At 38.5% G+C, this 128,654-nt stretch overlaps 6 protein-coding genes across 8 annotated transcripts; 5 read left to right on the forward strand and 1 right to left on the reverse strand.

Annotated features, from left to right (window-relative positions):
* The first annotated feature begins 6,853 nt into the window (after positions 1-6,853).
* On the forward strand, positions 6,854-18,299 carry LOC139937505 (heparanase-like). 2 transcript variants are annotated; one of them, XM_071932666.1, is made up of 11 exons: positions 6,854-7,004; positions 7,841-7,951; positions 9,486-9,644; positions 11,465-11,625; positions 12,279-12,446; positions 12,996-13,173; positions 13,913-14,164; positions 14,765-14,879; positions 15,120-15,277; positions 15,850-16,002; positions 16,508-18,299. In XM_071932666.1, exons 2-11 carry the CDS (start codon positions 7,860-7,862, stop codon positions 16,662-16,664), a joined length of 1,593 nt encoding a protein of 530 aa, XP_071788767.1. In that variant the 5' UTR covers positions 6,854-7,004; positions 7,841-7,859; the 3' UTR covers positions 16,665-18,299. The 2 variants fall into 2 exon arrangements, with proteins under 2 accessions (XP_071788767.1, XP_071788768.1); XM_071932667.1 differs by lacking the exon at positions 9,486-9,644.
* A 151-nt stretch (positions 18,300-18,450) lies between these two features.
* Positions 18,451-66,392, reverse strand: LOC139937504 (uncharacterized). The gene is made up of 24 exons (XM_071932665.1): positions 65,633-66,392; positions 42,487-42,682; positions 40,832-41,083; positions 38,529-38,639; positions 37,468-37,590; positions 36,074-36,187; positions 34,927-35,283; positions 33,771-34,142; positions 33,000-33,116; positions 31,747-31,851; positions 30,876-30,974; positions 30,339-30,446; positions 29,609-29,719; positions 28,960-29,067; positions 28,024-28,176; positions 26,930-27,262; positions 25,928-26,041; positions 25,054-25,207; positions 24,412-24,552; positions 24,223-24,272; positions 23,805-23,973; positions 23,352-23,623; positions 22,447-22,586; positions 18,451-21,932 (listed from the first exon to the last, which is right to left on the reverse strand). The coding sequence occupies exons 1-24, from the start codon at positions 65,681-65,683 to the stop codon at positions 21,768-21,770; spliced, it is 3,915 nt and encodes a 1,304-aa protein (XP_071788766.1). The 5' UTR covers positions 65,684-66,392; the 3' UTR covers positions 18,451-21,767.
* Positions 66,393-78,216: 11,824 nt separating this feature from the next.
* On the forward strand, positions 78,217-90,175 carry LOC139937697 (dnaJ homolog subfamily C member 10-like). Of its 2 annotated transcripts, none has more exons than XM_071932975.1 (8): positions 78,217-78,449; positions 79,292-79,480; positions 82,033-82,171; positions 83,096-83,158; positions 84,408-84,509; positions 86,146-86,271; positions 88,655-88,691; positions 89,150-90,175. In XM_071932975.1, exons 1-8 carry the CDS (start codon positions 78,290-78,292, stop codon positions 89,288-89,290), a joined length of 957 nt encoding a protein of 318 aa, XP_071789076.1. In that variant the 5' UTR covers positions 78,217-78,289; the 3' UTR covers positions 89,291-90,175. The 2 variants fall into 2 exon arrangements, with proteins under 2 accessions (XP_071789076.1, XP_071789075.1); XM_071932974.1 differs by lacking the exon at positions 86,146-86,271 and adding an exon at positions 87,464-87,595.
* Positions 90,176-92,447: 2,272 nt separating this feature from the next.
* LOC139937724 (aqualysin-1-like) lies at positions 92,448-101,964 on the forward strand. The gene is made up of 8 exons (XM_071933011.1): positions 92,448-92,594; positions 93,253-93,374; positions 97,239-97,376; positions 97,676-97,805; positions 98,428-98,682; positions 99,253-99,437; positions 100,047-100,218; positions 100,839-101,964. The coding sequence occupies exons 2-8, from the start codon at positions 93,261-93,263 to the stop codon at positions 100,973-100,975; spliced, it is 1,131 nt and encodes a 376-aa protein (XP_071789112.1). The 5' UTR covers positions 92,448-92,594; positions 93,253-93,260; the 3' UTR covers positions 100,976-101,964.
* Positions 101,965-102,711: 747 nt separating this feature from the next.
* Positions 102,712-110,361, forward strand: LOC139937655 (kelch-like protein 41). Its single transcript, XM_071932904.1, has 2 exons — positions 102,712-102,939; positions 107,886-110,361. The coding sequence occupies exon 2, from the start codon at positions 107,981-107,983 to the stop codon at positions 110,324-110,326; it is 2,346 nt and encodes a 781-aa protein (XP_071789005.1). The 5' UTR covers positions 102,712-102,939; positions 107,886-107,980; the 3' UTR covers positions 110,327-110,361.
* Positions 110,362-115,178: 4,817 nt separating this feature from the next.
* On the forward strand, positions 115,179-121,579 carry LOC139937494 (uncharacterized). Its single transcript, XM_071932649.1, has 4 exons — positions 115,179-115,305; positions 116,029-116,086; positions 118,528-118,643; positions 121,057-121,579. The coding sequence occupies exons 1-4, from the start codon at positions 115,245-115,247 to the stop codon at positions 121,176-121,178; spliced, it is 357 nt and encodes a 118-aa protein (XP_071788750.1). The 5' UTR covers positions 115,179-115,244; the 3' UTR covers positions 121,179-121,579.
* Positions 121,580-128,654: the final 7,075 nt, after the last annotated feature.

Raw genomic sequence — 128,654 nt, forward strand, 5'->3', positions numbered from 1 at the left:
CATTTTATAAGAAGAATCCTAAATTGACTCATGAGACTGCGTGTATAGCTGTACTCGTATAGCGTCACCACAGACCGAATACGAGCATGGACTTTGGGCCTATTTCTACTACCTTCACTCTGGACGAAGTTAGATGCAAAGCGGACAGTTTAGGGTCCGGGAATTTTTATTATAGAAGATTCCTGAAGTGATTTCTAAAACAGCGTGTAGGCCAGTCATCACTGGTATCCTGTACTACGATGAGCCTCCCGAAACTAAGGCCTATCCTCGGGGATCGCCGCGATGTACGTGCCTCACTCCACGTTGCCGAACAAAATCTTCTCAAACAGAAGTCTTTCATGGAGGCCGACCTCAGGAAGAGGCAAAATGAACTTCAGCGCAACGAAAGGATGCTCAAGAAAACATTTGGGAATCTTCCGAGAACAAGTACCAGTAGCTTGGGTGCGGTCCAGACCAACCTAAAAGATGTTCGTGGTGGACACGGGGCAGCTGATGGGTCGGACAAAAGTGTTAAATTCAACCGGGACCAGGGTGCAATTACCACGGGGACGAATCGTCGCCTTGGACGGCGGCACTCCTTGCACTCCGACACGCTGACATTTGAACTGTCGCGCGTTGGAATTGGACCATCTGCCCCAAATCGTGCTGCGGGAAGAAAACATGGAAGGCGAGGAAGCGTGGATGCCAACATTCCAGCAAGTAGACTAACTAGTACACCCTCAGTTGGAGTTGATGCTAACAAAATTGACGAGAGTAGTTTGACGAAACAGTCAGACGGAGCTCAAACTATTGAGGATATTAACAGTGAAATTTTCGCAAAAAACACAAATGAAAACTTGATTCGTGACAGCAATCGAGAAAGGAATGCTGTGTTTGTTTTTAAATACGGGGAGGATGATTCAAAAGTACAGAAAGTTCAAAGTTGTTTTGCCCTTGACAAACCACAGGAGGCCATTGGTGAACGTGACAGAGTTCAGTCCGACAAGCCAAAAAGTGCATTATCCAGAAGTCGCAGCCAACGGAAAAAGCTCCGAGTAAAAATCATGAGCCCGGTGCAAGAGCTAACTCAATCACCGGTCCCGGCGGCTGACGTTGACGGTCAGCTTGACTCGGGAATATCGGAAGAGTCCGAAAACTCATCTTGCGGCACCAGGAGCCTATACAGTGACTCCTATGATAGTTTGTCGCACGCCTCTGAGTCTGACTCGTCATGGTGCCCGGAGGAAGTATCAAACACGAGTCGTCAGGGGAAATTGTCAATTGATGTGAACTCAAATCTTCTCTTGAACTTGAAGCCACTTAAAAAGAACAGAGTTCCTGCAGTTTTGGAAAAGACTCAATCGCCAGAGCGTGTTGATAACGATTCCCTTGCAGTTGCCTTACGAGCTGCTGATGATAATGCTTTCGAATCAGCGCAGATTTCAGAGGAAACTCGTGGGCCTCCTAAGGCCTCCCTCGCTCGTCGACGTCGGTCCATCGCCGCAGCCGAGGGAATTAGTTTGTACCGGCAAGATAAGACTAACTACCCGCCGAAACGTTACAGTGACACCGTATTACTAATGGGCCATACCGAGTTGTCTCCACTGATCCCCCAATCAGGGAGGAGAGGGAGTGTGGGGGACTCACTTGGTGCCCGGGACAACGGGGATGTTGGACCCACACAAACAAGCGGCAGGCAGGAAGGAATTCGCCAATTCGTGCCACCTAGTCCAGCCAAGGTAAAGGCACAGCATAAACCAGCAGGGGAGTCTAATCGTCATGTGCAGAAGACTATCGAGAGGACTGCTGCTTGGGAGGCAGTGAGAAGAACCCGGTACCTGCCGGGATATGAACCCAATACACACTAAACAATAGATGTGGAATTTACTTTAAAGGCACCGGACACTATTGGTAACTACTCAAACTAATTGTTAGCGTAACGAACTTACTTTGTAACAAGCATCAATATAAACCACAGGGAAAACTGACTGGGTAAATTTTGAAATGATTTTGGGGGTTGAACAAAGAATTCACTAGAGTGGGATTCGAACCAACGACCTCCGGATTAACGGAGTAACAAGCAATGAAGAGCTGTTCAAAGAGGAAACAACTTCGGCTGAAGTATTTTATTATGCATCTAAAAGCACACAAGTTTGTGCAACAGTGGTGTTTTTCTTTCATTGTTCTCTTGCAAATTCGATGACCAATTAAGCCCAAATTTTCACAGGTTTGTTATTTTATGCATAAATTTTTGGAGATACACCAAGTAAGAATACTGCCCAGTGCCTTTAATCTAAAACGTTTCTATGGATAATGACTCCGATTAAACAATCAAAAGTTCTCAGTGAAAACTTACATAAATAAAAAATATTATAATAGCCATGTTGGTTTTAACCCATTCACACCGATGTGTAATTCAGTTTTTTGCCGAGTTCTGTGAACAAATTTAAATGCATACACGTATTTTACTTGGGTGGGATTCAAACCCACGACCTCTGCAATTCTAGAGCAGTGTCATACAAACTAGCAATTAAAGATGTTAAGTTAATCGGGTATAGTACTGAGTATACAGTGCTAACAAACATCGGTGTGTATGGGTAAAAACCAAAAATGAATATAACCCATTGTTGGGTGTGTAAACTGTTAAAGGTGCAAATATTGGCGTACTCCATTATTTAAATATACCCTATTTAATGTTAACAATAGTATACATTAATAACGTAAACAATGCTCAGGACAACATCGTGCAGGTAAATGTCGCCATTCCTTTTTTGAATCAGATATAATAGATACAAATGGATGTATGTTTTTAATAAATTATGTTTATCAAGAAACCATAGAGCCTTTTTAGGCCAAGAAATATAAATAACATGTCGCTCGTCCGGACTTTTACAATAATTGGAGAGGGAGTCCATGTTAGTTTGTTATTGTCCATTTGTGTTCTCAAGATGGCTACGTACCTTTGTGTCTAGGATAGAACATGCTAATTGTAACGCCACAGCCCGGGTTGTTACCTGCCGAGGTTGAAAAACTAAGTTAAGGTGTCATAAATGCCAATCCGAAACACACTGATAAAAGTTTAATACATGTACGCAGCATCGAATTCGTATAAGCATATTTGTCAGGTATAGGAAATTATGATTACTATTTTTCTTTTTTTATAATAGCAGACAAAATTCGTGCGGCGTCCACAATCGGCGGCCGGGTGAATACGAGCGTCATCTTATGTATGTAACTTTGCCTTATATAACATGTACATGTAATTATTACTATTTTCAACATTGACGCAAACATGATACGTGTGACATAATGTCAAATGAAATGCTAGTTGGACCTTGTTGCTATATTTGATGTACCAAAACTCGTTTTCGACACCCATTGAGCCAACCATCTGGACACAATTTTAAAGAGCTGCGTTACAAAAAATACTGCCTAAAAACCGCTGCTTCGCTATAATTAGCTGAATAAGTACCAGTCGCGAAATGTACATGTGATATGGTATTTCGGTTGGTAAACCTGCTTTGAAATACTTGTTGTGCTATAAAAGCTTGTTTTTGTGCTCATAAGCAGCTCTGTGAAATTTGGCCATGAATTTCGCAAGAACAACAAGTCAATAAAAATAGTAAAATATACCTTATTTTCTCTTAAAAGTTTACCTGCCACCCACCAGGACCAACAGATACAAAGTATGTCAGCACAAATACTTCTTGAGCACAGACAAATATTGTTTAGTTTGCTTAGCATACACATTTGAAAGGCAGCATTTCATAAAACACGTTAATGAATTTTGGCCCTCCAAGAGGGAGTTATGTTAAAGGAACACGTTGCCTTGGATCGGTTGAGTTGGTCTTTACAAGGCGTTTTCAACCGTTTGTTATAACATGCATATGGTAGACAGATATTTTAAAAGTAGAATATATAATTATCCACACAAGTAGCACTCGCAATTTCGAGGCATATTTGTGTGGATCATTGTATTCTACTTTTACAACATCTTTCTAACCATATGCATTTTGTAACAACCGGTTAGAAACGCTTTTCAAAGACCAACTCGATCGATCCAAGGCAACGTGTTCCTTTAAAGTGCTGGTTTAGTCATTGGAGCGACGTACGTACATTATCAAAACCTGCAGTGCTTGTTACTCATTATTTACAAGGTCATTAATTGTTTTGAGTGTTTTTGTTTGTTTTTTTGTTTTGTTTTTACCAAAGACGTTTGGTAGTGACTCTGAACATTAATGGCAATGCATAACTTACCCGGTAACAAGTACGTCAGCTTTGGATAGTACATAATGTATACGATTATGAAAAAAAAAAAAGATATGACCTTTTGTCTCCACAAATTTTATTATAAGAAGTGTTACCGCAGTGGCGCTGGTCGCATATTTTGAACTCCTTTAAATTTTAATCTTCCTCTCCGGACATAATAATTTGCTCCTAAATTTTGGCGATATCAAAAAGAGTGATCAACCTTCGAAAATAAATGTTCTCAGGTTAAATATATTGTCTTATACAATTTAAAACATTTGAAAACAAAAGCATATTGTACACTGCATGAAGATAATTGTTTAAATGCAATAAGTAAGTGATAAACACTATTATTGTTAATATTCTAATGTGTGTTTTTTAATTTTTCTTTGTGTATTTGTATGAATTTGTGCGCATTTGCCGATCATCAACTCTCTCATGAAACCATAATACGAAGCGTTGTATCCGACATGATGGAGGCATTCGATGCATCGTTGTTTTGTTTCCCATTGATTGTAAACGGCCCACTCTGAGTTTTTAGTATTTACAATCGAACATTTCCAGTGTAAAAACTACCAGGCTCCCCCTTAAACAAAAACGCAAGTGTACAAACAGATCAAATGAAGTGGACGACTGCAATCGGGAGCGCTACCGCGGGAACGAATATGATGTTGCCCCCCCCCCCCGCACCTGCAGCAGCGTGCGACTTCCAAAAAAAGCATAACTGACAACCCCCCTCCCCCATCCCTCTGACAAAACCAGCACCCCCACCCCCGTTAGAGCAATGACCCCCCTGTGCACTGAACCCACCCCATCGAACCTGAAGGCTACGCTTGTGAATGGCCTTTTTTTTGATCATCGATCTATTTATTTCCTCTCCATTATGGCACTGATGTATTTGCAATGATTTGAAAGCAATAAATCGTGCTTCTGTGTCCGAAGTGGAGGTCACACGACACGCTGAGAATTGAATTAATGGTCAATGTATGTGAGAACCGAAACGATTCTGGAATTAATTCTTATTATTATTATTTAGGGGAACAAACGGTACCAGCATGTGCTGGTCCATGCATAGTCATAATGGATCAATGTGACTCAAGTCCCCAGTGGGTCTGGGGGACAGAAGGGGGATTTGCACGGCTGTAGGACCCCCTCCTGTGAGCGTCCATGTTTCACTAGCTCTCGTAAACACAAATATTGTTCACCCAGAACGTTGACAGTTGACCATGCTTTGTATGATTATCTTTCAAAGAATGGTTGAGAACTCTCTAATTAATCCTCTTTATTACATCGATTATTTAATCGATATTAGCACCATTTATCACGTACAGCATGTCGTAAGTATAAGCACCGTGGTAAGCACGGGTTGCTTTTCGCGTCGAGCCAGTATCATAGTTCAAAAAGCATTTTACAGTTTACATACGTTTCATCTGTTGTTTTATTTGTTTTGTTGTAGCGCTTTGCAACCGCTGGAAAGAGCGCTTTACTAAAATGTAGTTATTATTACTACGTGTTCACTTAACTAATTAACATGTCTGTTGCAAAAGGCACTTTCACTACAAAATCTGAAAGTTCATAAGAAACTTATGATGGGGTATCAAAGGCAAAGATCAGAGCAACGGATGCTATATACATGTATACCCCGTGTGGCCTCCGTGTATTCCCTAGACTTGATCCAGTCCCAATCCCGTGCCATCGCCAGAACACTTTTGTTTTGTGAAGCTCTCAGTGCATTCCCCAACCTGTTCCGCGCGCGGGATAGTCTTGGTGCATGACGTTTCTCATTTTCCTTTCAATCACAGCGCCGGCCAACTCACCAACAGCGCGTGAAGGAAAACGAGAAACGTCATGCACCAAGACTACGCGCGGGACAGAGACTTGACGACCCCGCAGTTTTGTAAATATATAGTCACGTATGATTATGATTACATGAACAATGCATAAACAAAAAATGTTGGCGATAAAATTGTCACTTTGAGAATTTGAGGATTGCCTCAAAAAATGACAAGTCGCCTTGTGAGGAAAAGGACTTTTCGGGGTGTTTTCCAGCGTAATTAAAACAAAAATCCAAACTGCTGACCTCCAAAACCAATGTATATAAATCTGCTGGTTTTTTTTTCTTTGTCTTGTTGAATGTTTTTTTTCTTTCTTTATACTATATACAAAGCATTAAGCGTTGGATACTATTTTGGAAGGTTATTGTGGTGCACCAATACAGTGAGCCATAAAAACGGCATTACGAACACGCTTTTTAGGGCCTGCATGAATTGAAGTCATGAAGGCCAACGGTTTTTTGTTTGTTTTTTTTTCTCTCACGGATTTCTTCAAAATCTTCATCGCTTAAAACTGAGTGTATGCTCAGTAAAAAGGGGTCTGTTGCCTTTACGAATTATTACGTTTTCGTGCTTTTTTTGTTCACATCACAATGGAATTTAATGACGTGAAATCTTGATGCTTCAGCTGAAAGAAGGGAAATGATTGAAGAGCCACTGGCCTCGGACCTTATTCAGTGTAGGTTGGTTTCCTATTCGCCGGAAGCATCATTCAGTATTATAGCCTACCACCTTTTCAGTTGATCAGCATGTAATTAGCATCTAAAAAGCCTGATGTATGTTTGAATGGGAAGTGCTTTTTCTTCCTACCCGTAGTCTGTTCGCACAGAGAGGACGATCGACTTCCCGTTACCGTGTCTCTGAACCCTCTTCGACTTAAACACTGAAGAGACTTAACTTGCACGAGCCGAGAAGAGAATGACTCACAGAGTTGGAAACTGCACGGTGAGGAAATTGTATAACTAAGATTGGGGTTTATGATCTCAAATATTATACTGAACAATTTATTTTCAATTGACGTTACAGTGAATATTCAAAGGTGGTTCATGTTTCAGATTGCATACCTTCTGATTATACTACTTTTTATAGGCAGAACATTCGAATTAACAAATCGAGATGTATTATACAATAATTACGAATCTATTTATTGAAAAAGTATTTGCCAACCAATCGTTGTACAACTATATGCCAGCATGTTTAATAATGTTAAGAAGCATATATATACTAGGCCTATAATTATTGTTATTGTCATTTTGTGAAACTGCATATTATGCAGTACACTGATCATCCCATTATACTCCATGGTATATTATTCCACAAGCTGGATCATGGCACCGATAGACTTGTGGACAAGTCGTTAATGGTCGAGGTGGTGGCGTTATGATTCAGGTATTCGCGATTGAATACTGCTCTCGGGAGTTCACTTCTCCCGCGTTAAGCGCCTGGCTGCCGACTACCCCATCACAGCGCGAGAGCAGATCGCGGGGGCCAGGAGTCTTGTCAACATATCGCCAGTGTCGCGGGAATGGCGGAGAGAGTCGGGAACACTATCACCGCAACAGACATTCATTAAAGACTTGTACACAAGTCTATGCCACCGTAGAGGTGGCAACCTACAGGCGTGAACTCATCAATGAATGCCTCGGATCATATTATGACAAGAAGCTCTGAACGGAAACAATTCTAACCGAAAAGGAAGGAAACTCATTTCAGGATGTTGATATAGGCCTATGTTTGTTTACATTATATTTTTAGAATCAACACATCAATTCTTGTTGCAGATACGTTGACCAAAGGAGGATGGCTGACCCCACCGTTTCAACAACGACGCTTGCAGTTGTGACATTCTGTATTGGTTGTATAGTCTCAACTTCAGCCGTTTTCCCTGAAGAGTGAGCATTGTTATCGATTATTGTTTGCATCGTTGTTTTTTCTTTAAACAAATCTTACGTCACCTACATTATTGATGAACTATATTTACAGAGCAGAGCAAGATCAAAATTAGCATTTGACAAATAAAGAAAGCCATACAGACAGTCAAATTAAAGGGACACACCGGCCGAATTGGGCTATTTGGGCTACAAAATAGACTAAGATATGACTTCAACGGTCTTCCAGGAATGAAGAACAGTCCTAGAAAAAAAATCATCAAACTTAGCCGTTTTTGAGCATTTTAAGACAAAAACGCAGGTCGCGTGATTGTTCTAACCAAAATGTGGTACAAACAATCACGTGACCTTCCGGGCTAGTTTTACTTTGGCAGCCGTCTAAAAGTAACTTACTTAACCAAATTTAAATATTTTTTTACAAAATTATTTACGAATAATTGACGAAAAAAGATCATGTATTCAAATTATCGCTACAAAATGTAAATAATGGTGAACAATCTAAGTAAGATTCACATTCAAAGAGTCCGTGTAACGGAAGCTTGTTATATGGCCGCTTTTTTTGTTCTTACATTTTTCGCTAAATACGTGACATTTTGATGATTTTTTGTTACAGCAACCATCTATAAAAACATTATTTATGATTCTACACCCCTAAATTGCGTAAACGGTGAGCCGGTGTGTCCCTTTAATAATCTTCTCATTTACACGGCTCAAAGCTTAGTGCCTTCCTGTCCATTGTTTCTATCTCCGATAACTTTATTAAAGGATTTGGGTACCTTTTCAAAATGTCCATAGATTTACATTAAACTTACAGGGTTTGAAGATAATGATAGTTGAAAGCTTCCCTTCAAATTTTACTTACTGAGGTGCTGTAGTTTTTGAGAAATGAGTAAAACATTGTCATGAAAATACGTTTGTAAATGATTAAATAATTTTCGTCTCATGAGACGTAAATTATTTTCATGACATTGTTTTACTCATTTCCCAAAAACTACAGCACCTCAGCACGTAATATTTTCAGGGAAGTTTTCTACATGTATATCTTCAAACTGTGTAAATTTAGTGTAAATCTGTGGACATTGTGTTTTTTGTCCTACAAAAGTTACATAGACCCTTTAAACGCTTATAATAGGCATTGTCACTATTCTGAGTAATTGACGAATAATATTTGTTTAAACAAAAATTGTTTTTTCATTACACTCTAAAAACTCCCGGGTCAGAGTTGACCGGGATTTGGGTCCCAGAGAGTCAGACCCATTTCTGGGTCAGTTTGACCCGAAATCTGTGTCAATGTGACCCGGAATCCATGTCATTGTCACCAGAGTTTTGGTTAAAAGCGGGGATTTTGACTCGGATTCCGCGACACATTGACACGAATTCCGGGTCAAACTGACCCATCTTCATTCTGTCTGGCCCCTGGGACCCAAATCCGGGTCAATTCTGACCCGGGAGTTTTTAGAGTGAACGCAAACATAGTGGTTGTGATGCTTCTTTTTTATTGATTTTCCCACTTTCTCTTTTCATTTAAACAAACAAGAACTACCGGCCCGAGACATAACCAAGAACCTGCTTCTACAGTTGACTACACATTAGAAGTACGAGCGAATAAACCAATCCACGTCACAAACGAGAGGTTTTTGTCCATTACTGTTGATGTCGGCACCCTGAACAAAAACTGGGGGAATTTTAGTTTCGGGTAAGTATTTTTAAATACAAGATTATGAAACACTTAGGCTACCTGCAGCCGATTTCACGAAACGCTAGGATTAATCTTATCTCGAGTTAGTATGAGTAACCCATCCTAACTTAGGATGGGTTCATTGCGTCCGACGTCTTTGGATACGGAACGTTACTCGTCCTAAAGTCCTAAGATTAATCCTAAGTTAGGAAGAGTTTGGTGAAATCGACGGCCGGCTGCTAAGATGCCCTGTGATTTCCAGGTTTTGACTTATTGGTACCACCTGAGGTGGCAAAATCTAAATAAATGAGTTTATGCCAACCCATATGCTAAGGAATGAGGGGGCCTACTGCAATTAACATGTAACCCTATGGGCAAACACAAAACTAAGAAAAACAGAGACTGGGCTACTCATTTGGAGTTGCTATCACATGTTTTTGTACTTAGGGTGGTCCTACAAAGTATTTGACACCATTTATGTTTTGCCACCTCAGGTGGTACCAATATCTGGTCTGGCCCATGGACTACTTGATACTCTTAGTGACCTCAACATGCTACAGCGTTAAACATCTCTTTGTACACTTGGGTCGTTCAAATAATGGGCATAATGTCAAACTTTGTGCTTTGCATTAAAGGAACACGTTGCCTTGGATCGGACGAGTTGGTCAAAACAAAAGCGTTTGTAACCGTTTTTTATAAAATGCATATGGTTGGAAAGATGTTTTAAAAGTAGAATACAATGATCCACACAAGTTTGCCTCGAAATTGCGTGGTTTTCCTTCTACTGTGCGAACTAACATGGTCGGCCATTTATGGGGGTCAAAATTTTGACCCCCCATAAATGGCCGACGTGTTAGTCGACGAGGTAAAAGGAAGAATTTTGGAAAACCACGCAATTTCGAGGCATGTTTGTGTGGATCATTGTATTTTACTTTTACAACATCTTTCTACCCATATGTATTTTATAAAAACGGTTACAAACGCTTTTCAAAGACCAACTCGACCGATCCAAGGCAACGTGTTCCTTTAAAGCAAAAAATGGTTGCGTTTCCCCTCAAAAACTTGCAGCTTCTGGTCGTGTACTCGTATCACGAGGAAGTGCAATGTCACGGAGAGTTAACCTGCATTAAAGACAGTGGACACTATTGGTAAATGTCAAAGACCAGTCTTCCCAATTGGTGTATCTCAACATATGCATAAAATAACAAACCTGTGAACATTTGAGATTAATCGGTTCTTAGAAGTTGCGAGATAATAATGAAAGAAAAAACACCCTTGTCACACGAAGTTGTGTGCTTTCTGATGCTTGATTTCGAGACCTCAAGTTCTAAACTTGAGGTATCGAAATCAAATTCGTGGTAAATTACTTCTTGCTCGAAAACTACGTCACTTCAGAGAGAGCTGTTTCTCACAATGTATTATACTATCAACCTCTCCCCATTGCTCGTAATCAAGAAAGGTTTTATAATGATAATTATTTTGAGTAATTACCAATAGTGTCCACTGCCTTTAAGCCTTTGCCATTAAACAGCAACCTAAACATGCCAGATCCGTCTGTTCAATTCCAGTTCATTATCTAGATATTCAAACAGTTCGGTTAAAACTTACAATAGTGTGTCGTTTACAATGAATGTTACAAATTAAAAGAATAGGAACTTAAAACTCGTTTAGGGGGTCACAAAGTAAGTGAGCTTTCCAATAGTGATAACTTTTGGAAGCTCGATTCGTTGGTGGATCCATTTTGTTCACACACATATCTGTGAGGAATTAAATATAGCAACTGAACTTCTTTTGATGGGATAAGTTCCAAAATGTAATGATATTTGTTTTGTTATCAGCTCATCCAAATTGAAGACACTGACTAGCGCCCTCTCTCCAGCGTATTTACGTCTTGGTGGCACAGCGGCAGACTACCTTGTTTTTAAAAGACATTGTGACGATGAAGTAACAACGGGCCAAGTGGACCTTTTTTCTCAAAGACCTCTTACTTTTTTGTGCCGTAAGTATTATGCTGTATTGAGCTGTAACGCTACATGGAATTGGATCAGCAAATCAGCAATTTCTTTTTTTTTTTTTTTTTTTTTGAAAAGCAATCTTGTCTGTGCTTCCAGGTTTTATGTAGAGTATTGTGGATTGTAGTGGTTGTTTTTGTACTTAAGGCATATTTAGGGGATAATAAAGAAATAACCGAACTATGTTAAAATTACTTAAAGGCAATGGACACTATTGGTAGTTACTCAAAATAATTATTAGCATAAAACGTTTCTTGGTGACGAGTAATGTGGAGAGGTTGATGGTAAAAAACATTGTGAGAAACGGCTACCTCTGAAGTGCCAGATCTTTTGAGAAAGAAGTAATTTTCCACGAATTTGATTTCGAGACCTCAAGTTCAGAACTTGAGGTCTCGAAATCAACCATCTAAACGCACACAACTTCGTGTGACAAGGGTATATTTTTTTTCATTGTCATCTCGCAAGTTCGATGACCGATTGAGCTCAAAATTTTCACAGGTTTGTTATTTTATGCATTTGCTGAGATACACCAACTTTGAAGGCTAATCTTTGACAATTACCAATAGAGCCCACTGCCTTTAAAACCTTCGACAAATTAATCTTCATTTTATGTTTGCTTATCTCCTACATTGATCTCCAGCCGAAGACTGGGATGGCATCAACAATTTTTGTTCCGATACTGGCTTGAAATTGATATTTGGACTTAACCAGTTACTTCGTACTGACGATGGTCAATGGGACCCGACCAATGCCAAGCAGCTGTTGGATTACAACACTTATGATGACGTGGCATGGGAATTGGGAAATGGTATGTCGTGAAAGCTGACGATTTATTTGTTGTGTGTCTGTTTGTCCGTTTTTGCAGCAAAAAAAAAAGAGAGATATTAATAATAACACAAACTATCATTCAAACACACCAGCAAACAATGAAACAACAAAAGCAAACAAAAAGTAAACACGTTGAAAGCTTTAGTGTTTGCTTTAAAAAATAATGCGCGCTCACAACACTTGACTCAATTGACAGATTTGCACGTGATTACATGGTATAAAGGTGGTCATGGTGGAAACAATTTTTAATAGAAATATTTGTGTCTGTAGTTGCGGTTTTTGATAAAATTATGTAAGAGTTGTTAGATTTGCATCGGGAATAAAGAATACTAATTTTGGTTTTTAGCCATACACCGATGTGTGTTAGCACTGTAAAATTGTAGTGACAACTATTTGGTTTATATCAACACGATGGTGTTAACTTTTTTTCTCTCTTTGGTGACTATAATGTGATAACAGCCATGTTGGCAATTTTAACACCCCAAATTTTGCAGTGTAGGTTAAGATCTTGCTCACTTCACATTTTCAGAACCGAATAGTTACTTGAAGAAAGCAAACGTCAGTATCTCCGGCCAGCAAATCGGCAGAGACTTCAATGTGTTGCGGTCGATTCTTCAAAGTCGACCTCAATACTCTGGCGCCTCGCTGTTTGGTCCCGATATCGGGGGCATCACAAAGAGGGCGAAAGTGAAATCCATGTTAGCGGGGTGAGGCCTTTTTTATTTTTATTTAAAGGCACTGGGGTCGATTTCACACAGAGTTGGAACTAGTCCTAACTTTAATAGGTCTAGTCCTAGGAGATAGTAAAAATGTACGGCTAGTCCTAAGTTGGACAAGTAACTCGTCCTAACTCAAGATATGACTAGTCTTAAGACTTTGTGAAATCCACCCCTGGACACTATTGGTAAATACTTTTATTGTGCATCTGAAAGCACACAAAATAACGCCACAATGGTGTTTTTCTACATTGGAAACGGTAGAAGAGAACAACCTTATACACGTGCTAGATTCCATAAACAAAATTATTATTTATAACACAACATTAAAAATGATTGTGAAGCCTCATTGTCCATTTCTATAAAAGTTTCACAAGTGTTTTGTTTTTTGTTAACCGTGTCAACATGACTTCTTCTAATCTTCATCGATTAACCTTTGCTTAAAACAAGTTGTGTTAATTATAAATACTATCTTGAAATTATCGAACGGTTTGCGGTAACCCAATGTAATGACTATCAAAGCTTTCAGCATTCTCCAGAAGACGATCAGAGAATACTGATCGAAACGTCGAGTTGAATGAAACCAACGGTTCTTTTCAGAACCACCCCAACTCATAAGAGATAGTCATTACATGGTGCACCGCAAACCACATGCAAAGTTTCAAATCCTACTTGTCTTGAAATTGGTATTTTCAATTCAATCTGTTATATATAAACAAATCGAGAACAGGTTTCTTTCGACAACCAACGCGACCAACGCAACTACTTTCCACTCGTACTATCTGAACGGTAGAACAGCCACCGTAGACGATTTCCTCAACCCAGAAACACTGGACAGTTTACTCCCTGTTAAGATACGAACAGTGACGTCACAGGTGCGTAAATACCACGGGAAGGATGCGAAGGTGTGGTTAGGAGAGTCTGGGAGCGCCTTGGGTGGAGGGGCGCCAAACATCTCAGACAGATACGTGGCAGGATTCTTGTAAGTTGTTTCGTTACACGTTTTCCCACCAGCCATCCTTGACACTTGTGCCTTAATAAACAAGACACTTTTACCGTGATTGCTTCATAAAAATGGCGAGGTAGTGCTCTCTGCTCTATCAGCTACGCTTCTGATGGATGCTACCCAAGCATACATTCTTATGGACTGCAAAGGGGTAACAATTTTTAATCCCAGGAGTAGGTGTCAACGGCCCCTGGAAAAAATAGTTGATGATAGCCAACACCTTGACGTGACCTTCAGACCTAGTGTTTGGCGACTTGCATAAAACAAATCACAAAGCAATTTAATAATATATCGATGTAGAATATATATAATGAATAGGGTAGATGGCCTTAGCTTTCGATCCAATCCGGACCTTCTTCAGAGGCATAAAACAAGTACAAACAAATACATATCCATTTATAGAAAAAGAGAGGGGGAAAGGGATTAAGGAAAGGATCAAGAAAGAAGCGGGAAAATAACAGCCAATCAAAGTTTCTATTTCAGAGACAATATTGGTGGCTATGAACCAATATATATATAATCGATCGATATATAATTTAAAAGTTTTATTTTAGCAATATTAATTTTTCTGTTCAGGTTTCTTGATAAACTTGGGATGTGTGCAAAGATGGGACTAGATGTAATGATACGTCAGAGTTACTACGGTGGGAGCTACACCATGTTAGACCTCGTCAGTCTGGAACCCAAACCGGTATATTACCAGTTTTCTTTTCCCACAAATCATTTAAATCATTCTGACCCTTAACTCGTTTTTGGGTAAAAAACTACGTCCACAGATTTACTTTAAACTTACACAGTTTAAATGTTACTTGCTGAGCTCCGTTACAAAAACCGGCACGTTACCCGGGTGAGATGCGAACCCACGACCTAAGCAATTCTATATCAGTGTCTAAAACTAACTTTTTTTCCTTGCGTATCCTTGATATTACAGGATTACTGGTCAGCGTATATTTATAAGTACCTAGTTGGTCCCAAAGTACTCCAAGTGAAGCTGGATACCATTTCTTATGATAATGACGGCGGGGGACCAGCCCAATCAGAGACCGATAAGCAATATTTGCGTGTCTATGCTCACTGCACAGCAACAGGGTAAATTGAATCTGCTTTCATGGGCCATTTTCGAAAGCACGGCTTCGGCTTTGGATTCGGCTTCAGGCTCCGTCCTCTCGTCTGAAGCCCTGAGCACGTACGCAAAGCAGGCGCAAAATTGTCAAATCAACCGCGGGGCCAAGCTAGCTTATAAACCAAAACTGAAGCCGAAGACGTGCTTTCGAAAAGGGCCATGGTTTCACTTTGTTCAACCTCGTTCCCACGCCGTGGTACATGTGTCTGTAGATATTTGTTTAAAGGAAGTATGGGAATAAATTAGTGTTTGAATTGAGTTGAATGGATGGAATATTGTGTCCCTCATATCCAGCATGGAATGCCGGGTAAAAGGCGCCGGGTTGTCGTATGACTACACTAATGTGGAATTTACATACTGCCATTCGAACGTTGTTTCTATGACGTCATAGTCGAATATTACTTGTCCTTTCGAACAAGTCTTTCTTCTTCACGAAGCTGAATAATATATATCATTAAGTTGAATACTTTGTTTGCTGAAAGTACACTTTTACAGATAACATAATATCTGTTTTGCTGTCTCTATCTCTTTCTCTTAGAAAAAGTGGCTATCGCGCAGGTGCAGTCACCCTAATTATCTTGAATATGAATAAGGTCAACTGGGCGAACATCACACTTCTGCGCAAACTCAGTGGGCGAAGAGTCGACCAGTATTTGTTAACACCACGTGAACACATGGACATGTCGTCATCGTAAGTGTTACGCTTAAAAAATTACAAACTGTTTGATGGAAACTGGTCTCATTTGGGGTCTTTTAACAAGAATTCCGCTGGCACTATTTCATACTAGTTTATAAATCAAGACGTATTTTATATTCAGAAGACAAACAAACTCATCTAAGATAACATAAATCTTACACGGTTTAATTAACATTCCTTTCTGTCTGAAATGTCATACTAAATGAGAAAAACTAATTTCTCGTCTGGAGGTTATCGCCCAGTGAGCGTTTTATTCATTTTTGTTTAATCGATGTCACGCAAAATGTGTGATCGGTTTTTCACTATTTTCTCGTGACCCAGTTGGCCGATCGATATCAAACTTCAACAGGTTTGTCAGTTTTATGGTGGATTACATACAAGTTTTTACACTGCCAGCAACTGTTTTCGCAAAACAATTCTATTGTTCCTTTAAGTTACAACCCTGTGCTTTGTTTTGAACCGTTTCATGGTTAATGTTGTTTTTGTGTTCTGTTCACAGACAAGTCAACCTGAACGGTCATCCCTTCCAGCTGGTCAATGATACGACTTTGCCTCAACTTGAACCGTTGGCGATCGGACGAGATGACCCCATTCTTATTCCTCCGTTGTCCTATGGATTTTACGTCATCAAAGTAAAAACTAAAGCATGCATGTAGAATGGGACCCGTTCAAATCCCGGGAGGCGCTTGCAAAGTTTTGTTGACAACATTAGAATTCGAAAACTGATAAAGGTGACGAAAGATCATCAGTAGCATTTTTTTCCAGGAGTTGTAAACTGATCGAGTTGTATGATCGAATAACTGTTTGCTTTTGTAGCCGTAGGTTCCCTGTTGGAATCCCGGAAGGGATTAAAGGGAAGATACACGTTTGGTAATAATTACTCAAAACAAAATTTACTTAAAAACTGACTTGGTATAACGACTCGTGGGAAACGACTCTCTCTGAAGTAATGTAGTTTTTGAGAAAGAGGTAATTTCTCACTAAAATAATAAAACACTTCTAGCTAGAAGTATTTTATTCCTATCTGAAAGCACATAAACAAAGGTGTTTTTTCAACAAAGGTGTTTTTTCTTTCATAATTTTCTCGCAACTTCGATGACCGATTGATCCCAAATTTTCACAGACTTGTTATTTTATGCACATGATGGGATACACCAAGTGAGACGACTGGTCATTTAGCAGTAGGATTATTCAGGGAGTTTTTTAGTGACATGATTGAGTTGGTCCGGTGGTAGAACCGTACACTCCTGGAGTCGAAAGGTCCTCGGCTCAAATCCCGGGATGGGCTTCCATAGTTTTGGGTTTTTTTTACTTGGATTTCGAAAACTGATGATGGACGACGGAAATTTAACAGTAGGATTTTTCGAGGAATTTCACCCGATCGAGTTGGTCCGATGGTAGGACTGTTTGCCTCTGGAGTCGCAGGTCCCCGGTTCAAGTATTGTCTTTATACTTAAAGCTTTCGAAAGTTAAACACTAAAGCTGGGAAGCTTTACTGACAGTAACGCTTTTCAGACTCAAGTTTGGGGGCTTAAACGTTGAGGGGCATAACAATAATTGATATATTTTTACATAACAATTCGAAGAGGATTGTTTCTCAAAACCCTTCACGTTTATCGAAAGCTGCTGTATAGGCTCCACCCTACAAGCTTGTGTTGCCCTTAAAGACACTGGACACTATTGGTAATTTTCAAAGACGAGTCATCTCACTTGGTGTATCTTAACATGCATAAAATACCAAAACTGTGAAAATTTGAGCTCAACTGGTCGTCGAAGTTGGGAGATAACAATGAAAGAAAAAACACTATTTTCACACGAAGTTGTGTGCGTTAAAGATGGTTGATTTCGAGACCTCAAATTCTAAATCTGAGCTCTCAAAATCAAATTTGTGGAAAATTACTTCTTTCTCGAAAACTATGTCACTTCAGAAGGAGCCGTTTCTCACAATGTTTTAAACTATCAACCTCTCCCCATTACTCGTAATCAAGAAAGGTTTTGTGATAAAAAAAAATGTTGAGTAATTACCAATAGTGTCAACTGCCTTTAAGCAACGTATACGGCAGCTCTCTTTGTAACAACGATGATACATAAATAAATGGCAAAACAGACACAATTTATTTGTGGTACTGAAATTTAAATAAGTGGTGTCAAATTCAATCTGTTACTGGGTAAAATTAAGTTAGGTGTCAAATAAAGTAAATACATGTACATGTACATTCATATACTTATAATGTAATACGAAGTGTACGGGAGATAGTTACATAACACCAAACTAAATACCAAAGTATGGACGTCACTGTGTCAACATGATTTCGATCACTCTGTCTGTCTGTCTGTCTGAAGGGAAGTCCGTTTAAACTTTTCGGTCTTAGACGTTCAACATAACAGTGAGTTTCAATTAAAACTAAGCGGCCACAACTCAAATCAAGACGGTCAGTGTATCTTTTGGAAATTTTCCTGTAAACTCTATCGAAATAGTTTAAACATCCAGAGTACATTTTGGTTATTTTACCCTTAAAGTCTCAGTTTTAGTAAAGGTAAATAACCGGAAGGATAACCAAAATGGCTTCTGCCTGTTAAATGATTTAGCCTCCACAGACACTTAAAAAACACATTTTACACTTATTTGAATAAAATACATGCATAGCAATGATGAGTAAAGCAGCAAGTACGGGTGGCGACTAGACTAACCAAAAACCATATAGCACAGGAAGATAAATTTCATTATAAACAAACAAAAACCACAGAGCACATAGAACCATAGGGTGTGTTCGTTTAGCTTACATGGGTCGACCCCGGTCTGCCCCGGTACGTTCGAATAGTTTCGACGGGGCTCACCCGGGTCAGCCCCCAGTGCCCTGCTTGTGGAGTGGGTCACTTGGGATGACCTGGGGAGCATGCCGTCACCACGAGAGGGCGAGTGTGGTCTTTTGATGAGCTCTTGTCAGGGGCTCACCCGAGAGCACTGCGGGGTCGACCAGGGAAGCTAAACGAAGCATCCATAGATTGACAAGAGTCGACAAGAGTCGAGATTGACAAGAGTCGACAAGAGTCGAGATTGACAAGTGTCGACAATGCACTTAGGCATAGTCGACTATGGTACATTCAAGAGCTGCGTCACAGTTTCTGATCAAGTCTAGTGGCTCACCCGAACTTGCTCCATGTATCACACCTTTTAGCAGGTGCAAACAAATGAATAAATATATTGTGTATCAAAAAGTACGATCGTAACTAACGCTTCATTCGATTATAGAAATATAAAAAAGAAAATCGCAACTCTGTATTGCAGGCATCCAACCAGCTCCTTGACCTGGTCTTCATAACTTGACCTTGCCCTGAGTGCGCGATTATGAATTGAACGTGGAACCCTAGTGGAAGAAGAGTAACATATACATATATGCGTTTTCGAAAACACGGGTTTGGACTTCCGCACTTGGACGTAGTTTCAAAAGGGACACATTAAGAAGGTTGCTACTTCAGCTTTAAGATGAATAAATCTAAACAATGCAAATGATATATTTGAACTGTCTTTTAGAGGACAGTTGTCCTACAACATATAATACATTAATAGACCGAAACAAAAATAATTGTATATAGAATTAATAGTATACATGATCAAGGCGACTTTCACCAACTCATCAGCATAACACGCAGCACCTGTAACCACACTGGAGCACATTAACAACTGCAACAACAATATTTCTACCAACCTAAAACAAAAATGCCCATTTAAAACTTACTCCATTAATGGACAGTAAAATGTAACATGTATAGACGATGTGACCTCTGACGTCACACGAAAACCATAACATGATTCGCGCGCACACCGCTGGGCAAAACCTTTGTGTTTTGGCAGCCAGCTAGAAAGTGTACGCAATCTTACTTTGACTACGCAAGTCAGTGCCAGGCGAAACATGACGTATACAGTGTTTTGTCAACAGAGGGCGGTTTGAATGTAAACATAGGTCACATCGTCGTCTATAAGTGTGGTCTGCACAAAAATGATACCACTGAACTGAAAACTTACTATAAGTAACACAAACAGTTGTGTTAAAATAAGGAAGTCGGGGATTCTACAATTAAGATAGTAGGTGACTATACAATATAGTACAACTTACAAATTTGATAGGTTTCTATAAACACTGGCCTAATTCTGCTGTAATAGTATTTGATACAAATTAAGTACAAAATAAGTGATTATAATAATTATATTAACTTACAGTAGCTTCACGACAAAAGCCTACATCTTATAGTACTACGTGTAGGCATCAATTCCGGATCATTGTTTACTTAAGACGAAAACGGAATTAGAGGAGAACTGTTTCTAAAAAACTCTCAAGACGTCTCAAACGTATAATAAGTTTATCTTACGGATGACAGTGTGCCAGTCACTTCAACTATAGTAAAATGACAAATTTAATTAATTTTAGATAACTTTATAATAACTTTAGATAACTTACAATTAAATAATCATTTAAAATCAAATAAAACAGAAAGTACATTTTTAAACCTTTAAAATGCCAAGTTCATCATCATTATCATCATCATTCAGAAATAGGTTTAATTAACGAAGCAAGAAACGGAGACGAAACGAAGAGCCTATATATTTTGATATCAAAATTGCTTTTACCGATATCCTATTTCGGTTTAATCGGTTTATAAATAACGAAAAAATAATTATTTCAAAGACTTTCATCGTAAAGGCTAAGCAAAGCTGAACATCTCGATGCCTTTTGAACGGTTGTACTTGTATTGTCTTAATAAAGTGGAGTACAAATGTGTCTCAGTTGAAGGCAGTGGACACTATTGATAATTACTCAAAATAATTATAAGCACAAAACCTTTTTTGGCGACGAGTAATGGGGAGAAGTTGGTGGTATAAAACATTGTAGGAAACGGCTCCCTCTGAAGTGCCATATAATAGTTTTCGAGAAAGAAGTAATTTTCCACGAATTCGATTTCGAGACCTCAGGCTTAGAGCTTGAGGTCTCGAAATCAACCATCTAAACGCACACAACTTGGTATGACAGGGTGTTTTTTCTTTCATTCTTATCTCGCAAGTTCGATGACCGATTGAGCTCAAATTCTCACAGGTTTGTTATTTTATGTATATGTTGAGATACACCAACTGTACAGGCTGGTCTTTGACAATTACCAATAGTGTCCACTGCCTTTAATCTACTTACAAGTAAAAACAGAGTACTGCAAAGCGAAACATTCGCGCAAAGCTGCTGGCTGCCGACTATTAATGGGACCGTATTCGTGAGAGCAGTAGTCTCGCGGGCCAGCTTTCTAGTGGCGAGGATACCGCCAATGTCGCGGGAACTGAGGAGAGATAGATTCGTCACACTATTACCGCGACAGAAGTTTAACAACTTATTCTTAAGTATATTGAAAAGCCGAAATGAAACTTGAAATTAATGAACCTACCCGTGTCAATCCATAGTCACAATGTGTTCCAAACACCAGTAATCAAATTGTGGTAAATTATTGATAGAATGTTACACACACAAAAAGTTACAGAAAACATAGTACTAAAACAATATCTAATTACTTAAGTTAGAATATGTGACCTAAACATATTTGAACCATTTGTTCCAACATGTCACAGAATGATAACTTTTCCACTCAATTCGTTGCATCACGAACCAATAATATCTTGAAACTCAAACTTTCCTCAATGTTGATCCATCAGTTTCTTAGACAAGATGGCGGATGTAATAGAAGAACAATAGTCAGCGTGTTGTTCTATTTCAGGATCAAACACTCAAAAAGCCTTCGATGAAATCCAGAAACTTTGAAAGCCTTGTATAAATGACAACCTGCCTGGGTGCTGAGCAGCTTGGCACTCCACCACGGCTCACCAATCCAACCTGATACCAAATACCATCTAGAGAAGTATACAAAGGACCACCACTGTCACCCTATAAGAAGAATCAAAGTTAATCATTAGTTTCTCAAATCTGCTGTTTACACTGCAGTTGGTATAAAAGCATTTTTTCCCCCAATCTGTCATTTCGATTTGGGTGTTTTATTGTTTAATAGGGAGGTTTCGCTGAGTCACCGATTACGCGAACCGGTTACGCGAAAGGATACGTCACGATACGTCACGAAACGTCATCACCTTATGCGGTATAACCGTTGGACACCAAACTAGCATAGTCTTAGAAGCGGGAATCTGCCGTCTGTGCAGCACCATAATGTAGCCCGAGCCCCAAATGTAGCCCGGACCTAAATGTAGCTCCAAACATGCCCCATTTGGGCTGCATTTAGGTCGGGGCTACATTTAGGTCCGGGCTACATTTAGGGCTCGGGCTACAATATGTTGCCGCATAGCCGTCATTCACGTAAGTAAACCGAGTATTGTTTTTGTTATGGTTTCGTGGTCATTGATGTAATTTATTCACAATTTATTGTGAATTTATGAAGCCTACTCACCTTACAAGAGTTCTGCTCTCCATATTTGTTCATGCAGCAAATGACATTCTCATTGACGTACGTGTGGTCGTCAAAACGCTTGCAATTTTCCGTGTCGACGATGGTTGCCCGGGCAGTCTGTAGAAGCGTAGGTGTACCGCCTTTTATAACACAAATACGCACATATTTAACTTAATTATAGTATAATTAATCGAATGAAAATGATGCATTATGCATTTATGAGGTTTGGTGGTCACAATACTAGTACACTATTATGTTTGATGTGTAAGTTTGTCTGCATACACCTAAACCGAACAGTGCCGTCCCCATAGCGGCCACCATAACTCAACAAGGCTAATCGAAATCAATGTCAGCTGAATGGAGTTGAATAGTATAGTTCTACGTTTTCTGAACTGTCTGCAATAATGACAAGTCTTCTAGTGTTACCATTATGTTTAAAACCACCACAAAGAGTCATCGTAAAGTACCTGCAGTGTTTCAGTGAATTTGCGGCAGCTAAAGAATGTGCACCGAGCTCAGTGGACTTGTCCAAGGCTCTGTACGCTAATCAAGCATCGGATTTTAATTCACCAGGTAACTGAATAACAGTACTGGCACGGTATTGCAGTTATATACAGAAACCCGTCTGGTCGAAGAATGTTTTTCAACCTCGTACAGCGAAGCCGAAAACGAAGCCAAAACAGAGCGTCGTTACACGAGGTTGAAAACCATGTTTTGACCCCACGGTAAACTGTATACCGTGCAGTTCGTCGGCCAACGTGTGATTCATACGACCTGGTGAATTCAGAGAGCGGGATGCTTGCTCAAAGAGCCTTGGACAAATCTGCGAGCTCGGTGGACACTTAGTCGAACAAAATGAAGAGATTACACGAGAGTATTTAAAAGTAAATCAACGCGACACTTACTAAATGGAATAGTTCCTCCCCAGCCTGACATAGTGGCTGACGAACCCGTCTCGGTCAGGAGCGAGTCGTTCCTCGGTGGCAGACACACGGGACTAACACGATCGCTTATAGAGACTGGTACCTCCAGCTCTAACAGTGCTATATCATTCAGATTATAGTTAGAGTAGGTTGGGAACTCGATGGCTCTCTTGACCTGGCGAACTTGCACAAACCCATGATCTGCTGTGAGATTGGTGGTGCCAAGTAACACCTTGGGTTGAGTGAATCCTTGTCTGTTGAAATAAAGTTACCAAAGATGTGTAAAATCCTTTCTCAGACGTAAAGATTATTATGCCCTTTATGGATTTTGCAGCCTACCCTCTCCTGGACAGCATCACTATTATTAGGAGAGTACAACAATTCAATATTCAAGATTCAAGTGTAATGGATACTTACACTGTAATGGATACTTACACACAATGTCCGGCCGTGATTACCCAATTATTAGCGATGAGGGCGCCACCACAGTAATGATCGGTTGGGTCGCCTAGTGGATGGCTGATAGACACCACCCAGGGTACCTCGCCGGGGAGGGCGTTCCGTCCGTTCACAACCCTCGGCATATGTCCCTGTCTTCCACACTCTTCAAGTAAAATAGATGAGAGAGACGGAGACAACAGAAGAGGGAGGTTAGAAATATATATATATTTTTTGTTTCAATTTATTTAAGGGGTAGGGGATTGGTGAAATCATTATTTGACATTTTCACAAAATCATTTTAGCTAAACACTTCAAAATGCGATGATACCTGAATTAAATTCAAACATTAATGAGTTCAACACATAATAATAAGAAACTCTGAAATTGGTGTTTAACCGCACCCCATACGCACCTGCTTTATTGCACGTTAAGTGGATAGCCTTTCCAGATGGGCAAGTTTCGCTGTGGGGAAAATGAACCACAATCGATGACAAAGAATAATTACTGAGTCAAACACAAAAAAAAAAAAAAAAAAAAAAAAAAAAAACCAGAAAAATGGTTAAGGAAAAAAAAAAAATTCCTTATGCCATGCAGCTCTTACCTATGTGTAACTACTTCGTAGAGAAGGGGTCTGGGTCCTAAACTTAGCAATGCTTGTAATTCCTTTTCCGGTAGGATGTAATATCCACTTGTGATTGGTCTAAGGGTTGTGACGTCAACGAAGGTTGATTCATTCATAAACCTAGAAGATATATATAGAAAAAGACGTAAGTGAGTTTACTCGGTGTTTGACAAGACATTACATAAAAACATATACGATAGGCCTATTATTTTTTTTTTAAGGCACTGGACACATTTTGGTTAAATAACCAGTATTTTCCCTTGGTGTTTCCAAATAATAGATAATTTAACAACCCTGTGAATCTTGAGACTCAATTGGTCATCAAAGTTGCAAGAGAATATTGTAAAAAAAACACACCCAACATTGCTAGACAAATCTGTGTGCTTCCAGATGACTAAAAATACTTCAGGCCTGATTTTATTTTAATTGAGTGAGAAATAACCTCGTTCTCAAGACTACGTTACTTAAGAGTGAGCCATATCTAACAATGTTTTATACTCTCCAACCGCTCTTCATTGCTCGTCACCAATTAAGCTTTTATGCTACCAATTATTTTGTGTACTTAACAAAAGTGTCCAGTACCTTTAATATACTTCAATAAATCATAAAAGGCAACCATACCCAAAGCCGTACTCGTTACAGATGACGTCACCCAACGATTCCTGCCAAATAGTGCTATCGTAACATAAGTATTTTTCGTCTCCTTCTATTGTGATTTTAACGTGTCCAGCTCCAACCCTTTTAGTGGACTGGCTTCTGTCTGTCTCCAATTGCACTGAAAGGAAGAACATGTCAATTCCGATTTGATAAATGTTAGTTACTACAATAAAAGTTATCATTCCAATTTTTAAGTGTTTATTTGCCGTTGTTTACATGTACCGTTTTGCAATACCCATTGCGAAAGCGCTAAATGTTGGATGAGGTGCATGCTGGTCTAGCTAGCGCTCAATAGTAAGACCAGCATGCACCTCATTCAACGCCTAAAGCGCGAGTGCCGAGTATTTGCGATTAAGGTTAATGAGGAAGCGTTCTCCAAGTCTCAGAAGGGACTACCAGCTAGGTGAACGGTGGCTAGCGAATGCTAAGAGAACGTGTTCATGTTATTCTAAAAACTATCTGGGTCAGAAATGAGCCGGCATTCTAGGAGTGCGTTTTGGCGACCTCAACCAAATCCCAACCGTCTCGACAAGTTACCGGTTGGTCTGACCAGCATCGTCCGCTCACCACTGAAAACGCTCAACCCAAGACTAATGTTGCTGGTGCCATGGGGTCGCCAAAACGCATTCTATGTCTTCCTTCTCTTAACCTTGTAAAAGTTCACTGCACCCACTCCTGAAACACGGGAGGCAAGCTTCAACGTTGTTTACCTAGAGCCATGTTTTTCACAAAAATATGTGTTTCCTCAATTAGTTATTTTTGCAAATGAGGCACATAAGATCATACGTTGATAACAAAACTCATCAACAACAAACTAAATCAAATGGCCGGTACTCACAGCACTCCTGCTCATCTCTACCGGAGTCGCAGTCATCTTCGAAGTTACACCACTTTGCAGACGTGATACACTCGTCGTATTTAGATAGACACCGTTTCTCTCCCTCTTCACAAACTTAACAACAAACAGAAGCATTGGGTTTTAATTATCAGTCTTACACAAGTTTGGAACTGTATACTGTTAGATTAGCCCTATTATAGGATTCTTCCTCTGTAAATGCTGTTCATTTTTTAAACGGCAATATAAAAGTCTAGATCAAGATAATGGTTTCCAAAATAATTAAGGTAATACGAGGGTGGTTCAGATTTCCGCAGCTACTCTCTTATAACCCATAACAATTCGGTTATTTATCAAAATTATCGCCTGTGATGTTTTTTTTCACAGGACTCGGGAAAGTACTGAGTATACAGTGCTAACACACATCGGTGCATGGGTAAAAAACCAAAATTAATATTTTTTATCCTCGATGCAAATTTAACATCTATTATATCGTTACGGTACCCGCTGCCAAAACATAGGATTCGAACTGCCTCTAGCTACCGGGCAACCTCGGTTGTCTAGTTGGTAAGACACTGCTCTAGAATTGCAAGGGTCATGGGTTCGAATCCCACCCGAGTAACATGCCTGTGATATTTTTTTCACAGGACTCGGGAAAGTACTGAGTATACAGTGCTAACACACATCGGTGCATGGGTAAAAACCAAAATTATTGTGTTTTATCCCTGATGCATCTATTATATTGTTGCGGTACCCGCTGCCAAAACATATTCGAACTGCCTCTCGCTACCGGGCAACCTCGGTAGTCTAGTTGGTAAGACACTGCATTAAAATGGCAAGGGTCGTGGGTTCGAATCCCATCCAAACAACATACTTGTGAAAAAAATTCAGAGGACTCGGGAAAGAACTGAGAATACAGCTCTAACACACATCAGTGTATGGGTAAAAAACACAAACTATTAAAATCATCGCCCTGTATTAGGTTGTAATAAAAAAAATAATTACCGTTCTCAACTGCCGTGAACAACAGCTCGAACTTCAAAAAGGATAACTCGGTGACGAAGTCTATGTACATAGTGTTTTCCTCTGACACAAGCCCCCTGGACCTCGGTAAACTTCGAATCTCGATTTTTTTCGATGTGTCTTTTGGGTCGTGCCCGTCACCGACCGTAAATGTCCCGCAGCAAGTGATAGCCTGGATCTGCGTGACGATGATCTTGGTGTTTGGAGGGCTTGTTATTAGCCATGTGCATTTGGATTGGAGACCAAACATCGTAGGGTAGGACAAAGTGTAATTCATCATCTCCGATGTCAGATTGATGTAGCGTTCACCGCAGGCTGTAATAGAAATAGGTAGAATGAACCAACAATAAACAACAGAAACAGAATGTGAAATAAAAATGTTTTATCAAATCTTTATCAAATAATGCAACATTCATTTTAGAGAGAGAAAACTTCACTCATCTGAAACACACCAGTCAATCAAATAAGGTCTTAATTTTCTTAGAGAAGATCAGTGAAAGTTATAATTGTATCGTCTCTTATAAAAAAAAAGTTGTCGGTTTCCTTATTAGGGTGTGTGTCTGTTGTCTGTTGTGGGGTTTGTTTGTTTGTTGTTAATTATTATAACAATCAGCAAATCAAATTAAGTAACTCTCACTTAACACTCCTTGAAATCACACAAATATGTTTAGGCTGGCATCATTTCTTTATGAGTTTGAGACAGCAAAATCAAATAATACATGACGTAATGCGATCTTGTACGAATGAATTTGGAATGAATTATGTTAACCCTTTCCAATGGTTACCAGGGCCCGATTTCATAGAGTTGCTAAGCACACTAATTTGCTTGGCATGAAATTTCTTTCTTTAAGTTGATAAAAACAGGATTACCAACCTAATTTCTATCTGTTGCATATTGCTTTTTCAGCTTTTGTTGTTTATCCTAAAAAATCACGTGGAAATTTGGTTGGAAATCCTGTTTTTATCAAGGCAAAATTGTCATGCTAAGCAAATTACTGTGCTAATAGCAGCTCTATGAAACTGGGCCATGCGGTGACACTGCAATCCAAACAATAATTACTCCCAATCGCACTTACCTTTACCCTGCGTTGCCAACCCTCCATCACAGTCAACCTCGTCCTCACCATCTGGGCAGTTATCAACCCCATCACATATTCCACTTTCTGGTACACACACCTTTCCTGACAGGCATGTGAACGAGCCTATTAGACACTCAAAGACCACGTCATCTGAAAACAAATAATGTTCAAATGTTACGTCCGATGGTCGCAACCCACACTATTCTTTTTTAAGGAAAACTCTTCCATATAAACAGTCTTTACTTGAAGCATTTTCAAGATTCTAAAAGAAGCAAAAACAAAAGTAAAACAATTTTAAGCAGTTCTTTGGTTGGAACGGTTTATAACAAAATTATAATATAAATTGTGTTTTTCTTTAAACTTCTGAGAGGACTGTATAAACTGACGATACTCTGCCGCCTTTTATTTTATACATCGGTCTGTTCCTAAAGTCAATTACGTACGGTACGCACAAGCCCGCGAGGAGCAAAGAACGTACGGTGGTTCATTTTTCGTCAATTCCAAGGTATTCGGTTTTAATGGAGTTGTATCGCCGTATCGCAGTGTCACCTTTATATTGCGTAAAGGCCGGGTCACACTACAACGATTACGAAAACGATAACGATCACGACGCAAAGAGAACGTATTATGTTGGTTGAATGAGCGTGTGCGTCATTCTGCGTGGAGCAATACAACCAATAAAATACGTTCTCTTTGCACGGTACTCGTGACCGTTATCGTTTTCGTTATCGCTGCAGCGTGACTCGGCCTTAAGTCGCTGTATTGGTGATGTAATCGCCGTAACTGCGATGTAAAGCATTGGACAATGACGAATAAACAACAGTACGGCATAATGCTACAGTAACAAAACTTCTCTTTTGACTTTGGCGCAAACACCGTTGAGGGAAAAGGAAGGGGGTTGTGTTAAGAATCTGATTTTCTAGTATAACGTACCGCAGTATTTCTCGTCGCTTCTATCTGAGCAGTCGTAGTATCCGTCGCACATACCATCTCCAGAGACGCATTCCAAGTCATCACACTGATGGAAGTTACCAGGGCAAGCTATACAAGAGAGCAGACAGGTTACAATAATAAGAGTAATTGGGAAAAGCTATCAAAGTGATCAAAGGCCATGGGTGGATTTCACAATGTGTTAAAACTAGTCTTATCTCGAGTTAGAACGAGTTTTTTTTTACTAGCCTTGAGTTTTTAAGATCTCCTAGGACAAGTCCCAAGTTAGAATTATCTTTGTGAAATCGGAACCTGGGTACGTCCACAAGGCCCCTGTATGCATTAGTCTACTAAGCTGCGCTGGATAGGCAACGTCACAAAGTGGAGTGGAAGAAGCGTCGAAGAACTGAGACGAGCAGCGATTGAAAGGCACCAGGTGATGGCGGCAACTCCAGGAGTGCGCCCCCATTACAACCTGAGGACGAGGCAGCCACTGACGCAAGTCTATGCCCAATGATGATGGCAAATGGCAATCCTACAATTTTCATATTTTCTTCAATATCAATTGAATGCACAACAACCCACTGTCACGCCCCAACCAGAGGGTGTATAAAACCCCAAACCAGACTGTATACAAACAAACTGCACTTACGTGGACAGTCTTTTTCGTCACTTCCGTCGCTGCAATCTTCCGTTTTATCACAAAACAGCCAGAAAGGAAGACACACTCCATCGTCACAAGGGGTTTTCCAATTGCTACATGCTTCAGGAAAATAAAATTCAACAAATCAATGAACAAATTAATAACCGTAAAGAGGTACTTTAAGATCAAAGTTGAATTCAATTCAAATACATTTTTGTTTATTCTAAGAAGTAGGCCTGCATTCACCAAATAAAAGGTCAAAGACAATAGGAATCTGGTTTACAAACAAAATTAAATTAAACAATTAAACAATTAACATATTATTATGTTGGAATTAATACAATAATACACAAATCTTGAGCGCAGGGGGGACGGGCTGCACGTTTCCAACCTTATTTGTTGGTGTAAAATGCTAATGTGTGAAACTTTTATCGATGCAAACATGGAGTGAACATTTTTGTACGGGGAACTTTCAGTTCGTTTCTGAATTGTTGTGATATTAAATCAAAACGGCATGGAATTTGACATTGACGCAAAAGTTGTTTTCAATCCCCTGGTTCAAAAAGGAAAGAATGCAAGCTTTTATTTGTTTGAAGTCGGGTTTCCATTTAACATTGTTTACGTTGCACGAGCCCCTTCCCTTTCCCTTATAAGTTGTTCTGGCTATATTCATATGCTTTGTTTAACAGAAACAAAAACAAAACATTTGTCTAAAATACGGGTTAACTTTGAAACTTACTGCAGTTCTGTTCGTCACTTCCATCTACGCAGTCGTTCATCCCATCGCATCGATAGTTCATAGGAATACACCGTTCACCGCAGTCAAACTGCCGACCTTCCACGCAAGCTTTAATCAGAACAACAAGAACAAATACACGTCTTTTAAGATTGGTCTCACAAAACATTATTTTCGAGCAAAATACAGACAAGTTGTTGTCGACAAATTCAGAACAATGTCCATATTTTTGGGGAAAACCTCAAACAAACTGCAACAGTTATAATTTTACCGCAGTGCGTTTTGTTAGTGGCAGTGCGTTTTGTTCGTGCAGCAGTTATAATTTTACCGCAGTGCGTTTTGTTCGTGGCCTCAATGCAATATTCATCATTTGTATATTTTTCTATTGATTTGGTCTAAATTGTTGTTTTAGATAACATAGTCAAAAATAAAAAACACACAACAAAGATGCTCATTAAGGTTCGGTAATACATCTGTGGTTCACAAAGTTTTTGAAGTCGTTGATAATGGTTTGATAGGGTGTCGTTTTGTTGTACTCACTACAGTTTTGAAGTTCATCGGAGTTATCACCACAATCGTTATAGCTGTCACATAACAACACTTCATTCAGGAAAACACTCCCTTCGTCACACTCAAAAGCTGCGGATTGTTATTGAAAAGAAACACATTTCATTAAAACTGCTCACAAAAAAAGTAGCGGCCAAATACAGATTGTGTTTAGGGTAATTGTCTTGTCTATAAGCTTTAGAGTTGTGTTACGCGAGGAAATTTCGAATAACATACTGCTATTGGGCAGTTGAGACTCCTTGTTAGAGGGGCCAGACGAATTCTAGAGGAACTCTCAAAACAGAATGAGGCAGAATTTTGTGAGAGTTTTTAGACACAACGTGAAATAACATCTGCAATGTGGTAAAGTGCACACACCATAACAACGAAAGAAATTACAGTAGTTTGTATAAAAAATGTATAAAGGGGAAATGGTCAACATGAACGGTATCGACTACAGAGGAAAATTATAGTTCCAGATGGATAAAGGCAAACGAAAAAAATAGCCTTGATTGGCGTTGTTATCGCAACACGAGTTACTGAGAAAATACATCTGTATCAGACAAACATCCCATCGATTCAAATGTGTAGCCTTGCACCAGCCAGTCTTTCCGAATGGGGCTTTATAGCGCCCCCAGTCGGTGCGTAACACAAAAACAGGGTCGTCAATCAAGACTAAAGCCGTATCCGAATTGGTAGCTACAGCTACGGCTACGGCTGTTGCTAAGGGTGTTGCTAAGAGACTATCTATACCTCAACGTATGATCACCCCCCCCCCCCCCAAATATAGCCGTAGCCGTAGCTGTAGCCGCTAATTCGGACACAGCCCTAACAGAGAAAAACATGAAACAGTTGTCCTACTGACTGCAGTTAACTTCATCGTCGTTGCAGTCGTCCCAATCGTCGCATATGCTGGTCCTGTGAATGCAGGAACCATCTCCGCATCTCACCATGTCGTAGTATGGACACACTATGTAAAACAAAGAACAAAATACTACAAATTAATAAATAGTTCTTATATATAGCGCATTTAGCTAATGTCTCAATGCGCCATGATCATTGGGCCAATTACATTCCTTTAACCTTTCTCGGCTCCCAAGTGAGCTTACAGCCCTGAACTGCCGTATGGCGCTTTTTCATACACAATCAACCTCTACCCTCACAGGTAGGCCTACCCTTTTATATCCCTGTGTGAAGAGAAGCAATTACACAAACTCATGGACACATATTCTGCCAAGACTAATTCGAACCCAAACTACGATGGCTTAGCCACCATGACATGAATTCGATGCGTTTAACCACTCAGCCATGACACCCAAAAATACATGCAACAATCCGTACATAAGAGATTATCTACACACAAAACGGGGTAAAAGTGATAAACCTAATAAATATCATTATCAATAAAAGATATAGTCAAAGTGTTCATGACCCAAATAACGGCAAGATGTGCAAGCTTGTATAACCATTCAGAGCAAGGGTTTAAACAGCCTTGTTGTATCATTATAAATCATAAAAGTAATTCCAGACGAAGAAGTCAAAATAATAAATGGAGTTGACCCTTAAAATCCCACTCGTACATCATAAATCATCCAGACTCCTAAAGTGACAAATATCTCTTCCACTGGGAAAAAAAACATGCGAAGATCATTATTATAAACTTGAAAGGTTGAGTGGTATTGTGTCAAAGAAACGACTTCTATAGCAATTTCTTAGCACAAAAAACGAACATGAAATGTGTCATGACTCATATTGGTCATGGCCGAGTGGTGTGATGGAGCATCGAATTAAAGTTGTGGTGGATAAGTCATTGGCGTTTGGGTTCGAGTCCAATTTGTAGCATCGAACGGAATCGATGGTGCCGACGCACTGAAAACCTTATCACAAAACGCATGGTTTTTCATCTTTATTGATCAAAATCAACCTTCCTGATATAACATTATGAAGGTGTAGACATCAAGGATATAAAAAAAAGAAGATAACAAAATATTGATTTTTGAAGAAAAAAAATCCCTTGAAGATCAGAGCCCATCACGTGAAATGGCATAGCCCGACTCATACGGGTTTTTTTGCAGAGCGGGTCACATTTCAGGGCCACAATAGGAGAATGTTACTCACCATCACCACATTGCAGTTCGTCTGACGTGTCATAGCAATCTCCATACCCATCACATAAACGGGATAAATCTATACAACCAGTTACTTCACAGTGGAACTGGTCATCCCTACACGTGACTGGAAAAACACAACAAAATAATTAAACAGCTACTTGAGCTGAATGTTTTTAACGGAACTTCTATTTTAACTTGTTTGTTATGCGTTTGTTCACCATTTAAATGTAATTTTGACATTTGCACACTCCTTATTTTTTCGTAACTATAGATTAAAAAATCAGGCCCCAACCTCAAGGTTTTGAAAAACTAAAAACACTCGTGCCGTTGACGGTGCGCGTCAAATTGACAATGCTTTGACGTCATGCTTGGGAGTTTGCTTTACTATATACCATAAAATACCATGGAGGTAGAAATTGACCTCCACGCAGTAACAAAGCGGCTATACAAATTGGAGCTCCAACTATGACGTAACATAAGTGATTAACAGGGCTTTTCGCGAATCTGTCAGAAAAAGCGCTGGATAAGGGTAGTCGAAATGATTGGGGTTTTTTTACACATCAAAATCTTTTTACAGTCATTTGACTCGATTTTCTTGTTTATTGAAAGCACTAAATGAAATTCAGCAAAGTTCACGAATTGACATTTTCGTTCAAGCATGTCTTTAAGCTCATTTTCGTTTGAAACTAGTACAGACCGATCCACACGGACTGGGAACCAGACAGAGATGGTAATAAAGTGCAATTTCATGGTCTAACATTACTGACTTAACTCTCACCGTTTTCTGCCACGACTTGAACCACCTCTATTTTGAATCCCCTGCTGACCGCACCCCCTTCTATCTGCAGCTCCACCCACGTACGATCCGAAGGTATGGTCAGGTTTGACAGCCATTTCCCAAATAGCACCTCCTCGTTGTAGTAGTACTCCGTCATGGATATATCGGCCTCCTCCCCCGTGCCGAAGAGTAGTCTATCGTGGGCGATTGAGAGGTCGATGGTCTCGAAGCGGGCATACATACCCTCTGAAGCTTTGAACAGCCAGACGCAGGAGAAGGCATTGGGGTATTTGTTGGGGTAGTTAGGAGAGAAGAGCATGAACGGTTCGCCGTCTGTCAGATCAATCGTGGTCGGTCCGTCTATCTCACAACCTGATTCAGATCATCAATAAGTCAATTTTAAGGGCAGTGGACACGATTTGGGATTATTTAAAAAAAAATTATTAGCATAAAACCTTACTTGGTAACGAGTAATGGGGAGAGGTTGATAGTGAAAAAAATATTTTGAGAAAATGCTCCCTCTGATGTGACGTAGTTTTCGAGAAAGAAATAACTTTTCATGGATTTGATTTCGAGACCTCTGAATTATATGTTGAGGTATCGAAATTAAGTATCTGAAAGCACACAACTTCGTGTGAAAAGGTTTTTTCTTTCATTATTATCTCGCAATTTTAACAACCAATTAAGCTCAAATTTCCACAGGTTTGTTTATGCTTAAGTTGAGACACAGCAAGTGAGAAGACTGTTCTTTGACAACTACCAACCGTGTCCGCTGTCTTTAACTGGTATCTCAGTTTGGTTCAAACCAGCGTCCGTTTTAGGTAATATTTAGGCGAAAAAAAACAGCACGTGCAAAATGGAAGAAAGTGACAAAAAGAGCCTTTTTGAGATGGTGGCCATTATAGGAGTGCACAGTTTGGTTTGGGTGTATAAAGACAGATTCACCCAAAACCTAATGTGTAATAAATGCTGTGTCCACTTGGTCCCATAACTCAAAATGGCTTAAAATAACCAAAAGGGAAAGTATGGAGGGAAAAAAAATGAAAAGATGATCTTCTGTTGACATTTCCCGATAAGAGTAAGCTATATTTAAAAAAAAATAGTTCGTGAAAACTATTTCGTAAATTTGTATTTGTATATTTACATTATTGTTTACCTGTAAATGACGTCCTACACAATTTGGCACCGCTTTCATTACTTGTAGCTTCGGGATAGCGTTCACAATGAAGGTCCAACGTCTTGCTATGTTTGTCTTTGTAAAGCCCACCGCACGAAGCCTGGACTTCATGACAGAAGTCTCTGCACACATAGCGAGGTGTTCTGTCTTTTCCACACTCGGGGAATAAATAAGCGCACAGGAAGTACTGCATATCGGCATGGCAGTCCATGATATCCTTAAAGTCCATGTAGTAATCGATTGCTTCTTCTTCTGTGTCTAGTACGCTGGGGTAGAATGTGTCGTTATATGGGAGGACTGCACTACACTGGCTCATTTCAACGCTTGCACATTCATCTGAAAGGATAGAGATACAATATTTACCAAGACACGATGTTCAATGTTTAATTTCGATGTACATGGTAGACAGTCACTGTAGAAACCTATGGGAATGTCCAATGTCCAATATCGATAAGACATTCATTGTACAAACCTCCGGGAAATGACCAATATCCAGTATCGATGCACAAGGTGTACATTCACTGTAGAAACCTATGGGAATGTCCAATATCCAATATCGGTATAAAATGTAGGCATTCACTAAGAAACATATGGGAATATCCAATAACCAATATCAATGTACAAGGTAGACACACACACAGGCATTTCGGCTGCAGGGGAATCAAACCCAAGACCTCCAGCACTCTTGAGCGGTGGGTCGTGGGTTCGACTCCAAGAGTGAGTTGTTTTCCCCAAAATGAATTGAAAGGTGGCAAGTATACATTGATGTGGGGCATAAACGCAGTTGAACATAATTACATGATATGCAATCGTAAAAGGTAACAATTTGGTTGGTTTTCCAAATTTATTTCTGAATTCAGTTGAAAATCGCAAGTTTTACACACTACGAGTACGTTCAAGTATGAACGTTGTAAAACAACGGGAAAGTGCACGCGTTTATTACGCCTCTCTTAATATTTATGCATGAGGTACGTCACCACGTTTTCTAATCCAAAACGAGGCCATAGGCGCAGCCACTGCAAGTGGTGGCAGACGTTTGGGTAAGATTTATGACGACATGCATGAATATTAAGAGAAAAAAAGATGGCGGCGAATGCAAGGGGTCTACAGATAAAGAATTACTCACAGCAATTGTTTTCGTCTTTGAATCTTGGGCAGTCGATGACGTTATTGCATGCGTCTGAACGTCGGTAGCACTGTCCTCCATACTTACAGCTGAGGAAGCCGTTATCTTCACATTCTGGTTAATTAATCAGTCCATTAAATACCATCAATACAAAAGGATGTGAGATCAATCCGAAGTCCTAGCAAGGATTAAATGAAGTTCATGAGAAACCATTACGTAGCTTAAGCAGCAATTAGTGCTTAACAATTATCTGCTCAACAGAAATAAGCTGGATACCAGTCACAAATTGTACATGCGACATGGTGGTTTGGCTGGTAAACTTATTCTGGTTAACATTGTGCTTAGCTTCTTTTAAATGCGCTTTAAAGCATCTCATATGGAATTGGGTCCATGGTCCGATTAAATGATGTAAGCACATTAAATCCGGAATGCATTTTACATAAAGGGTGAACTGTCTTTGCACTCCTCCCTTGTCCCCCAAAAACCATGACAAGTAATTTTTAACCATTTCCTTTAAGACTATGTAAACAAAGATAAATTTAGAAATGGATTTATGTTAGTACATTGACCACTTATTATATGCAAATTTGTGCACATCTGCCCCTTGAACTCAAGGTAACGTAAGCCCGACTTCGTGGACCATTTTATTTTGCAGCTTCCTTAAACGTTGATGTATTGATGATATATCAAAAATATAGTTCGAAAATAAATGCTTGTGCCTTAACTGTAGATAAACACTAAACTAGTTATTATTTTACGACATATACAAGACATATTTATGAGTCATGTTTATAAGTAGGTCAAATGACTTTCTATTTGTTCTTCATCAATGTCACTTTAACGCTACCGCACCTTCAAATTCCCCCATTCCTACAAAGAGCACCCCGTGATACATCATGGGTTATTTATGATAGGTTTGTTTCTTCAAGTTGCAATGATTATGAGGAATGACTTGTTGATGGATATCTTGAAGGGTCTACGACAAAGAACACAATGTCCATAAATTTACATTAAACTTACACAGTTTGAAAATAATTATAGTAGAAAGCTTCCCTGAAAATATTTCGTGCTGAGGTGGGGTAGTTTTTGAGAAATGAGTAAAACAATGTAATGAAAAAAAAATCGTCTCAGTGATCATGAGACGAACATTATTTTAGCATGAAAAAAACATATTTTCATGAAACTGTTTTACTCATATCTCAAAAACTACAGCACCTCAGCAAGTAATATTTCCAGGGAAGCCTTCTACCATCATTATCTAGATACTATATAAGTTTAATGTAAATCTGTGGACATTGTGTTTTGTGTTACAAAAAGTACCCACGTCTTTTAATCGGAAAGATCCCAAGGGGAGTGGGGGGGGGGGTGGGGGAGTCGACAACCCCAAGTCCTACCTCCACTGCAATACTTCTCGTCTTCAAAGTCATCACAATGTTCTATTCCATCGCAGAGGTAAACAGACGGTATACACTTTGTGTCATCATCACATGGAGATAAGTAATCTGCTTCTGTGCAATCTACGAATAAAATATCGTATTACCGTGTATCAAGTGTAGATATTATTTATAATGGTATGTTTGCGGTTAAACTTTTTTTTTATTTATTAACTGTGTTTACTGTCAAGTGCACATATACTTAGCCAGCACAATTGACAGTATTTGCAAGTATAACATATCCTTGATGAGCTACATTAGTGAGAAGACTGGTCTTTGACGATTACCAATAATGTCCACTGTCTTTAAAGGCAGTGGACACTATTGGTAATTGTCAAAGACTAGCCTTCACAGTTGGTGTATCTCAACATATGCATAAAATAACAAACCTGTGAAAATTTGAGCTCAATCGGTCATCGAAGTTGCGAAATAATAATGAAAGAAAAAAACTCCCTTGCAACACGAAGTTGTGTGCGTTTAGATGATTGATTTCGAGACCTCAAGTTCTAAACTTGAGGTCTCGAAATCAAATTCGTGAAAAATTACTTCTTTCTCGAAAACTATGGCACTTCAGAGGGAGCCGTTTCTCACAATGTTTTATACCATCAACCTCTTCCCATTACTCGTCACCAAGAAAGGTTTTATGCCAATAATTATTTTGAGTAATTACCAATAGTGTCCACTGCCTTTAACAAGTTTACGCTTCGCAGACATGAGCAGGATAGCAGGCACAACTAATACATGGGATATGGTATGTTGACTGGCAGCCTTATTTTGGAAGCATAATTTGCCGGGTTTAAGAAAACAACGATAACGATAACGATGCAAAGAAAACGCATTATATTGGTTGAATTGCTCCGCACATTTACGCGCAAGCTTATTCAACCAATCGAGGGAGTGCTTTGTTCACGTGATCGTTATCGTGTTTCGTTAAACACTGCAGTGTGACTGACCCTTTAAGCTTCTTCTTGTGCTTAAGCAGCTCTTTGAATTTGGCTCCTGACTATGAAAAACTCACTTACTTTTGCATAAGGTTTCGTCACTGAAATCGGCACACGCTGGAACTCCGTCACAAACCAGTTCATTTGGTATGCAGGCCCCATTACTGCACCTCCATTCATCCTCGTTGCAGTCTGACAGTGACAAGTAAGAATTTTTTAAAATTATAGAAAAAAGTAAGAAAACATTTCTAGAGAAAATTAAGAAAGCATTAACAGGAAAAAAATCTGCATTCAGACACACTTTTGTTGTGAGCTTCGATAAAATCACAGAAGAGACGATACTTTTTCTGTAGAAGCATTTTGGTATATTATTTCTTTACCCGTGTATCCTTTCATTCGCGATGTTTGCATTCGGCATTACCTTTTTTATTGGAAATGATTAATTTGAAAAGCTGTAGGTGCCCAAAACAGGTGTTCGAAAAAGCAGGTCACCACAAAACACATGCTGAGGGGAGTAAGGAAGAAATTCTTGCGTTGTGTATTTTCTCCAAAGGTTATTTGAAACTGCTTTAAACATTTAAAGCACTTTCAAAATACCACTGCGACTGCACAATGGTTTGGTTCTGTAAAATTGAAGTCTCAATGCTAGTAAAAACCCTCATGCCCTTAAACCGACCTCCTTACACAGATGGCAAAAAAAAAGGGTTCATCACTTGTCAAATAGAGTAAATCAACTGGGCTTTATGAAGATTGATACAATAAGTAGAGGAAACTTAATTACGAAACAGGTATAAGCCTAATCAGAGTAAGTTTATTGTGATGTGATGTGACCACATCGGACAGAGCATAACTAATCATAATAAGCTGTCAGTCTTATAGTTAATAACACCAAGTCGGCTATTCGGCCTTTTTCCCCGAAGCTTTGTGCTATTATATTTGAATATATACTACCCGAACACGTGGTAGAGCCATTTTGAGACAAGCACCACAATATTGACCGTGTGTGTCGAGAGAGCTAACTGCGCATGCAACACACGCAACATTAGCCATAGGTATGGCCAGCCTGTTGGACCATTACAAACAATATATCACCGACTGAAGTACAAATGCGGGTCAGGCTCAAAGAAAGGTCTCGTGGTTTACAAATGTCACTGTAATTGTTATTATTATTATTATTTGTTCGGCATAAAAACACATACAAAGTACAAACATATACAGTACAAAACGAAAGCCAGGGACATATGCCTGGAATTAAAAAAGTTTACCTAAAAACTGTAGCCCGAAGGCCTCCAATTCCAATATCCTTGGCCATATATTACAAATCTATAATTATTTACAATAAATCTATAAAGACATTAAGACAAAAACAGAAAGATAATTAAAAGCAGGGACGCAGAATAAGTAAAAATGCAAAACAGCCCCACCCCTCCCATCAGGCAAATAATAAACTTAACCAGCAATAAAGAAACATAAGAATGAAAAATTGGCAAGAGACACAAAGGTTTCAAACGGTAACATCGCAGTGGATGGATTAGCTAGTGATGGATGGTAACATCGCAGTTATGAACATCCGTTTGTATGTGTGTAACGACGTTTGGGTGACTCGGTCACTTTGTCAAAGTGACGTTCACAGGAACCTTTCCCACATCAACCGGGTTGCATTTTATCTCAATAGAAGAACCCATCCGCCCTACTAGAAGAACCCATCCACTCTCACTCATGCAACTTCAAGCCTGGACAACAATTTACGCCAACACTTTTTTTCCCATGGACTATACCACACTGGAATGGACTCCCCCACAATATCCTAGACTTAAAAGACTACAAAGCCTTCAAGACAGCGATCAAAGCACACTTTAGACATCTCCACTAGGTCATTGGTCAGGTCATAAAACTCTGATGCGATGCGGGTATCCGTTTTTATCGGAGTATAAATATCCAGATCCAGAGATGGTTGTTTGGGCTTTCTTAGCAACATCTTCTTCAACAAGCACTCGCATCTGATACAGCTGTTGTTGAAACGAAAGCTTATGCAGTTTTTTTTATGAAGTTAGTCTTTAAATGTTGCCACTAGTTCCTTGTTTTATATATCAGACAAAAACGGCTGTTTTTAGTGTTAAGCTTTTTCAAAAACCTGACTTGTTGTATGGACACAAACAAATACAAAGTAGTTTACATAATTTTCCTCTCCTGAGACGACAATAACTATTTTCGTGACATTGTTTTACTCATTTCTAGCTCAAAAGAGAAGCTTAGTTTCTATTATCTTCAAAACGTGTAAGTTTAATGTTAATCTGTGGCCCTCTTGTTGTGTGTTATAAAAAGTACTAACATCGTTTAATTACCTCAAGCTCTATCAGGCATTACTTTTTCCACACACTTACCTTCGATGGTTACCTCAAAGGCACACGTTGCCTTATTGCCTGACTGGTCCTCGGCCGTGTACGTGACCTTGGTAGTAGTACCCCTCGGAAACAAAGTTCCCGGATGATGTGACGATTTAATGCTGACGGTACCCGAGTTATCTGCTGCCGTGGGCTCGGTCCAGGTTGCGCTGACATTAACGGATTCACTCATCGAGTGGACGGTCACTCTTACAGGTCCAGGACAACCTGTGATTATCGGCTTCACTTGATCTTGGGTTGGAACAAAAACAACAGGGCATAGTAAATGTTGTTGGTGTTGTTGTTGTTGTTATTGGGGTTCGGGTCTTTTACAGTTGACTTTAACAGCCATATGTGTACCATACATAGCATGTTAAAGGGAAGGTTCACGTTTGGTAATTACTCAAAACAAATATTAACTTAAAAACTGACTTGGTATCGAGCATTGGAGAGCAGTCGATAGTATAAAACATTGTGGGACACGACTCCCTCTGAAGTAACGCAGTTTTTGAGAAAGTGGAAACGACTCCCTCTGAAGTAACGTAGTTTTTGAGAAAGAGGTAATTTCTCACTAAAATAATTAAAGACTTCTAGCTAGAAGTCTTTTATTCATATCTGAAAGCACACAAATTCGTCCAAAAGGGGTGTTTTTCGTTCATCATTTTCTCGCATCTTCGATGACCAATTGAGCCCAAATGTTCACAGGCTTTTTATTTTATGCTTATGATGGGATACATCAAGTGAGAACACTGGTCTTTGACGACAACCAATCATGTAACTTTCCCTTTAAATACAATTCATGTGGTATAGTCCAAAAAGTTATGTTTCATGTAATATTTACGTAAAACGAATGTATTTAAATGTTTCATCAGAGGAGTTTGTTCATTTGTCAATCATGTGTGGTGCGTGAAAGCAGTGCGCGTTTCCAACGTGGAGCAAGTTCGGTGACTAGACCGACTTGATTAAAGGAACACGTTGCCTTGGATCGGTCGAGTTGGTCTTTCAAAAGCGTTCGAAACCGTTTGTTATGAAATGCAAATTTAGATAGATAATTTAAAAGTATAATATAGTTATCCACACAAACAGGCCTCAAAATTGCACGGTTTACCTTTTGCGGCGCAAAGAAAGACGGTCGGCCATTTTGTGGAGTCAACATTTTTGGATCTATAAAATGGCGGACTGTGTTTGTTGGCGACGTCAAGGGAAAACTGTGCAATTCTGAGTCATACTTGTGTGGATCATTATATTCTACTTTTAAAACATCTTTATAACCATATGCATTTCATAACGAACGATTTCAAACGTCTTTTCAAAGACCAACTCGTCCGATCCAAGGCAACATAATACTTTAACCAGAAACTATAGAGCACAGGGAGGTTGACTATATCGAACCATGCATTTGGATTATGGCCGATAAGGTCAATTCGGGAGCTACCTAACACTTTCTGGTAGTCCCCAATTTACGGCTCATAGTCAAGTCTAGTCGCTCACCGAACTTGCTCTAGGATGCCGGTTTGATGACTTCACTGACACCGGCGTCAATGCATAATGTCTATTGTACATGGTTAAAAACCTTTGATTTAACAAAAGCAAATTGTATTTGTCATTATTATTTAAATAAATAAAACATGAAATAAAAATATTATTCAACTCACCACCATAAGCGAAGACCAAAACTAAACTTATTACAACGATTAATAAAATGACAGCCAACAGCACGGCAAGTATGACTTTTAGTTTGAAGTATCTAGGAGATTTGGGCTGCCTCGTCTTCACCTTCCCTCCGTTTGCTTCCAGCTCCTTTGCTTTCGCCGGTTCGTCTTCCATCTTAAAGTTCTCTAAAGTAACGCCCTGTTGAGAAACAATGGAAGCATATCAGAAACATACAGAAGACACCAAAGAACCTGTTTCTCACCTTATCCCTTGGTCACCAAAACATGGAAATGGAGAAAGTGGGGAAGACAATGGATCAGGTATACAGATGTTTTTGCCCTTTTCGAATCCATGGCTTTGGTTTTGGATTCTCAGCTTCAGGTTCCGTCCTCTCGTCTGAAGCCCTGCTGAGCGCGTACGCAAAGCACGCGCAATTGCCAAAACAACCGCGGGGCCAAGCTACCCTAAGCCGAATCTGAAACAGTGGTTTCTAAAAGGGCCATCGTTGCCAGGGACATCAGTGTGCTTCCAAATCTTCCTTACTTGACGAGTCCGATATTCATGAATGGGCAAATCTCAACATGATTTCGACCAGAGAGAGTGTGGGTGCAATATGAAACTTGCTGCTAATAACCGTATCGTTACGTGAAACAATGTGGTACTGCGACATAGACACAATTTATGTGTGTAGTGTATTCCCCAAACAGGAGTAAAAGTCATAGGCCTACCATATAATGTACCATTAATGGATAAGTTGGACCAAAACATACATTGCATTTTATTGGTGGGTGAGACTACACTGACAGCAGGTGAGACGGGAGTATACACGATCTTATGACTGTTTAGTACAAGTAGATGATTAGACACACTTTTGGGTGACTGTTCCGTGTTCCGACACCCTTCGGTTCCGACAACCTTGTTCCTTAAACCTGCTCGTGACTTACACCCCAGTGTTAGTTGGGGTTAAGAGTTATGGTGAAAATTGGGAAAACATACTGGGTTTTTGTCAACGTGTCGGAACATTAGGGTGTTAGAATGTTACCCATCATTACACAGACGATATTACATTATGGGTAGGTCGGAACACAATTAATCTATTGTGTATACAAGTTTTCCTAGCCAATGTCAGGAAAGTCTCAATTTAACACCTGGCTGGCTCGTTCAATTTCGTTTTGAAAACCAACGCTCCATCGCATCATCTTTCAGCAGCAAAAAAGGAGTTATGCCACTTCAACAGTTTAGCATTCACTGGTCAAATAATATCATTCGATTTCATAAAAGCCAACAGCTTGAAGCGGGTCAACCATTCAATTTCATCATCGGTCATACAAAATTAATAGTTAGTGTAAAATAAACTAACGTTGCACTGTGAAATAGTGTAGTCTTAAATGCCTGTATGTAATAGACAGACTTAAAGGCTCTGGACACTTTTGGTAATAATTATTACTTAAAATAATTGTTGGCATAAACACTTACTTGGTAACGAGCATTGGAGAGCTGCTGATAGTATAAAACATTGTGAGAAACAGCTCCCTCTGAAGTAACGTAGTTTTTGAGAAAGAGATAATTTCTCACTCAACTAATAAAATACCTCAATCCCGAAGCCTTTTATAATAGGCATCTCAAATTGTGCAAAAATTATGTTTTTTTCATTGGGATACACCAAGTGAGAAAATGGTCTTTGACAATAACCAAATTATGTCCAGTGCCTTCAAACGAACTTGATTGAAAAGAACAGACTCATGTGTGCACGAAAAGGAAGTTGGGTGAAACGGTTGCCATAGAAAAAAAACATCCAATATGATTGAAATGTGTGAAATGCCCGAATTTACGTTTAGTTTTTGCTGAAAAGGAACTGACAGGGTTAACGTTTATTAGGTTACCTGTAGGCCTATAGCACTTTGAAAATTCTCGGATCAGACTACTAAAAAACCTTTTGGGATGTTGGTTCTGAAAAAAATCCTTGTGGTCTCGACCGATCCGGTATTCTACTCGTCTTCAGAATTTCGTGTCTTTCTATTATTATTTCAAACACGATTCACTCAGATTTGTTCAAAACTCATTTAGGGCTGCAAAAAATCCATGGTACAGTACAGATGTTTTTATAAACAACAAATCTGCATCGACTGTGCGCACCATGGGTCTTCACTGAAGGACTATAGAGACTTCCGATGCCACTCATGCTTATGATGTATTTCATCTGTCTCGAGCAAGGTCTTGCAAATAACACGTGGAGATATTAGTTTGTAGCCATATTATAACATTTTCCCTAAAAAACAAGTTTATCCCGAAAAATGCACTTCATCTGTCTTGAGCAAGGTCTTACAAACAACCATCGCTTCGTGAAGAAATTATTCTGCAGCCAAATTATTACCCCTTATCAGAACCAAGTTTTTTCTGAAGACATTCACACATTGACTTTAGTTTGTTATTATTAATATTTTGTTTAATCCCTTGTGTGTGAGAGTAAATAAATTTCGCCCCTCTAATTGTGATAGACACTGTGCTATACCAAAACAATGTTGTTGTTTTTTATGTTGTGCCCTTTCATTATGTGTATTGCTATTGCTGCATCTAAAACACAGCATTTTATTTAATTGACATAAAAATATTTCAAACTTGAAAGTATCTAGGTGACGAATAATTAAATGAGGGTTGGTGTAGGGCCATGGTTATGATTTTATTTTCAAACTATAACCTTTCATGTATATATATTTTCGTAAAAGTATAGTGCCTATTAAACCAACGGAATTCAACGGGTTCAAAAGTGACTGTACTACTATAATGTCCAGGCCCTGCCCGGCCGTGCTGCCCGGCCGTGCTGCACATCAACCCAAAATGAGCTAATCGTCTCGCTTGATAAGGAACATTATTTACGGATGAATACGGCTCTTGATCCCCTGGGTGTGAAATAGAGCCGTAAGGTCTGTATTACTCACGACCTTAGTCAACCAGCTGACGACTATTACAAATGATAACCTTGATTTCTTGGTGTTTTCTCTCTTTAATATAAAAAATACACCAATATGTCTTTTGTTTAATCAGCAGCGTTAATCAAAGGTGACAGTACTGAAGAACATAGTGACTAAGCTGTTGTCTCCGGTGAAAGCTTAAAGATGTTAAATTTGCATCTGGGATAAAGAATAATTTCATTTTGGTTTTACCCTCATACACCGATGTGTGTTATAAAGCACTGTAAACTCAGTACTTTCCCGAGTTCAATTCTGAGAAGAAGAAAAAACACCGGCATATTCCTCGGGTTGGATTCGAACCCAGGACATTTATATAATTCTAGAGCAGTGTCATACCAACAAGACATTTTGGTTAAACATTCTGTCAAGGAGGTTACTTTGCCCGCATTGGAGAGTGAGCTTGAGTGTCTTGTAGGTTCAGTCACCTGATTTATTTATAGGCCAAGCGCTTGTTTTAGGCCTAGATTTAGAGTGGCTTCTGACCCGTCAGTGTGAAGTAGGTGAAAAGGGAAACCATTTTTTCCATCAGCAACTTCAAAACCTTGGTATATGTAATGCGGTTAACGAGACCTCTCATGCCGAAAAACTGTTTTTGAAATTCCATCTGGAATTTGGTTTTCAATTCTGGAACCCTTTCTAAGTCAGCCAACCGGAACTGACAACTTAAGCTTGGCCAATTAAAATAGTAGCGCTGTTTTCATCCACAGAAATATAAAGTGCCAATATTTTGAACAATACACTAAGAACCAAATACCGTCATTTTATTTGTATCAACTTCACATAATAGTGCCCTTTTAAGCATTCAGATAAACTTCCGAACCTTGACTAAAGCGCTTAATAAAAGTAATTCTGCCGCTTAAAAATAGATTTTGTAGACAATCAGTAAACATCGAGGGTTTAAACTTGTTGTTCTGAAGTCGTTTTCTATATTTGACTGTACGAGACGTAATCGAAACCAACCTTGGTGAAATTCTATGGAATTGCTTGAATACGTTTCCCATCGCTTCGATGACGATGTTAAGCTAATAATAACAGCTGGTATATTTAACTTGCAAGTTGAGAACGAAATACGTTTTTTTTCCAAAAAATTGACCTTTATGTAAGGATGCATCGGTCATGTTTTTTTTATGTTTTTTTTTTTTGCAAATTTAAATAATAAAGATAATAAAGACATTTGGAACTAAAAATGGTTGTGGTATAGATGTGCTTAATCAATGTCCTGTACTCAGTGGCCACAAACAACTAAACATGTAGATCTCGCCATGGATTATTTATTCTAACTATAGCCCCCACACCCACACATCAAATCCTTCGTCATGTCCTCCGCAAACCAGGTCTATTAATTGTTCCATCATCAACAGGGTCAGTGCCATCAGTTAAGAGCTTCTTATGTTTGAACCTTTACCTTGTACAGATGTCTGTACCACAATGTCTTATGTCAAGATATAACTATTAAACTCAATGAAAAAGGTAATGCGTCAATTAAATCAACAAATAAGTAAATATAAGTATAACTATTCACTCCAAACAACAACATAAGCAACACAAACAAACAAACAAACAAACAAACACCCCAACGCCCCAACAAACAAACAAGCGCATTAACAAACACCCCCAATACCCCCAACAGAAACAAACAAATAAACAAACAAACAAACCAACAAACAAACAAACACACACACCAAAACACTCCAACACCCCAAAAAACAAACAAAAAACACCCTCATCAAACACCCCAACAAACAAACAAATAGAAGGCTAATTATCAAGATATTTCTTTTTAAAAAGCAAGAATACTGTTTTATTGAACAATAAGAAAACACAAACTAAAGATAGAAGATGGTAAAACTTGCTTGGTTGCTTTGACTTCCTTGCAAAGAGAGGTCTGGCTACTATAAGAATGATTAAATGCTACCATGCGTTACTAGGCCCCTGTCACTGTAATCGGAGGATGAACGGCAATGCTTGGCTAAAAACAGGATGATGCCAGCAAAGCATGCTCTCTCTACAACCACCCCCCCCCCCTCTCTAACTCTATCTCTGCGAATTTAATGAAAAATCCTGTAACATTTAATCAGATGAGGGTCTGCAACGCTGCTATATAATATGACATGACTGGTCGCTGGCTATACATATAGGTTATTCAACTGCGCGGGTTATAAATATATCTGGCGAATAAATGAACTCAACCGAGACATTATAATGAGATTCTTCTTCTTTTTTTTTCTTCTATTTTTCTAAATTTGTTTTCCAGAAACTAAGATTCCCTGGAGTCCGACTGCAAAGTAACCGATTTGTGACTTCTTTTCAAAAACATGTTTGTTTTTTGGGATATTAATATGAATGGATTAGTAAAAGAGCGTACGATGGATTCAGTTTGGAAGTTGAGCTCAAACAATATTACTGCCCATTCATAGGAAGATTATTCAGACGTATGTAAATAATACAAAATCCCCCTACATCACTGACTGTAAACGTATTACTTGGTCAAAAACAGTACACTTATGCGAACCTTGATAATATTGAAAAGAAAAGAAAAGAACTTCTTAAGTACTTCCTTGTAACCACTCGTTGGTTTATTCGTATCGTTTTGCATAGTTTGATTAAATTAACAAATTAATTAAACTCTCTAAGCGGAACCAACTGAAAGCCTCTCCCAGTTGATTACATTTTGCTCCAACTGTCAACAACAATTTACATATAACAAAATAACAACCAAACAAACAAACAAACACCCTAATAGGGTCATATCAAACAATAAAAAACGATTTTTTTTTTTTTGATTTTTTTTTTAACGAAAAAAACAAAGTAATAAGCTACGAGGGAAACTGACGAGATTAACTTTAGTACGAGCATTTATTAATTAAAATGACAAGCCGAAACAAATCGTTCAGATCGAAAAAGTTGTTGATAATCAGGTCATTTCCCCTTAAAAAAAAACCAGCTGCCAGTCTTGTAGTGTTTCGCGTATTGCCACTATCGCCTCAGATCCAACATTTAATAATGTTTTCTATACCCAAATTTTTACGACGTTTTAAAATTCCAACTTAAATATTTGTCCCTTTCAACAAAAGTGTTATTTTTCGGTTGAGTGAATATTACTTTTAAAATTGTTTGCACTCGTCAAAGCGAGACCCCATTACTTTTAGCAGCGGTCGTTTAACTCCTTTTAGCAAAACTAATTATCAAGAAGATTTTCCCTTTTCGGTCAAAAACAAAATCCGAAAAATTATAATAAAGTTTTCAAGAATCTCCTTTGCCAAGGGGAAAGTTTGAAATCAAACAAACTAGAAGCTTGCAACAATGTAAGTTTTATCACACAAAAATGCCTCCGTGACATTTATTATTATAAATATCCCTGTTTTTCCTCCTTTTTTACGCACAATAAAGCAAACACCAAGAAGAACCTTTGTCATGTTTTACCTGCAAGCCATCTTTTTTTCTCAGTTGGCACTTTTATAATACCTTCAAAGGAGGCGCTTGCACTTTAGTCTGAAATACCTCATTTCTAGCTCAAAAGCTTTAAACTATTGAGTCCAAATGAATAACATGTAATTAATAAAAGTGCAACTCTGAAAAAAGTAAGTGCTAAAGGAAAGCGCTGCCGTGGTATTGACAATTATTTTCATTGAAAGTATTGATTCAAAGTAGATTTGTTGTTGAGGTTGCTCGAAGATCAAGTTTAAAGATGCTATGTCAGATTTTCAACAATTTACAAGCTTTCATTTGAGCCATTGGTCGAAAAAGTCCGCCAATTATTAGTAGCAGTGAAATAAAGTGCTAGTTTTTGTCAGGATCCCGACAATATATCACGTAACCAATTCTTATGTGTTTTTTAAGAAAAGTTTTAAACTTTTGTCATGGTTCCTGACCATTAAAAGTAAAAGTTAAACTTGTTTTTGTTAGAGCGGGTGATACTCTTTGAAATACCATTCACTCAAAAAAATCTATTTTTTTAATGTTTGGGGCAAAAAATCTGACATGGTATCTTTAAGGTGACGAAGTTCTCAAAATGCAGCTGCCTTTACTTAGCAAAGTGCCGTTCTTTTATTTGACGCAATAATACTTCAATATTTCACAACAACTGTTCATAACCGTGTATAATGTAGGGGGTAGTGTTAGCCCTATATAGGACTCTTCCTCTGTTGTACAATACGAAAGTTTTAGACCACCTAGGGCTAGGGGTAGTGTATACTCTTTTAATGTAAAAGAGTGAAACAGCACTCTTTGATGAGCCATATGAAGGAAAACTCTTTTTCAACCATGGTCTTCCACTCTTTTAGTTTGAAGTTTGCATCTTTTTGAGTGATTTTTCACTCTGTCCTGGAGTGAAACCCCTCTAAAAGAGTGAATATACCACCACTCTTTTTGAAGAGCCATAGGAGGGCGATCGTTTGGTTCCGTTAAAGTCACAATTGGTTTTAGTCACAATTGTCAAGGAAGGAGCAACACAAGTCTTCTGTGAAAGGTGAATTCAGTGCCTATTTGTTGAGAATACTATAAACCTCCTTCAAAACTGTCGAATTCATCGTTGAGCACTAAGACCAAAAGGTATCTCTGGCCGATTTAAGGGACAAATTTAATGTGACAACTGGGGACTTTCCAATAAGTTGGTTTCTAATCTGCGTGGGTAGTTCAGACGAATTATTTATGCACCATGGTTAATAGGCCCTTATAACCAAATTACTCTCGTTATTATACGAAAGCTTTCGGTGTACAAATCTTTTGGAGGTAACTTTATAAAAGTATGGCCCTACTTTTAAAGGCAGTGGACACTATAATTGGTAATCACTTAAAATTTGTGTTAGCATAAAACCTTACTTGGTAACAAGTAATGGGGAGAGGTTGGTAGTATTATTCGAGAAAGTAATTTCCAAGAATTTGAATTCGAAACGTCAGATTTAGAATTTTAGGTCTCGAAATCAAGCATCTCAAAGCACCCAACTTAGTGTGACAAGGGTGTTTTTTCTTTCATTATTATATATCGCAACTTCGAAGACCGATTGAGCTCAAATTTTCACAGGTTTGTTATTTTGTGCATATGTTGAGATCCATCAAGTGAGAAGACTGGTCTTTGACAATTACCAATAGAGTCCAGTGTCTTTAAAAACGCAAAGACCAGCAACCTAAAGGGTTTAAGTTTGTAGTCAATAAGATAACGGAGTATTACGTACAACACCTACATGAACAAAATATAGTATTCATGATATACGCATATATACATCCCCTAAAAAGGTAATTGAATAATCAAATGTCCAGCATTTAACAGTAAATCGCTCAAGTAATAAGCAAAGCCAAAATATCATGTCAATTAAGTTTAGCATAATATGTCAGGTGTTTGCAAAGGCATAGGCCCATTTAACAATAGCAGCAATTGTAATCATTCCAAAGGATGATCGTATAGGAAGTCTGTATAGCAAGAGGCTGGAAGCTAATATTTGCGTTCATTAGATACTCGCATGTAGAGTAAAAGGTAATCTCAGTATAACCTCAACTCATACATAAATCCTACAAGTATTTTGTTAACCGGATAACAAAAAAACGAACATGACATCAAACTCAAAGAAAACGCCACCATAGTCAGCATTTGAACCTTCGTATAGGCCTAACCTTCCAGTTTTTGGTTTTGTAGCTATCCCCCGGTGAGTACAACTTTGAACAAGGCAAACATTTGTTGGATAGCTTGGTTCATTTTGTTAAAAGGACCCCACAAGGGACAGTGCTTAAGCCTACATCTACAGACATGAGGAATGACTTAGTATTGCTTTGATCAAAGCTATTGGACATAACCCCAGTGTCACTTGAATAAAAGATCAATTTGTGCTGTTCAGCTCAAATGCAATGTACCAAGAACACTAGCAGCTTTTACATTACAGAATCACGGCTGCCCCCCCCCCCACCACGACAATTTACTTTGACAATTGCGAGGTAAGTATTTTACTATTATGCAGGCTTATACTTGTTCACTATTTATGCAAGTGACTATTCACTCGGCAACAGTTGACTAATACCAAACCACTCACTAATCACCCTCACCTCCATTTTGCTCTTATCTGAAATTTTCGTGATTGGGGTTGTATTTGTTTATGTCCATACGATATTGACAGTTTTAGACACTATGGACAATGTAGAGTATCTTATCAGAGAAACACAGGGTATCTTAAAGGCAATGGACACTTTTGGTAATTCCTCCAAATAAGTGTTAGCATAAGGAACTTACTTGGGTAACGAGCAATGAAGAGATGTTGATAGTTTAAAAGTTTGTGAGAAAGCGTTAATTTCTCACTCAAATTATAAAAGACTTCTATCAGATGAAGCCATTTATTGTGTGTCTGAAAGCACACAAAGTAATGCAACAAGGGTATTTTCCCCACATTATTCTCCTGCAAATTTGATGAATGAGTTCAAATTGTCACAGGTTTGTTATTGAAGTGAGGATACTAGTGTTAGACAGTTACCAAACGTGTCCAGGGTTGGATTTCACAAAGAGTTAAGACTAGTCTTATCTCGAGTTAGGACGAGTTACCCATTCTAACTTAGGACTAGCAACAGACGTTTGTTATATCTCCTAGGACCAGTCCTAAATAGGAATAGTCTTAACTCTTTGTGAAATCGACCCCCAGTGCCTTTAAGAGATACAAGTGACCAGGTGTGTGCGTGGTTGGTGTCCACCCGTGAATTTGTGTGTGGCAGATGCAAATGAAATTTAAGAATGTGTTGTGTTCCGAGAGCACATGCTTGTCAGGTGTAGATTTCGGTTCCCATTCGTGAAATGCGATGTGGGGTCCCCTAGAACCGGATTAAGTTAGACAGACTAGTCAAACAAGCAGGTAAACTAAACAGTCTACTAAAAACAAGAGTCTCAAGAGACATTATGGAAATATCTTATGTACACTAAATTTCAAGTCAGTTCTCTTTTACTGACACTACCACTGACTAATGCTAAGTTCAATGTCAACTCCAGAAGTACGCCATAAAACCGCTCTTTAAAAAGCATGATCAGAGCACAACGCTACTAACGACTACACATGCCAAGTTAAAATACCAACTCCAGAAGAAGACCTATTACCAAACATGATTATATCACTCCATGACAGCTGTTTTGTGCCTGCAATGAACAGCTTTACACAATGGACTGTTGTATGGTAATGGTTGGCTTTACTTTGTTATCCAATCTAATCTGCACTGTAAAAATGCCCGGGTCACAGTATTGACCCGGGTCAGAATTGTCCCGGATCAGGGCACCATGTGGCCTGACCCACTTCTGGACGAGATGACCCTGAATCATATGTCAAACTGATGTAGAGTCAGAGTTGAACCTTATTTTAGTTTGTGTCTTGCTGAAGCTGCAAGCCACTAATATCACTCCGCCTCGAGTTACACAAACACGTTTAAAAATAGCGTGGCTCCTATACTATGCCTTGGAACCTTTTCAAATTGAAGAAATGACACATTTTATTGATAGATTTCTTTTCAGTTGTTGACCTCCAACTGTGCTGTATTCACGCTGTGATCCATGTGGCACTTTGCATGTGGTGCTGTCATAATAGCCTATAAATAGACATACATACATTCGGCATTATGTGACCAGGAATTCCGAATGGAATTCAGGCGTTTGTCAAGATATCATCATCACATCCTCATGCAGATCGGAAACAACGATGAGACACAAAAGGAAGCGACAAGTCAATTGAAAAACAAACACCCTATAATTGAAACCAATATTACAGACGTACAAAAATGTGGGCCGCAGGAATCGAAAGTGTCAAGGGAGAGGTGAAGGCCAATGCAGGACAAAAACTAACGGTCCAACCCAAAGTATCAGCTGATTATCGAAACTTGGAAGTCCTTGCGTCAACGGGATGGCAACATATTGTTATCTGCTGATGTCCACTTTAAGAACATTGAATTGTTGTGGATACCTTTACCGAAGATCAAAACAATCAATCCATTGTCTTGAAACTTTCTTGACTCCCATCATTATATATTTATCGGTTTGTTTCATCATTTTTTTATTTTTTTTAAGGAATGAACAGCATGACAACCGAATAGGTTAATGAGCAAGTATTAAAAACAATCAAAACAACAAACAATCAACCTGCACTTTAAGGCAGTGGACACTTTTGGTAATTACTCAAAACAATTGTTGGCATAAAACCTTACTTGATAACGAGTAATAGGGAGAGGTTGGTCGTATAAAACGGCTCTCTCTCTAGTAATGTAGTTTTTGAGAAAGAAGTAATTTTCCGCGAATTTGATTTCGAGACCTCATATTTAGATTTTGAGGTCTCGAAATCAAGCATCTGAAAGCACACAACTTCGTGTCACAAGGGGATTTTTTCTTTCATTATTATCTAGCAACTTTGACGACCAATTGAGCTCAAATTTTTACATGTTTGTTACTTTATGTTGAGATCCAAGTGAGAAGAATGGCCTTTGACAATTTCTAATAGTGTCCATTGCTTTAACCAAAAAGAACGAGACTTGACACAGAAATAAACGTAATCTGAGGGACACATTGTGGATAGAAAAGCCAACATTCAAGTCCATCCAGATCAGTTTGAAGGAAAACAAACTGTCTGTCAAAAGGTTAGTGTACATGAGCTATTTTTCACCCAAACCTTGTCTAACTGTAAAGAGCCATACTTTTCATAACTGATTTTTCAGCAACAGTTAAAAAAAAAAGGCAAATCTTAATTCGTATGCATTACAAATTATTTTGTTCAGAACATGGTTTCTTATACCGAAAACAATAACATAAGTCATGGTTGAACTGAAAATCAGGACGGTAAAGTACAGCTAACCTTGTACAAACAGTTTATACAAAAAAAATTAAAATATCAAATAAAAATAAGAATGCTTTTATAACAACAGACTACATATTTCGTCATAGACCATTGTCTTCTTATTCGGATTCATGTCCCAATAAATGTTCTTCAAATCCGGATTGTGTTGTTTTAGTTTACAAGGGTGAGATATCCGATCAGAAATCGAAAGACTGGAAGTTCCGCCTGTCATAAAATGAAGATTTTATTTATATAGAAAATATATTAAACAAAATATTACTTATAGTTCGAAAATTGTAAATTGTATTAAGTATGACCTTGTCTGGTTTATTTTGTTAGCATTATTTGGTTGTTTTCGTTGATATTTTTTTTTTTTTATGGTGTTGGGGTATTTGAGTTTGGGCGGTTGGGTCAGGGTTTGGTTGCATTAACAACCAACCAGGTTTTAGCAAACTGATGTATTTTAACTCCATACCTAGATCTACCTGTGTTTCATAGCCTCCTCCCTGTACAACATAACAATGCTGCGAATTTAAACACCAGTGTCTAGCCGTCGATTAAACCCTTCCTAACCTATAATTAATCTTGGAACCTATGACGAGTTCAGTTCCGTATTCGAAGACGTTAGGATGCATTGAACCCATCCTAAGTAAGGACGGGTTTCTCGTCCTTACTCGAAATAGGATTAATCCTAGAGTTTCGTGAAGTCGGCTGCAGTGCCTTTAAAGTGGCATTTAGACCTTACTCACAACCATGAAGGCCAATGCAGTGCAACCCGATGACGGCCATTTTGCCCATTGCATCAGCCAGACTCGCTCGCGTATATTTTGCATTAGGAGTCTGCACAGTAAAATCATTTTGCGAAGAATATGAAACCAATGATGACGTCACAACGGGTGACGTCATTTCGCAATTTCTCGCACAAGTGATCAATTTCATTAAAATATGCTTTTATGCATCAGTTATACTCGATGGTAACCTAGAGCGGAGATTTTGCATTATGAGTCTGCACAAAAAGTCATTTTTCGAAGAATATCCAACCAATGATGACGTCACGCTGACGTCATTTCGCAATCTTTCGCACAATGATAATTAAAATACGTTTTTGTTGTATGCATCAGTTATATTAAATAGTATACCAGAGCGTGTATTTTGCGTTAAAAGTCTGCAAATAAAGTCATTTTGCGAAGAATATTCAACCAATGATGGTGTCACTCTGACGTACGTCACGTACGCACATGGTTTGCAGCCTTAGTAAAAGCTTGTATGCTTTATTTTTAATCGAATCCCCGGCCGTGACACTTGCGTTCTTAAGCAAGACACTTAACCATTGCTTCGTCCTTCGGATGGGACGTAAAGACGTTGGTCACAGGTGTTGTGTAACGCATGTAAAAGAACCCAGTGCACTTATCGAAAAGAGAAGTAAAGGGGTTCGCCCCGGTGTTCCTGGCTGTGGCTGCTGTATGCACCGTAGCACCTTGTAAACCCTTATATTAAGGTGCTAAATAATTTGGTTTCATAATTCATCACTGTAATAACCTGTCTTTCTGAAAGTTTACATATACCCTGAGTACCTTGTTTGGTAGTTAGGCTTACATGCGCTATATAAGACTTCGATATTATTATTGTTATTATTTCTAAAAAGAAAGAAGAACATAACATTTTAAGATTGTTGAGCAAGTTTTGTCTATGGCCGACCTAGTTCCAGCTTATAGTTTAATATCTCGTTCTGAAATGTTGGTCACAATAACATAAGAGACGTGCATAAGTAAATAAGAAGGAAGTTTAACAGTCCACGTATAATCCAAGCTTAGAGGAATTTGTTTGGTGACAAAACTGAAGCGTCAACGCACATGAACAATTCATAACGTGCCTCAAAATAGTTAGTGCACTTCAACTTCACTGAATATTATGACCACTGTGTGTTTAGTTTATAGATTGTGTTGTTAGTGTCACGTAGTGAATTGCTTTTACCCCCAGGGGTAATTCGTTTTCTCCCGAGGGTCGAAGAGAAATCAAAACGGGTTAAACTCGAACGTGACTATGTGCACTTTCAACGCAGCAGTCTCCTGCCCGGGTTTGTTGCGTATCGTATTGACATCGATCTCAGGACGTGAAGACGTGACGAGCAAAGATCGCAGTGATTCGATTTTCAAGTTGTTACTATCGACGAGGCGAAGTGTGCAATTATGAAGTCTGAGGTCTCCACTCAATTCGTAAAATAAATATAGTGCCTTTTTGTTCCGGGCCATTAAAGGTAATGGCAACTTTGGTAGTTTGTCAAAGACAAGTTTTCTCACTTGGTGTATCTCAACATATGCGTATATAGCAAACCTGTGAAAATTCGGACTGAATTGAACATCGAAGTTGCAAGACAATAATGAAAGAAAAAAATGCCCTTGTTGCACAAGTTTGTGTACTTTCAGATGCCTTCAAAGGCTTGAGACCGTATGTTTTTTAAGTTCGAGGCAAGGGAAATATAAGTCTGGCCCCTTGACTTTTTCACACAGTCAAAATGTTCATTCGTATTGCTGTTGGGGGTATAGGGAACATGACAAAGATCAGCCAGATTGGAAAACAACCATCAACCGAAACGAAAGAGAAAGCGTTTCATTTCAGGATGCATTAAATAAATTACCTCATTAGTTAAATCGAATGGGTTTGAAGATGTTTTGTCAGAGTATAAGTCAACATATTACGGGGAAGTTCAAACTTGTTGATGTGCATGTCAGCGAACGATTTTCCTTGTATAGCAGAGCATAATTCTACACAAAATGTCTCGGTTACTACTAAAAAAAAAAGAAGTCTAAAACCTACTTTTGCTATACAAAAATGTTGGGTAAAATTGTTTCCTGCACCGTGGTTGCTATATAAATCCACGGTTATTTGGGTTGTTTTCATGAAGTTGGTCACTGCCCTCAGGAATGCACACCCAAACAGTTAGGTTGGCGTAATGGTTTCTTTCCTTGCCTTGTGTATCTCTAGGACCCTGGTTCAAATCCCACAAGGGCACTATGAGGACTGGGTTTTCAGAACAGCACATCCAACCATTCGGAATGGCGTAATGGTGTTATTCATCGCCGTATACTAGGGCTCGAATCCCACCAGGGGGCCACTATATGTGGACTGGGTTTTCAGTCTCTATATATGAAGGTCTTCTGTTCGGTTCATTCTCTCCTCTCTCATAATACAAACATGAAACTTATTTCCTTGTCTTCTCACAATTTAGTGTATGGCGTGTAAGTAGCCTATACAAATCTCACCTTTTCTAAGAATACTGGGCTCCATAGAATCAATTGATCAATCAATCAATCAATAAAACTAGACACGGGTTTGCATTATGACCAATAACGTGGTGGGTTTGTTCGTGTACGCGGCGCTGAGGCCAGGTGTCCGTGTTTAGGTAAATACCTACGGGAGACCGGAACTTGCAAGAAAACACAAATCCGCTTTGGGAGAAAAAAAGACATTATCGAATCGACGAAGGTTACACATTGAATCATATTATGGGAATATTTTCAAGCAATGGAGTTAAGGCACTGGACACTTTTGGTAATTAATAAAAAATAACTGTTGGCATAAAAAATTACTTGGTACAATTGCAATGGAAAGCTTTTGATGGTATAAAACATTGTGGGAAATAGCTCCTTCTGAAGTAACATGTTTTTTTGTAGAAAAAGGTAGTTTCTCAATCACTTAACTGAAGCCTTTTATATGCATCCGAAAGCACATAAAGTTGTGCAACAAGGGTGTTTTCTTGATTCATAACTCTCTTGCAACTCCGATGACCAATAGAGCAAACAATTTCACAGATTTGTTTTTGTATGCATATTTTTGGATACACCAAGTGAGAATACTGGTCTGTAACAGCTGTTATACCTAAGGTGTCCACTGCCTTTAAGGCGATGGGCACCATCAACGCAACATCTCAACCAATACAACATTTCAACATAGGATCATTATTTGTTTTAGAATCAAAGGTTATTGCTCCTTGCAAGATAAACACTCATCACATTAACCCAAGAGGACCCCACTCTGCATGAGGCTCACTGCCGCAAAGTTTTGTGACCTTTCCTAAATATTTTCGGATCGTAAACCTTACAACAACAAAAAACACGAACAAGAAAAGGCGATGTACTGTCTCCATGGAAACTTTGAAATGTTTACTGCATTACAATAGTTATTATTTCAATATGATAGCAAACAAATTTGCACGGGCCCCCTCTGTAAACGTACATTGTTGTTTGTGTATTATAAAACGAACAAAAAATGAGCCTAAAATGTATCACGTTACAATATTTTATTTTTTATGACGAGATTACAACATGGCCGGAAAAGGTCGCAATCTTGATAATTAATTTCATTTTGTATGTTACATTTTGTTAAATATTATCGTTCTGAAAGGTGAAACCATAAAGTACAAAGTTGATACCCATTTCAAAAAGTCCGCTTTTTGGCAATTACTCAAAATAATGGTTAGCATAAACACTTGGAAAGCTGTTGATAGTATTAAACATGAGAAATGGCTCCCTCAAAAGTAACGTAACCGGGGGTTTTTTCCAGAAAAAAAAATTTAAACAGTCTCTGTGTAACTTCGATGACCTTATGAGTAAAACATTTCACAGATTTATTAATTTATGCATTATATTGTGATATACCGAAGATTCCCACCGTGCCTTTAAAAGGTGATTTACAGCAACATATATTCAGTTGTTGATTTGAAGTCAATGACAAAGTTTTTATGCTGACAATTATTTTGAGTAAACCAAAATAGTGTCCAGGGCCTTTAATAATATAGGCCTACATCCCTGAGCTATATCCTAAAATGTTTCAATACACCATGGAGATAAAACACTCGACTATGCCCCCCCCCCCCCCCCCCCCCACCTTACGCTCACCCTCCCTCGGTCGCCAAGCCCCTGGGGCGGGTAAGATACCGAACGTCGCGAGTGATCGGACGCCACAAATTCAGGCATGGGGCTCTTCGCAGTTTTTTTGACGCCATAATTCTCATATCGATTGGAATAGATACATTTTTTAACTGTCCAGAGAATCAGTTTCACAGTACAGAGAAAGGAAATACAATTTGTTCATGATGTGAAGTGTCATGAAAACAATCTTTTTCGTACGAATTACTTTTATTCCCATCTGCAACTTTGACAATGGAGATTATTGGTAATTGTCAAAGACCGTGATTTGTTTTTGTATGCATATGTTGGGATACAACAAATAATAATACTGCAGTGTTATAACTTGGTGTATCCAAACATATGCATAAAAGAAACAAATCTGGGAAAACTTTTACTCAATTGGTTATTTGATGACTTTCTGTCGATTTATTATCAATACGGGGAAAGTCTGTTTTGTAGATTCAGTGCGCTTTGCATTTATTTGTATTGTCAACACATACTTTAAAGAGAAATGTGGAGTTTCATTAAGGCCCCAGATCTGGAAACAAGCTTTGAAAGTCATTACATTTCACGATTGAGAAGTTTTTGATCGAGTGTATTGCATTCCTTGAGAAGTTGGAATATAAGTCAAGGACATTTCTCTGTTAAGAGCTTCCTATAATGAGTATTCGTTAGTCGTAGTGTATAGACCTTTATCATGGTGCAGCCATCTGAATTTCTCCCATTGATATAATTGTTACCAAACCGAGGCTGGGAGAACAAACAGTCTGGTTCCTATTTTCAAAATGATTACTGCATTCATTATTGTTATTCGATACGAGGAACATGACCAAGATTGAGGATGCATGACTAAGGTCTATACTCTCAAAGATTGGGTTTTAGAGGGCGTGTCCCCTCTCCCCTTCGATAGGGGGAACATCTGAAAGAGGAAGGGTTTGAACAGCGTGTCAGATTGAGAACAATAAGGGGGGAGGTAACTACCCAAGTGCCAACATCACACCCCGTTTAGCAACTAGATCAGCAAAACAGCCCCAGACACAATGCTATTGAATCTACACATAAAACAAACACGCGACATTTATGTGATTCTGAGCCTTGTTTGTATTAATATTTGATTTGTTCCACAGTCACTATGCTAGTTTTCAATTGTAGAGTTACGTGACAAGACACCAAGAATATTCAAATAGAAAACCAAGCATGCTCCCCTTCTGCGTTTCAAAACCAAACATGATTTGTTTATTAGTTCGAGATGGTTCGAGCATGGATGTGTATGGTTCGAGCATAGAAAAGGATCTCCTTTCTCTTTGGTTCGACGAGCGGCGTTCTTCAACCCGACCGAGTTACCACGTGACTTTTACCTCTCACTGACGTCACTGCACGTACTTTATCCCCCAAGCAAAAGTGTTGGGTTTCCAAAATGCCCTGGAAGATTCGCAGCAGGGTATATCCGGGAGAGTGACATAGCATCAGAGCATCTCCTCACCCCCATGTACCCGTACTACCCAATTGCTAACATCACGCCCTGTTTAGCAACTCGATCACAGTGAAGATACCCCCAGACACAACGCAGCCGTCCGCTGTCTGGACTCGACCGGCTACGGTCAAACCAACACACAGTGGTATCCCGAGACGGTCGTAATTGGAATCTGGTCGAACACGGCCAAGGTTGATATTATTATAAGCGATGATTAAAGGGACTGCAGCCGACTGCAGCGCTAGGATTACTCCTATCTCGAGTTAAGACGGGTAACTCGTCCTAAACTTAGGATGGGTTCAATGCGTCCTAACGTCTATGGATTCGGAACTTAACTTAACAAGTACTAAAATCTAATCTAAAATGAGGCTTGACACGTTTTGGTAATATTTTCAAATGCCAGTATTCTCACTTGGTGTATTCCACCATATGCATAGAATAAGAAACCTGTGAAAACTCGGCTCAATTGTTCATCGAACTTGCAAGAGAATACTGACAGAAAAAGACATCCTTGTTGCACAAATTGTTATGTTTTCAGATGTATATCAAAGGCTTCAGCTGAAGTCCTTTATTATTTGAGTAAGTGACAAGTTACACCTTTCTACGTTATTTCAGAGAGGGAACCGTTTCTCACAAAATACATTTACCAACAGCTCTCCATTATTTTTTACAAAGTAAGTTTACATGCTAACAATTATTTTTAGTATTTACCAATAGTTTCCAGTGCCTTTAATATAAAATATCATAGAAAAGCATCAACTGTACAAAAGTCCTTTGACCGGAGCTTTCCGCAGACGTGTAATTAATCAACTTTGATAACTGCCACAATTAATTATCAAAGGCAATTTGAAGATGACACCTGACTGATCATGAGAAGACACGTCTGTCTTTGACAATTTCCACCTTCAGCAAAAGAGTCTTTTCTAAACAACGGCTGTGGGGAGCCGGTTCTCGTTCGGGTAACCTGGGCCAGCTGGAGTAGGACAAACGAAGCCTGACCGCAAAGCCTAAGCTTGGTTTGGAAAATACACACCGGGTAAACTATTAATTTGCCCGATGATAATGTAGACCTCTAATTATACTAGTCTGTCAAGCAGGAAGAATTATAAACATGGACATTGATCCATTGTTTACAGTCGGTGCAAGTAGTAAGCTCTGTTTTTTATTTTTTATTTTTTTTATTAGGTAGAACATAGCCCTTTCTCTATGGGTAGACCTACCCCATTGTTGTCTGAGTACATAAAGCGGAGGGAGAGCCCATCAATCAACCGAGTACCGGTTGTACTCGCTGACTAGAACCATCTCTGGGTTCTGTTTGGGGCCATTCAAAATATTTAATGTTTAAATGTATCGATTTTTTTCCCCGATATTTTCGGAGGGTAGGTCAAAACAAATATCTGAAAATCTATCTAAATTCAGTTTTGGTTAATATACAATAATGTAAAAATATATGTTAACAAACGAAAAAGAAAAGGGAAAATATACAGCTCGCAAAGATCCTTATTATCCACCCGTAAAAAGCAACTGAAAACTATATTGGGACTACGTGATTGGTGCCACTTTGTTTGTTAAAATTACTGAGGAATTTCTGCAAAGAAAAATGACTAACACCTTTAAGTTAAAAAGAGATAGGGTGCAAACAACCGTAATTAAAAAATATAATGAAATTCCGCAAATACTATGGTCTTACACCTTTAAGTCAAAAAGCTGTTTAGTCAGACATGATTTAAGGCTTGATAATGTCGCGCATCATCACATTACATCATTGAAGGGATTATTGAGCATGCGCAATTAAAACTCTTCGGGGATACCCCATTCTAATCTGTGGCTCAACGCGAAGTGCGCCAAATTCAGCACAGGGTGCCCCCAATTCCTAATATATCTTTCCAGCATACTTTCATTTCAAAAACTGAATGTTAAAAAAATGACCTTCGAGTCATAATCTCATGGTTACTGGTACAGTATGCTAAAGATACATAGCAGTTAATTAACGGCTTGAATAGTCTCCAAAAATGTAGGGGGTAGGACACGCCCTTTTTTAAACCCAGCTCAATAATGTCCCATTAAAAAAGACCTCCACACACACAGTAAAATTTGTTTAATTTAGGGAAAATGGCTCGTTGCAATCCAATATACATGGGTTTCACCTCGGTAGGCACACAGTATTACACCCAGCCTTTTAATGAGCTTCTGTCACCCGGCTTGTTTCAAATAATTGATATACTATAAACCGCTAACTTTAATAACAAGTGACTCAGTATTCTAGGCACGTTGGGTAGTAATAAATGCTAGGATCAAATGACAGGTGCATTATACCTTGTAGTATTAAGGAAGCAATGCAATACAAGTATAAACCGGAGATAGTGGCCTGATTTAAACATGTTTGTCAGGTAAAATTGCATATTTTCCATCAATGCTTAAATTATGACAGAATAAATCATTTTTTTAAAGGCGCACTATTTACGAATCATTGGAGACTCAAATAACGTATACTGCATATTATTTTGTGAATCACCAAAGTGCTGATATTTTGAGGTATAACAAGAACAAAGACCTTAAAGAAACTGGGCACTATTGGTAATTGTCAAAGACTAGTCTTACCTTTGGTGTATTACAATATATGCATAAAATAACAACAACTAATATAGGGAGACCGCCAACATATTATGTTGGCGGTCTCTCCTTTAGTCAAAATCTTTGTGGTTTATTTTGAAATATTAATGATAATAATATTCGATTTGCATACCCCCCTAACATAAACTTATCTCTAAGCGATTTACAAATAACTCAAATAAGTAACCTGTTAAATTATGTACAAGTTGGCTGAAAGATTAACACACAAGTAAGGTAATTAATGCGGTATAGAAAAGAGGTGTGTTTTCCATCCACTATCTCAGTGTGCGTCTTTACAAAGGGCACTGCACTGAAAAACTGGGGTGTTAAGTTGATTCTCTTGGTATCCATTATGTGACAGTGGGCACTATTGGTAATTACTCAAAATAATTATTATCATAAAACCTTTCTTGATTACGAGTAATGGGGAGAGGTTGATATTATAAAACATTGTGAGAAACAGCTCCCTCTCAAGTGACGTAGTTTTCGAGAAAGAAGTAATTTTCCACGAATTTTATTTCGAGACCTCAGATTTAGAATTCGAGGTCTCGAAATCAAGCATCTGAAAGCACACAACTTCGTTTGACCATGGTGTGCCAAGGGTATTTTTTTTCTTTCATTAATATCTCGCAGCTTCGACGACCGATTAAGCTCAAATTTCCACAGATTTTTTTTATTTTATGCATGTATGTTGAGGTACACCAACTGTAAAGACTGGTCTTTGACAATTACCAATAGTGTCCAGTGTCTTTAATCAACGATACAGTAATGGGGATAAATATTATATTACCATGTTGGTGTTGTCACATCTAGATACCAGGAATAATGTTTTAATACCCCAGTTTTAGCAGTGTGCAGACTGTTTGACTTGCTTCAGTTTTGATGAAAGTTACATTGACTATAATAATACAGTTCGGGCAATCATATGGCTTGGGGTAGGAAGGCGATACAATCTACTAGCTCAACTCAAGTTCAATTAATACTCCTCGCAGTTTCAATAAAAAGAATCATGCATAGCCAGTCGAGCTGCCTTTTTAGCACCCCACACATTCTCAAATATGCACTTTGTACCACAAACAATTTCTTGGAGCACCCCAGTCTCTAGAATTTCCTTTTTGAGTCCTTTTATTTTACATGTGTCCTTTGTGTCCAGAAGGTAGTGAATAATATGAGAGCACCCGTCATAAATTACAATTTCAGGTGATATTGTCAACAACAACAAAAAAACCGCCAAAAATAACGTCCCTCGTGAATCAAAGTGTCACATTTTTATTCAGTCAGGAATTGATCCCACTTGCATGAAAGGTCACTTTTGGTTTGTCCCCACGTAAGCAAATTGAACTGATTTGATCCCCTTATTTCTGGATCACCTAGTAGTGTATTGAACTCAATGCAGGCTGATGATATCAAATAAAACTATGTGCATCGCAATGCACTTAAAACATAACCATGTAAAGGCACTGGAGCACCTTTGGTAATTGTCAAATACCAGTATTCTCACTTGGTGTATCCCTACACATGCATAACAATTACAAATGTGGAAATTTTGACTCAATTGGTTATCGAAGTTGCAAGAGAATGATAAATGAAAAAAACACCCATGTTGCACAAATGTGGGTGCTTTCAGATGCCTAAAAAAGCTTCCGGCGTGAAGTCGTTGAATATTGAGTGAGAAATTACATCTCTCAAAAAAAACTACGTTGCTTGAGAGGGAGCCGTTTTCACAATGTGTTATACTATCAACAGCTCTCTATTACTCGTTACCACTTCAGTAATTTTGAGAAATTACCAATAGTATCATGCCTTTAACCTATAAGACATAAACAGCGGAAACCATACGAGCAACTTACCGTAGGCCTACGTATCAGTATTCAAAAACTTCACGGTGCTCTTTCCTACTGGGACTAAGGCGACTGCCCCTTACAACTCACAAAAAAAAATACAAAAAACACGGCTATTTCCCCTGGCTATACTGTCTTGTGAAGTTAAACACCTTATGATAACACTAGTGACTTGATACTTTGAAAAGAAATTACAAATGCATTATATCAGCAGTGTTGCAACTGCCCGATACGGTCCGCCTCAGTGAGTAGAATATGAAGAGGGAGGTTGGAGGGGGGGGGATGCCCTGATGTGAAAGCCACGGTACCACTAACATTGACCCATAGTACCACTAATATTTTAGGTAGAGGTTGACTTGAAAGGGTGTCAAGTAAACTCTGAAACAGTTGAGACTTGCTTAGAAAATGGTCTCCCAGTAAGTTCCTGAGCAATATGGTTTACATCTTATGACATATCGTGTGGTGATAACTAGATTTACCCGCATCCACGGAGAACTCGCATTTCACGGTATAACATAGTATGGTTAGCAGTGTGAAATAATCAAATCTTACCTCATATCTGTAGCCGTCCCTGAGCTCCTCATTATCCCCAGCCGGTGCCATCTCGGAATCAACTAAGACTGAAACTAAGATACGGTTTATTTGGAGATTCTATAACACACACGACTAAAAAGTATCAATCATAATTCGGAGTCCGTGTGTCGCGTTTTTGGCATTTTTCATATAAAAAACCGAGCCAGCCGTTGCGAGTCGTACGCCCTGTGTGCACTGGAGTCTCACAGTCCCTTGCTGCGTCGGACCCACAGAGCGTAACCATGACGTGCGTGGTGAAAATCCCGTGTCGGTTCCAGGTATAACCGAAGGCGTCACATGTGCGAGTACTATAACAAACCTTTGTATAGTAGTCGGTGCTGTGTTAAAGATATGATTTATATAATTTTCTTTCCTATTTCCACCCTTTCTTAATCGGCCCTCTATCCGTGTGTAGTGGACCATAAACAGACATTAAAAGTTTCACACCCAGAGCGCTAGTTCATACGCGGTACCAGTCGACTGCACGGGCTGTCAACCCAGCTGAAAGTATAACCCTACCACCATCAGATGACAGGCTGAATCTGGGCGGTCCGTCAAAGCATGGTCAAAGCCAGGGGTAGTGCCTTTAGTCGCCACATATCACCTAAGTATCACACCTGGTATGTGACTCTAGCAGCCTTAATCATTGCTCGGGACCAGTGGAGCATTGTAGCATGACAAACGTCCATAGTATAGAACCTTCAGGGAGTAGAATAACATATGTTTGTATATCGATGGGTTTGTACTTGGTTTGTACTGCTGTTCATCAGACACACTTTGAACCACACGACTTTATACACTGCTGCCTAGACTGGTCCCCGTCCAGTATTGATGCAGTTCCTTGGTCTATGGTCGAACCAGCTGATCTTGGGCTGTCATCGCTGAGGATATAGTGCCACGTGACTATTTTGCAGACTATTTTTACCTTCCTACGAAGCATTTATTTTTTATCACAATAATGTTAATGGCAAAGAGGAAGGAGCATGTGCCAAATGGCGAGTGAGTTGTGTAAAAGTTGGTCTCAGATATAAAAATGGCTCTCCAAGTGTGCGATCGTAATATTTGCTTCGCAATTGACTTTTTAGAAAGCAGACAAACCAAATCGATCGATCATTTTATTATGGCATAATATAAATTACCGTGTTGGGTTGTGTGCCAGGGCAATGCCTGGATGTCAAATTGTTGACAAAAGCATATTTCAACAGTGGTTAGGGACTACGGTTCTGAATAATATTTTCAACAGTGAATATAGGACCTACAGTCATACAAAATTGTATGGTTGTTCTGAAATATATTTTCAACAGTGGGTAGGGCACAGTTGAACAATATTGTACGGGTGTTCTGAATGATAGTTTTAGCAGTTTATTAGGGCATGCAATTATACAATATTGTATGGTCGTCTGAATGATAATTTCAACGGTGGGTAGGGCCTGAATTTGTACAATATTGTATGGTTGTCGAATGGGCTTGAATGTTCATCTGCCTTAAAAACGTAAATAACGTTTTAAAAAAAAACTTGTTTGCTCAGTCTAGTCCTAAATGCCAACGCAACCCCGCCCTCTTCCGAGGGTGCGACACAAACTAACGTTTTACATTTTCAAAATGAAACTTTCAACTCAAAGTGTGATGTGGAATCCAAAGGTTTTCTTTATAATTTAAAACATTGGCACATTGGTTCTTTATTGTGGGAGTCGTTGTCAAGATCTTATTAAGTAAGGTTGTTTACGTAGAAAACAAAAGGAAAATGTGGGAAGTTTGGATGACAATTTCGCAAGTTCGTGGTGGGGTTTTTTTGTGACTAGTGGAAGCCGACAAGTTAGTGGTTTCGCAATTGTGTCAAGTATCCTGTGTATGAGATCCTGATAAATAACACACAACAGAGTATTGGAGAGTGACTGACGAATGAGGAAATTAACAATTGTCACCATTGACCCATTTATATTCAAAATAACATTTAAATTTATGCCACATTTCCCGCTGTATTCTCCGAGAATTCATGGAAAAAGAAATAAAGTTGAGCTTCCACACGTGTCAGGTTGCCTTCTGTTTGTGCATAGTGTCCCATTTTCACAATCTCACCGGGCTCTACCGAAAAAAATTCAGTGCGACAAACTCATTGATCCTCTGATACGGAGCTCTGGAGGTGCCATCCGACATGTTGAGATCTTGACATAATTGTCTCTGGATGACGACATCCTAAACGCAATTAAGTCTTCATACCGATAATTATGTTGGGATATCGATATCCTAAAATGAGGTTGTCGTCTTGCTGTGTTATTAATTTATCTCGACATGACGACATCCTAAAAGTAGGATGTCGTCATCCGGAGATGTCAGGATCTCAAAATGTCGGAGGCACTTCGAGAGCTCCGTACTCTGTAGAATCGTGAAGATATGGTATGATACCTCCAAGTCGGAGGGAAAGAATGTCTATAAATAACACAATCCTATATAAAGAGTGGGCGGCTGTTGCCCCTGATCATGACTGTGACCTGAATTAGTTTCAATCAAGAAAAGGGTCACATGTAGATAGGTTTCGGGGGCTTCTTTGTAATACGCGACGGCACGGTGCCTTTAAAAGGATAAGCTAATTATTAAAAAAAGGAAATGGTACCCCCTTTCAGATTTTCCCATTAAAAAGGTGGCAAAGACGAGAAGAGGTCGATCTTCAGTTTCTCATCCTTGCGTCGTGCGTCGTCGTGCGAGTAAAAACAAGAAGGTGTTATTTTCACAATGCATGATATACATTTTTAGATAATAAGAAGAGAGTCTGTTATGAATCTGCCATGTGAACGTGACGTGCATTGAGTTTACAACCTATCAAATTATGTCCGGAGTAAGGTTTAATATTCCAATGATTATACAAACAGCGGGAGATGGTTCGCCGTCTGAGAGGCGCAGTTCCCATTGACTGGGGTCGTGGTGTATGTACAGGGAACCCGAGCAGGGATGTCGCTGCGAGTTTAGGGCTCTTGGGTTAGAGGGTATCGCAAAGGTCGTTGTGCTTTGGAAAACTAAAACACCAATACCAACACCGATTTGCAGCTGTGTTTTTAGTGTCTGCGAGCTCGGGAAAATATAAAACCCGTGTCCTACATTTTCTAATTGAAATAATGAGGGAATGACACGAAAACAAGGTCAGGATCGAGATTGAAAGGTTAAGGCAAGTATGCTGACAAAATTCACGATCCCTTGGAAGGCGCGAAGTGATTTTTGACATTGAATTTTGATAATGGAGGTTTGCTTTAAAGGATTCGGGTACTTTTTCAAAATGTCCACAGATTTACATTAAACTAACAGGGTTTGAAGATAATGATAGTGAAAAGCTTCCCTTCGAATGTTACTAAGGTTGTGTAGTTTTTGAGATATGAGTAAAACAAGTCACAGAATCATTTTGGTCTCATGAGACCAAAATGATTTTAGCATGTAAAATCCCCTTAACCAGTTATGATATTGTACCAAAACCATAGCATAACTGGTTAATACGTTTTTACATGCTAAAACTGTAATGAGACGAAAATTATTACTTGTACTCATTTCTCAAAAACTACAGCACCTCAGTAAGTAAAATTTCAAGGGAAGCTTTCTATCATAATCTACAAACTGTGTAAGTTTAATGTAAATCTGTTGACATTGTGTTTTTTGTTAGGAGAAAAGTACATATACCCTTTAAAGGCGCTGGACACGTATGGTAATTGTTAGAGACCAGTATTCCCACCTGGTGTATCCCTATGCATTTACAACAAATCTGTGGAAATTTTGGTTCAATTGACCATCGAAATTCCAAGAGAATAATGAAAGAAAAAACACCCTTGTTGCACAAATTGTCCTGCCTTCAGATGCCTAATAAGATGCTTCAAGCCTGAAGTCTTTTAGTATTGAGTGACAGGATAATTACCTCTTTCTCAAAAACTACAGAGAGAACTGTTTTCTCACAATGTTTTACATTATCACCGACATTTCTCTATTGCTCGTTACCAAGTAAGGTTTTTTGCTAACAATTATTTTGATTGAGCAATAACGGTGTCCAGTGCCTTTATATGAACTGTACCTTGCTAGTAATTACGGGGTGGCGTAAAGTGGGCACTTATTGAGGAGTAGGGGTAAAATGGGGTTAGGATGGGGTTAAGTACAACGTTGATATTTCTGTCGCCATTGTGGAGGATGAACACCACCCTGTGCATTTAATTGGGTTCGGCGATTTGGCGCAAAGTAGTAAATGGAGGAGGGTGGGCTTTTGATGGAATGCCCAGCACGAATGTTTTTAATGCATTGCCGTTTGTACAGCTGTTATATTATTTTCCAGACCCTTGTTGGTCATGCTGAGGAATCGGAACCTCAGATTTATTGATTGAGTTTTTATTATTTTTTGAAACACAAATAAATGTACATTGTTTACTTTGCTTATGAACTCTTATCTTGCTCTAAACCCTTCTCGATTATCGTAATTTTTTTCGATAATCAATAAAGCACAAGTTTATTTTGATCAGCAATTGGTCATAGCTACCGTAACGTCACCCGCACATAACATCCTCCATGAAGAAAATGTTTGTTGCTTTATCCACTATTTCGCTCAGCAATAGTGGGGAGCCAATGCTCGATACTTTCTGGTGATTACTGCTGAGAAAGATTGTTTTGCTCTCAATACGTTTTTGACTCCGTTTGTCTGTTTCGTTTCCCCCGGGCTCACTTGACACAATTATGGCAGAAGTTCCGTTACTGTATAAAAATCAATAAATTGGTTTACCCACCATCAATATTTTTCTCAAAATTGAGGCTTGACATTCTGGTTTCTTAATAATGGAAACAAGAACTACAAATACATATGCACTGTAAAAAACCCAAAATACTAATCTCTCTCTCTCTCTCTCTCTCTCTCTCTCGGCATCCTAATCTTACATGTAACAACCAATTCCTCAAACTCTTATTTTTTCGCATTTTTTAAATTAGTTTACCATGCCGTAAAGGTGCAAGGCCAATAATTATTTGGTCATTTCTGAACGTCACGGCGGCTCAAGTTATAAAGCCAGTAGGTCATCTGTCGGTAGCTTACAAGATTACAATAATTGGGTCACCTGTCCCCAGGCTTCTCGGATCAATTCAAAGGAGCAGCAAATCACTTGCTACATTCCAAACCGAGAACAGTCCCTTTTTTGAAACTCAAAAACACCTCTATACTTACTTGATTACGATGACTTCAAAGCGATCGTCCAGAGCCCTTTTATTTGATTGTTCTTAATCCACAGTTCGATCAAAGAGTCTAAATCTAAAGCCTTGTTGTCATATAGAAGTCATGACCAAAACTTGTAAAAATAGAAAATATATATTCGTCATCCGGAACAATTCAAAGGAACAAGTCACTTTTTACATTCCAAAACGTAAACTTTAAAACCCAAACACACCTCTCCACTGACTTTGATTACGATAACACCTTTAAGCTATTGTCCATGGCCATTTCAATTGATTGTTCTGAGTCCACACATCAGTTCGAAAGCCTTGTTGTCATCTAGAAGTCATGATCAAAACTTGCAAAAATAGAACATTTCATCCGGGACAATCAAAAGGAACAAGCCACTTGCTACATTCCAAAACGTGAACTTTGAAAATCAAAAACACCTCTCCACTGCGATGACAACTTAAAGCTATTGTGCACAGCATTTCGTTTGATTGTGTTGAATCAACAGTTCTATATCATTTTGAGTAAAACCATGGTAAAACCAACTTGCTACATTGCAAAACGTTAACAGGGCCCTTTTTTAAAACTCGATTATCACCTCTCTACCGCATTGATTACGACGATAACTTCAAAGCTATTGTCTAGAGCCTGTCATTTTTTATTATTCTGAGTCCACAGCTCGATCAATAACCTCTGAAACCTTGTTGTCACCTAAAAGTCATTATCAAGAGCCTTAAATAGAAATACATTCATATTGCATAAAAACGTATACCATTGTGTTTCCTATAATATAGCAAGACGTATGTCATTCACCTTCAACTTTGACTGGCCTTCAAGCGTTTCCCCTCCACACTGTGCAATGTCATGGGGTCTTTGTATAAAGAAAGGAACATTTTTACCAAGGGCATTTGTTCCTCGCATGCAGGCAATTATGTCTTGTGCCAAGTTGGATAAACATCATGAAGGCGGTCAGGGAATCCCATTAGAAAGGGAAGGAGAAAAGTGAAGGAGAAAAGTAGAAGGATACAACTTTAATGTTATTTATGATCACAAACTAGTCCATATGAACGACAATACAAACACGAATTCCGACGAAGACAAGTCAAATTGTAAAGGCATTGGACACTATTGGTGATTACTCAAAATATTTATTAGCATAAAACCTTTCTTGGTGACGAGTAATGGGGAGAGGTTGATGGTATAAAACATTGTGAGAAAGAAGTAATTTTCCACGAATTTGATTTCGAGACCTCAGATTTAGAACTTGAGGTCTCGAAATCAACCATCTAAACGCACACAACTTCGTGTGACAAGGGTGTTTTTTTCTTTCATTATTATCTCACATTTTTGATGACCGATTGAGCTCAAATTTTCACAGGTTTGTTATTTTATGCATATGTTGAGATACAGCAACTGTGAAGGCTAGTCCTTGACATTTACCAATAGTGTCCACTGCCTTTAAATTTGAATTATAAATGCCTATTCTGTATTGTCAGACTATTTTATCGCTTGTAGAAAATAGAGATACCAACATTATTGTATGTTGATTTATACTCTAGTTTGCTCATGATCATTCATCAGAGAGTTTGCCCTTTCTTAAATATTCACTTTAAAAGAAATCGATCACAACTAAAATTATTCAAGAATTGTGTTACTTTGAAACGTTAAGTATATACGGAACAAAAACAACGACCCTCGTTGAAGTTTGGCCTTTGGGTAAGAAAAACTTGAGATAATTCTGCAGTGAGGAACGTTACAATGATAGACCACGGAAGTCTCGCGCGTACTCGTAGTTGACGCGGGAAGTTAACGAATTCGCGTACTTTAACGGATCACAATTTCGAATACGCAAAGACTTGCACATTATTGGTGTATTGACACTTTAATACGGATCACAAATAAATTAAAACTGTTAAAGCTAGTCAAATCACATCCACGCAATGCTCCATATTTTTGCCCAATGTTTGGTTTACATGTGCGTGTATTTAAGACGATGTCTCAACTTAAAGGCAGTGGACAGTGGACACTATTGGTAATTACTCAAAATATTATTAGCATAAAACCTTACTTGCACGAGTATAATGGGGAGAGGTTGGTAGTATAAATTTAAACATTGTGAGAAACGGATCCCGCTCTGAAGTGACGTAGTTTCCGAGAAAGAAGTATTCCGCGGATTTGATTTCGAGACCTCAGATTTAGAATTTGAGGTCTCGAAACCAAGCATCTGAAAGCACACAACTTCGTGCGACAATGTATTTTTTGTTTCTTTATTAATATCTCGCAACTTCAATGACCAATTGGAGCTCAAATTTTCACATGTTTGTTATGTTATGCATATGTTGAGACACACTGAGTGAGAAGACTGGCCTTTGACAATTACCAATAGTGTCCAGTGTCTACAAATACGGATCACAAATAAATTACAAAATTTAAACTAAAAGCTATAGTCATATCACATCGACGCAATGTTCACATGTATACGTGTGAGGCGATGTCTCAACTAGTATTGTTGGACAATATTTATCAAGGGACCCTGGACACTCAAAAAAAATTTGTTGTCCTTTCACACGAGGTAAATTTTGTAAAATTTCACAACCATGCTACAATTTAGCAAGGGACCCTAGCTAAATAGCTTTCGTATGAGAGTTACATCTCAACAAGATCTCACCAAATCCTGTCAAACGGTTCAAAGAATCCGAGACCTCGAGTTATAACCAAGTCAAACCTAACCTTGGATTATTATTCTAAGGAGCTCAACAAAATACAAAAAGATACAAATGATTACCCAATAACTCATGGTGTCCACTTTGATTGACGGAGAAGGCCACAAAGAACCAGGCAATAAATCACCTTGTTAAAAAAGCTACAGGTGCAAAGGTTTGGCATTCAATATTTAACTGACTAGTTGTAGTTCAAGGGAACAAAATGAAAGAATGAATAATTTCAAATCAATACTTTTGTCTTTATAATTATCTTGTTATTTTTTTTTATTTTTTTTTTCCCGAACTTAGTAGCATAACTGCAGTTATGTTTGTTGGAGCTAACGATTTGGGCCATTTGTTTACGTTAAAGGCAGTGGACACCCAAAATAAGTTTTAGCATAAAAACTTACTACGAGTAATGGAGAGCTGTTGAAAGTATAAAACGTTGTGAGAAACGTCTCCCTCTGAAGTAACGTTGTTTCGAAGAAGTAATTTCCTATACGAATTTGATTTCGAGACCTCAGAATTAGATTTTGAGGTCTCGAAATCAAGCATCTGAAGCACACAACTTTGAGTGACAAGGTTTTTTTTTTTATAGTTGTCTCGAAACTTCGACGATCAATTGAGCTCAAATGTTCACAGGCTTGTTATTTTATGCTAGTGTTGATGAGAGAGATACACCAAGTGAGAAGACTGGTCTTTGACAATACCAAAGGCTGGTGTCCAGTGTCTTTTCAGGAAAATTAATTTGCCTAGTTTCCAAATAAATACACCGTTAAAACAACCTGTGGAATTTGTTTCTATTCGATGACTGCTTATGATTGTTAACATCAGTAAAGCTTTCTTAATATCGAAAATATAAACATGTTTCCATCTATCGCCTGTGCTTTGTCTCTATAAAAAACAATGTGTAGTTAAAACAAAATCATCAAAAGTGACATTTTTCGTTCGTCTATTGGATTGATGCTAATTAATTGACGTACTTCTTGAAAGGCGCTCTGAGCAACGGAACTGCGACTGTCACTGTCACTCAATGTAAACATTTAACTCATACAAGTTAAAAGTAACAACGTCTGATTTTTATTGAAAGTTCAAACACCGGCCCTTCTGAGATCGCTAGAAGTCAACACTGACACATTGAATTTATTGTAGATGCAATAATAATATGCCTCCCCTGATGCCAATCGAATTATGGTTTAAAGGGTCTATGTACTTTTTCCTAACAAAAAACACAATGTCCACAGATTTACATTAAACTTACACAGTTTGAAGATTATGATAGTAGAAAGGTTCCCTTGAAATTGTACTTACTAAGGTGCTGTAGTTTTTGAGAAATGAGTAAAAGTAGTAATTTTCATCTCAGTTTTAGAATGTAAAAACGTATTAACCAGTTATGCTATGGTTTTGGTGTAATATCATAACTGGTTAAGGGGATTTTACATGCTAAAATAATGTTTGTCTCATGAGAGCAAAATTATTTTGTGACTTGTTTAACTCATTTCTCAAAAACTACACAACCTTAGTTAGTAATATTTGAAGGGAAACTTTCCACTATCATTATCTTCAAACCCTGTAAGTTTATTGCAAATCTGTGGACATTTTTAAAAAGTACCCAAATCCTTTAAAGGTCTTGGCAAATTTTGTTTGTTGAAGGATATTATTTTTTTAGAACGTTTCCTGGAGAAACATGACACAAAATAATAATTACAATTGCTACGTTACTCCCAACCACAACAGCCACAGAGCATTGTCCGTCACCACAGTAACTCAACTCTGTGTTTCCGTTAAAGGCATCGGACAACATTGGTAAGGTCAAAGACCAGTATTCTCACTTCGTGTATCCCAACAGTAGACCTAATGCATAAAATAACAAACCTGTACAAATTTTTGCTCATTTTGGGGGTCATCGAAGTAGAAAAAGAAAACAGAAAAACAAATTGCCATTGTTGCACAACTTTGTAAGCTTTCAGATGTTAAAAGATGCTTTAGGTGAAGTATTTTGAGCGAGAAATTACCTCTTTCTCAAAAACTACGTTACTTCATAGGGAGACGTTCCTCAGCTTGTTTTACTATTAACATTTCTCCCAATGCTCGTTACCAGAGGAGTTTTTATGCAAACAATAATTATTGGAGTATTGCCATTAGTGTTCAGTGCCTTAATAATAGCATTATAATGCCCCCCTTACATTTCGACACGCCCACAGCTGCTCGCCCAGGCCACTGACACAGTTTTCAACCCGCTGTTATTAGAGGTGGGCGTGTCGACACTTAAGGTGGGGGCAATGTAATGCTTTTAGGCACTGGACACCAATGGTAATACTTCATCATATGATTGGATTTGGATGATTTATGATTAGATTTTCAACTTGAGCTTATTGGAGCATGACCAAAAATATGGAACATGGATAATCGTGAGTTAGCGTCAATCCATAAAATGCATTGGGAGTAAAATTAACTGATACCTTTCTTCGCAAGGGCAGGTGATCCTTAAAGGCACTGTACACTATTGGTAATTGTCAAAGACCAGTCTCCTCACTTTGTGTATCTCTACATAGTATGCATAAAATAACAAACCTGTTAAATTTTTAGCTCAATTCTTAGAAGTTGCGAGATAATAATGAAAGAAAAGAAAAAACCTTGTCACACGAAGTTGTGTGCTTTCAGATGCTTGATTTCGAGACCTCACATTCTAAATCTGAGGTCTCAAATCAAACACGTGGAAAATTACTTCTTTGTTGAAAACTACGTTACTTCAGAGGGAGCCGTTTCTCATAGTGTTTTATACTATCAAGAGCTCCCATTACTTGTTACCAAGTGAGGTTTTATGCTAATAATTATCTTGAGTAATAATTATCAATATTGTCCACTGCCTTTAAAGAGCACCTATTCAATTCAATTCAATTCAATTCAATTCAATTCAATTCAAACACACATTCCATACTTACTTCCCTCAAAATATTGACAAGCAGTTTTTATTTATAAGATTTTAATAAATTCCGAGGTAAAGGCCTATATAAGAACATAGATTTGTAAAATTTAAAAGTTGTTGAAGTCGAGACTGATAGTTAATTTACCTACGTACCTCCACTTACATGCCACAGGACCCAAAAGTAAGTAAAGGTTTAAGAATTTTATGAGATTTTACAATATTAATTATTTTATTGAACAATAATAAATAGTCTAGCGTTGATTACTTTAATCGGGCTGCTTGGTGGGGGGATGAGTCTAGTTTTGTTACTTACCAAATTGCGCATGCAGCTTTTATAAGGTAACTCAGTGCCTGATTAATGTTGTCCTCCTCGGTCAATTAAACAGGAGACCACAGGTTTCATTATTCAATCATGAAAGTTGATTTTCATTTGAAATTATTGGAGCATGACAATTAAACATGATGGTCGTGAACATCAACTTCAGTACGGGACGGACAGGAAAACCTGCTACAAATGCCCCCGGCACCACGGGGCACCGCAAAAAAAAAAAATGTTTGCATTTTCTAAACTTGAGGTCTCGCAATCAAATTCCAGGAAAATTACTTCTTTCTCGGAAACTACGTCACTTTAGAGGGAGCTGTTTCTCACAATGTTTTATACCATCAACCTCTCTCCCCAATACTCGTAATCAAGAAAGGTTCTATGATGATAATTGTTTTGAGTAATTACCAATAGTGTCCACTGCCTTTAAGCGTAAACTATAGAAAGTGTTGCAAATGAATTTGATTATACTATAGTAAAGTCATGCTTTGTACCCTTTTAATTTATTGTATTGACCGGGGCCCTGTTTTTGTAAAACGATGTAGGCCCTTTTGTCATAAATTTTGAGATAAAGCCAGTCCCAGTACAGTGAGGGCGCTCTTTCCGATTCTGATAATCTCATCGTCAGCCGAATGGTTTGTTAAAACTCGAAGTCTTGTGGTTTCAATTCACAAATACGAAAACGCTACACTTACATTTATTTGAAAAAAATATAACTACAGTAAAAAGGTTTGGTTTATTAATTTGTTGTTTATTATTATTTTTGTGTATGCCCTTAAAGGACACAACTCAAAATAGCATAACAACTACTTGGTACGGGTAACCATAACTACCTCCATGGGGTAACCAGCAATAATTGAGAGCTTGATCATATAAAACATTGTGCGAAACGGCTTTTGAGTCGAGAGATTCCCTCTTTAATATTATTTGTAAAAGATTTCAGCTGAAGCCTTTTATCATGCATCTGAAAGCACACAAAGTAATGCGACAAGGGTGTCTGTCAATATTCTTTTGCAAATCCGATGACCATTATGAGCCCACATTCTTACAGGTTTGTTATGCGATGTTTGGACTCTACACACAAAAAGACAAGTGGCCCAGTCTAAGCCTGAACATCTGACGTCACACTTCGAGGCTACTTATCCCCCAAACAGGCCCTTTTCGAAACCAACCCTTTTCGAAACCACGCATTTGGCTTTGGATTAATCAGCTTGAAGCTCCATCCTCGCGTCTAAAACCCTGAGCGGTACGCAAAACACGCGCAATTGTCAAAACAACCGCGGGGCCAAGCTAGCCTGAGCCGAATCCAAAGCCGAAGCCGTGGTTTCGAAAAGGCCCTATGAAATAAAAACGGCAGCCACTTTTGAGCAAGTAAACTATTGAGGGCGCTTTGTAAAACGACACGTGTGCAAAAGTTACCAGCATAACATCAACACTAAAACATTGTCACATAGTCACAACGCGTACAACAAACCTGATTCAGTGACACGGGCCATTTGCAGTCAAAATGGCTTCCTTTTATCGTATTTTTACATTGATGTTCATGCTCCTAATCTTCAGCATTTCCAGCGCAACCGCTCAAGTGGATATCGAACCCGCCTCTGAGATAACAAAGGAGACATTTCAACAGAGAGTTGACACGGGAGATTTGCTTCTTGTAAATTTTGGTAAGTACATGATTTTACTACATGTATGTCAAAAATGTCGTTTCCGGTATTACTATAATTAAATTGTTTTGTTTTGTCGTCTGTTCTTACTTGTTATTCGCTGTCTTCCTCCTTATAGTATACAAAGCATTGTTATTCCCACGTAATAAATCGTTCCTGCCCATTCATCCATCCCCAAAATGAGGCAAGGGTTGTCTTTCTTCACATTTTTGGGAATTGGTTTTTAAAAGCTGCAGAGAATACATGTATAATATTTTGAATGGGATGGTCGAGTTTCCAAAACCATTTTGTGTTTGTTGTAAACATACAAAGTCAAATGACAAATATCTACCAAAGTACTATAGAATAATAAATATTTAAGGCATATAATTTGCCTGTGCCCGTCACAGAATACATGGAATAGTCATGTTAATTAAAGGCAAAATCATAAAATACAATACTTTCAAGGTCAACGGTAAAAGTTCCATTGGATTGCAGCACTCTTGATGGTAAAAAAAAATGAAAAAAACCTGTATCATCGTATTCACAAGAACGTCAAATCCATCCACGAGTTTAGTGAGTTGATATAGCTGGCAGCAGCGTTCATGCATGAATGGACACACTCGGAATTCTGAGATACGATTCAACTTTGAACTATGTTTGTGGTTCATTCCCCTACACCTCGTGATAATAGCGGAACAAACCTCAGTCATAGGTCTAGGAGTACTTTTAACATGCATTAGTAAACAAGATTTTGTTTTGTTTTCTAGTTTAATACTTGTTTAGCTACTTCCACTTACTTGATGTTATGTCAATACTTTAACCCAATCCCCTTTAAATTTTATTAATTTCTATTGATACAGTTGGTCCAGGATGCAAGAACTGCAAAGAATTTGCTCCTATTTTCAACCGAGTCAACACCGAGCTGTTGAGAGAGAGTTCAGAAGTCAAAGCAGTTGTTGTCAACGACATGGAAACCGTGAGGCGTTTTGATATTAGAAAAATCCCATCAGTAGTCCTGTTCAGGAAGAGCATTCCGATACTGTATGAAGGTTTGTATTGTCAAGAAGTTTTTTTTAAAGGAACAGTGAGTGTTTAATCACACTTAAAATGAATGGCAAATTATGCAAATCTTTGGTTAGCGGACAAACAGTGTTTGATAGTATGAAGATTTTTGAGAAACATTTCACTTCATAGAAAAGCGGTTTAAAATATAAATTAATCTGAGAGTGTATTCCTTTTAGGAATTACTTTCCTACAATTTTGTAATTATCAAAGAGCTGTAAACTCTCAGGGCCCAATTTCATGAAGCCTGTAAGTAAGCACAAAAATTTGCTTAGCATGAAATGTCTTCCTTGATGAAAACAGGATTACCAACCAAATTGCCACGTGATTTGCAGGATAAGCAAACAACAGCTGAATACCAGTACCAAGCACTATGCAACAAACGGAAATTTGGTTGGTAATCCTGTTTTTATCAAGGAAGAAATTTCATGCTAAGCACATTTTGTGCTTACAGGCTTTATGAAATTGGGCTCTGCTCGGGGCACATATTGGAGACAGAAAAATCCACAAGGCCACAGGGCTTGAAACTCAGAACCAGAATTAAACAAGAAACAAACTAACTACAAAGTGTCATAATAAACTGTTACGTTGAGCGAGTACTACGAGAAGGTTTTCTCTCATTTTGTCTTTATATGGGTAATAATAATATTAATAATAATAATAATAATAATAATAATAATAATAATAATAATAATAATAATAATAATAATAGGCCTATATAATAAAAAATAATAAGACTTGTAATGCGCACATATATCCACCCTGCTGGGTGTTCAAGGCGCAGTAAAACCCAAAAAACAAAACAAAAACAACGACCTCCAGATTAACGGGCCGCCGCTCTCAGCAAAGATATTGACAAAATAGGGACACCGCCAACAAAGGGCTAGATAGCTCAGTTGGTAGAGCGTCGGCACGTTAATCCGGAGGTCCACCTCTAGTCAATTCTTTGTTCAACCCCAAAATCAAATTATTTTATAAACAGGGGCCAATTTCATAGAGCTGCCTAAGCAAAAAATTTGCTTAAGCACGAAAACAGCTCGCTTATTTTACACATGTTACTGTCAAAAAATTTATGTCATATACATTGATTGTGGCTGGTATTTAGCATTAGCTGTTGTTCACTTAGCATAACAATTGAGTGGAGTCTTGGCCGGTAATCTGATTTTTCTAAGCAAGGATTTTTTTGCTTAAGCAAAATTTTGTGCTTAAGCAGCTCTATGAAATTGGGCCCTGGTACTTTGTACATTATGTACAGTTCAGTAAAGTATAAAATTTAAGTTGAAAGGAAAGAAAAAAACATACAAAAAGATACAGCCCAAAGAATTTTTATTTGTATTGAGAAAATCACCAAATACGCCCAATACTACCACTCATACACCATGGAGGTAGAAATAGAGGTACATAGCACAGAGAAATACAATTTCAGTGTTTGGTCGAAACACAGAGAAATGCCTAATGGTGCTAGTTGACCATGGGCCTGAAATTAACAGCAGGTTAACTCTGTAAATCTGTGCACCAATTGGCATATTACACGTGTGCATTCAACAGCTGTGCATAACAACAGCTGTTGTTCAGAATAAAACAAACACAAATAGATCCTTGGTTTGTCTGAGTTGAATTACTTCTAAATGCACACAGTACGTACATGCTGTGCACAATAGCTAGGCCAACATTATAAATATTCAATCAATAATGGATGGTGCTATTTGTAGTCAATCAGGGGAAAAGACAAAAGGCAAATTAGTTGGATGGAAACAAGGTTTAAAGGAACACATACACTGAGCTTACAATTTTGTTTTTAAACAGTACATTTGATAAATTAATACAATTATTTATTTATAATAGTTCAAATTTAATTTAATTATGACAAGTTGGCAAAGCAAACAGTGTGGTAAAAGCGCACATTTGTGTGCCAAGTATATTTAGTATTACATATAGGCCTAGATGTGTTCACTGACTTGTCTCATTGTGGCATTTATGTCTGATTTGTGGTGTTGTCACCAGCAGAATGTAGGTTCGAATCCCAGTAGTGACACTTGTGCTCTTGAGCAAGGCACTTAACCATCAGTCTCCTGACGATGACTAGAGCAAGCAAGTCGAAACGTTGAGACCAATTCAGAACTGACTCCGCGGCAGTACAGTTAGTTACGATCCTATAAGCTAAAGTAGTAGTCCAGTCTATTTTCTATACCATCCGCCCTGGTAATAGTTAAAAAGCAGGACAGTTCTTTTCAGAACTGAGAAGTCTCCCGAACCTCCGATTATCTACTCCGCGGCAGTAGAATAAAGCAAGACAGTTCCCTAAGAACAACTCTACCTGGCAAATAGATACACACATGGTGTTACTGCAAACCAAATATATATATTAACCATTATTGCTATGTAAAAAGTAACTGGTGCTCCATAAGTATCCATATTATTTGTTTACTATATTATTACAGAAATGTTGTTCGCTTTTTTATGTATCTGTCTCCATCCTCTTTGATGGTGTTTTTTTTTAATATGCCCGTCTCTCAATTTTTCATTTAACCGTCTTCAGGTCATAATGAAGCAGAGGAGATCTTTGAGTGGATTGGTGAGAGCAAGAAGGTGCAAGGAAGATATCTCAACGACGATGATTTTGAGCATCTTACCCAAGCATCTACCGGCTCTACCACAGGTGACTGGCTGGTCCAGTTGTAAGTACCTTTAACAACATCATGCCTCAATTTGTTAAATTCGTAACTTATTTTTTCCGTTTCTTTTTATGTTATTTTATTTTATTTTATTTTTTGGGGGGAGGGCATTTGTCAGTCATAGTCTTTTTCCAGAGATGGCGTATTTTGTTTACACTCACGTCAGGTTATCTAATAAAAATAGTAAACAAGCATAACAAAAGCACTGAAAAGAGGTTCAAAAAGATAAATCCAAATGGAAACTACAATTTTAATTAGCATCCCTTGTGCCCCTCCTTCTTAGTTTCGGCACTGGCTATACCTCTACTCTTAAAGACAGTGGACACTGTTGGTAATTGTCAAAGACCAGTCTTCTCATGTGGTGTATCTCAACATATGCATAAAATAACAAACCTGTGAAAATTTGAGCTCAATCGGTCTTCGAACTTGCGAAATAATAATGAAAGAAAAAATCACCCATGTCACACGAAGTTGTGTGCGTTTAGATGGTTGATTTCGAGACCTCAAGTTCTAAATCTGAGGTCTCAAAATCAAATTCATGGAAAATTACTTCTTTCTCGAAAACTATGGCCCTTCAGAGGGAGCCGTTTCTCACAATGTTTTATACCATCAACCTCTCCCCATTACTCGTCACCAAGAAAGGTTTTATGCTAAAAATTATTTTGAGTTATTACCAATAGTGTCCACTGCCTTTAAACAGCATTCTCCATTGACAGTGGTCTACTTGTCAAATGCCAGTTAAAACACCTGAGGTCCTGTCAAATTAAACATCAAGTGGTTCTGCTGGATAGCTCAGTGGAAGCTCAGTGGAAGCATTGAGCAAAAAAAATCATCTTTTTTTACATTCTTCATTAAGTTATTGCCTAAAGGACGCAGTATATTTTGTAGAATTCCTGACTTTCATATCTGATATATTTTTGTTTATAGCTGTGACCCTGAGAGACCACAATGTGAGGCGTTAATCGCATCATGGGAGGCAGTTGCCTACAGGTAAACTCATAATAACTGCTAGACAAATAACGCATAACTATGCAAGTTAATGAGGATTAACTGCAAAATTTCAAAAGAAAAAATTGAAGTTAGTTTGCTTTTGCTCCATTTAATTGTCTCTGCTGTTATTACTTGTACTTTAATTGATTAGAACATCACTTGAACCTTGGATGAAAGTCTTGGGCTCTACCAACTAAGCCGCTAGCCTAATGATGGTGGTCTTTCTTTGAAGCCGATATCAGTATGGTGCGTGATCTCTGGCTTTTGAAATGACAACTTCAGGTCGTTCGGGGTACCCTCAAACTGGTACCCTCAAACAAAGTTATTGACAAAATATCGAGGCCAACCACGCATAATGGGATACTTTTAAACGATAGTTTCCAGCAGACATACGAGGTTAATTTCCATTGTTAAAGGCAATGGACACTATTGGTAATTACAAAAAAAAAAACGGCTCCCTCTGAAGTGCCATAGTTTTCGAGAAAGAAGTAATTTTCCACGAATTTGATTTTTCGAGACCTCAGATTTAGAACTTGAGGTCTTGAAATCAACCATCTAAACGCACACAACTTCGTGTGACAAGGTGTTTTTTCTTTCATTATTATCTCGCAAGTTCGATGACCGAGCTCAAATTGAGGTCAAATTTTCACAGGTTTGTAATTTTATGCATATGTTGAGATACACCAACTGTAGAGGCTAGTCTTTGACAATTACCAATAGTGTCCACTGCCTTTAACAAAGTTCTTAGCATGATCACATTTACAGCGAACAATGAATTCACCTGGTATGTCTGCTGCCACCTCGAGAACCCTAAAAGTCCCCCATTGTTGTCAATGTTTGTGGTACAAAAGAAATGTGTCTTGTCCCTCCATAGTGACCCTTTCATTCAAATTTATCAATTCTAACTTTCAACTGTTATCAATCCCCAGCCGTGGCACTTGTGGCCTTAAACAAGACACTTAACCATTGCTTTGTCCTTCGGATGGGACGTAAAGCCGTTGGTCCCATGTGTTGTGTAACGCATGTGAAAGAACCCAGTGCCCTTATCGAAAAGAGAAGGGGTTCGCCCCGGTGTTCCTGGCTGTGGCTGCTCAATGCGCCGTAGCACCTTGTAAACCCTTATCCTACATAGTTGGATCTCAGAATTCATAACTTCAATAACTGATTTCCTGTTTAATGTATACTCAGCGCCTTGACAAAACTTTGAATATTATTATTATTATCATTAAATTTTGGACTTTTATTCCAGATTGAAGGGGAAGGTTAATGTAGCAACGGTTGACATCAGCAAGAACCCTAACCTGGTAAAAAGATTTAGTGTTGCAATTGAAAGAACACCGTATGTGGTTTTGTAAGTATAAGACTACTTAAGTGTCATTCAGTGCCCAATTATATATTAGCCTTTTTGAGATATGGTGGACACTATATATACTTGCACTGGTTGGTTTGGGTATGTACAAACCATTTTACCCAAACTGAATAGTTGGTAGCAGTATGTCCACCATACCTCACAATGGCTTATGGCTCTGCTCATCCCATAATATACCGGTCCATTACGCCCCGCCTCCTTACCAGTTGACCAATCACTGATCACAGCCGCGAAACCCAATCACCATTAGTGCAAAGATCACCAAACGGTTCAAATGGTGATCAGATTTCGCGGTTGTGATTGGTCAATGATAATTGGGCCTGGCTTAATGGATCGGTGTATTATGCATATACGATCATCATTCTCTGCTAACTTGGTATAGGGTTATCTGTGTAAGCGAGTAGGGCCTAGAAATGTAGAGCATGCACAAAGCAAAAAATTGAAAGGTAAATTTCATATTCATAATGATCAAAGGTCACTAAATGAAAAATAAATTTAAATATTTGCAAAAAAAAACTAGAATCAACAAATCAATGTTTCTCTTTGCCAAACAAATGCTTTGAAGATCACTCTTGATAAAAAAAACAATAGACCCTTCCCATGAAATATGTAAACTGCACATAGTACGTGCGCACTAATGTTTTGGTTGGCAAAATGAGGGAACATCGCGCTGTTTTGTACACGGCTAATGGGTGCGTGACGCAGACGCGATTGCGCGTCTGCTTAGTGCACAACTCTATGGCGTTTGCCAACCAACAGGGTCTGTACCCATGCGTGAATGTGATTAGCATATTTCATGGGAAGGGTCCATTACCAGGAGCTCAAAAATGCAAAATCAAGTTCATGAAACCCCTACAAATTGTACTAAGGACATTGGCACTATATTCCAATCTAATTCCCGCATGTCCCAATGGGTCATTCCAACCTCTTGATCTCTTACACTGAACCAATCTACCCCCTCTTACCTATGCATGGGCACAAAAACACATAACCTGGGCCCAATTTCACAGAGTTGCTTCAGCAGAAAGAGTGCTTAACTACTCTCTGCCAAGCAGAAATGAGTAGGTAGTTTGGCTGGTAACCATATTCTGGTCAGCATCATTTTGTTATGCTTAGCATCTTTTGTGCTGAAGCAGCTCTATGAAATTGGCCCATATTCCCAGACTTCTTTCAGCTGAGACCTCTTATATTCTGCAATTCCTTTGTCAATTAGGTAAATATTGCAAAATTTCTTATTTTTGACCTCGTGAGGGCGCTCCCAATCACACTTCTGGGGTATTCATTCATATACAAAACAGTTATTAAAGACTGGAACACATTACTACCACAGCAATGTACCCATCCGCACAATAAGACTTTTAAAGAAGCCGTTCTAATCCACCTCTAACATGTCTAAAGCAACTTAAAACTACGGTGCAACAAAAGTGACGGACCAGCGACTAAAACTGTGCCGGACGAAGCGCGTTTACTCCACTGATCTCACGTAAGTGACAAAAAGACTATTGACAGCGCCCGCCAAGGTAAAACAAAAAGGGCTCATTTCGCTTTTCTAAATCCCGTTTTCTTTACTTGTAGTTTCCATTATTCCTTTCACCCCCTTTCCTTTCTCACCCCATAGATTCCATAACGGTAAGCAGTTTCCCTATGGTCTATTTCATTTCGGTATCGTCTCTTTGACACATTTTGCTGAGAAATCCTACAAGCATGTGCAGGGTACCGTGGTAAAACCTCCCCCTGCCCCATTGTGAGTATACGAGGCGCTGTAACAGGTTGTTTGCTCTAGCAGGACTGATTCATCCAGCCAGATCTGGGATAGGATGGGCAACGTTAGTACCACCTAGTATAGCTTGATTGTCATGCTTAATAGGGTGCACAACAGAATACTCTGTAGTTTGTGGCGTGTCATGGCCGAGCGGTTAAGAGCACCGGATTCAAGCTCTGGTGTTTGATCAGCAGAGTGTGGGTTCGATTCCCTTTCATGACACTTGCTACGTAAAATTGGGGAGGTAGTGCTTTCTGCTCGGCCAGGCTTCGGACTGATGATACCCAAGCCTACATCCGTATGGACTGTAAAAGGGGTAACCCTGTTTCAGCCCTAGGAGTAGGTGGCAACGGCCTCTGGACAAAAATAATTGTAGCCCACACCTTGAAGTGGCCTTAAGGCCTTGTGTGTCTGGCGACTTGCATAAAAAAAAAAATATAAAAACAGTGACTCAATTCAGACACCTTTACCACTCTCTGCAGTGACATTCTGCAGACGTTGTACTGCTCTCTCCAGTAACACAGTGACAATTGTGCACCATCAGGCATTTTCATTTTGCAAAGGGCACTTCCATTGGAAAATCTTAAAGTCTATGGGAAGTTTTTTGAAGGGGCACCAAGGCCAAGACCAAGGGCAACAGAAACCATGGCCTTTGTGGCCTTTGTGTAATTCCAGGCATGTTGTGAAGGCACAACGCACACAACTTTATTTGTAGCCAACACCGGAAGTGGCCTTCAGCCCTTGTTTGTCTGGCAACTTGCATAACAAAAATTAAAACAAATCTGCAGTGACACATAGCAGAACATTGTACCACTCTATACACTCACACATTACAGACATTGTACCACTCATAACAGTCTGTACCTAATGAATTATTTTCATTTGAACCAGTGAACATAATTATCTTATATTGGATACACTAAAAGTGTTCCATCGTGGGTTGAATATCTCATGCTTGAATAATCATGCCGGACATGGGCATACCCTGGAGTAGGGGTCAGCGCTAAAACCCTGGGGTATTCTTGACATGAAAATCAATCTACCCCTAATCTAGATCTGGTGAAGATGTCTCACTTCTGTCAATAGCAAACAGCCTTCTACAGTGATTTCATAAAATGATAATGTATGATTGTTAAAACATTTTGAAATACTGCCACTCATGCGGACACATCAGCATCAAGGATGAGAAATTGTACAAGCTTCATCGGAAGATGATCTATGCTCCTTCTATACAACTGGAAAACTTCATGTCTGTTGGCTACACCGAGAGTAGGGTATTCAAAGTACCCAAAGAACGAACATTCTTGTAAGTCTGGTCTTTTTTTAACAAGAGGGGACACAAAGACGGTTTTTGTCCCCATTTCTCGGAAGAGGGTTGATTAAGCTTGTTTGTTTGAGGTTTTAAGTATAAAGCTCAGCTCATATTTACTGCGAATGTAAATGCGATCTGACTTTTGTAAAAACAGTTCAGCTGTGCGCAACTCCTGCCAAACATGGGCAGCGAAAACAGGGCCATGACATCAAAAGTATGAACCGGCCAGGCTTCAGACTGATGATACCCAAGCCTATATCCGTATGGACTGTAAAAGGGGTAACCCTGTTTCAGCCCCAGGAGTAGGTGGCAACGGCCTCTGGACAAAAATAATTGTAGCCCACACCTTGAAGTGGCCTTCAGGCCTTGTGTGTCTGGCGACTTGCATAAAAAAAAATACTTGAAGATTCACAGCTTTGCATGGTGCAAAAACCATGAAGTGAAACAAGCTAGAAGTCATGTAAAGATAATCTCCTTTAAAGATGGGGTGGTTCTGAGAAGAATCGGTGGTAAGAAAAATCTCTCTGTTGGTCTTTAAGAGACAGATGTGTTTTTCTAGTTATGTATCAAGTATTAGACCTAAGGAATCTGATTGGGTAAGTTTTAAATACTTTAGGTTTGAACAAAGAGAAATTGACTGGACCAATGACCTCCGGATAGACCTACCTGCACTTTACCAGCTGAGGTATGCAGCCTTATGATGGCTGGCTCCCTATTAGTCAATATCTTTGCTCAGGGGTTAAGTTTCACAAAGAGATAGGACTAGTCCTAACTTAAAACTAGTTCTAACTTAGGACTAGTCCTAAGGGATATCATAAACACACGGCTAAGACTAGTCTTAACACTTTGTGTAATCCACCCCTGACCAGTGATTGGAATAGCCATTAGATTTGGTTTCTTTTGATGTATAAAATATTTGTAATGCATTTTTTGTTTACCTGGCTTCGGGACCTTACTACTGGTCAATGTACAGATTGATGTAAAGGAAGCATTTAAAATTAGCCCTAGGAACTTCTAATTTGAAGCTTTTGTGATTTTGTTTTTATTTTACAGTGATGACCTGACAGAGAGTATTGCTAACAAATTAAAGGTATTGGATTTTATTTCTATTGGTTTTTGCTACCAAAACAGTTGCTGGCAGTGTAAGCACTTCATGTAATCCACCATGTACATAAACTGACAACCCTGTAGAAGTTCGAGATCAATCGGCCATCTAGGTCACAAGAAAGTTGTAAAAAAACGATAACACATTTTGCATGATATCGATTTTAAACAAAATAATTTAGCGAAAAACTCAAAACGGGAAATTAGTTTTATTTATTTGTCATCAAATATGACATTTCAGATAGAAATATTTCAAAAGAATTTTTCTACTTTCATCACCATCAGATTGTGTAAGTTTTAAGTAAATGTTTGATATTAGAAGAGTTTTTTTTAATACCATATCTGTAAAGTTCCTTTAACATTTTTAAGCATTGGTCGTCTAAACTTTCGTCATCATTACATATTGAGAGAATGATCCATGTCTTTTTCTTTTTTTTCATTCAGGATACCCAAGCCAGTGTGCCAGGTCTATTTGTGATCATAGTTGTGTGTCTCGTGGTATTTTCTCTTGTCCTCTGCAAGGTGTTCTGTGGCGGCTCATCGTCAAGGGGATTCAGCTCAAAGGGACCCAAGAAGGGGGTATAACTTTAAGTTGTTACCTAGAAGTCTTGCTGTAGTGTTTTAATTTTGTTTCTATTATTGACCCAATTCATCTGACCTCATCATCGCATACGTGTTTGTGCCATTTTGGGAGTCAATATTGTGTGTTTTACAGTAGTGTATTTCATTGCTTACCAAGTGTTTTATGGGCAAACCCTTGTCACACTGTATCATTTATCCTTGTGGAATACAGCCTTGGGACTTTTTTTACCCCATGGCTACCTGGCACACTTTCACTCTGTGTTCATATCCATGGAGTTCTGGTTGAGTGTTTTAGGAATACCCCAGGGTTATACAGCTTACCCAACTCCAGAACATGGGTGGCTTTTCCCCAAGGGTATGCCCACTTACCTGTCAGACAAAGGGCAGACTAGGTAAGGTGTGAGGCTGTTATTCCCTGGGGCCACCCCGGGGAAATAGAGTAGTGTGGAAAGGGCTCAAGTTGACTCCCAAGGTGGTGAGCGTGGCAGATAGTGCGTAGGTTGGTGAAAGGGCTCAATACATGTGCATGCATCAGAGCAGAGCTTAGTTTTTACTCGGAGACTATGCTGTAGATTGAGTAACTTGATGTGCCTTGTTTAATTTTTTTTTATTTCCTTTTAATATTCAGGAAGATACAAATCATGTTGGTGGTATTTGTACAAGTCTTTGTTAAGTACGGTTAAAGACAAAACTTTTATCTTTTTAAAACTGGAATTTGTTTACATTATTCTACATTCCATGAAGGGAAAATCTTCATCTTGATGGGGAAATCTACTACCGATTAGGCCAGAGAACTTGAACTATCATTTGCATTATACGTGAAAGATTACTTACAAAAATTATGCAGTCCATTAACTGGCTTAATAAATCTTGAACAGCCCCCCCCCCCATAAAAAACTGTTTATTACTGGAACTTTTGAAAAATTCGACATTGTCTGGATTGGACCTTGCTAATGCTAAGCGAGCGTCTCGTAATGGGACATACGTGATCGTGTACGGAGATAATTATTTGTTTTACAAGTTTGTTTGGGTTGGTAAAATAAAACATATTTTTCATAAAACACAACTGAATTGTCACAATGGCTTTACCATTTTGACACACTATTAGTATTCAAATTACAATGGAGACATTATTTATTTTAAGTTATTAAATTATGTTTCTTTGAACTGTTTACTATTTTAATTTATGGACAGTAATACTTGCCATCAATACAATTGTATTTATGATCGAAGATGTGTGTTTCATTTTATTAAAATACTTTAAATTAGTTTGGTAGATGTAGAATTGTTTCTCTATAGTGCGTATTTTTTTTTCTATTGATGTATTTTAATCACTTGCCAACAACTGCAATAATTATAGATATCGCGATAGTCTGAAGTGATTTCACGACAAATCTTTTTTAGGCCACTCTAAAAATTATCAAGAATGTGTCTTTGACCCGGGATAAATATGATTCCTTATTGTTTGTACTTCAGTTGATGTGGGTAAAATTTCTTGGTAGTTCAAGTGTATTTTGTGTCCTTGTGAATTTGCTTACAAAACATTTTTATTCACACATTAGAAATTATTGCTGAGGAGCGTTTTTCCATACCACATTTTAAATTTCGTATTGGTGACCTACATTTTTAAGGTTCCTTTACAGTTAAAACAAAAAGTGGAGACGAACACGAACCATTTTATTCCGGGAAGGTTACCTCTGAAAGAAAGCGGTACTATCAAAGTTGACTATCTTCAATGTTTTGATTTGATGTTGGTCTCGAAATAAAAACTTACGTTTAAAGGGTATTATGTACCTTTTCTTAACAAAAAACACAATGTCCATAGATTTACATTAAACTTACACAGTTTGAAGATTATGATAGTACAAAGCTTTCCTTGAAATTTTACTTACTGAGGTGCTGTAGTTTTTGAGAAATGAGTAAAAGTAATAATTTTCGTCTAAGTTTTAGCATGTAAAACGTATTAACCAGTTATGCTATGGTTTTGGTATAATATCATAACTGGTTAACGGGATTTTACATGCTAAAATAATTTCGGTCTCATGAGACCGAAATTATTTTGTGACTTGTGTTTTACTCATTTCTCAAAAACTACACAACCTTAGTTAGTAATATTTGAAGGAAAGCTTTCCACTATCAGTATCTTCAAACCCTGTAATTGTAATGTAAATCTGTGGACATTTTGAAAAAGTACCCGAATCCTTTAAAATGTTTATGTTCTGTGTTTTTTCTTTAACCCCAGCCGAAAACTTTAGCCTCTATTTCTGATCATTCAACCATTTATATAATAATGTACACGCATGCGGTTGCTAAACCAACTTGTACTTAATGGATTTTTGGTAAGAGTTTTCAGTAATGTTTTTACCATTAAATATGATTTGCACTGTTTGATTTGGAATGACGTTGTGGGTTTTAATTTGTTCTCCTATCTAATTGTTTTACTTATAATGATTGGTTTTATTTAAGTTTTATAAACTTTGGAGGAAGGGTACAACTTTGGATCTTCGAGAAGAATTCACCACGGACAAAATCATTGCTGCCAATTTTGTTCACATACAGATCTATTTCACAATAATTCATTTCAACATATCAGCAGGCCATCGTGCTTAGTGTGTATTTTCAATTTTAATTTCATTATAATTATTCGGACATTGCAAAAATTATAAAAACAAGCAGAAAGGCAAAAGTCATAAAAATTGTCATATAAAAAATGTGCCCTTCCAGACCTTGCTCGTAAAATGGTAAAAAATTATAAACTATACAAACCACAGGAATCTAAAGTTGTAGTGAAAATTAAAAACAAAAGATGGCAAGTAAAAGCAATACACACACGATATAAATAAGAACCAACAATATCGTCGTAGAGTGAGATTTTATGGGTTAAATGTTGTTTGCGACCTTATGCTGGGATCAAAGATTATTTGCGTTCCAGCACTCCTACAAAATGTTTTTTTTTATTGCCCTTTGGAAATAAAACGGTTTCCGACTATTGATTTAAAGATCATGTGATACGATATTTCTAGGTATGGGTTCCAGACCAGTCGAACAAGAGATAAAGGTTATCAGGCGTATTTATATGGTGTTCGATTGTTTACCAATCAAATAAAAAAAAACTTGATTCTGTGTTCTGTACACAAAGTTATTTGCGTGCACCATTGGATCCACATTGGGGGCTAGTGGGAATACACCATAACATAATCACCACTCATTTCTTTTCATTTGATGAATTTTGATCATAAATTGCATCTTCAGTGACTTCTTACTAGATTTGCGCAGAGGCATACAAGTACACGGCAGCACCATTCAGGTAAGATAACTTGGACCGACTCCTTAGCTGATGTCACGTTTTAAGTTTTGGCTAAAATAATTATAGTTTTATCGACAATGAGGAACCATGTAGGCATTGTCTTTATATAGGCACTGGACACTTTGTATAATTAATCAAAATAATTGTTTGCATACAAACTGACTTGGTAACTAGCAATGGAGAGCTGCTGATAGTATAAACCATTGTGAAAAACGGCTCCTTCTGAAGTAACGTAGTTTTTGAGAAAAGGGTAGTTCTCAATCAAATAATAAAATACTTCAATCAGGTAAAGTCCTTTTATTATGCATCTGAAAGCACACAGATTAAAAAAGGGGGAGTTTCGTCTTTCATTTTGTTGTTGCAAAAAAACGATGACCAATTGAGCCCAATTCGCAGAGTTGTTATTTCATGTACATGACAGGCTACACCAAGTGAGAATACTGGTATTTTACAATTACCAAACGTGTCCAGTTCTTTTAAGATTTATATTAAGTTTAAAAAAACAAACATCAACACTATCGTAAAGTTATCCAACAGGCTTGAGGAAGTCTGCTATAAAAGACACACAATTATCTGTTACCCAGATTGTTTTGCCGGCAAACATTTCAAAAAGGAGAACATTTTCTTAACGATATTACATGTTTCTACTTTCACATAGGAGCAATCATGAACATCCTAATCATCTTGTGTTTGTGTGTTGCCACGGTTACCTGCGATTTCCTGGCACCGTTGTATAAAAGTCGGGACCCAGTCCCTAACAAGTACATCTTGAAGATTAAGGTAAACGAAAGATCATAATAACAGTTTCGATTTTAACAATAAGAAACAAATAAATTATATCGATCATCGACGAGATAAATATTAGGAGGCTTAAACAACAATCGCAGGATCCCGGCCCCGCAAACTCACTATGTGTGCTGATTGAAATAAATGAAATATACATTGTATACAATCTAAACCTACAAAACAAAACAAACCCTAACCCTGACGCTAACCCATATCTCAAACCCCAACCGTCTAACCAAAACCCACACCCTAACAGAATCCTAACCCAACCCCAACCCTTACCCTAACCCTACAAGAGCAACTTATAAGTTGGCCTAAAATTAAGGAAAAACTTTTACCCCTTATGAATTGTTTTTGCCAAATACTTAACACTGGCATTATCCAAACCCATAATCCTTTACCCCTAGCCTAACCCGAACAGTAACCCTAACCATAAACCAGAACCATAGCCAGAACCCCAAATCTAACCCCAATCCTAACCCTAACCCGAACAGTAACACAACCCTCATCCTAACCCTAACCATAAATTGACCTACACACAGAGAAAAAATTACACAACTTGTGTAAAATATTACCTGTTTTAGATGTAGTGGGCGAACACCATAACTATTAGGTAAAACTTTACCCAACAGGCGTTGGGTAATATCTTGCTTAATAGCTGTGTAAAAGTTTACATTAATGTTGGGTAGTTATATTTACTGAATTGTTGGGTAAACCCACTCATGTAAAATAATTACTTAATTTTGAAGTAAACATTTTACCGATATTTAATGTACACTGTCTACCTTTAAAACTGGTAATAATATACACAATGCTTGGGTTGAATACTAGCAAAGTGTTATTTCATGGAATTTGGGGCTGTAATAAATGGACACATCATAAATATTGACACTTGGCGACTACAACATGAATTTCAAGATAAACACTTTTTATTAAAATTTAACAATGTTAATAACATTAACAATCCAAAACATCACATGTGCAAAATGGGGTGTTCTATATGTTTCATAATCAATCAACAGTTTCAGTGAATTTAAAAAATTTCAAAAAATCTAGAATGGTCAACATTAATTGGCAAGGTCAGAGTAAATACTTCCAGGCTAACAAAGCTTAAAGAAGAACTCCAAGGTCAAATTGAATTTTGGGTTTGAACAATTTATATGGGGAATTGTTGGTTTATCCTAATCGTCGCTAAGCAATTAAAACGGCGTTGAATTTGACATTTTGACAAATTGGACAAGACTGGAAGGGTATTGAATACAAGTTTAAATTTGACCTTTGAGTTCCTCCCACAAATCAAAGCTATCACAACTATCACATCTCTTATGATTTTGATACTTATTTGCAAACAATTTGTGCAAGAACTTCTTTAACTACAATGCTTCTGGAATGGTCAACATTAATTGGCAAGGTCAGAATAAATACTTCCAGGCTCACACAGCTTGAAGAAGAACTCCAAGGTCAAATTCAATTTTGGGTTTGAACAATTTATATGGGGAATTTTTGGTTTATCCTAATTGTCGCTAAGCAATTAAAACAGCGTTGAATTTAACATTTTGAAAAATTTGACAAAACTGGAAGGGTATTGAATACAAGTTTAAATTTGACCTTTGAGTTCCTCTTTAAACTGTATAAAGGTTGTTCCATAAATCAAAACTATCACAACTATCACATCTCTCATGATTTTGATACTTATTTGCAAACATTTTGTGCATAAACTTCTTCAACTACAATGCTTCTGGAATGGTCAACATTAATCAGATGCATCATGAGATGAACAGTATGCCCTGAACTCTCGAATAGTGTTGCTCTTCACACTGCCTTTGAGTTCAAACACAACCGATTCAATGAACTCCCAAACGCCAGAACACTTCTCCTGGCAGCTCAAGTCAAAGACAAAGTGAAACACACATCCAATGCTTTCACAAGGGATGACTGTTGGAATGCATGTCGCTCAAAAATTACGAACACTTGCTGTGGAGCCAGTGCAGACCCACCTAGTATCAGCATATGGTTGCGATCTGGTGTCCCTGTTGATGTCTTTCAAATACTGGTCCAAACTTGTGTTTTCCTGCATAAATGGGAATAATAATATAAAAAATAGGTTAAATTTCAATGGGGGTGCAGTACAAATTGTATTACAAGTGTATATTGTCTGTAATGAACTTAAAGTGTTGTAATATGACAATTAAACCAATTTTGCTGTAAAATAATAATTTAATCTGATGTGTCTTAAGGATGGGGTACATACAATGTCAGATTAAATCGTTATTTTATATCAATGGTGGTTTAATTATCATATTACACTATTTTGAGATCAATAGAGACAATGTTCCTGTACTGCAATGTATGTGCAATACAATTTGTACATGATGTACAGCGCATAAATTGAAAAAAGTACAAATAAAAATTAAAATAAAATAAAATAAATAAACAAATTAATACATTAAGGGCCTAACAAATAAACAAATTAACAAAAGGTTCAAGGATGGAGACTTGCAGTTCTGGAATAAGGTGATAGGATCCTAGAAGGAGAGATAATTTTGGTGCTGAAAATCTGAAAACTTTGATTTTTCTTGATCTTTATCTGATTTTTCTTCTTTTTTTTTGGGGGGGGGTGAGATTTCTTGAATAATTCCTTTAAAAGGTTAAAATAAACAAGAATTCATGGCCAAATCAGAATATTTTTGTTACTAGTTGCCTGCTTTCTTAAAGGCAGTGGACACTATTGGTAATTTTCAAAGATTAGCCTTCACAGGTGGTGTATCTCAACATATGCATAAATTAACAAATAACCTGTGAAAATTTGAGCTCAATCGGTTATCGAACTTGGGAGATAATAATGAAAGAAAAACCCTTGTCACACGAAGTTGTGTGCGTTTAGATGGTTGATGTCGAGACCTCAAGTTCTAAACTTGAGGTCTCGAAATCAAATTCGTGGAAAATTACTTCTTTCTCAAAAACTATGGCACTTCAGGGGGAGCCGTTTCCCACAATGTTTTATACCATCGACCTCTCCCCATTACTCGTAATCAAGAAAGGTTTTATGATGATAATTATTTTGAGTGATTACCAATAGTGTCCACTGCCTTTAATACAGTGCACATGTACATGTTTACAATGGTCTCCAACAATGCATGTTGTACGTGTATTGCGTGCACAATACGGGGACCATTGATTGTTCATGATTGTTCATGTAGGTGTTTGTGATAATTATTCAAGTCACTGTTCAAAAGTTTTGTCAGTCAATCAAAACATGACGTTCAATTGTCCCTTTATGCTGCTAAGGAGTCGTATATAGTCTATCACTACAGATAATAACATCAATACAGAAATCTTTTATAGTACTTACCTTCAAACGTCTCAACTAAATGAGGGAAGTTCCACTCAAGAAGTTTTTCCTTCATGAGATCCATTTCGTTGTGTGTGTGTGGTTACACTACTGTGGTACTGCAGAGCGCGACCGACCCCAGCATGCAGACAAGTTAGCACAATACTTGAGTAAAACATCGTCGTTTACTAAACACCATGTAAACTTTTACAACCAGTTCAGTAAAATTTACATAATATGTGTTTAAAGTTGCTAAGTTATGTAAACTATTAGTTTTACTAACTATTTGAGTATTTTTTTTTTAGTATTTACACAAACATTTTGTTTAAATTTTTCATAAATTTTTACTTATGTTAAGTATCTTTTTACTTAACACATTTTACATAACTTTTTTTTACCATTCTTTTTCTGAGTGTATTAAAAGAAGTGTGTTTCGTTACATTTGTTACCAACAATAGCCCCACTCGTCTTTGCTTTTGTTTTGTATCCTTTATTATGAAAACAAAAATTCCTTACTTGGTTTACAGGACAGTGTTCGACGTTCCTCTTTTCAACGGCAATTTGAAAACAGAATCAGCACACAGGGACTTAAAATTGCAGGACTGAAAAGTTTGAACTTCTTGAACGCAATGGTGGTAAACATCAACGCTGATCAAATTGATTTGGTGAGTCCGTCGAGGCGACTCGACATAGCTTCTTTATGTTGCCAGCAGGCCTTAGATTGTATCTTTATTATTTAAAAAGGGAAAATATAATTAGCTGTTGCAAAACTGCTTATTAACCGTACAGTTTTGCCGAAGTAAACCTTGTTGCAGATTCACTTCCAAAAGCTTCTATTATAATTTTAATTTCAGCTTTAGTTTAAACCATTTGAAGAGTTATCGAATGTGAAGACTCATAATTAACTTGTCAGAATGTACATAATTATTCTTATATCTTCTTCGATTTCTTTTGTTGTTAGTAGATTCGATCTATGGACGACGTGGAGTTTGTTGAAGAGGATTCGTACGTGTATGAGGACTCTGTTAGCTCCTGGGGCCTTGACCGAATTGATCAAGATGATCTTCCCCTTGACGATTCATTCAGCCCTCCAGGTAGGCCTATGGACTCAATGAAATGTTCATGGCAGTGTTGTGGGCCTCGTTACGTGTCTCCTCTCGGACACTCTGTCTTGGTCTTAGGCTCGACTTGCGGGGTCTTGGTCTTTGTCTTGGTCTTTGACATCCTGGTCTCCCCCTTGGACATGCTGGTGTTGGTGTTGGTCTTGGTGTGGGTCTTGGTCTAGCGTGTACCTGTCTTGACTAGGCTGGTTCTGCTTCATTCCCACTGATTCTGCATAAGTGATGTGACGGGGGCTTTTACATGGGACCAGTCTATGTTCAGGAAGTTAAGGCTGGATACTATCTATACACTGCTAAACCTTGGTCTATGCTGCACACTTCAAAAGTTTTGGCTCAAGTCCGACTTTAACTTTAACATTATTCTATCCTTTTTTTAATGACTTATTGAAAAGTAGACGTTTGAGTTTGCTTATCCAAAACAACCGATATATCATCCCTCAGGACTCAGCAGATACTTTAATATTTTTATATTTTGTTTGTATGACTTATTAAAAAGTATAGAGATTGAAGTTTGCTCTACCAAAACAAACATCATCACTATTTTATAAACAGCTCCCTCTCTTTGAGTTTTCAAACCAAAATTGGTCATCCACAGGTGATGGTGCTGGCGTGAACGTTTACGTACTGGATACAGGAATCCACTATACCCATGAAGAATTTGAGGGGCGGGCCCATTACGGGTATGACGTGATTGGTGACGGCTTGGAAGGGCGTGACTGCAGGGGTCACGGGACCCATTGCGCAGGCACCATTGGCGGCAAAACGTACGGGGTGGCCAAAAAAGTAACACTCTGGAGTGTTCGAGTTCTCAACTGTAGAGGAAGTGGAGTCAGGTCTGGAACAATTGAAGGTAGTGGAAAAATTAAAATATGAAATCTAACGCTTATTTTTCATTTCTCGGCCGGCTAACAACGAAAACGATACTGGAAACGATAACGACCATGACGTAAAGGGAACGCATTTTATTGGTTGAATTGCTCCACGCAGAATACGCCCACGCTCATTCAACCAATCGTGGGCGTGCAATTTCATCGCTTTTTGTTTTCGTTCTCGTTATCGGGGCCTGTGTGACCAGGCCTTAAAGCCCGGTTTATACTTCTTGCTTTGCAACGAATGAATCGGAAGAATAGCTCCCCGTTGAGATGTGCTCAACTTCTGCGAAACATTCACAGCAAATAACATCCCTGAAGCATCAAGGGTATGTGGGTTCGAATCCCGGTCGACTTGACTCCAAAAACTCCCGGGTTTAAAAATGACACGGTTTCCGTTTTCTGTGTGGCCTCCAGGTTTCCGGGTCTTCAGTGTGATTTTTTCTTATATGTTTGTTACATTTATTTGTTTATTTTTTAATATTTCTTAATACCTGTTTTATTTGTAAAAATGTTTTGTGGTTGTTCCCCCCCCCCCCCCCCACTCTAAGGTATGAACTGGGTAATTGGAAACGCAACAGGCCCGTCTGTTGTATCCATGTCACTCGGAGGCAGCGCTTCGATGTTATCAAATAATGCCGTATCCAAGCTCTACAATGCCGGTATTACCGTAGTTGTGTCTGCTGGCAACGACAACTATCAGTCGTGCTGGAAATCACCCGCATCTGCACCTAAGGTAACCAAGATATATATATATATATATATATATTGTTTTCTTAAAGACCTTGGACACTATTTGTAATTGTCAAAGACCAGCCTTCTCACTTGGTGTATCTCAACATCTGCATAAAATAACAAAGCTGTTAAAATTTGAGCTCAATTGGTCGTCAAAGTTGCGAGATATAGTGAAAGACCCTTGTCAAACGAAGTTGTGTGCTTTTAGATGGTTGATTTCGAGACCTTAAATTCTAAATCTGAGGTCCCGAAATCAAATTCGTGGAAAATTACTTCTTTCTAGAAAACTATGTTACTTCAGAGGGAGCCATTTCTCCCAATGTTGTATTTGAGTAATTACCAATAGTGCCCACTGTCTTTAAATAGCCCCCAAATCCGCCTTAAAAGACGCTCAATACAAAGCGCTTTATAGATTAACAGAAGTAGAACAAGCGGTCAATAAAACAACAGTTAAAGCGTAAAAAGGAATTCCTTGAACCCCTAAAAAAAAACTTGAAAAAACTACAAAATGAAACTTGAGGAGTCCTAAGAGGGAGATTGAACATAAGCAGGACTACAGCTAATACTCGCTCTTTTCGTCTGTTTAAAAAAAAAAATCTCTTTTTATTAGGCCATCACAGTAGGTTCCACAACGGACACCGATGCCAGATCTTATTTCTCCAACTATGGTTCCTGCGTTGACATCTTCGCCCCAGGGAGCTCCATTAAAAGCGCTAGTATAGAATCCAACACTGCCACAAGCACCAAGAGTGGTACATCCATGGCGTGCCCACATGTCTCTGGTAATTACAGGCCTCCTCCGAAATGGCGGCTATAGCTATACGGCTACGACTGTTGCTAAGTGTGTTGCTAAGGACGTCCTATACCTCAACGCATGATGACTAGCCGTTGCCATAGCTGTAGCCGCTAATTCGGACACGGTCGCACTGACACTAATTATAATGCGACATAATTTCCTAGTGGTCACACAGTCTCTGCTCAACTCTTCATTTGCAGTATCCCATGATCCTACTTTGCAACGTGAAAACAAAATAATTTGTTTAGCATAGGCGTACCTAAATCCCGACCTCTGGCACATGGGGGGGGGGGGGTAATGTAGAAAGGAAAAGCTACCCACCGAGTTATAAAAGAAAACCAATATCATTGTATCTCATTGTATGTTGTTTTGAAAAACTAAAGAAAAGCTTCTGAGTAATAAAGCTTACCCATCATCGATTTAAACAAAAAATTGTCACTGTCTATTAATTTGAAAAACCACCCACCGAATTATAAAAACCATGATTGTCGTCATTGTCTATTGTTTTGATAAAAAAACTAAGAAAAAACATTTGAAGGATTAAGCCTATACCCACCAAATTATAAGAACAGTATTGTCACTGTCATTATTTTTGACTTTTTACAGGTGCTGCAGCAATAGAACTTGGAATGAATCCCAGTCTATCTCCATCTGAGGTTGCTGATACCCTCACGGAGAAGGCTCTCGTGAATAAAGTCGTCAACGGTGGGCCAGGATCTGTGAACAAGCTCCTTAGGTTGTGATTATACGGGAATGAAGTGTTTCAGTCTTTCCATGTTTGAGTTTCTGGACAGTTTACTTGTTGTTTTTATTACTCAAAACAATTGTTAGCATACGAAATTTGTTGGTAACGAGCAATGTACAATTGTTGATATTCCCTCCGAAGTAACGTAGTTTTTGAGAAAGTTAACTTCTCACTCAAAATAATAAAATATTTCAGCTGAAGTCTTTTATTATGCATCTGAAACACACATAGTTAGTATGCCAAAAAAAGTTTGTTTTGTCTTTCATTATTCTCTTGCAAATTCATGACTGTCATAGGTTTGCTTATTTATGCATAAATAAATAAAAATAAATCGTGATTTCTGGGTATGAAACTAATAGACCTTTCTTTTTTGGTGATAAACAAACCGCCTTGGTTGGCATGGTCGGCCGACTGTTAGTAAAACACTTAATCGTAAAAACAGATGTTTTAACCAAATTTAACATTTTTTGCAAACTTTCAATTAAATAAAATACCACTCGTAATTAGTTGTTTTGTTTTAACAAAATCAAAAAATTTGGTTAAATTGTTTCCAAACGTAGCGATCTTTTCTTGATTTGCACTTATGGCTTTCCATAGTTTTCCAATCTGGGTTGGCAAAAACTCGGGCTGTGACGTTGCAAAAGAAAGGTCTTTAGCCTGTCATTTAAATGATGACGTCATTAACATACACAGCACCCTCTGGTGATATTATTGTAATAGACTGTGAAAGTCGACCTCGAGAGTGCACGTGCGTGTTTTTAAATATTTTGTGTTGTGATTGTTTTTATACATTTCACCCATTTAACTATTGTTTTAATACAAAAAAGCTAAATTTGAAATTGTAAATAAATTGTTGTTTCTCATTTTGTCCGTGTCTTTGTAATTTCAACTCTTCCCGGACCTTCCCCCAAAACAAACTTTTAACCGAATGTGTTGAGTGTGGGTAACTTTTCGGTGACAAGCACAATAGCCGATTGTCAAATCTTGCTTGAAAGATGAAAAACTTGAAATGAATAAATAGATTACCTTGTAAGAATTGAGTACTTTAATAAAAACAAATTAAAAAATTCACTACAGGGGGTCATCAATCTTAGCAATTTAAAAACAAAAATGTTCAGTTAAACCAAAATCATTAAGAGTCCATCCATAGGTGGCGCTGTTCAAACCCAAAATACACACGTGCCACTCAGTATAATGTGCCGCTGTCCACGTACACAACAAGCACGTCTTGGAATGTCGAGATGGCAAGAATTCGTCTGGCATAAATTTTTCGGATCTGCGTTTCCTGCACAGGTCTAAGACAGTCGAAAATATTCTTTGGCCTGTTTGCCAAGTAGGCCATGCGGCGCTGCATGTCTTGTGCAAACAAATTGCCCAAGCCATCCCTCATTGCCAAAACATAAATGTTATAACGATACTTTACTAGGCCCATTTGTTTAAGCCAGCCAAGTTATCATACATCCACGCAGCAACTTTGTTTTTACACATTAAACAAAAATATTACAATATCTCACCCGCTAAGGTATGCCTTAGTACAGCCAGAACGGTAAGATACCCGCTATGTGAAACCAATGACGTGTTCGGCGGGTATCTTCCTTATTTGGCGCGGCAGAAATTCCTGGCTTACTAATACACGCATTGCAGTCTGTGTACCTACGACATATGTCACGTGATCTGGATATACGACGATGAGGCAGTTGACCTCTTAGATTGTCGGGAAGCCATTGGTCGAGGCGTGACTGTGTGGGAAAATCTAGCGCCGCTCTAGACCGTCAAGCTGCGATCTTAGACATAATCTTCCTTTTTCTTATACTTTTGGATTATTTGTATGGCGGCTGACAACGGGATGTTTTTCAACTGTCTTTGGATAGTCTTACCTCATCTTGACATTGGGATAAAATAATAACGCGAGATACACTTGAAGGAGCTGTTCTTACATCCACTAAACTCGACCTCGTTAAGGTAAGATATCCACGATGTTGTAAATGTATTATTTATTTATTTTAAATCTTTAGACATACACAATAAATACAAGTTGTACAGGGGTTGTCAAGGTTAAACCCAAAGTATAAAAAAACTGTCATCAAAAGATGTGTAAAACCAGACCCCTGCCAACGATAAAAATATAATTATACAATATAAAAAGGTGATTGCACTGAAACTTTTAAAAATAACACAAGAGAAAACATTAAGACAAAAGCAAAACCAGACTATTGAAAATAAAAACTACACCCACAACACAACACCGTAGCGATAAGAGGAAGGGACAACAACATATAAATATAAAACAAAGAATGAACTTAAAACCCTATACAAAAAAATTATGATTTGTGTTGTGATCGGTGTTTGAGTAAAAAAAAATATAAGTGCTTATTTTTCTTAACGGGATTTAGGAGGGATTTATAACATAATGTTTAAAATGAACAAATATTTGATAAATTGTTTTGAAAACAAATCAAGCAACATTTGAACTTTTCTGTGATGCCGTGTTAACGACAATAAACTAGACAACCAAATGGTTGGCAATGCAATCCCAGTGAAACAGCAATGCAATAATTCAAGCGTCCTGAACACGATATTATAAATTACATTAATGAGTTATGCGTATTTTTTTGTGTCTGTCCGTTAACAGTCCAATACGAAATCAATAGACTTAATTGTGATTTATTTTTGATTTTTTTATGGTTATTCACCGTAAATCGTCGTTCAAACGGAAACTAATCCGTCATGGGTTATTTTTAAAGTTTAAAGAAATGCCAGACATGTTTTTTTTTTTCGTTTTTTTTTTTCGAGACGTAATCTATTTTCATTATGGGACTGCACGTTCAATAAACCTGCTGTTTAAAATGTGAATCAAAGTTTGTAAATAATTGGATCTGGTAACAATTATCTTGATAAATATTTCGATCTTAAAAGTTTATCTTCAGTAACAGTTCCTTTTAAGTTAATAGTGATTCCAATTGCGGGAGGGCACACACATAAAAACCATTATTTTAAACCACACATGAACCAAGTCTCAAACAAGTTCTGTTATGTTAAACCAAGATATTTGCAATACCTTTGATGTACCACGTCTTTAAGTGCACCAACCCCCCCCCCCCCCCCCCCAATGTCCCGTCTAACCATGCACATTTAAATTTGAAGAAATATCAGACACGCCCGGTAAAAAGGTTAAAAGTTATTGGTTTCGCTGTTTTAATATAATTATAAAAAAAGCTCTGTGAAAAAAATCACATGCATAGTCCTCGGTGGGATTTGAGCCGACTACCTTTGCATTTCTAGAGCATTGTCCTACATCCCCGACGCAAATTTCCATTTAATGTCATTTGTGTTATCCTCTCCGGAGATATTATGGGGCGTGTTACAAGTATATAACACATTCAGTAATTTGCTGACATGTCAATTATCACTTATACTTGTATTGCGACTGTAATCGGCGGTTGAATACACAATGATAAGATAAATATTGAAAATAATAATTACCCGAGTAACATGCCTGTGATATTTTTCACAGGACTCGGGAAAGTACTGAGTATACAGTGCTAACACACATCGGTGTATGGGTAAAAACCCAAATTAATTAATATAATATAGTTAGACGCGTTAGTCTAATTAGAAGAAAAGAAAATAATAACTTAAATGGTTGCACTTAAAGACCGTTAAAACAAAACAAAATGCATGATATTTCGTAGAAACAACTACTTCATCTGATGCATAATGCATGTTATGATAAATGCTGGCATACGCTGTTACATTGTATTATGATGAGACGGGATTCTTGACCGCTTTGCTCACGATAACATAGGTCCAATTATCAGTAACCAGTCTAGTGGTTAAAGTGAAATGACTAAGTGGTCTGGCCTCTGACTCCCCTAGCATGCATCATGATACCGGTATGTTGCCCATACATGTTTCAAAATGTAAAACACATGACATGTTTATTTTGTTTACTTCATGCGGCTGCACCGAGTGACATTACATTCGATGACCGAATGCAGTCTTCTCTCTGTTGCGCACTGGCATACCACGTACATTACTGTACCAAGTAACCTTACTTAACGTCAACATTATAACACAACATGAAAGCTATGATCGAACATCTATGTACGATTTACTGGTCCATGTGCATTTAATAAAACAACATTTCAATAAAGTACATATATTACATCATCTTGTCTAAGAACAACACAAAAATAACATATTAAGGTTTAAGAATTTTTGTAGGCCTGTAAAATTGGCAAACTATAGCATTTTCATTTCAACTTCAAAGCAGAAGAACAAGATATTAATGCTCATTGGTTTTGGTTAAATTATTGGACAGGTAATAATTAACATAATAATGTCTAAAACAATAAATTACACGGGGCTTAAAGGCAATGGACACTATTAGTATTTGTCATAGACCAGTCGTCTCACCTGGTGTATCTCAACATATTATGCATAAAAGAGCAAACCTGCAAATTTTGAGCTCAATTGGTCAGCAAAGTTGCGAGATAATAATGAAAGAAAGAAAAAACACCCTTGTCACACGAAGTTGTGTGCTTTCAGATGGTTGAATTCGGGACCTCAAATTCTAAATCTGAGGTGTCGAAATCAAATTCGTGGAAAATTACTTCTTTCTCGAAAACTACGTCACTTTAGAGGGACGTTTCTCACAATGCTTTATACTATCAACCTCTCCCACATTACTCGTTACCAAGTGAGGTTTATGCTAATAATTATGTTGAGTAATTACCAATAGTGTCCACTGCCTTTAAGCTTGTACATTGTTGCTGCGTTTGGTAAACTTAATCAGCTTTCATTTTAGTTTTATTACCAAGGACTTCTGTTTTGTCATTTTAACTCCCTCGCAAATTTAGAATAAGTTAGAATAATTCCCCCAGCTAAAACCATGATACAAAGGTTTCGCTATGAGACTTTGAAATTCCAACTGCATCAGACTACAAACCGCCTGGCACGTCAGGATTCATAGTGAAAGATTTCCTCGAGTCCAAAACGTCATGAGCCAGAATTCCTTTCAGCAAACTCAGTAAATTCCAAGCATACCGCTGAGCACAAGATGCTGATTCTGACTACGTGCCAACGTATTAATAGTCTATATACCTCTTCATATTATACGATGTCTATATTTACATCTGAAGGAACATATTTTGAATGTCTTTATGATGTATAGATTATCTCGTTTAGTACTAACACCAAGATATTATTATTGTCTTATTTATATATCTAAGTAGGCTAAATGCTTGCAGTAGTACACAAGTACGTAATTAACGCAACCTTCTTTTCACAATTGTCTACCTCAAGATTTATAATTTACATCAGGAACATTATTTTGAATGTCTTTATGATGTAGATTGTATCGTTTAATATTTGCACTAAGATGTTATTTATGTCTTACTTGTACATCTAAGTAGGCTCAATGCTTGTAGTAGAATAAGTACTTAAACGCAACCTTCTTTTCACAATTAATAATCTACAGGCCTACCTCTTCATATAAGATTTCTGTATTTACATCAGGAACATATTTTGAATGTCTTTATGATGTAGATTATCTCGTTGAATATTTACACCAAGAAGTTGTTATTATCTTATTAATATATCTTAGTAAGTCATTATGCGTATGAGGTATAGGGGGTCCTTAGCAACACCCTTACCAACAGCCGTAACCGTAGTTGCAGACGCCAATTCGGATACGGCCATACTCTTACCGCTACCCGACTAGTGTATCATCCGAACTCACACCTACAGTGTCCCAGGGAGGCCAATATTTGGACGATTTGTCCTCGAAAAAAAAGTTTAATCTGCGAACACCTACAGTGCAACACTGAATCTTGGGGATGAATATTATTCTTACTTCGTTTTTTTTTTTTTTTATTTTTTTTATTTTATTTTTTTTTTTTTTTTTTGGGGGGGGGGGGGGTTTGGGGGGGGCAAATTTAAAAGAACACGCTGCCTTGGATCGGTCGAGTTGGTCTTTGAAAAGCGTTTGTAACCGTTTGTTATAAAATGCATACGGTTAGAAAGATGTTTAAAAAGTAGAATACAATGATCCACACACATTTTGCCTCGAAATTGCTTGGTTTTCCTTTTACTTTGCGAACTAACACGGTCGGCCATTTATGGGAGTCAAAAATTTGACTCCCATAAATGGCCGACCGTGTTTGGCGACGGGGTACAAGGAAAAGCACGCAATTTCGAGGCAAACTTGTGTGGATCATTGTATTCTACTTTTAAAACATCTTTCCAACCATATGCATTTTATAAAAAAGGGTTACAGACGCTGTTTATAGACCAACTCGTCCGATCTAAGGCAACGTGGTCCTTTAAGGATGTCCCATAATTTCAGGTTTAAATGCTGCTGTTTCACCCTCAATAAATAGAACATAGACCTGGCAATGCAATGAGTTAAGTTCAATCAAATGGTCTATCGCAGTCACATGTTGGTTGTCTCAACTGCTGTTCCATCAACAGTTAGGTAGGAGGGCACCACTTTCCTCGGTCTGGGGCCCGCTTTAGGACCCCGGGGATTTGACTAGAACTTGGTGCTCTGTAGGACACTTCAGAGGCATTTCACAAAAGGTGTTTTGACTTTTAACGAAATTATTTGGTTAAATTCCTCACGGGGAAACCGGTCGGTTATAAGGGGCCACTAAATAGCAGCATAGCCTGGATATGTGGGCCTGATTGCTAGATCAATGAGCAAAATACAAAGCCTTGATATGGCGTAGGGGCCTATTGTAGCGCACTGGAAATGTTAACGTCACATTCTCACAGGTATGAATTTAGATGGTAGCAGGATTGAAGAAAGGAAACAAAGTAGAAGTGTTAAACGTGTCTGAAATATACCTTGAAAAACTTGATTCAACTTCAAGATTCTGAACTCTACTTTTCATGTTGTCTCTTTGCAGATCCTTGCATTTCACTTTTGGCAGGTTTTCTCGCGACGGAGAAGTTTCACTATAGTCTCCCCGAATCTCCCCGTAACGGATGAACCCATTTCTGGATGTCTATTCACACCAGACGATCACACAAGATGGACAACAATAATAGGCCCCGAAGCATGGACCCCAATACACTGGAGGCCCTTGCTTCCTCATTGAGAGACCTGAGTGAGGATTACAGCATGTCACCGTATCGTCCTCGGACTGAGCGTCGTCCGTTGACTCGCTCTGAGGGGCTAGCCGCTAATACCCCCAGCGTGACAGGAACCTCCTCTTCATCGACTCATACCACACCCGCGGAATCGTCCTCGGGTACGGCGTCTCCATTGACGGCGAGGGCCTCGGTAACAGCAGCAACTTATCCCATAGCATCAAGTACTGCTGCACAATATCCATCCACAGGTGCCAGTTACATGACTCCATCCAGTGCAGCATCTTCTCATCCGTACACAGGCTCAACCTCGAGCTACGGGGATCGATCTAATACCTCGTACGGTGCTGCATCCGGGGTGGGTTCATACAGCGTGGAACCCCGGGGAAGGTCTGCGTCACCATACACTACTGGTGTAGCTACAACCTTCACAGCAAAGCCGGTGTTGGAGAAGAAACCCTCCCGAGAGGGAAGCGCAATTAAGACTATTTCGCGGCAAAGTTCACTCGGCAGTTTCCCAGACAAGTATAAATTCACAGATGAAAAGCAAATGGCCTCCATGATTTCTGGATTGCAGGCGCTTTATAAGGATAAACAGTTGGTAGATGTTATTCTCTGTGTGGGTGACGAGGAGTTCCCATGTCATCGTTGCGTCCTGGCGTCTTCGAGTCCCTACTTTCAGGCCATGTTCACTGCAGACCTGGCTGAGAGTAGACAGGACAGGATAAGCATAGGTGTGGTTGATACTCCATCTCTGCGTCTCGTACTAGACTATATCTACACTACAACTATTGAGATTAACGAAGACAACGTACAGGGCCTCCTACTAGCCGTCAACATGTTCCAAATGGATACCCTTCGAGACGCATGCGCACACTTCTTGGAAAGACACGTGACTCTGTCCAACAGCATCGGCATCTACTTTTTTGCCGTTGCCCACGACTGTACACGTCTGCAGGAGCTTTCCATCGACATGATCAGTGATAACTTCACTGAAGTCTGTAAGGAAGAGGAGTTCCTACAGCTCACCAAAGATCGGCTGATTGACCTCTTGAGTCGCGATGACCTCAATGTCGACCAAGAGGAGACTCTGTATGAAGCATCAATCGCTTGGGTCAGGGACGATCTAGACAACAGACGCGGTGATCTCCTTGACGTCATAAGCCACGTGAGATTCGCTCTGATAAGCCCGTACTACATTCATGACGTGGTAGAAAGAGATCGACTTATCGTCCATAATAAATCAGTTCAGCATCTGATCGACGCTGCCCTGCAGTACCACGTTCTGAGAGATCGCCGTCAGGACTTGGACCTGACCAAGTTGAACACCAACACCAGAAGAGGGATGCCCATCAAGGACATGTTTGTCTTCCTCACACATCACGTGGAGTCCATACCGGAAACGTGGACGAATGACCGGTACAGAATCAAGCCTCTACCCGACATGATAGAGTACGCTGAGTGCGTCGTCTCCGGGGAAAACAACCTCTTCGTAGCTGGTCGGTCGCCGCAAGAGTTTAGCGGCAGACGGTTCGCCCAGCGTCGTGGTGGCCTGTTCCAGTACGACCACTTTGACAAGAAGTGGCTACCGCGTGGTGCGATGAATATCCCGCGCAATTATTTCAGCATGGCCGTACTAGACGGTATGATATATGCAAGCGGTGGGGCCAGTACGGACGGTATCCTGAATAGCATGGAGTGCTACAACACTAGTACCAACGTCTGGCGTCAGGTCACACCGATGCCACAAGCTGCCAGGAGTCACTGCATAGCTGCTGTCGGTGGGAAGCTCTATGCCTTGGGAGGTGAGACTAATGACACTATCCTAGACAATGTCCAATGTTATAACCCACGCTTCGACTCGTGGACTTCTCTTAACACCATGATTCTGCCACGTACGAGTTCGGGAGTTGCAGTCCTAAACCGAGAGATCTACATGCTTGGAGGGAGCGTAGCCCTCGGTGAGAAGCAGCCTGAGAACATGCTAAAGTCCGTGGAGATCTTCAACCCGGACCGTAACGAGTGGAGATTCGGCCCGGAGCTACCGGAGGGTAAGGTGAACTACTGTGCGGTCAATCACAGCGGGAAGCTCTACGTGTTTGGTGGCGACACGGGGGAGGAATCAGCAGGAGTAATACAGAGCAAGGTGTACCGACTTGATGTAGAGAACTTCTCCTGGGTAGAAGACAAAGGTGACTGGCCAAACTTACAGCCACCTTTTAACTGCGTCTTGGCACGACTGAACAAAAACTCGTAAAATAAAGCCGCACAAAAAAAAAAAAAAAAAAAAAACAGTAGACCTTATAGGCACTAGACACATTATTGGTAATTTTCAAAGACCAGTATGTTCCCACTTGGTGTATCCCAACATATGCATCAAATAACAAATCGGTGAACGTTTTGACTCATTTGGTCGGTCATCGAAGTTGCAAATAGAATGATAAAAGAAAGACAAAACCTTGTTGCACAATTATGTGTGCTTTTCAGATGCCTAATTAGAGGGTTCAGGCCTGAATCTTTTATCATTTGAGTAGAAATTGCCTCTCTAAAAAAACTTCATTACTTCAGAGGGAGCCGTTTCTCAAAGTGTTTTATATAGCTCTACATTGTTCGTTACTTAGTGAGTTTCTTATTTTGAGCAATTACCAAAAGCGTCAAGGGCTTTTAAACTGAAGGACCTGTATAGCGACATGTAACAGTTAACACTTAATCTCAGTTGAATGTTTTTCACAAACGATACATTATTTTAAACTTATGAAATGTGAATGGCCCTACACATTGTGATCTTCCTAGACGTTTGTAGATGTATACCTGATTTGATGTAATGAAGTGTATAATGGTACATTAAGTAATGCCTGCTATGTCATCGCAAATAAAACAGTAATTTCGTTTAGTAATATTATGCAAATACAGCTTGGATAAATATGATGACCAAACTGATTAAGAGGAATATTATGATACCCGAGGTGCTATGCAAAAGGTGCCGATATCAGTTCAAAGATTTAACTATTGTATTGACTGTGTAGTTCATTGATGGAAAAACGCTTTTAAAGTGCCCCTTTGAGATAAAATCAAGTTCTCTTTGTCTAACACGTTGGTAGCTATGTACAAATTATTTAAATTGCAAAAATGATTATATTCACCCGTCACTAATGTAGTGCACATAATAGAATCTTGACAAGACACTGTTGTAGGATTTCCAACATGCTATACCGTAGTTAGACAAGCCTGGTTAGTTTTTTTCTGTAACCCTCCTCTTACCCCTCGCAACATCCATTTAACATGGTAAGACCAAGAAGCACTACAAAGCATCACATGATAAACATACTAACAGCAAAGTCCGACTACGGGTGCGTTCGTTTAGCTTCCCTGGTCTGCCACGGTACGTTTGAATAGCTTTGACGGGGCTCACTGGGCCAGCCCCCAGTGCCCTGCTTATGGAGTGGGTCACTAGGGGGTGACCTAGGGAGATGCATGCCGTCACCACGAGAGGGCGAGTGTGATTGTTCAATTAGCTCTTGTCAGGGGCTCACCCGAGTGAGTACTGCGGGGTCGACCAAGGGAAGCTAAATGAACGCACCCATAAATTGGCCTAAGAAGTATGTCCCCGGAGCTGTTGTCCCAAGTTAACATGAAGGGGTTGATCAAAAGAGGGCGCTATCAGAAGAAGAAAAAAATGTACACAGTTTGTCATTTGGTGGACATAATCGCAGGGGGCAGAAGATCCTGAGTAATAATAGACCTCAAATACCCCATAGCGCAAGCGTTGACTGTTGAAGAGGTGCATGTTGGTCTAGCTAGCGGTCAACTAGATCGCTAGCCATACCAGAATGCACCTCGTTCCACGCCCAATGTGCGGTGCGCGTACCGAGTATTTGCGATAAGGTATATGGCACCACGTTGTTAATAACAGCCTCTCGTGCCCTCTTTGAAACCATACGGTCATTTAGCATTATTATAGATGGACTAGAGAGTGAGTGTACGTGCAAGGGGGTTGAGGAGATTTGGGGTTGATGGGCGTTGGATTTCAACGATGACACCAGACTAAACCCTATCTGTGTGGGGGTCGTATCATTGGGAGCCATACTACCGTCTTGTACGTGATCGTATGGTATTTCACTGACGGGCGTGGACTGTGACTTCCACAACATTGTGCCCCTGGCTGTCACCTCCCTGGTTTAGGTTTAATCTTTTAAAATTAAGCTTTCAACCTGTATGCATTAAACACTGTGCACTATAGTGTGTGATTCAGAAAACTGTTTTATCCTACCCTTCTTCCAATAGAACTGCATAAACTTTTCTTCAACCTTAAACTGCCAAAAGCTGGAGCTCGCAAATTTGTTTTGAAAACCCTTTAAAAAGCAAGCCAAAATATGTCAGTGAGTTCAGGTGAACTTGCGGATGTGTGTAATATGATGATGACTTCGTAAGCATTTGGTCAAGTCAAGAGTGGCTCTAACCCCAGTACCCCTTTTCACTTTTCTTCACCATGGTAACATTAATTATTGTAGAAGCTATAATCTATGACTATCTTTCAGATTAATGAATGATTGCCAAAAACCTGAGCAAATAATTAATACATATCAATATAGTTTTATTACATTTTTGCCCAGTGCATAGATTGGACGTTAGTGGAAGCTTTGCAATTGGATTAAGCCATTTTTAAAACTTAGCTCTGAATGTTGCGCCAGCCATTCATAATAGACCTATGACGAAACCTCCATTACAATAACCTTTTAGGATATTAGTTAAGCAGCCTTAGAAACTAACTAATTAGTCATAATGTCTTGTTTCATGTCATATTCATCAAGCAAAAAACTGTCAAAACTTTTACTTCAGATTAGGCTGCATAAACCATTTTAACATTATATTTTTTAGTTGTAAAATAAATTGACCCTTTTGTGGTGAAAAACCCATCTGTAATGAGTGACTGAGTTTTATTAATTTGGTTGAGAGTCAGTCCATTGTTTTTTGTTTTGTTTTTAACAACATCATCAACAGTGTTGTTTTGGGTCACAGTATGCAATGACAGTACTTACACACATCGGTGTAAGGGTAAAACCAAAATAGGCCGAAAATTATTCACCTCTAATTTGCAAGTTTTACATCTAAAAATCGCTGTGATTGTGAACCCAAAACTTGCGCGCGCATTCTTGAACGGGTTGGTTCCACAAAACCGACAGAGGGCGGCTTAACGAATATACCACTATTATTGTGATCCTTGCTTTATAATGAGATGCAAATCATGAAAACTATGGACAAGTAGTAGAGATGTGTACGCACAATTCTATAATATTTCAAAGTTACAGCATTTTCTACAATTGGATACTGTTTTAAGTTTCCAAACATTTGGAAAAAACACAATCATATTATTATTTCAATACGAAAAACGACAAAATATTTCACACATGCCACGGACAAGGCATAACTTACACTGCAACAAGCATAACCAATCGTTCATTTCTGATGGACGTAAGATTAAAAATGTCGGGATCCGTCATGACAATAATTAATTTGTATCTTCTGATTAGTTAACCTCGTATACTATGTTTCATTGGTGGTTTTTTCGTGCAATACCTTGTGACAGTATACAAACATTTCAGCTAACCCCCCCCCCCCCCCCAAAAAAAAAAAAAAAGAAAAACAAAGAGGCCGGTCTAGTATTGAAGAGACAAACAGTGCGTTTGAGGTTGAAATCAGTAAGTAAATGAAATCGTCATGACAGAAAGAAACAAAGAAACATACAAGATGTTACGGTATGAAACGTGTCAGAATTGTAAATGAGGGGGCAAAGTTTGCTTCCAATTTTTCTTTTTCTCTTCTCCGATGGTGTCGCCATTTTCATCCGAATTATGTAAAATAAAAATTATAAAATAAATAAAAATAAAATATGCATTGGTCCAATGATGAGGCTTGCTTGATGATTCTATAGTATTTTCTAGTAGTAGAAAATGGGAGGACCACGAAACTTAATGTTAACCTTGGAGTCCTCTTTGTAGAGGCAAACATATAAAATGACTATAAACACTATAAGTGCGTTATGCGTTATTAGCCCGCATATATATTAAACACTAATTAAACGTACCAAGTGTTAATTGCCTCGAATAATAATTTGTCTTTTGGCTGATCTTCCTACAAAATGGTTTTAGTTAATTGTCATATTATCCTTGAAAGTGTTTATGACTGACGTACAAAGCTCACCTTGGATTGAATGAGGCATGCAGGTAGTTCTTACCTGTACTGCGTGACTAACTAGCAGCTAACAGTTGTCGTACTTACCTGAGTCAATTAGTTGGTTCACGCTCTCCAACCCACGACGAAAGAAATTCAGAGGTCAGTGTTTTGGGGCATATTTTTCTTTACTCCCTTCTAATTTGTGTAGCCTACTTCATTTAATGCACTTTTGACTATTCTATGAATAATTCTAAAGGAAGTGTTGGTTCTTTTCAACGGGATAAGAAGTTGTTCCAAAAGTTAGTTTTGAATAATTTTTTTGATTTAATTTTATTCGCTTTGCTTTGATTTGTTGTTTTAAATGCGTTAATTCCAGTGTCGATAAATATCCTTTCTCAATAAAGTTCAGATAGTGTTTTAAGAAGTTCAGTTATTCTTTTAAGACTATCTAAACATTGAGACATTAGAAAATTCGAGGAAACAACAAGGGAAAACCTCCCGCACGTAGACATTACACCTTCTTTTTTTGAAAACACGTATCACACGTTTAATGTTCAAGTTTTAGCAATATTTTCATTGTTATTGGCTTATGTACTCTGTCTTTATTTATTCGTTTGTTTATTTGTTTAATTCCTTGTTTGAATTATAACTACTATTCATAATTATCATAATTGTTAACTGATAAATAAATAAAAATTATATCACTATTTTTTTTTTTTTTTTTGGGGGGGGGGGTAACGTGCTTGACAAACCTGATCGGTTTTGTAAATTCTTTATTGATCGGGTAGATTATTACACACCATGCTGATCAACATAAAACTAAGTTGTTGTTGACCAATGATCAAGAGTCCCCATCTATCAGTGAGTCGTCACGTGAATTATTAGTGAGTCGTCACGTGACTTAGACCAGATCTGAAGTGCTTAGTAAAAGTGCTTTATAAAGCTGGCCGAGTTGAGTGTGTTGCCATCGGTGCTTGTTCCCTCCTGCCTATCGTATCACCATGAATCGATGTATGACTGCGTTGCTACTGCTCAGCATTTGTCTGGTAGTCAGCATTTCTGGTAAGTTAAACTAATTAGACCAAGTAGGTATTGCACTGAGTGTCAAAGGAAGTACACACCCCAAATAAAAATGAACAACTGATTTTGGTAAAATTGTACTTGCCTCAATTAAATTTATTTTCTTATTTTGTATTTTTGTATTTATTTATGTATTTTTGTTCTTTTTGTTCTTTTTCTTGATGGGCTTTGTTTTCTATTGTTTCTTTGCTGTTCTGAACCTAAACCAAAAACTGTATATTTTAAACACAATTTGTTTTGGTTGAAATGTTTATGTTTTCAAACAGTTACAACCATATTTTCACCATACAAGTCATCATGTACGATATGTAAGAACTAGTGACGTGGTGATGACGTGTTTGTTCTTGTTGTTTCATCTGAATTACAGATGTCTATATTAATGGTTGTGAATAGTTTGTGTGTTACCTGCGTTTGTATCTTACAAGAAATTGATTATGAAACAAGTTATCAATAATAAATGGGATAGATTCTTAAACGGAAAAAAAAAATGATCATTGGCTTGTGAACTAATAAGTTATCTATCTATTATCTATCTATTCTTAGTTTTTTTTTTTTTAGTTCTCTTGCGTGTTGTCATTGTTGGGTTTTTTTTTTCTTTTTTTTTCCGTGTTTGTTTATGTTTTGCTTTATATCCCTTTTTGTATTGTATAACCACTGCATATTTATTTTCCAACAACTGTCTTTAAATTGTTTATTCTACTTTAGGCACTGAACTTAGTGTAGCATCTTGTCAGCAGCTTGCCGATCAGGTTAAGAGCGAGGGGTGAGTTACAAAACATGAAGAATGTTTGTGTATTTTTATTGCTTAATTTTCCTGTTTATTCTCAATTGTTCCAGGCAGTGTTTATAATGGTACTTGTCAATGTCATTTCTTTAACAACTTGTGTAATAGGGATTTTTTTTCAAATTCATACGGAAATACGCCATCAAAATGTACGACATGTAAAACAAACGCCGGTTTTTGCGCCAGATGACCGAAAGTGTAGCTGCTAAACACACCACCTCGATTCATAGAGAACTCGACCAATCAAGACACAGAATTGCTTTACGTTACTGCACGTTTATCGAATGAACAGTGGCGTAACTAGACATTTTCATTTGGTGGGGCAAGTGGGGGCAATGATTAAATTTGGGGGGGCCAAAGAAGTACAAGATTATTATTAAATGTGTTAACTGATATATAGTTGATACACACCAATGCAGTTCTAAAACAGTCTATAGTCAGCACTCAGCAGGTAACAAAAGATTGCGAAAACAACAAAATCTTAGAGAACATGTCATTTTGTGTAAGATAAAAGTTTTTGACTGTATAAAAGGATTAAATTACCAACTGTGGTCACTAAGTACCAATTTAGAGTTGTACACGGCATTCTCAAATGGGCTTTGTGGGTGTGTAAATACGCAAAACATAATAATATTAGGCCAAGTAAAAATAGAAAAATAGAAATGTTTAGCGTCCCCGCCCGCTTCCTTTTTACAGGACCCCGTTTTTTTTCTTAAGTTTTTTTATGCACATTTGTTTTTGTTTTTTTTTTGTTTTGAAAAAGGGTTATTTTAAATGATCTCAGCAAAAACAAAAAACATCTGAATGTCTTGTCTGAATGCCTTGACCAAACTGTTTCATGAATGTTTTGTGTATTTCAGCAGCAGAAAAAACAGTTGATATTTGACATTCATGGCGGCCATCTTGAAATAAAAAATAAAAAGCCCCTCCTCCTTCCTTTTTTTGAGAAACCCAGACACTAAACATGTTTCTTTTTTTTACTCGGCCTTATTGTAACAAGTGTAAGCCATCAAAAAAAATACAGGATCGAAATTGTGGGTGTTTAATAATCACATTTTAGTTATGAAACGGATATTTAAAATAGGCCTACCTCTCAATTGCACCGCTTGCTTCAAAGGATAAGAAATGGTGTAAGCAACCTTTTTCGCTGGCCATTTGTTTGCTGTAGTAAATTTCTCTGTAGTGCATCTGACCATGGAGGTAGAAATTTCTAACTCCATGATATGACTTTGTGTTTACGGAGCTATTAGTATTGGTCTGCGTTCAGACCACCACGTATTTAACAGAACTTTGTCACATCCTGCACTCTCTGTAACCGCAAAACCACAACAAACATTTACCGCCAATACGATCGCGCGCGCGTTTCCACGCATTTTTCATGTTATAGTCCACATAGGGCCTACTGATATGAATACAAGTTTTCCTTTTTACGACAGCATTTTATGCAGCCTTAAACGATTTATACATAAGGCCTATAAGGAATATACTTATCTCTGATTTCATATGGGGGGGCAAGAGGGGGGGGGGGCAAGGGTTCTGAGCGGGGGGGGGGGGGGGGCGCGCCGGCCCCCCTGCCCCCCCCCCCCCTCTGATTACGCCACTGCGAATGAAATCAATGGTTCTGTGAAGCCAATACCTGTCTCATGTATTTAACAGGGGACCAGACTATTAAGACATAGGGTGCGTTCGTTTAATTAGCTTCCCTGGGTCTACCCCGCGGTGCTCAATCGGGTGAGCCCCACAACAGCTAAACGAACGACCACTCAACGCTCTCGTAGTGACGTCATGCACATGGGGTCAGCCCCCAAGTGATCCACTCAACAAGCAGGGCACTGGGGGATGACCCGGGTTAGCCCCTGGAATGACGTCAAAGCTTTTTGAACGCACCGGGGGCAGTCCAGGGTCGACCCAGGGAAGCTAAACGAACGCACCCATTACGGCCGAGTTCTGGCGGTTTATTTGTAGTATAAGTATAAGATCGCTGTTTTTAGTTCATCCGGTCAAACGACGAAGTGATAGCGCTACGAAAAGTGATTCGGTGCTGTTCAATTTGTTTTTATAGTCGGAAACCTGACGGTAGAAAGTGACATAACTTTCGACCTTTACACTTTGGGATGATTATAATGGGTCAAATGTTAACTTTCAACTTATCAAAATTAACTATAACAAACTTTTTTAGATTAATTTTGCGTCTAATTTACTCATTCTCTTGAGATGCTGCTGCCATTTTGTGAAGTGTTGTTCTTGAAACCCCCACCCCCCCCCCCCCCCCCGCGAGAAAAGCTGGTGCGCGATCTTAACCCGAGTGTATTGTTCTCGGGCCTTCTTCTCATCGTTCGGGCATGATGAGAGAACAGTGAGCCAAGCAGGAACACACTGCCCGAACTCAGTCATAATAATTGTTTGTTTTCTTGTTGCAGTAAGAAGCGATGGGAGGGACCCATACACACATTCTGTGGTGAGACTTTGACTGAAAAGAAGACTGCGTACTGCCAATGCGGACTTGTACCGAGGAAGAGGGAGCTCGAAATGTCAGGTAATACTAATGATAATACTCGCTTCTTAAATAGCGCTTGATCACACCACTAGAGGGGCGTATCAAAAGCTCACAGGTTTTTTATTTCATCCAGTGATGTGGAGCTATACGAAAAGTATGAGACCTATTCCTTTACAGCACCATGTACTGTCCCTTTTCAAATGATCATTAATTTGCGTGGTTTAAAAGCTGAGCGTCTGGTATGTCAGCAAATGAGTTATTTGTTCACCTGAACTATCTATACGTTTCTATAAAGAAACACACGTTCACTATTTTGTGTTATAACACACTTCTTTTACTTGAAAATTTCAAGTGTTTACTACCATCCATATGAATAAAAGGTAGTTAAAGCTTTTACTATAAAGAATTTACTAAAATGCTAAAATTATCTTCCTTTAATGAAAAGTAAATCCTTTTCTTTTTAGCACTTACTTACTTTCACATGAATGAAATGGAGAAAATACTACAAAATGCTAGTAAGTACTGGTCATTTTTCAAGGTAGCTCCAGAGCTACCTTGGACACAGAAGTAAAAGGCTTATCTGAAGAAATGACGGTGTTTATGAATATTCCTCCTCACAGGATAAATGACATACATCACTGAAATATTAAATAGACACATGCACAGTGTTTCACAACAGAAACAATGCACACAAACTCAAACTGCTTTTAAACAAGTTTGTTTATATTTTTGCTGAGGATAAAATAAAACCGTTTGTAAAAAAACGTTTTGTATAAGTAAAGCAAGCTTTTTTAAAGATATAAAGCAATTTTTTGGCTCAGAAATTAATGCCTCGGTCATTAAGGCTCAGAAAAGGTAATTTTGTGAACAATTAAATGCATTTCAATAGAATGTTGTTCGTGTTACTATTAAAACTTCTAAGTTTAAATTAAATAGCTATGCTCATATCCAGCTCTCATCTTCTCTATATAGCACTGTAAGTTTCAAAACCTTAACAAAAACGTTTTGATTCTGGGTGTCCAGATGAGTCGTCTTCATCAAAATGTTGTCAGAATAAAAACCTCATGGCTGACTTGAAGATTTCTATGTTTCTATTAAATCAAATGCTGCTTAAGCTGTGTGTGTGTGTGTGTGTGTGTGAGCGCGTACGTAGACGTGAATGGGAGTTGTAATACAAAGGAAACATTTTGTTAAAGAGCCATCCAGCCATGGTATATCAGAAGTATTTACTCCAAACCATTAAGTGAATACTTTGCAGTAAAAGAACAGGTTTATTCATACGGAATTCAGAAGATGCTTTTACTGAATGCTTTTACTTGGAAGTATATGCTTTTACTTTTTGCTAGTACTTGTCAGTAAATACTACTTTTTATTCATACGACCCAGTGATTTTGAATATAGTGCCCGCAGTAACATCGCCCTCTCTTGACTTGAACCGTGAACAGCAACTACAAACTCCTTTTTCTGTTCTTATTTGACATTTAAGACCGAGCTGTGTTATAAAACACATATTGACTGGCATAATTTGGTTAATAGTGTACGTCTGTTCCCCCTCGGGCCTGTGATTGACCAGAAGAGGGGCCTAAATAGGTCGCTCTTCTGGTCACTCGAAGTCCCTCGTGGGAATAGACGTATACTAGTTACCTCGTTGCCGGTCATTATAGGCCTGGGCGAATAGTGAAATTTTACTACTCGACTAGTCGCGCCTCATCACTTATAGACTATGTCGCGACTAAATGCTTAAGTGCTGCAGTTTTTTTAAGAAATTAATAAAAACAATGTCACGAAAATATTTCTCGTCTCGATAATTATTTTATTTGGCACCCACTATCCTATTTCACTCTTTCTTCACTATGATCAGATATCATTTTTCTCAGTGATACGACAATTATTTCAGCATCTACAACGTATTTAACAGTTTTGGTATATAGATACAAGCACCTGAGCAACTAATATTTTAAGGGAAGCTTTCTACCACCATTTCTTCAAACCGTGTAAGTTTAAAGGCAGTGGACACTATTGGTAATTACTCAAAATAATTAATAGCATAAAACTTTACTTGGTAACGAGTAATGGGGAGCTGTTGATAGTATAAAAAATTGTGAGAAACGGCTCCCTCTGAAGTAACGTAGTTTTCGAGAAAGAAGTATTTGTCCACGAATTTGATTTCGAAGACCTCAGATTTAGAATTTGAGGTCTCGAAATCAATCATCTGAAAGCACACAACTTCGTGTGACAAGGGTGTTTCCCGATTGAGCTCAAATTTCACAGGTTTGTTATTTTATGCATTAATGTTGAGATACAGCAAGTGGGAAGACTGGCTTTTAACAATTGACAATAGTGTCCAGTGTCTTTAATGTAAATATGTGAACATTGTGTTTTGTGTTACAAAAAAAAAAGAACCCAAACCCTTGAAGTTAAAGTCATTGTTAAATATTTATTCATTGCGCAGAGTTCCTGAACCGTGGCAAAGCAAACGGCTTTTTGTCTGCGCGTAACGTCCAGAAACGAGGCCTTACCGAAGAATGCTGTAACGAAGGTTGCTACTGGGAAGAGATTGAAGAAACATGCTAAGATGACATCCCGAACGGACCTAAACTGACCCTTAAATTTGATTTTAGATAATAGTATAAGTATCTTAATGTTTGGTGTGGTCACTTAAATTAAATTAATCTTTTAACTAAATAACTATTTTTGGATGGATCTTCATTACAACGTGTCTTTGGAAGAGATGTGAAACGTATCAACTTCTGTTATATCATAAAGAACTCTGGGTGGTTTTTTTTTCAATACAAAAAGATAATAATAATATAAAAACAAAAGTACTTTGATTTTTAGATGCGTAAGCTTCTTTATGCACATTAATTCGGTATCAATAGAAATCATTTTATTTTCTGGACCTAAATCATTTATGTTTTTTTTTTTTTTTTTTTTTTTTTTTATTAATTGTGATGGTACAAAATGTAAAGTGTTATTGTCCTTGTGCAAAAATGTATTAAAATAAAGAACGATGACCTTAAATAATGATTCGTTTGTATGATTTGTTTTCGAAGCGCTCTAAAAACAAAATGTTGTGGTAAAACAACCATTGTTATTGTTCTACATTTCCTTATTCCATTCAAGTTTACAAAAATAAGTACAGGCCTATATTCAGCAGATGTCAAAATCAGTATAAAGTGTTCAGAAAACGGTCTTTTCGGATTATTTACATACTTTTTATTTTTTTTCTAACAAAACAGTTACTGCCAGTGTAAGCACTTTTGTACCCCCACCATATACATAAACTGACAAACCTGTACAAGTTTGAGATCGATCGGCCATCTTGGTCAGGAGAAAAATAGTTTTAAAAAACGATTAAAAATTGTGCATGACATCGATTTAAAAAAAATTCCAATCGGAGCGTTAAACTCCAAACGAGAAATTTGTTTTATTTATTTCTCACCAATTGTTTTTGTTTTACTATCATCATAAGACCATGTAAGTTTAGTGTAACTCTATGATCTTAATCTTAAACAAGTTTTTTTTTTCTTACCAATTCTGTAATGTTCCTTTAATATTCTTATAGACGGAAATAAACCAGTTTTTCAAATAAATATAATTTGAAGAGTCCAAAGAGGGACAAAATCTAAAAACTATTAATTACAATCCTACCTTGTTATGAGAAGAACCGGTTCTGAAAAGAACCGATGAGATTTAATATACTACACTGCAAGAATTGGGTAATTAAACTTGAATTGACTTCATGATACGTACCTATAAGAGAATCAACATTATTAGAAATACAATGGTTTTTCAAGCCAAATTCAGCAACAGACTCATTACTGCGTCAACTGAGAATTCATTTTCAAATGATTCAAATGAACCGGGTGTTAAATTGAATGGATTGTGTTGAAATTGGGCGGGAAAACCTATAATAACGTACACTTATGTTGCGCAATACCTAACATGATTATAAATTATCTTCTACGCATTACAACACACACAAAATGCAGACAACAACATACAAAGAACACTAATAATAGTACTAAAAATGGAGTTTATCGTAAAACAATGGTTTTAACTTAGGTTAAATACAAATATGTATTGTCTACTATAAAAGGAGGGAGATTTATCTACAATAGTTTAGAAGCAACGTACACAAAATGCCAATAACGACCCATTCTCTGCGTTGGGCACCACTACGAAAGGAGAGGACACTGGGAAGACATATCCATTGTCGGACTTTTGAGTCATTGATAACCTTTGAAGAGCATCTTCCTCGACACCGAGGTATTGGCTGATAATACTACAGCACGAAAGCGAAAGGCCGCAAGGGCTAGCGTTGCCTTTGGTGTTCATGAAGGGTAAGTTAAAGGGGGGTTTTAGGCTGCTCTAAATATTTCATTTCTTATCTTGTTTAGGCCCAATAGACAACAATTTTTTTGAAAGATTGAAAGATTCAACAGAAGACCACTTTTATGATAGAATCAAGGTACGTTTTTTTTTTGTTTTTTTTTCCCGAAGTACGATTTCGTTCCTCTGAAAAAAAAAATTTGTACAAATTAAGGGATGGAAAGCATATTTCGAGGAAGTAAAAGCATAATCTCGAGTTCACGAAAGCGTATTATTTTCGAAAGCGTATTATTTTCGGTGGATTTATGGGGATCTCGGGGAATTAATTGACTCGTAATTCGCGGGAACACAACAGGGAATGGACAACATTTTGAGGGACCAAAACTTCTTGTCCTCGAAATTACACGCCTATATTTTGAAGGAACAAAATTAAACTTTGATTTTGAATGAGTGCAATCCTAATTATGAGGCGCAAAATAATGAGAGGGAACAAAACATTAATTTGGGTGAAGATTTTTTCTCTCTTTTTTCTTTTAAAACACAAATGGTACAAACTAACCGTCGTGAACGAAGGCTGGAGAATGACTGGGATATATTGAAACCACTTTTGGCATGCAATTAAGGACCATGAAGTAATTTTACCTTTACAGTGTACTATGGTACATACTTTTTGCAGAACGTTTCTCAGTCGCTTTTTGAATTTAGTATGTTGCATACTTCGGGTTTTTATTAAGTGGGTTTTTTTTCGGGGTCAACCTTTGTATGTCAAAAGAATATAGGGTGCGTTCGTTCAGCTTCCCTGGGTCAACCCTGGACTGCCCCGGTGCGTTCGAATAGCTTTGACGTCATTGCAGGGGCTCACCCGGGTCAGCCCCAAGTGCCCTGCTTGTGGAGTGGGTCACTTGGGGGCTGGCCCCAGGTGCATGACGTCACTACGAGAGCGGTGAGTGGTCGTTCGTTTAGCTCTTGTCAGAGGCTCACCCGAGCGAGCACCGCGGGTAGGGCCCAGGGAAGCTAAACGAACGCACCCACCCATCGATTGGACCAATAGACCAAGGACCAGTAAAAATCAAGCCAACCTGCAAAATCACATTGCCTCCTCAAAGAAAGAAATTTCCCGCGATAACAGTCCGTTGTAAATTGGCATGTCGATATATTAACCTGTGTGAGTCACATTTACGGCCAGTGTGGCAGGAGATGTTGTCCCCATACGGCGAACAAAGTACAAACCACAGACATAGTATTGGGTGCGTTCGTTTAGCTTCCCTGGGTCGACCCCGGTCTGCCCCCGATGCGTTCGAATAGCTTTGACGTCATTCCAGGGGCTCACCCGGGTCAGCCCCGAATGCCCTGCTTGTTGAGAGGGTCACTTGGGGGCTGGCCCCAGGTGCATGACGTCACTACGAGAGCGGTGAGTGATCGTTCGTTTAGCTCTTGGCTCCCCCGAGTGAGCACCGCGGGGTAGACACAGGGAAGCTAATCGAACGCATTATATGTCTTTTGATAGCGCCCTCTTTTGAAACATCTTTATTCAGCCCACGTTAAGTTCCCATATGGGGGACAGAATCTTCGTTGAACTGATTTCCCTGGGACATTGATTGGGTGCATTCGTTTAGCTTCCCTGGGTCGACCCTGGTGTGTGACGTTTTTTCTTTCCAGGACGAACGTGTGCAGATAATTACTTACGTTCGTCGTGGAAAAAAAACCGCCACACACCGGGGTCGACTCGGGGAAGCTAAACGAACGCACCCATTGAAAGTTTTGGTGAATATTTTCAAACATCTTCCAAATTTCAGGGGAAGATTGTCATACAGAATTATCACTCAGGTCGCATCCTGTTTGCCATGAGTTGACGAGAATATCAATTTATCAGTGAAATTTGTTTTACAATTTTCCCCCAAATAGGAATAAACCAATGATTATAAAGCCCCCAACGGTGACTGCATTCAAGGCAAATGATATCTTAGTTTTTGTTTTAACCGTTCGATTGTTTTAATCATAAATAAATGTACACGTGTAAAGATAACATGTGGAAGTTTCATTTCAAAAGTTGGTTGCGTTTATTTTGTTTTAGAATCGCTGAAAATCCGGAGCAAATATGTCAACGCAAGAAAATAAATCCCAAATTATAGGAAAACACAATCTGAGAAGCGTTATTGTCAGTATAGATTCAAACTTTGGTGCATGAAGAATAATCTCTACTAGCGGGATGCCGCGCTTCGCGCGGCAACCCCGCTAGAAAGCTCGACGTAAAAATGCTACAAGTGTAGCGTTATGTACAGGTGAGGGCTAAAGTGGCTGGGCAGGGTCACAATACAAATCACTGTGGCAAGCAACCCATCCTAAGTTAAGACGAATCTTAGTGCTTTGTTAAATCGTACACTTGTCCATCTTTTTTCCGTTTCGGCATTGTCGATCCCATCCATATTTTCCAGTTTCCAGCGGATCCCGATAGTGGTTCTTTCCCAGCGTTTATATCCTGTTTCGTTTATTTTGTTCCAGTTCAGTTGACTATTTTCTGTCCTGTATAGTTTTCAAACCCCTTTGCTTTTTCCCCCCTCACCAGCCTCGTTCATTTTTTCCCCAACTCCCTGTCCCACCGTGTGCCGCTTCCCTATCCCGTCCCATATCTAACCCACACATCCGTGCCTCTCCCGTCCCGATCCCACGATCCCCTGCACGGCAGTGTTCTTTGCTTGCCAATGTTTGCCCATAATGTTCCCTACATTTTTTGCCGTTCCCCGCCCTCTTGCAACAGACGTACCACTACATATGCTCCTTCCATCTCCCTGTCCACACAACGTGCTTGTTTGTTTGTTTGTTTGTTTGTTTGTTTGTTTGTTTTTTATTTCCAAATATCACAATATGCTCTAATAACCCCACCAGTCTTCGTCCTGTCGTCGTGCCTCCCCCACCCCCTCCCATGCATTGTTCTGTACTGTATATACGCGAGAAGTTACTGGACGCTCGCGCCGTGACTGTGACATCACAAAGGACGCCTGCACTCAATCACAAAGTTACTACACACTCGCGCTTTGACTGTGACGTCACAAACAACACATGCCCCAACACGGGTACCCCGAAATTTACCCCAGACGCATCATTTTAGCAGGGCGCGGGCACCACTTGCCAAACAGCAATGGCGGCGCCCATGCGATTTAAGCGCTTTTATAATAATAGATTTGCATTACAACCTTATGCTTCGAAGTAAAATATTTCTCAATTATGCCTTTTTCAATTGAAAGCTGCTGTAGTGTAAGTATGCCTCTAACAAAAAAAATTTTAAATACCCTTGAGAAAATACGGAGATGTCACCATACAAAAAAAAAAAAAAAAAAAAAAATACGGTTGATTGATTACTTTGGCCTTTAATTAGTTTCTGTTACAACCTTTCCAATTTAAGTCCCAATTACAAGTTGAGGTCATTTACCTGTTAATGACAATATGTTTTATGGCCTACTTGAGTTAAGGTAAATAACATACCGGCACAAAAATATTGAAACACTTCCCAGTCCTTTAAAATAATTACACCTTCAACTGGTACAGTTTTAATTGTTTCAGACTTGGTTGTTTTCTCTTTGTTGAGATGCGTCGATACCCGGCTTTGTGAGCAAGGCCGTTTATGGACTCTCTGAAACCATGGCAAAAACGTTCTTAAGTGGACCGGTTTGATGTTAGTAAAATGGGGCTCTAGGTCAAGTTATAGGGGGCTTACTCGTTTTCACAATAGATAGAGTGTTATGAAAGTGGAAAGAAACATACAAGGTTAGTCTCAAACCTCATTTCAGGTGTAAAATGACTTGTATTAATTTTGATAGGCATGTCCGAAAACTTTCAAAAAATATTAAAATTACGTAAAACTTCAGATACATGCGTCTTTACATTGTTGTACAGCTTGACAACAAATCCGCTCCCAGAAACTATCGACCTATTTGGTACTGACATTAATGACGTCGTAAATAACAAATCAGTATCAACTGTTGTTAGCATATAATCTTACTGGGAGCGAGCAATGTAGAGCTGCTGATGATAGTATAACACAATGTGAGAAACGGTTCCATCTGAAGTTACATAGTTTTTGAGAAACAGGTAATTTTCTACTCAAAAAAATATAATAGAGCCTGTTATTATGCATCTGAAAGCACACAAAGTACTGCAATAAGGGTGTTTGTTTTTTCTTTTCATTATTCTCTTGCAAATTCGATGACCAATTGAGCCCAATTTTGCACAGGTTAGTGTTATTTTATGCATCATGCTGGGATAGTACAAGTAAATATACTTGTCTTTGACAATTACCTGAGGGGTATAGTGCCTTTAAAGGAACTTGGATTTAAAATAACACCAAACATCAACTTTATAGCCGGGCTATGGTACAACACTTATAGTGGAACATCAGCCCAACCCATGACACACCTTCTACGATGCCCAGCCCTTGAGAAACAGTGCTCCCCAGAAGACCTGATTGCAGCAAACGAGAAGGCTGTATGGTGTGCCCAATCTCGGCCAAACGTTTGAATTAGAAAAGATGATGGACTCGAAAGAAGAAGAAGGTACAACATTTGTAGGCCTATGTGTCTCTCCTCTGGGCAATGTGCGCCCGCACTCTCACATAATCAAACATCTAAAAAAGGGTAACTCTTTCTTCCACTTTTTTTAAACAGAGGGATGGGTGGTTGCTGTGTGGTGGGAATTAGGGGACATTCTTTGTGGCGGGATGGCTTTGTAGAGGTGCTAATCACAATGTTCCTCCTCGCCACTCAATGGTTTGGTGTTTTTGCTTTTTGTAATTATTTAGGCCTATGTATCGATTTGTATATTGCTATACTTTTCTGGCAGTGCAAAGTCTAATGAAACTAAATCTAAAACTTGACCCCGTGGTAGTTTATCAATTCACATCAATTAAACCGTCTTTGAGACACGACCAATATACCAGTAAAAGTTAAATTTTAATTAACAAACCAGCATAAAAATAAATGTTTTAAATCAATTAAAGTTATTCAGGGACAGATTTTCGGCTGTCTTACTTTTTATTGGAAAGTGAAGTAAAAGTTCCTTGAAAAAAATAATTTAATTTATTATTATTATTATTATTATTCGCTTTATATAAATAAACCTATTTGGCACTTGGCAGTTCAATTGTTTTCTGAAACTATCCTTGGGTTAGTGTAAGGGTGTGACACGATGGTCTGACAGGGTCAGTTACTGATTGAAAATTCACTTCTTTGTGATAAACTTTCTACCTTCGCTAAGTTGGGGAGGTAGTGCTTTCTACTCTAGGGGGTAATGCACGTTTCAGCCAGAGGAGTAGGTGGCAACGGACCCCTGAAAAGTTACTTTGTAGCCCACACCTTGAAGTAGCCTTCAGGCCCTGTGTGTCTGGTGACTTGCATAAAATGTTTGTTTGTTCACCGAGCTGATTCTGTTCAACTTGCATTCTTGCAACTAATTATATTTAAAAATTGTGGGATAGGCCTATTATACGGCCTAAAACATCCTCAAAAGTACACATCCTAAAAACTTTCGGGTCAGAGCCGATTCCTTTGTCACAGGGTGTGATACCCATTACGGGTCAGGCTGATACAGGTGACGCTTAAAATGTGCTTTTGAAGTCTGTTCTTGCGTAAGTTTGACGCATTTATGGGTTAGATAGTCCGGATCACTCTGACCAGGAAAATGGAAAGGGCCCGCAGGCGATAAGTGGCTTGAGTGTGATACATG

This window comes from Asterias amurensis, chromosome 5 (genome assembly GCF_032118995.1).
Source record: "Asterias amurensis chromosome 5, ASM3211899v1".
Taxonomy (NCBI): Eukaryota; Metazoa; Echinodermata; class Asteroidea; order Forcipulatida; family Asteriidae; genus Asterias; species Asterias amurensis.

What these genes read in the sequence shown, in the direction of transcription:
- LOC139937724 (XM_071933011.1), top strand. Translation starts at nt 93,261, where the DNA reads ATGAACATCCTAATCATCTTGTGTTTGTGTGTTGCCACGGTTACCTGC. An exon ending in AGTACATCTTGAAGATTAAG is followed by an intron (nt 93,375 to 97,238) that starts GTAAACGAAAGA and finishes CTTGGTTTACAG; the next exon opens with GACAGTGTTCGACGTTCCTC. An exon ending in CAGGTCTGGAACAATTGAAG is followed by an intron (nt 98,683 to 99,252) that starts GTAGTGGAAAAA and finishes CCCCACTCTAAG; the next exon opens with GTATGAACTGGGTAATTGGA.
- LOC139937655 (XM_071932904.1), top strand. Translation starts at nt 107,981, where the DNA reads ATGTCTATTCACACCAGACGATCACACAAGATGGACAACAATAATAGG.
- LOC139937697 (XM_071932974.1), top strand. Translation starts at nt 78,290, where the DNA reads ATGGCTTCCTTTTATCGTATTTTTACATTGATGTTCATGCTCCTAATC. An exon ending in AGAACACCGTATGTGGTTTT is followed by an intron (nt 84,510 to 87,463) that starts GTAAGTATAAGA and finishes CGGACACATCAG; the next exon opens with CATCAAGGATGAGAAATTGT. An exon ending in CCCAAAGAACGAACATTCTT is followed by an intron (nt 87,596 to 88,654) that starts GTAAGTCTGGTC and finishes TTTATTTTACAG; the next exon opens with TGATGACCTGACAGAGAGTA.
- LOC139937504 (XM_071932665.1), bottom strand. Translation starts at nt 65,683, where the DNA reads ATGGCACCGGCTGGGGATAATGAGGAGCTCAGGGACGGCTACAGATAT. An exon ending in CTTTGAGGTAACCATCGAAG is followed by an intron (nt 38,640 to 40,831) that starts GTAAGTGTGTGG and finishes TGTCACTGTCAG; the next exon opens with ACTGCAACGAGGATGAATGG. An exon ending in CGATGAACTTCAAAACTGTA is followed by an intron (nt 30,447 to 30,875) that starts GTGAGTACAACA and finishes TTCTGATTAAAG; the next exon opens with CTTGCGTGGAAGGTCGGCAG.
- LOC139937505 (XM_071932666.1), top strand. Translation starts at nt 7,860, where the DNA reads ATGGCTGACCCCACCGTTTCAACAACGACGCTTGCAGTTGTGACATTC. An exon ending in ACCTCTTACTTTTTTGTGCC is followed by an intron (nt 11,626 to 12,278) that starts GTAAGTATTATG and finishes ATTGATCTCCAG; the next exon opens with CCGAAGACTGGGATGGCATC. An exon ending in GGCATGGGAATTGGGAAATG is followed by an intron (nt 12,447 to 12,995) that starts GTATGTCGTGAA and finishes TCACATTTTCAG; the next exon opens with AACCGAATAGTTACTTGAAG.
- LOC139937494 (XM_071932649.1), top strand. Translation starts at nt 115,245, where the DNA reads ATGAATCGATGTATGACTGCGTTGCTACTGCTCAGCATTTGTCTGGTA. An exon ending in TCTGGTAGTCAGCATTTCTG is followed by an intron (nt 115,306 to 116,028) that starts GTAAGTTAAACT and finishes ATTCTACTTTAG; the next exon opens with GCACTGAACTTAGTGTAGCA. An exon ending in GATCAGGTTAAGAGCGAGGG is followed by an intron (nt 116,087 to 118,527) that starts GTGAGTTACAAA and finishes TTCTTGTTGCAG; the next exon opens with TAAGAAGCGATGGGAGGGAC.